Source organism: Miscanthus floridulus, chromosome 16, assembly GCF_019320115.1.
Source record: "Miscanthus floridulus cultivar M001 chromosome 16, ASM1932011v1, whole genome shotgun sequence".
Taxonomy (NCBI): domain Eukaryota; kingdom Viridiplantae; phylum Streptophyta; class Magnoliopsida; order Poales; family Poaceae; genus Miscanthus; species Miscanthus floridulus.
In genome coordinates, this window is record NC_089595.1 from 35,283,716 (window position 1) to 35,427,894 (window position 144,179).

The following is a 144,179-nucleotide window of genomic DNA, read 5'->3' on the forward strand; positions in this document are numbered from 1 at the left end:
ACGGTGCTGGCTATTCAAAGTGTTGAACAAGATATTCGGCCTGTTCGCTGGTTGGTATCTGAGCTGATTTGGGCTGACTGGTGCTGCTTTGTTGTGAGAGGAAAACACTGTTGGCTGGCTGATTTGGGCTGGCTGAAACCAATAAGCGAACAAGCCGATTGAGAATTTGTTAGAGAGTACACCCTCAGAGATTTTATTAAAATTGCTCTTCAAATAAAGGGTTACAAAGTGGATTTTTAAGAAAAAAAACTATTAGATATGCTCTGTTGAGTATGTTGTCTCACTCTAATATCTCATGATTAGCATAACACACACAAACATACACACGGGAATGCGACATTAAGCCTCCACACATGGTCATGTGTCACACACATACAACTAGTTTTGCTACCGTAATACTACTAGAAACTTTGATGTGTAGCGTACGTGCGTGCGCTATAGCACTAAGGGCGTGTTTGGGAGAGCTTTTCTGAGTCTCGCTTATAAGCTGAGCAGGCTTATCTGATAAGTCACGATCTGGAGAATCTGCTATCTGAATAAACTGGGCGTTTGGCTTTCCTGATTATTTCTGGATGATTATCTGTTCTAGATGTAAATTGACCTATCTACCCCCCACACACACACAGAGACCTTGCTGGCTCCCTCGTCCTCTTCCTCTTCCTCCTCCTGCTCCTTGCCTTCCAGCACGGCGTGGGCAGGCGGCAACCATCATCTTCCCCCCGGCAAGGAACCGGCGGTGCTTCAAGGGGTGGTGCCGGCCGAGGGGGAGGAGAGGGCCGCCGGCGCCCTTCCTTCAGATCCGGCGGAGGGGAGGGGAGGGGAGGCGAGGCGAGCCAGAGAAGAGGAGGTGAGGACCGTCGCCGGAGTCGAATCCGCCGCTCCCGTGCCGGATCTGCCGCGCCGGAGTCGGATCCGCCGCTCCCGTGCTGGATCCGCTGCACCGGAGCCGAATCTGCCGGAGGAGGGGGACGGGCCCCGCGCGCCACTGCCGGAGGAGGGGGACGGGCCCCGTGCGCTGCCGGAGGAGGGGGACGGGCCCCGCGCGCCCGCCAGGAGACCCGCCTCGGTCGCGGTCGCCGGGGTGCCGCGTGCCCGCCTCGGTCCCGCCGGGGTGCCGCGTGCCCGCCTCGATCCGCCGCTCCCGTGCTGGATCCGCTGCACCGGAGCCGGATCTGCCGGAGGAGGGGGACGGGCCCCGCGCGCCACTGCCGGAGGAGGGGGACGGGCCCCGTGCGCTGCCGGAGGAGGGGCACGGGCCCCGCGCGCCCGCCAGGAGACCCGCCTCGGTCGCGGTCGCCGGGGTGCCGTGTGCCCGCCTCGGTCCCGCCGGGGGGCGCGTGCTGGGGAGAGGAGGGAGGGCCTCGGGTCTGAGGGGCAGGGAGAGGAAAATCCTGCGCGATTTGGAAAAGCGGGGTGGAGCTCGCGATTTGGGAAGCGTCGCGGGCGACGGTCAGTCGCGGAAGCGCGTTCGCTGGCAGGCTCGTAACGCAAGGCGTTTGTGCGGGCTTTTTGGCTTATCTTGCTCAGAAGCTGAGCGAACGCTCTCCCAAACACGCCCTAAGCAACGATACACGACGTGGCCAATCTAGCTGTCATCCATTAGCTATAGCTATATTTAAACTTTATTTATTTCATCCACAAACCTCCTATGGGTGTGTTTAGTTGGGGAGACGAAAATTTTTGGATGTCACATCGGATGTGTCGAAAGGATGTCGGGAGGGGTTTTTGGATACTAATGAAAAAACAAATTACAGAACCCATCAGAAAACTACGAATCTAATGATACTAATTAATCGGTCATTAGCACATGTGGGTTACTATAGCACTTAAGCCTTTTCATGGACTAATTAGGCTTAAAAGATTCGTCTCGCGATTTTGTCGAGAACTGTGTAATTAGTTTTTTTTCATCTACATTTAGTACTCCATGCATGTGTCCAAACATGCTCTTTTACTGTAGGAGGCAAATTTTTTTTTTGAAAACTAAACAGGGCCTATATATATCTACTACTAGTCGTACCTACTTCTCAAAAGGTATGTACGCAATTCTAACTTTATTCTAAAATTGAAATCGAACTATTTTTAGTTTTTGTAAAATAATCTATCTGAAGGCCAGTCCCGATGACGAGTTCCTTCAAGTTGGAATGTAGACCGGCTGTCGAAGAATTGGTCACTTCTTCCGTTCCTCTTGCTCCAAACACTTTGGTGGCCATATAAGCACACTTGGACGGAAGGAACAGGAACTAACTAGACTACGTGTTTTAGATAACGATGTAGAATGCACTTTGTCTCGGCGGGCAAGTGTGTAACATACGCTCTAGTGTCCCACAAAAATGAACTTGGTGATAATAGAGGATCATTCCGAAGAAACGAAAACGTCGATCTCTGCCACCACCCGCACCGATGTCAAATATTCTTTTCCAAACTATTTTCCTTTGAAGGCTAAATGCACTTGTAGCATTACTATGTATGATGTTGTTAAAAAATAATCTCGGCTGCGCATTTACAAATGACGATGCGCTTACTGTTGGCACTGTACTTGTACCGTGCTGCTATACCCCTGGAGTCGTCATGCTTTACATGTGCACCTTTGCCCGTGCTCAAATACAGTAAAATAAAAAGAGAAGGCACAAGTAAGGCACCTGCCGCGGCGGGGCCATCACCGTGCGTCCGTGCCCAATAAATAAAGAGTCTGTCTATTCAATAATTATGTATTTTAATAAAAAGTAGCATATAGTTGTTTGCTAGTTCAAAACAAACAATTTGTAACAGAGAAAAAATCATGTGTTTTAGCACAAGCTAGCACATGGTTGTTGATTGCTTGCATAACACATGATTTCCAAGAGAGAAGAAACCATGTGTTTTAGCACAAGGTAGTACACTTTTTTAAAGAAGGTTCACTTAGAAAAAATCTGTTATAATTTCTATGCAACCAAAGTTGGCCCATTAACTAAAATGACAAAATAGCCCATTTAACAGCAGCAGCCCATAAGAGAAGCTCAAAACCATGAATACATAGGAATATAACTAAAATTATAAATTGACCCATTTAACAGTAGCAGCCCATAACAAAAGCCCAAAACTATGAATATATAGGAATATAAAGATTTGGGAGAGAAACCAACCAGAAACAGATCTGCGTGGGGGAAGCCTCTGCTCTGCTCATGCAGGGCAGGGGAAAGGGGGAGACATCAGATTGCAAAGAAGAATAGAAAATTTCAAGGAGAAGAACTAGAAGACTAATCCATACCTCATCAGCAAAGGTTAGTATCCCAATCTTTTGAATCTACTTTCTGAAAAAGCAACAAAAAAATAATAGCAACTCAGATCAAAGACTAGGAGAGTGTAGATCCATGGAAAAGACATCACGCAGATTTGGAACAGACCACATTGCTTCTGATAGATCTCTTCAAATAACACATTGAAAGACCTGAATCTGATAACACCACAGGAAGAAACCAGAAACATGACAATACTTCACAACTTGTACAAAAAAGCAATCCTCAAATAATTATAGTATCAAACTGACCTCTCCTTCACAGCCGCTCTTGAAGCTCCACTGCTATTACCACCATCACTTCCTACCTGACCACTACCACCTAATGAAGTCAAACCTTGACCAAAGAGGCATTACAACACCTCTAACATCAGACCAAATAAATATAAGGTTATCCACATGGACAGTATCTACATATACTAGTTTCATTTTCCATGTGATATTATCACATTGCATGTACAAACAGACCAAGTGGTGCTGTAAGCAATGTTGACTTGTTGAGAATAATCCTATTCCTAAACATTGCCTACTCAGTCAGGAACAAGTATTAAAAGCAACGCTAACAGGAAAAATACAAATATATCTCTTATGCATTTGCTATATTACTATTGTAATTAAATTAAATTACAGAACAAAAATATGGAAATTGCACATTTGACATAGTGCAACTTGTACTTGCTGCTAATGCAATTATATTGTACATGTATACAATTTAAAGATCCGGCTCATGCAACTTGTACACGCAAAGCAAGGCAAAGGGACAGAGATCAGATCGAAGAGGAACCACAAACCTCAACAGCTAAAGTTAGTACACCGATCATTTGAATCCAATCTCCTTGTATGTGTTAGATGCATGGAATTTGTAATGATGAGAAACCTTCTAACTATGAAAACATAAAATCTGGATGTTATAACAGAACATGAATCTAGAAAGAAAAACAAGGCAACAGGAAATGCTAGAGGCACAATATCAGATTCAGAATTATAAGGAAATGATTCGCCAAGAAGAAAGCAACAAAGATGTAAAATTACTCTTAATTCAAAATAGTTGACACAAACAATAAATAAATGAGAACTAATGGCTTCTTCATTTTCTTGCAGGTTTCAATTGCTTCCCTTATGCAACTAATACAAGTACCAGTCGAGTTTGATCAACTACTTGAGGTAAGAAACATAATTCAATGATGCAATGAAAAGCTATGTAAGTACTCAGCTGCTTGCTTCTTTTTATGAAGCGAAATAATATATATGTCACAACAAGTAGATGTGATGATTATCCAACATCAGTGAAGTCACAAGAAGCAATTAAGCAAGTGCAGTCAGCTCCTTACCAAATATTTGCAGGCACAAATTGTTCTAGTGACCTTCAAATACCTACAGATATAAAAAGGTGAGCAAAATCATTGCTTAGAATAAAAAAATGCCAACATAAGAAGGTTGTTTTTCGACTAGAATATATTTCAATGTAGGGAGTCTACACTGAACTTATGATGGAACATATCAGGAATACGTAGGTAAAATTTATAATACCAGTACACAAAAATTACAATTCAGACATATATAAATTACACACATATGTGCTATGTAATTTCAGCATAACAGTACTTTAATTTCAATGCTTTATTATAAACTGTGCAGCAACATAAAGAGATGCAATGATCATTAACAAAGATGATACTTGGAAATGACAGGAATGAGGTAAAACTATATTATATATGCTTGTCAAACTAGTTGTGTTATATTATAAATGGTAACCATTCTCATTATCAAACAAATAAAACAGAATATGAGACTTGAAGATCTGGATGGAATCTTTGGACCACAAACTGACTGGTCAATATCAGAGTCAAGGCTGTCATATGAGGTACATACAGACAACTGAGCCAATTTGATTACATTTATAAGCAATACAAATATGTACTGGCATCAAAGTAAAACTTATCTTTGCAAAAACAGGATGGAGAAATAGCAATCGTCGCTGATGATGATGGAGCAACGACAAGCATAGCTGATGATGATAGATCTGAAATTCAATAATACCATTGGCAAACTGATGTATTCAATAACATGGACATTGATGAGGTACATAAAAAATGATCTCTTCAACTATTTTAGTCCACACTGAAAAAAATATTTGTATTATAAATCACATTACTCAGAAACTGAGACTGCTGCTAATATATTTATAGGTGCAGCATAAAAATAAAGATGACCAACCAACAATGAGAGAAAATGACTTGAAGATCATAGCAGTAGAACCAACAAGTTCAGATATTACATCAACAGTAACATGTGATAATGAACATGTAAATGGCAGCCAGGAACTAACGGAGGAAGAGATTGAAGAATTAATAAAAATGAGCAGGTTGCAGCATCTGAAGGCAACAATGCACCAATCAATAGCAAGTACACCCCACAGCTATTGATGGAATTTAAGAGTAGGGATGATGCTCACCATTTCTTCAACTTCTATGCGTTCCTAGCCAGATTTCAAGTTGCCATAACACATACGACAAGAACTCAAAGTAAGAAGAGAAATAATGAGGTAGTCAAAGTGACAATGAGATGCACTCGTCAAGGAAAAGAAAATGAACCAAAGTGTTTAGAGCAAGAAGAAGCTAAAGTAGACAAGGATGTTGGAAAGAAACCGGTAAGGAGAAGGAAAACAAATGTTCAGCAGAAGTTAGATTGTCCTTGTGTTATGATGGTGAAAGAAGAAGGAGGTGTATGGAAGGTTAAAATCTTGATTTGGAGCATAATCATGAGCTATGCCCTGAAGACAGGGATCAGCTATTTTCTGATCACAAGTATATGATAGAAATGGAAAAAAAGACTTATCAAGACTCTGAATGATAACAATATCCCGACTAGGAAGATATTTTCTATTCTATCGTATCTTAGAGGGGGGCTTATAGCTCTATCGATAAAAAAGAAAGATATCAGCAACTATAGGACTAGGTTGAACAGAGAAGTTAAAGGATCAGATATGACACAAGTACTGGATTATTTTAGAAAGAAACAAACTAAGGATCCGTCTTTCTTTTGCAAGTTTGATTTAGATGAGGACAAGAGAGTGAGAAACTTGTTCTGGACAGACTGTTCTTCTATGAAATATTATGCAGATTATGGAGAATGTGTAAGTTTTGACACAACATATATGACCAACCAATACAACTTACCTTTTGCACCATTTGTTGGAATCATAGGACATGGGCAAAGTTGCCTTTTTGGATGTGCTTTCCTGCATGATGAGACAATGGACACTTTTAAGTGGGTATTTCAAACTTTCCTTGAAGCAATGGGAGGAAAACACCCTCAAACGATCATCATAGACCAAGACATGGCGATGAAATCAGCAATAGAGCAAGTCTTCATAAACACAAAGCACAGAAATTGCTTGTTCCACATAAAGGCCAAATGCTACAATAAGAATGTTAAGGTCTTTGCAGCAAACGAAGGACTATATGAAGACTTCGAAGATATAGTGAACAATAGTCTAACAGTGGAAGAATTTGAGCGACTTTGGAAGAGAATGATTGAGGAAAAAAAACCTTCAAGAGAATCACTACTTTTCCAAAATGTGGGAAATGAGAAAAAGGTTTATCCCGGTCTACTACAAAAATAACTTCTTCCCTTTCGTATAGACCACACTCAGGAGTGAGGCAACAAATGCGAGGTTCAAAGACAATGTAGGGCCAACCTATAGTATCATCAGCTTTCTGAAAGAGTACAATCGAATTGTTGATACCATAAATCGAGCAGAAAGGCTAGAGGACAGCTATAGCAAGCAGAAAAGGCTAAAGGAATTTATATTCGTCTATAGAATAGAGCAGCAGGCAGAACAGCTGTACAATAGAAACATATTTAAAAAGTTTCAAGTACAACTAAAGGCAACATCAAGGCTGAACTACAGGGAAACCGAAGATGGGAAAACATTTGAGGTGTGACAAAAAAGTAACCAAATTCAGGAGGTTCATAGGTTCAGAAGATATATAGGAAACACTTACCTAATAGAAGGCGAAGAAGAATTTACCTGCATATGTGCAAAATTCAGTAAAGATGGGATACTCTACTCTCATATCCTGAAAATAGTCATTGAAAAGGAAATTAGCACAATTCTAGACAAATACTTCTTAGACAGGTGGAGAAAAAAAGATATGAAAGTACATGTTGAAAGACAAGAAGAAGAAACTATTGCAACAAGCTCATTGTTGAGATTCAACATATTTTCCAGGAGATCAATAATACTGAATTCAAAAGGATAAAAAAATGAGAAAGCCATGGAATACCTTACGACAGAATTCGATAAGATGGAAATCAATTTAGATAGAATGCTATCTGCTCAGTAAACAGGTGAAGCATAAAATGACCAGCAAGGAAATAAACAAGGAGAAACTATAGCAGCACAAGCTGCAGATCCACAGACTGAAATAGATGATCCAGAAAGAATTTAGAGAAAGGGAAGGCCACCTAAACCTGTCAGAATGAAGACACATATAGAAGAAATAAAGAAGAAACTGGTGGCATCAGAAAAGAAGAAAATAAATGACACAGATAGTGTAGGTATAAAATTTTAGGAAATACAAATCGAATTTAAGTACATATAAATATAATTTGAATCCAAATGCAAAAATTCTTATTTATGTTAACTAATAATGTTTTGTAGGCTCCCCAGTGAAGCCAAAAAGAAAGAAGAGGAAGGAAACATCAAATAGTAGCACTGATCCTGAAGCCACAACACACTAAGGACACGATGATAAAAGACATGTAGCAATTCACGATGATCAACAAATAGAAGCAAAATTTAAGTAGCCAATATATTTATGTAATTTAAGTAATGAGTAGGAGGTTACAAACATTATGCCTAGATCTAACATTACATATGCTAAGAACTACAATTGCAGTGCCCAATATTTGCAATTTACATCATCGGTGATTGCAATTGTGTAATCGAATTTTATATTTGTCTTGTTTTCACCATCAGCAGGTAATAATAGTAACAAAGCAATTTCAACTTCTGTAGATAGCTAATACTACCAGTTTCCTCCCACTTACCTACCCCACCATACAGACTTACATAATATAAAACATGCCAGCGATCTAGGACTAGGACAGTATTGGCCTAACCAACACACGAGAGAATATTTCAAGGTAGGAGGAGTTGACTTTGTGGGGTCTGTGTTGATAGAAATCACAAATAACAGATTTCATGATGTGTTAGCACAAATCACAAGAGACAATTTTTTTCTATGGAAGGATAAGGATAAAAAAGAGGTGTGTGTTGACACAAATCACAATTAACAGATTTCAAGATGTGTTATCACAAATCATCAGAGACAATTTTTTCTATGGAAGGACAAGGACAAAAAATAGGTGTGTGTTAGCACAAATCACAACTAACAACTCAACAACCACAGCAAGACAAGTGAAAGTATCCAAACAACTATACCACCAGAAATCATGCACATGGTTGAGCTGCCAGCTCTAGAAAGGAACGGGCACTGGCGAGCAATGCCACCAGAATGAGGTAATTGCCATCTATGAGACCCCTCGCAGCATGTATGGCAAGATCCAGCAAGTTCCCACCTGCAGAGATTCCAACCATGCTCAGTCATCTTAGAAAAACTGGATGCACCTCCTTCCAACATTAGCTTGGAAAAATACAGTAACAAGTAAATGGAAAAAAATACATTTCAACCAGGTTTTGGATGAATCACATCCCAGATGGCTTTCAAGAGATAACTCTATTTCAGCCAAATCAGTTGCGCCAACAAATGTGATGACAGCCAAAACAATCAAGTGCCTACAGAAGGTCAATTTAGATTCACTTCACTGAAAATACAGATAAAGATTGGAAGTCCAAACATAAAATGCAGAGTGCTAAACTCAAATGAACCATCAAATGATCAACAACTAAAAATCAATGAAACCCCAAAAGAACAAAACTCCACCTTTATATTGCAGAAAATATGAGTCAGTTGATGCATGAAAGCCTTACTTTCACAAACTGATGCACCGACATTGAAGAAATCACTAAGCGTTGTTTCCTTGTAAGCTTCTGGTTTCTAAATAGAGTCCTATATCTGATAACAAAAGACAATGATTGATGAGCATTGCGACATGACAAAAAGGAAAGCAGGTAAGCAGAAAATAAAGCATTACCACCTTCTCAATATCCTCCTTGAGAGCTTGTGTTAGGTACCCCAGTGGAGTCTGCAAATACATGAAAAAATCAGAACACGAGAAAAGTCAAACAAACTAAAAATATCAAACTGTAGAAATAGAGAAAGAAACTAGACTCAGTCCCTAGAACTGTTCAAACCTTTGTTTTATCGCGGATAACAAGTATCAGTGTCATCTTGCAAGGGCTGAATAAATGCATCACGACCTTAATAAATAGACAAATAATAATAAGTGACTGAACTGAAGGGTTATGAGGATGCTACGCTAGCCGGAAAACAAAAATTCAACCTCATAAACTAGGATCTACTGCTAGTTATAGATCACAGGATTACCACTAGACGCGCAGGTGCAGCGAAAGCGACTCGATGTAGTTGAACACGTCGTAGCAGTGCCATGTAGTTGCGAGGTCATCCGTCCATCCATCCCCTTCGTGCGGTTCATCCTTGTGCTCCAGATGCAGCACCTTTGAGGTATCCACACGTACAGAGAGGAAGCGTTGCGCCTCCAGACTGCTAGGTCCGCGAGGAGCAGCAAGCGCGAGCGTAGGATGGGCGGTGGTGGCTGCCAAAAGGCGTGGATTGCTTAGCCCTGTTGCCCACCCCACATATTTATAGGCGTCCCTAATGAGCTCTCAAGTTGGAGGCCCATTAGTAACCCTAAGCCTTGTCTAATTCGGATCCAATCCGAATTAGGGTTCCAGCCCCTTAAGCGTGCGACCCTATGGGTTCACGCACACATAGAGATGGCCTGAGTACTCATACTCGACCATTAGTTGATAGCGGCCTCTAGCAAGGCATGTCAACTCCTATGTGTACACAAAGATCATATCAGACGAACCACCACAAAACCACATACTTGTTATTCCCTTGCCTCATGATATTTGGTCCAACTCATAGGTTAACACTTAACCCAAGCACGACCATGCATTTCTTGATCTAATCATTAGAGTGATCCAGTGATATCTCTCTCATATATAAAGAGGGGCAAATTCTATCTTGATTGTCTCTGTCTCATAGCATGTTTTCCGACAAACCCGAAAACCACCTTTATAATTACCCTGTTACGGAGTAGCATTTGATAGTCCCTGAGTAGGTCATTTCACATCTTGAATACATACAACAATCTCAGGTCTAAGGACATAACGTACATGATGTGAATAGAGATAATAACGACATCTCACATTGGGTCAGTCCAGCCCCATGTCATACATGTGCCCACATTATTAATTTGACATCTCCATGTCTATGACTTGTGAAACATAGTCATCAACTAATAATGTGCTAATCCATTATTCATGTGTGTCCTCACACGAACTCTGACCAGGGACAACATTAAAATAACCATTCAAGTAAAAGAGTTTCATAAACAATTCACATAATTGCTAATCGATACAGGTTGTCTTTAATGGAAATTCAATGAACTCATATTATATCATGGATACAAGGCAATATAATCATCTCTATGATTATCTCTAGGGCATACTCTCAACAATCTCCCACTTGCACTAGAGTTAATCTCAAAGATATCTAATACCCATAGCTCTTATGTGCGCCTCATGCTTAGGCTATGGAAGAGCCTTTGTCAAAGGATCTGCAACATTCAAATCTGTGTGTATCTTGCACATCTTGATCTCATCTCATCTAACGAACTCTCGAATGTGGTGAAATTTCCACAGTACATGTTTGCTCTTTTGGTGATTCCTTGGCTCCTTAGCCTATGCAATTGCCCTATTGTTGTCACAATATAGATTCAATGGGCTGGACGCATTCAGAAACACACCAAGTTCAATGAGGAACCTCTTCATCCAAACACCTTCTTTCGTAGCTCTAGAAGCTGCATTGTACTCGACCTCTGTTGTAGAATAGGTCACCATCTCCTGCTTGGAACTTTTTCAACTTACAGCACCACCATTTATTATGAACACAAAACCTGATTGAGACTATGAATCATCCGTGTCAGTTTGGAAGCTAGCATCGGTGTAACCATTTACAACAAGCTCCTCCTTACCTCCATAGATTAGGAACACATCTTTAGTCCTTCTCAAGTACTTAAGAATGTTTTTAACAAGTGTCTAGTGACTCTCTCCTAGATCAGCTTAGTACCTGCTCGCAACACTTAGAGCATATGAGACATCTGGGCAAGTACATATCATGGCATACATGATGGAACCAACTGCCAAGGCATATGGAACCTTACTCATGCGCTTTCGCTCATCAGCTATCAAAGGACATTGTTTATTGCTAAAGCGCATACCATGTGACATAGGCAAGAACCCTTCCTTGGACTGTTCCATGTTGAATCGTTTCAATACCTTGTCAATGTACGTATCTTGGCTTAATCCTATAAGCCTCTTTGATCTATCTCTATAGATCTTGATTCCCAAAATGTATGCTGCTTCTCCTAAATCCTTCATAGAAAAATTATTATTCAGTGAAGTCTTTATGGATTACAACATAGGAATGTCATTCCCAATCAATAATATGTCATCCACATACAAGATCAAAAATACAACAGCGCTCCCACTTTCCTTCTTGTAAACACAAGGTTCTTCTTCATTCTGACGGAAGCCAAACCTTTTGACCACTTCATCAAAATGAATGTTCCAACTCCAAGATGCTTGCTTTAACCCATAAATGGATTTCTGAAGCTTGCAAATTTTTCTAGCATTGTTTGGATCAACAAAACCTTTAGGCTGTATCATATACACGTCCTCATCCAAATTCCCATTTAGAAAGGTTGTTTTAACATCCATCTGCCATATCTCATAATCGAAATAAGCAGCTATTGCTAGAATGATCCGAATAGATTTAAACATTGCTATCGGCGAGAAAGTCTCATCGTAGTCAATTCCTTGAACTTGCCGAAAACCCTTTGCAACAAGTCGAGCTTTATAGATGTGAAAATTTCCATCCATATCCTTTTTCTTTTTATAGATCCATTTGCACTCTATGGGTCTAACCCCATTAGGCGGGTCAACCAAGTTCCAAACTTGATTGTTTCTTATGGAATCTATCTCGGATCTCATGTCACTTTGCCATTTCTCAGAATCTAGGTCCATCATTGCTTCCGCATAAGTCGTAGGTTCATCATTGTCTAACAATAACAAATCCCCACGCAACTCATGGATTCTTGCTGACCTTCGTGGTTGTGGCGGTGTTTCTATTGCCATGGGTATCTCAACTTGTTCTGCTACATTAGCATCACTCGTAGAGTCCTTCCCAACTGGCTCATCTTGAACTTCTTCAAGATACACCTTCTGTCCACTTTTGTCTCTTTTGAGAAACTCTTTCTCTAAGAAAACACCGTTTCGAGCAACAAACACTTTGCCCTCTGATCGGTTGTAGAAGTAATACCCTAAAGTTTCCTTCGGATATCCCACGAAAAAGCATTTGTCTGATTTGGGTGTTAGTTTATCTGTCATAAGTCATTTGACATAAACTTCACAACCCCAAATTTTTAGAAAAGACAAGCTGGGACTCTTACTAGTCCACATCTCATGTGGTGTCTTAACTACTGACTTAGATGGTACCCTATTCAATGTGAAAGCGGCTGTTTCTAGAGCGTATCCCCAAAATGATAACGGTAGGTCTGACTGGCTCATCATAGACTGAATCATGTCCAACAAAGTCCAATTATGTCACTCGAACATGCCATTTCTCTGAGGCGTTCTAGGTGGCGTAAGCTGTGGAACAATTCCGCAACTCTTTAGATGATTGCTAAACTCGTGGCTCAAATATTCACCTCCACGATCAGATCGCAAAGCCTTAATTTTCTTGCCACGTTGATTCTCTACTTCACTCTAAAACTCCTTGAACTTTTCAAATGTCTCAGACTTATGTTTCATTAAGTAGACATAGCCATATCTACTAAAGTCATCAGTGAAGGTTATGAAGTATTGGAATCTGCCTCTTGCTGTCGTACTCATTGGTCCGCACACATCAGTATGTATGAGTTCCAGCAAGTCTGCCGCCCTCTTAGGAAAACCTATGAAAGGCGTCTTGGTCATCTTGCCTAGCAGGCAAGCCTCACATGTCTCGTATGATTCAAAATCAAACGAAGTTAAAAGCCCATCAGAATGGAGCCTCTTCATGCGATTCTCACTTATATGACCTAAACGACAATGCCACATATAGGTAGGACTTAACTCATTAAGCCGAGGCCTTTTAGCACTTATATTATAGACAGGAGCATCTTCAAGATTTAAAATAAATAACCCATTCACAATGGATGCAGAAGCCACAAACATGTCATTTTTAGAGATCACACAACCATTGTCTTTACTTGCAAATGAATAACCATCCTTCATCAAACATGAAGGTGACATAATGTTTCAACTTAAACTAGGAACAAAATAACAATTATTCAACTTCATAATAAATCCTGACGGGAGGTGGAGTTGCATTGTCTCGACGTTCAACGCAGCAACTCTTGCATTATTGCCCACGTAGAAAGCAACTTCTCCCTTTTCGATGCTTCTACTTCTTATCATTCCCTGCATCGTATTGCAAATATAAGCAATCGATCCGGTATCAAATACCCAAGAATTAATATAAGAATTAGCAAGGAAAATGTCTGTAACATAAACAAGTGTACAAGCTGCGGGAGTACCTTTACTGCTGCGATCCTTTATGGATTCCAGGTACAGCTTGCAGTTCCTCTTCCAGTGACCTTTCCCATGACAATGAAAGCACTCAGCATTAGTAGGTGGTCTAGCCTTGGGCGCAGGTGGGTTTGGCTTAGAGATCTCATCTCTAGCCTTGCCCTTTTTCTTCTTCCAAGAATTACCCTTCTTCTTAAACTTAGGCTTGTTTTGGACCGCCATCACATGGCTACCGCCAGCACCTTTCTTGATATCAGGCTCTGCTATTTTAAGCATGCCACATAATTCATTCAAGCCCTTCTTCACCCCATGCACATGGTAGTTCATGATGAAATTTCCATAGCTGGGCGGAAGAGACGTGAGAATAAAAATCAGTAGCTAATTCAGGGCCAATTGGGAAGCCCAGCTTCTCCAACCTCTGAGTGTAACCAACCATTTTGATCACATGTGGCCCAACTGTTGCGCCCTCTGCTAGCTTGGTTTCAGCAAAAGCCTTTGAGACATTGAACCTTTCAGTCCTGGCTTGAGTCTAGAACATATCATTGAGCGCCACGATCATATCGTGCGCTGCATGGTTATTGTCAAACTACAACTGCAGATCTGGTTCCATACAAGCAAGCATAAGGCAACTCACTTCAAGATCAGCATCACATGCTTTCTTGTAAGCGTTTTTCTCTACAGCTGGTGCATTATCAATAGGCTCATCTGGTAATGGGTGTCTAGAATTTCTTCCTTTTTCTTAGCCCTGAGAACAATTCTCAGGTTGCGGATCCAATCCGCATAGTTTGTTCCATTCAACTTATCTTTCTCAAGAATTGAACGCAAAGTAAATGGTTGATTGCTAGGTGCCATTTATCTACAACAAAAATAATGCAAAATACTAAGACAATGTATCCAAGATAAAGTAAACAATATTAAACCTTTAATAGAATCTACTCCCACTAAAATCAATATCCCTCTCTTGAAATTTAGTGATTCAAGACCCACAACTAACAAGTCTACTAGTGAGCTTTAGCATCACCGCTAGAAGACATGGTAGATTGGTAAGCAACTCTTTGCTAATCATATCACATATGACTCTTGTTGTTGGGTAGCATCTCTATGCTTTGGTGCCCAACTACTCATGCTCCAAGGTCCCTAACCGTTATGATGACCTTGTCCAAGTAACCAACCCTTCTGCTATAAGTATCCGATACGAACCTGTCTAGTTAAGGAAAATCAGTGGCACCCTAATTTCATAGACCCACTACCAATTGTACAAGACACATGACAGTGCAAGGTTTGGGGAAGCATTTTGACTTAAACATTGCCGAGGGATCGTTCTACTTCACCATCGCATGTTGACAAAAACATTATCACATGTGAAAGTAGAATATAGTAAGAACGGCATTAACATAGATATGACATGGTATAGCCCAATGTTCCTTTGGGGATCTCCATCTCCATCGAACTATTCCTCATGATGATCTCCATCTCCATGATCCATGTATGCCATCCTTCGGTGATGAGTCCACCAAGACTAGCTATCAATAACGTAAGGCAGTGAAGAAGATTACATAGTCGTGGATAGGATCATCACAGTTTGGCACGCAGGCCATTACATCAATTTGACAATATCTTAGCGGCTCCAGCCATATTGTCATACTCACGACATGCAAGCCATGAATTAATTACATACATGCATCACATACACATAAGGGCTATACTAGTCACAAATTCCTGCAAAACAGAGTTAACCGATTTCGACGTCTAATCTTAAAACGCCAAAAACACCATCTTCCCGGCCGTTTTTCGCAAATCTAATTTCAGCGAAACTGGCAAAGCGGGTGAGAATCGGATGTAAAATTTTTTTTCTCTACAATTTTCATATATAATTTGTCTCAATCCGAGGTTGTATGCAAAAGTTATGGCTATTTTACTGAACAACACTTTTTCTTGCACCCTTGCTCCCGACAGTAGATCCAATCTATCACCATTGCGCATCACATGCGCTCGGCACTTGACCTAGGTTTGATTCGATCAATCTGATTGATCTCCATCTTGCCATGATTGGATTTACATGTATCACTTAACTCAGATGGCGGAATTCCAACCGGTACGAGTAGATCGTTACAAGACCAACACGGTAAAATCATGAACCATGATCAGAGACTCATCTACAACTACGCATATCTCCATACGCACTCATCCGAACCTATAACAACATAGTAATGGCTCTAATACCACTGAAGGGTTATGAGGATGCTATGCTAGCCGGAAAACAAAAATTCGACCTCATAAACTAGGATCTACTGCTAGTTATAGATCACGAGATTACCACTAGACGCGTAGGTGCAGCAGAAGCAACTCGATGTAGTCGAACATGTCGTAGCAGTGTCGTGCAGTTGTGAGGTCATCCGTCCATCCATCCCCTTTGTGCGGTTCATCCTTGTGCTCCAGATGCAGCACCTCCGAGGTATCCACACATACAAGGAGGAAGCGTTGCGCCTCCGGACTGCTAGGTCCGCAAGGAGCAGCAGGCGTGGGCATAGGATGGGCGGCGGCAGCTACCAAAAGGCATGGATTGCTTAGCTCTGTTGCCCACCCCACATATTTATAGCTGTCCCTAATGAGCTCCTGAGTTGGAGGCCCATTAGTAACCCTAAGCCTTGTCTAATTCAGATCCAATCCAAATTAGGCTTCCAACCCCTTATGCGTGCGACCCTATGGATTCATGCACACATAGACATGGCCCGAGTACTCCTACTCGGCCATTAGTTGATAGCGGCCTCTAGCAAGGCATGTCAACTCCTATGTGTACGCAAAGATCATATCAGATGAACCACCACAAAACCACATACTTGTTATTCCCTTGTCTCACGATATTTGGTCCAACTCATAGGTTAATACTTAACCCAAGCACGGCCATGCATTTCTTGATCTAATCATTAGAGTGATCTAGTGATATCTCTCTCATATATAGAGAGGGGCAAATTCCATCTTGATTGTCTATGTCTCATAGCATGTTTCTCAACAAACCCAAAAACCACATTTATAACTACCCTGTTACGGAGTAGCGTTTGATAGTCCCTGAGTAGGTCGTTTCACATCTTGAATACATACAACAATCTCAAGTCTAAGGACATAATGCACATGATGTGAATAGAGATAATAACGACATCTCACGTTGGGTCAGTCTAGCCCCATGTCATACATGTGCCCACATTATTAGTTTGACATCTCCATGTCTATGACTTGTGAAACATAGTCATCAACTAATAATGTGATGATCCATTATTCATGTGTGTCCTCACATGAACTCTGACCAGGGACAACATTAGAATAACCATTCAAGTAAAAGAGTTTCACAAACAATTCACATAATTGCTAATCGATACAGGTTGTCTTTAATGGAAATTCAATGAACTCATATTATATCATGGATACAAGGCAATATAATCATCTCTATGATTATCGCTAGGGCATACTCCCAACATGAACATGGGAGAAAAAGATTACAGTGTCTCACTATAAGAGAAGTATCACCTGAAATATTGTTCTCAAAAGATGCCTGTTAGCAGCATGTTCTCGTCTAATGTCATGACACCACCTGCAGATCACCAAAATTTTAAATATCTCCCTGCTCACCAAAATTTTAACTTTCAGTAAAGCAGTAATATGTGAAATAGAAACTCACAAATTTACCATAATAATGTCTGAAACTACAAGAGCAAACAAAGCACTCTGCTTCTCTAAAGCTGTATCATCCTGAAAGAATAAAACATTAGTATATAAGCGATAGATAACATTAGCAAATCAGGTACTTGCAAATTGTAATTTGGCAACCCGTCAGCACATGATGAGTCATGGTAAAGCACAACGCACAAGAGAACACAATAACATACTATAGGGGGAGGACCACAACAGTCAATTAGTAATGTCAAACATGGAAAACACAATTTGATGAGAAAGAAGAACACCGTTCGAGAACATTTAAGTGGAGAAATGGCTGCAAGTACAGCTTTCAACTGCCCTCGCTCTCTCCTGTCTGTCCCCTCCAGGTCCAGCACAATAGTGAATGGTTCGATCCCAACAGCCTTGGCGATCCAAATGCCCTTGGTGGTCTGGCGCCTGGTGTGGAACAAAACGAGCAGCACATATCACACAAACAAATGCAGATGATGTAACAAGCAATACTTCTGTGCTCAATAATAGAATAACAAACGAGTAGCACACAAAAATAGAGAAAGCACACACTAACCGGATCAGACTGTCATCTTTAGAAGAACAAGAGGAACCTCCACAAACCTCACGCTTGTCCTTGTCTTTGCTATCAAATGTTACTACACTGACACATAGAGGACAAAAAAGACACACTAACAGAGAAAGCAAGTCTAGAATGCATGGAAAACAATTGTGTACTTTCAAGCCAACAAAAGGCATAAACTTAGTATAATGGTAAATAAACAGTTAACATCAAACATCTAAACAAAACATGCATCTTGTTGCAGATGCAAATAGTACAAAATATTATCATCCACTTTAGTTTAACATCTTGACTGTAGATTAATATTTACAACCATTTGAGCATCAACTATTCTCATCAACGTAGCTGCTTCTTTACAAAGCACCATGCACTCATAGCATGAACCTACACACTACATGACATGAACCTAAACACAAGATCTAAACACAACATGTAGGTCATGCTCTCTTATAGTACTGTTCATAGACCTGAGAAAAAATATTAGAAACAAAAATCAATTGAGTACATGATGGAACAATACATAAAGTGACATTGCAACTAGTACTACCTCAGCATCATATTTCATCACTTTAGATCGACCATCATCAGAACTATTGTATTCATTGAAAATCATGTCATTGACGTACTTGATACGAAGATGCCCAATATCAGCTTCAGAAAACTTGTCCATCAAATAGACATTTAGCTCCCAAAGCTCTAGATTCTTCATCGCAAAGATACCACTATCATTGCTAAAGCTGAAACAAGATATGAGAAAGACATGACAGAATATTATAAGCACCACACAAAAAAAATATGATCTACAAAAAATAAAAAATTGTACACTACCTACTTCTCAGTCTACTGAGGTACATCTGCATAGATAACTTCATATCCATGGAACCCAAAGTCAATTTAAACAACTTCACTCCAGACTGTGGTCAAGTTTGGTATCTAAAAGCAGGTAGAGGAAATAATTAGAGTACAGATATATATTTTTTCTTATTTGAACAAAATTTCACATTGCATTCAAACAAAATGATGTGAATCCATGTGCTGCTGCTACTTACAAATTCATCACGGACAGCTTTATGGAAACGTGAGTCTGCTCCAAAATGTAGAGTATAGGAATCTAAGATTACAATCAATCTTCGAGTGATATACACAATAACCACATACCACCGATCATGGAAGAGAATTAGAAAATAAAGCTGACAAAATAATACAAAATGAAAAAGAAGGGATTATTAGCACAACTACAATGCACACAACATATGTGCTAAAGCTTAAAAAATTAAAAGGATGTGTTACTCACATATTGGCTGTATGCTAATGACCTTGCACGACCAGCACCCTTAAAACATTTCACTGCATTATCATATAGCTCCTTCTGCTTGCTATTATTAGGGCCGTGATTTCTAATAAAATAGTCCTACAAAAACAGATTGGTCAATATTATTTTATTTGATATAGTTACCACATGTAATTGAGAAAAAAAGAGAAACAAATGACACTTACACCAACTTTAGAGAAGAAATAATGCTCACAAGAATTCTTAGGATGTTTTTTATGGAATAATAATCTGCACAAAGCATTCACTACAAAGTAATGGACCTTTCCTTGAGGCTTAAGAGAACTTGCAAGTGCACTTAATTTCACAACCACTTGCCCATAATCGATTACTGCAAGACTGAAACAAATGAAAATATTTCATAATTACTTGATTTAAGTGTACTCAAGAGTGGTGAAAATGCTAAGGACGTTGTAAACATTGAAAACTTACTTGGAATGTTTAGTTTCTGCCATCTTCAAAACAACCTCATATATGTCAGTTTCAAGTCTGGAGACTGTTATCTTCGAATGAGGCATCATATAAGGGCTCAACTTGTATTTGCTTGGGATCACTGTCCTCCTAGGACGATGAACAACCAACTTTGCACTAGAAGAGTACCAAGGACCTTGGTTTGAAAAGGACTTAGAGTCGTCTGATAAACCACTGCTTCCCAAACTTTTTGTAGAAATAGAAGTCCCACCTCGATGGGATGGAAGAGGTGTAGGTGCCTGCAAAATCAAGAAAAAACATAAAGTTGTTCCAAAATCATAAACTAAAAATTAACATAATAGGGTTCAAACTATTTCATTCTAATCTCCAAATACCTAACAAACAAGCGCACAAACAAACACGTCTAAGAGGTATAAAGAAGGGGACAACAGAAATGCTTCTATTGCCTTTATTGTCAATATATATAGCACTAGTACCGCTAAGGTACACTAGAGCATGGATACTACTACAACTACTTGTACTAGCTATTACATCACTGAGAGTAGCCCCAACTACTAAGAATTGTCCTTCCACTACCATGACAGCACCAAAAGCAAAATCAGTAGGTTATCTCACAAAACAATTGTTCTAAATTGGTAAAACTAGAAATGCCATTTTATAATGTCAATGTGTACTCTAGAAGGGCTGATTGCAGCTAGAGGAATAGGAGCAATTGATTCTTCAGGAGTCTCAGTAAAAGGTAAAGACTCCATACGCACAAGGTCCAAATCAAGAAATACTACGATATTAGTTACAAAAAAAGAGATCACAAGATATGTCACAATACAAAATTGATCCAATCTAATGAATAAGCTTACAGTTTCAACATTGTCATTTCTCTCAGTCTCAATAGTTTCATGATTGCTCACACTACCGCTTGGACCAAATGGATTAGAACTCATCCGATCAATAAAAGTCCAATTTTCTGGTCTAGGGCTAAATTAGAAGTAGAAGCTGCTCTCAGATTGAACCTATCAAAAAGTGAAAATAAATCAGGTGCTATAGTACAGTGAATAAGACAAACATATTACCATAGAATTGACTTTTTCATGCATGTCATTGGATACAGCACGTTGAATCCCAGATATCACTCGATCAATAGGACAAGTTGTACTAGCACCTGATAATGGACCAACAAGACGCCATAGTTTAGGGTCTTCAACATAATTTTCCAAATCATCCTCAGATTCAAACATTCTAAAAGATGGAATACTAGGACTATTAAAGTAAGGAGCCTTATTCTTTATACAAGGTTTCTCAACAGCTGCTTTCACTGGTTAATAAAAAAGAAAATGGTAAAGAAGATTGAAAATTACAGGTGACAACAAAGGATATTGCACATGTCAAATACCATAATTACTTTATTTCAATTGTGAAATTTACTGCTAATAAAAGTGCAATCTAAAAAGTGCTAACCGTTAAGAATTTCAAAAGTGCAATTTACTGCTAAAGAGAATGCAATCTACAAAATAGGTATTAACCGTTAATATCCAGAGTAGGAGCTGCATTTCATCCAATTCAATTTCTTTTGAACTGCAGGGGATACTTTTTTGGTCTGAAACATGAGGAATAGCACTTGAAGCAGCTTGGGCATTATTCACTCCACAAAGACCATGACCACTCAGATAACCAATATGATTCTTTGGACTGGGCGCTTCTCTTGATTGTCCTACATAGAGACCATGCTCAAACATGTGCCCAGTTCATATATCATAGATTTGTTAAGCATTTTTTTCATCAGCAGAACAAACATGGGGCCTTCTCAACCATACTCATCGAGGGGGCAACAGCAACTGCACTAGTTGCTTCACCTTTCTGAACCATAGGAATCGAGGAGGGAGAAACACCTCCACTAGTTGTTTTGCCTTCCTGAACAATGGAAAATAGATGTTACAAGTCCAGTCAGTAGGATATTTCCTTTACTTGATCACTGCCTTAGTACTATCTAGCAGGATAAGACACAAGAGAAGACCAGAGCACACTATCACATGGATAAGCATTCAGCTTCTAGTGTCATCCATCAAAAATAAAAACAACATTGACAAACACATACTCACTTTTAGATGAAGCTTCTGACGTTTACTTGCACCTTTAGAAGTTTGCACTAGGACTTCCTCAACAATTACATGATTGTCTGCTGTACCTCCAATTCCAGCATTATCAACATTTGTGCGACCAAGGGGGGATTTGCGAAGCCTTGCAGAGAGTCTTTGTCGAGTCATAGAGCCTACACTGTCGGGACTCAGAGATTGGGATGCTTTGCTTTTCCTCTTGCTACTCCTTGTACCTGAAGCTGCACCTAAAAATATACAAAAAAATATATGAGCAAGAGATACAAAAGTTAACTGAATGTTGAAACAATGTTACATAACACGTCATCTACCTAGAGCTGGTGAGTCATTGGAAGGAAGAATTTCAGTTGACTGGGATGATGCATTTTTTTCCTCTTCCGATTCGTTGCACCTGATTCTGCACATGAAAAATATGCATAAAGAGTATGAACAAGACATACAAAAGTTAATTCAATGCTGAAACAAATGTTACAAAACACTTCATCTACCATGAGTAGATGAGTTACTCGAAGGAAGAATCTTAGTTGGCTAAGAAGCAGCATAATACTCAGTACCAGAAGGATTGTATAAGCCATCTAATTCCATTTTCTTAGTCATAGAAGCTTCTTCCTTGGGATGGACATCTTCCACAATGCCATCTATACTAGCAGCAGCATCAACTTCTTTCACAGCTGTTTTACCTCTAACAACAGCCATTCTTGGATCCAAGACATCTTCCAGAACAATACCATCTGCTGGAGAAGGCAGTGGGGCTTCATGTTTAGCAGGCACAACATCAACACCTCCATCATCAGCATTATCATGTGCTAGAGAAGCCACTCTGGCATTAGAATTATGAGCCTCAGCAGGTGGGTCGGCGGCATGACAATAACGCTCATGCATGTACTTGAACATTTTGGCAACAAGTCTACCGGGACTCCTATAGCCAAGGCTTGTCAAGTGGTTTTTGAAAAGCTCACACATAGCATCTTTGTCCTGTAATGTCAAGTTAATAGTACCATATGAATCATGTATTTTTTAATATAGAAGAATACTCATAAACATACTAGACAAGGCACCTACCTCTATACGCATGAAATCACAATGTTTATCCAGAGTATTCCTAAAGGAATCACGATCATCTCCGGTAGGTATGCTTCTGCATAGCAAGTGTCCTTAATGAATTTCACCTACACAAAATGTATTCAAGTTAGCCAGTGATCTCAAAAACAACAAGAGATGTATGTGTCATGTAATACAACAAGAGAACTCAAAACAATGAAATCATCACATAGTTTGGCGGTGATATAACAGACAACACTTATCGGGCGCTTTCCATACTTCTCACCAGACACACAATCATAAGAAGCATATTTGTTAATCATCAAGCCCTTCCAACATAGGATCCTTGGCAGATTTGGGGGAGCTCATTACATTTTCCAAAGTTGACAAAATCAAGATAATAAGCCTACAAAAGATTTCAAAGACATCACTAAAATAGGGTACATATCCAAGACAAACAACAGAATACAGACAAGAAAGGAGCAACACAGAAACACTTATAGCAAGAAAGTATCTGCAGCCACCAATAGTGCTTCTATTCTTCTTTCTATAGTTTGAAATCGAAGCAAACAGCCAATCAAACACAAACTTAGACCAATCCCATTCTTTCACCTTAGATATATCAATCAAAGCACCAAGGTGCTACAGGCTAGGAAGAGTACTAGAGTTTGCACACAGAAAAGTGGACAAAGCAACAACCATAAAGTACCGAAACACATCATCATCTGACAAAGTGTCACCTAACAACTTCTCACCAAAGGTCTTGATCAGGGGCAGAGAAGCCTCATCGATTTTAGAAAGAAATTTGGTCTTTACAGAGTCATTATGATTTTCCCTAATGTCTTCACCACCTATTGGAAGGCCTAAGAAAAGATGAACTGCCTCTACAGAAAATGGGATAACTTTCCCTCCAACAACTATATCACAGCAATTCAAATCAACTTGATCTGCTATCCACTGCACAAAGCCTCTAGGTGCAGAACAACCATCATACTCCAGCAAGATACCGAAACCTTGATCCCGAATAATCTTCTTCTTACGCTCATCCAATTTCACAATTATCTCTCCAAAATACTTACTATTGAACCTAGAGGATGCTCTCTCTGATGTACTTGCAACAGCACTTGATTTCCCTTTACCCCTGCCTCTGACAGTTTTGTTAATCTAAACACCGATGCAAAAAAATAATATAAAAATTCTAGTTAAACTACTGAATTCAGTAAACATGGTGACAAACAAAAAAGAAGATTAGTTAGGTACTGAATTTACCTTTCCAGAATGCATCCGGACGTCAGACTGTCTTGATTTCTCTTTGTTGCCAACAAACTTAGCAAACTATAAGAAAAAAACCAAATAAATGGCTTGCATCACACTACAAAAGATAGGGTGTAAATATTATCATTCTTTCAACTGTTCTGGCTTAAAGAGAACAATAGTACCTAGATAACTAGATGTCAAGGAATAGATAAAATATTAACATAAAAATGATTTTCCTAGCCTAAGAATTTTTAACTAGTCTATATTAGACAACTACGCTACAATCTAAATACATGAATCTTGACCACATAAATTTCAGAACATACTCTAGATAAGGCTTCCTACACATGCTTGAAAGTCTTCAGCATCTCAGCAGTATCAATATCATCATCTGTGGGATTTCGATCCTAAAAAAGGCAACAACATATATCATATTATTATAATACACAAGTGCACAAACAAAACAAAATTAAATGAACTTAGTACCTCGCCAACATTCATAGAATCAGAGTTGTTGTCTTCTTTAGAGTTCATAGCAAAGTCATCCTCACTCTCAGCATTTCTAGAATCAACATCAGAAAGAAACTCATCATCATCCATGGCTACATAACATAACAAAAAAATGGTTAATGACCTCATTGCTAGCTGCAGCCAATAAAAGAAGAAACAAAACAACTAGCTCAAAAAGTAATTGGACGCTTACAAAACAAATAAAAAAAACTGAGAGCCTTTCTGAAAAAATAACCTGAAACTCCAAACAACTCAATGACATGAATTTTAGGACAAAAAATGAACTAAGATAACTGGAATAACTAGAGCCAAATATATTATATATCATAGTTCAATATAATAATTACAAGCTAGCAATAGCTGGTATTCATAAAAAACCAATACTTATAATATCAACTAACCAAGCTACAACTCAACATCATCACCATCGTTTACACTAGGATACCTATATCGGCATAGAGGGCACGACTTATCGCTACTAAGCCACTCAAAAATGCATATCTTGTGGAAGACATGCATACAAGGCAGGACCCTCATTTTCTCCATGGCAGCCTCTAAATCAGCTTCGTCATCGTCCTCTTTTCTGATATCAAAGACACCCAAGCAGATAGCACAGACATTGTCATCTTTCAAAGGCAACTCTACTAAAATAGGTTCCCTTTCAACGCGAGGAGCTGACGATTGAATAACAGGAGGACATGAAGAGCTCAGCATGCACCCGTCCATCTAAACTTAAATGATCAAAGATGAAAATATTGAAGCTACAATCAATATATTGGATGCTTATAGAACAAATAAAGAAATAATATAAGTACGGATTACAACTGAACTAGCTCTACACTGCTTTGTGCTAACACTACAAGTTCAGACTAGAAAAAACTACCTCACAGAATCATCACAAATCTCCCCATGTCCTCTATTCCTATTACTACTCATAGTGAACTAATGAGAAGGTAAGTGTAGCTATTACAACTGAGTTAGTAATACCATAGCAGCCTTCTCATATTCAACCATAGCGAATTCTTCTAGGAAAAGGAGCACAAGTTACATGGCCGCATAGTTTCATTGCAGCCTTCTCATATTCAACCATCAACAAGCATGTTCTCATATTCAACAAGCATGTCCTTAATCACTACAACTATTTGGATAGATAACATCAACGGTATTGAACTTATAATTTTTTTTCCAATCTCTAGCGCTTTGAATGCATTACTCCAACTTGTAATCATTTTTTCAGACTTAAGTGCACAATTTGCTGTATTGTGCAGTGAAAAAGTAACTACAGTCAAATGTGATAACTAAACAGATCATCAAAGAAGCTCTTCTGCTAGAAAGGCCATGACAGTAGGATGGAATCAGTATCACCCCCATGTTCAAACAGAGTAAGAAATTGGCAAATGTGAGAAACTAACCACACAACATTGGTTTGTCCCCGTATCACAAGCATTGGAACGGAACAAGGAAGATAAAGGGCTAAATTTTGTAAGGCCCAAGCACCTATCAAATTACTTGATCTATCTTTTATTTCATCACAGATCACAAATTTTGCTAAAACAACATTCCATAATTGCACTATTGCACAATAGGTTACAATCTAGTGTGATAAACAATGATACTCAAGCAAAATGTTTGAAACCAATCTAGATTCCAATGCTAGTAGAATCATATAAAGAGATACAAATTCCAATAGTCTTTCAGTTTTTACATCACCTTATGCTATCTTAGGAAATACAATACCCAACGAGGTGTGATTTTGATAGTTAAGGTTCACTTCAGTAGGCTGCTAAGATGTGGTCTTGCTGGATGCTTAATAGACATGATTATGTGTTCATCAGTATTATTCATATCATGATATGCTATTCTGATTGCTCCATAAATTTCAGGCAACAAACCAAGTTCCGATGGCAAGACACTCAGATTGGTTAACAGTCAACATAGCCACAAATCCAAAACAAACACGAACCTACTCATTCAACCACACAGAGCAAAATTTGTCATAAAATACAAACATTTCTTTGATACTCCATTCACCAAAAAAGAGAGAACTAAGCAAAGGTTATAGGTTAAACTGTAAAGTTTGCTTCAGCACACTATACAATCAAACATATATACCCTCAGCTATTGCTAAACACTGTATGATAAAAATAACCAAGATAACTAGTTCATCATCATTCTACCTCCATAATTAAGCAATCACATAGCTTCATGGTTCAAAAAAGTAGCAGGCATCAATATATTAATTAAAATTTCTTTCTGATTGACAATTTTTTTAATGTCAGGAAACGACTATTATACAATAAAATAACAAGTTAAAAATATCCTGTGCAACCAACAAACTAACTTTAAGTCTGGTATTCAATTCTGAATGAGAATCAAGGCTTAGAAATGAGACTCAAATTGCATATGCCAATATCCTCGTGACCTCTATAGAAACCCTACCAAATATGACACAAGTTAACTAATCTCAATCACCCAACACTTGCCAATATAGATACCCAGTTTAAAATTCAGAGTAAAGAATAGAGAAAATAAAGTTTCACTATTTTGATTTCAACATGGGACCAGAAATAATGAAATCAAAATAAAACTTCACTCAAGCACACAACATGCAGGCTTAACAATATTATTACCTTGCTGACAGCCTTTAGTGGGCACACTCCTCCAAGCCTTGGATCTCTGCACCTGAATTTAGTTAAAAAACCAGGATGTCAACTAGCCATCAATAAGCTTGATGTACAACAATGAAACCAATCACAAATATAAAAGGTCACAAAAAACCCATGGATCCATGGTAAAAACCCATGGATCGACAAAAAGGCTTGGATCTAGCGCACTAATAAAAACCCAGTGTCAACAAAGTTGTCACTAGTAAAGCAGGCAGCGTAGGAAAATCACACGACAACAAACGCCTGATCCACACACCAGAAATGATAGGGATTAAGCAGAATCGACATAACCTAGCACACATCGCCATCACATCGCCCCCTCTGCCACACCCGCTCCCCTCCCTCCTTCAACATCGAATCCACTAAACTGCACGAAACGGGACAAACGCGACAGAAAGCAGGATCTCTTGTTGTCTTTGAGCTAAATAAACAAAAGCCACACTAAAAAAACCAAAAGCCAAATGAAAAAAATTAAAGGTAGGAGGGGTTGAGTTTGTGGGGTCTTTGTTGAACAGAGAATTGTACTATGATGAAAATTCAGTACCATACAACAAATTTTAAACTCATCAAGTTATCGAATAACTCACTGTAAATCAGAATTAGTATCTGAATTTGAAATGAAAGGAAGGCAAGCCATACATGAACTTGTAAATCAGCAAACAACCTCCAGGAAGCAACCAAAGATACCAAAGAAAGCAACATAAATCTTGATAGTCTAACAATATAGAAATTCATAGGTAAACTGAAATTATGAACTCAAAGGGAACGAACGAAGTGGACTTAGTGGTAAGCAACACACAAATTGCAGCTCAGAGGTAGACCAAAACTTATGTGTCAAAGGGAACAGGAAGGCTGAACCTACTGGGAAGAAAGCACACAAATGAGAGCAACACCTAAACATTTAATAACTTATATTGTATAGCCGATCATAGCCTCAAGCCTGTTCAGTTGACTGGTTTGTATCGTTGCTGGTTCGTGAAGAAGTACTGTTGGCTGGTTTGTGTGAGAGAAAAATACTATTTCGGCTAGAAATTTACGATAATTTATGACAAGCCACAGCCAAACGAACAGGCTGATAGGCCAGAAATCAGCAAGGCTCGCAACGTACCTAGTAGGCTATCCACGCAACAACCACCAGGCTGATAAGTAGCAAACAACACCGCAACATATGAGCTGAAACAAGTCGGCAACCATAGGCAGTGCTAGGCTAACAAATACAATATTACTGTAGGCCTAAGCTATGGGCACCAAATAGGAACACGTTGTGTATATCAGGAAAGAAAGCACAAGATCTCAAACAATGACAGGTAAATAGCGTAGCAAAACTAAACATGTCCATTTGATTTTGACTACCTGTCCTCAATCAACCACAAATACCCCATCAAATACTAGAACAATCCATCAAACCAAACCCTAATTAACAAGGACTAACAGAACAAACCCTAGACGCATTCAAACCCTAGATGCATTCGAACCTCACCAAAAAATCTCTCCAATAAAATACAATACAAACCCTAGACACATTCGAACTTCACCCACACAAATCTCCATCCATGTGCGTGCCCTCACCATATGGATCCACGAAATCTACGCCGCATTAAGAAATCGGATCGAGTACATACATGAGCAAAAGAGCAGCAAACAGGAAGGAGATGTAGGGGCAGACCTTGCGCGGATGGACCCGGACCCGTGCAGCGCCGACGAGCCAGACGACCGCTGATGCGGCGTCCCTAGCTGCCCCTCAGCGGCGACACGGGCAGCTGCCGCGGCTCCACCATCGGTGCTTTGCGCGAGGAGGTGGAGGAGGAGGCCCCTGGTTCTTGACGACGACAAAAGCTGCCCCGCGCACGCTGCTCCCCTGCCGCTGCAGCGCCAATGCCACCGTAGCCGGTGCTCCACGCGTGGTAGGAGGTTGCCAGGGAGCCGGAGGAGACAGAGGAGCGACAGATCTGGGACTGGGTCACTGGAAGAGTGGGAGGGAAAGCTAGAGAGCAGAAATCACCGGTCGGCCGTCCAAGGAGAGCGGCGCGTCACCTGGAGTCGCCTAGAAGAAGCCGAAACGAAATGAAAGAGGAAGGGACGGACGCCACAAAATCAGGCGCGACTCAAAAAAAAAAATCAAACTGTAGCGCCGACATCTAGGATCCACAGGTCAGAGAAACAAAATAGACCACATCCATATGCGCGACATCCAACGATCAGCAGCGCGCGGGACAAATCCGACGGACAAAAAATCTACGTGCTGATAATCCAACACATGTATCATGTAGCATTCCTGATAAATAAAAGCGTAGTCGTACGACTCCTGCTCGTGGACTGGAAACTGGATAGCGAGAGATCTCCTCCCACCCGTCATATGGGCCCCACCACGGCGAGAACGTCCAGGTGCGGCACCCGCAGCCGCAGGGCCAACAAGGCTACGCGTCCCATTCCTGCAGCGTCAGATTGTTCGTTTGGCTGACATCGCGGCCGTCCAAAATGCCTCCGCACCCGTGGACCGTGAAGGGAACGGTGGTACGTGCTCCGGTCAATGGGTGCAGAGGCTCGTACGTAGCTCCGCCGGTCTATGGAGCGTGCCTAGCAAGCCTACTGCACTCTCGGCTGAGGCCAGTTTAGATTCTTTTTTTACCCTCCCTCCATCATATCAAATTTTTAAACACATAGAGTATTAAATATAGATAAAAAAATAACTAATTATATAATTTGATTGTAAATTACGATACGAATTTTTTAAGTCTAGTTAGACTATAATTAAACAATAATTATCAAATATAAACAAAAATGCTACATTGTCAAATACTGATTTCTAAGAGCGGTCTAAACAAGGCCTGACTGCCAATCCCAGGCGCATCCGCAGCCGCAGCCGCAGCCGCAGGCAGCCCACCACCCGTCACCTCACTGCTCTCCCCTGCCTCCCCTGCTCCAGTTTTTGATACGCTGCACGCCAAAACGAGAGAGAGATGCAATGCTGATGCTGTGGTGGAGAGGCAAGCGGGGGCAGTGACGCAGTGGCATTTTACTGCTCCTGTGCCTGCGGTGCTCTCACCAGCCACAGGCCCATGCCCATATCCTCCGCCCCTCCGTCCTCTCCGTCTCTCACCTCCAGCATTGCGGTGGACGGGGAAGGGAAGTGAAGAGAAGGGAAGGGAAGGGCAACGGGGCAGCTGATCAGGTGGGACGACGTCTCTTCTTTTTCTTGACTGTTTTCTTGCTCGCAAGTTGGCTGGCGATGAGAGATTCCTCCTCACCCGGCTTTATTTCCCCCGTTGCCGTTCGCCTTGTCCTCTTGCGCCGCCTTCTTCTCGTGCTGGTCTAGGAGTTTCCGGCGCTTCATGGCTCGTGCAGGCACTGATTTTTGGCGTCTCGTGGGGGGTGGTCTAGATTTCGCTTCGCTTCGCCTCTCGGTGCCCCCTGATTATTGTGGAGGAGGGAACGGGGCCGGACGGATCTCTGCTCCGCTCGCGTGCTCTCCAGGGGCTGACGCACGCGCGCGAGAATGCTGCTCAGGAGGGTGGCGGCGGACGACGGCTCCTGCGCCGGCGTGGGCGTGGGCGTGGGCGCAGGGAGGCCGCGGCTCTTCGCCGTGCCCAGGCTGCTGGTCGGTCTCGGCGGGGCGCTCAGGTGCGGCGCCGCGCCGGACTGCGACTCGCCGACGGCGGCGCGCAGCCCGACGTCGCCGCTCGACCTCAGGGCGCCCTTCGCCGCGCTCGGCAGCTCGCTGCTCCGCTCGCCGCGCTCGCCCAGGGCCAGGAGCTGGGACTCGCACCGCCTCGGCCTCGGCGGCCTCGTCGACGACGACGCCCTCGCCGAACCCGCCGCGGGCGCCAGCAGGAGCCGCCTGCTCGGCCTCGGGCCCGCCCAGGCGCGGCAGCCGTTCAAGCTGCCGCAACGCCTCGCCAAGCCCCTCACCACCCTGCCGAGAGACTGCGCCCACGCGTCCCCGGAGCTCGGGCATGTGGGGACCGCCGCCGCCGCCGTCCCCAGCCGCAAGCCGGTGCCGTGCAGCATGTCCTACGGGGATGTGAAGTCTGGTCCAGAGGTCACCGTGACCGGCGCGAGCAGCAACCCTGCCGATCTTGGGAAGTTCCCCGCGCCGGGCTCCCTGCCGGCGTCCATCGGCGGCCCGCGCCGGTACGTCGGGTCCGTGTCCGCGACGGAGGTGGAGCAGTCGGAGGACTACACCTGCATCATCGCGCACGGTCCGAACCCGAAGACCACTCGCATCTTTGGGGACTGCATCTTGGAGCCCTGCACTCTTGGTGACGGCGTGGACGCCATGGAAGTCAAGGAAGGAGCAGAATCCTACTGGCTGGTCAAGTGCTTCGATGACGGCGAGCCTGGCGAGGAGTTCTTGAGCTCCTGCGGCTCTTGCAAGAAGAAGCTGGATGGCAATGACTCCTGCATTTACCGGTATGTTGATGCGAGCTCGACAACCTTTTGTTATGACGACAGTGAATCCAAACTAATGATTGTTATTCACCTGTGATGTGTTTTCTCTTTGGAATTTTTATATGTTTTTCATCCGAATGTGCTATTTGTCATATATTTTGCATCTGAATGTGTTATTGATTGGTAGACAAGCATCCTGAACTGGATAGACTGATTGAAGAATCTGATGACTTACGATCAGTTTTGCATTGCGTTTCTCAACACAAAGAATTCAGTGTAAATAAAACGGGTAGCATTTGCATAGCAGCATGTTCATCTGTTATGCTCCATAATCATAGAAAGAACCAAGAACACTGAACAATTTGCTGAATGTCCTTTGCAGTGGTGAGAAGGCATTCTGCAGTAGGAACTGCAGGGATCAGGAAGTCCTTACTGAAGAGGAAGAGAACATCACAGCCGTGGCCTCCCTCAGCTCGGCTGGCTCATCATCTTCCTTCAACGATGACATATTCATGGCTGAGATGGTTGTGCTGGCTGCACCAGTTGACGTCCACTACCTATGCTCCGCGAGCCAGGGTAGCTGATCAATAATGTCAATTGTCGCGGTTTTCACCACCGCCATCATCGGTTTGCTGGTTTTGTAAGTTTCCAGCATTTGGCCATTCGGTGGCATTGGTCATTATTTTATTAGAACTGAGGCTCCATCTAGAATTTGCCGAGATGTGATCTCTCGGCCTTTAGATCGGAGAGCTTGCCTGCCGTTAGCATTGTAATTTTGGCCCTGAGGCTATTGGCAATGCAAGTTCCCCAATTTTCATTCTATTTCTTCTTTGGTTTCTTCCGGAGCAGCAATGACGATGTTTGCGTGCTGTATAAGTTGCAACAACATTTTCTTGATAATGGCATTGAGCTGCTTTGTGAAATCTGCCGTTTCTGCTGTCGAGGAGTGGTGATTACTAAAGACAGGCATGATGACAGGTTAAAGAAAGACTGCTTCTTGTTTCTAATCCAAAGAAGAAATCCTGCTTATTGCGTGATTCTAGGTGTTACACTCAGAGATGTCCGTGTCTACGCAGCCTAAATTTTGCAATGATCTGACGCTGAGCAATGATGGAGGGCAGGAGCAGACACAGGTACGATCAATGGTTTATTGCTCTTGAGAATCTTATTTGTCTGTTTGCTACAGGTTGCACTGTTTGTGAGGTTGGATCGTTTGGATTCATAGGAGTATGTTCCTGGAGACATGTGATCGACAAGAATTTGGTGGCGACTCTGTAGAGCATAATTTGTGTTTCATTTGGGGACAATCACATCACTGACCTGTATAATTCAAATCATTTCGGAGAATGAAGTCGGGTCATAAAATAGACATTACTTCCAGAAAAGAATACAATTCTAGCCATTCTAGCACAACACCAAACTTAAAGGGACTGTCAGCCTCCCAGGCAACATCTGGCCAAGCGAGTGATCCTGGCCCAAATCCAACGCCTGGGAGCCTCGCCAGGGCCAGGCACCTCCACCATGCCACTATCCAAACAGCCCCAAAGTGTCTTAAGTTCGACTAATTTTATTGAAAAAGCATCAATATTCATGATATAAAATAGGAATCATTAGATTTGTCGTAACATATATTTTATAAAATACATATTTGATGTTATAATCACTAATATTTTAAATCGAGAATGCACCGTATTCTTTTCTGAACAGAGGTGGCAGTTTACAAATAAGTTGGAGTGTGGCAGATTACAAACAAGTTGGAGTGTCTTTCACACGAGTAGTATTTTTAGAGGAATTTTCGTAGAATTTAGCAAAAATTATATGTTCAGAATGGGCCCGGTAGCGTTGTGCCCATCCATGGGCCAGACCTATTATGACGAACCTTTTCTAAAGCCCACATGGCCTGTGAAGAGCCCACGTAACCAGAACCCGACAGTCTGACACAGTTCCGAAACCTTCTCCTCCGGCTCCGCTTCCCCTTCAGCTTGCGCGTTGCCACTCCCCTCCCCGCTGCTCCCAAGCCGGCAAGCCCCAAACCCCAGCTCAGAAGGCAGAACGGGTTGCCATTTCCGTTGCTACGAATGCTCACGTGATACCACACCGCTCCAGATTGCAAAGCAGCGGCCGGCGAGGGGTGGGTGGTAGGGTTTTTTTTGGGTGTCTGCGATTGCGACTGCGACGCCGGCATGGACTACCACCACCTCCTCCTCTCGCCGCCGGTGGTGCAGCCGCCCTGCCCCGCCCTTCTCCCTCCACCCCGCGGCCGCCGCGGCGGCAGCGGCGCCGGGCGGGTGGCCACCGCGGTCTTTGCCTCGTCGTCCAGCGCCGCTCGCTCCCCCGTTGCGGACGACGCCACGCAGAGGAGGGCCGTGCTCCTGGTCGGCGTCTCGGTGCTCCCGCTCCTCCGCCTCCGCGACGCCGCGGCGGCTGCGGCCAGGGCGCAGCGCTCGTCGGTTGATCTCGTCACTGGTCAGTAGTAGTAAACCTCATTTCAAGGAGATAATTGGAATTTTGCCATTATGCTTGGCTTGTTTGCCATTCCGTGAAAGAGATTCGTTCGTTTACCATTATAAAAGTGGACTCACCCGTTGGAATGCCTTTTTATCGTCAGCATGACCGTTTTGCCCCCTGCTTCTTCCACGTCCACGTCCGACTCATGACCCGCGCCGACATGGACGCGTGGGCGGCCGACCTGCGCCGCAGCGTCGGCACCGCCACCGGAACCGACAACACCGGTGCAGGCCTCGTCATCTACGTCGGCGACATGCGCTGGGCCGTCGACAGCAGCAACGACGACGCCCGCGGCTTCAGCCCCGCTGCGCACCTGGCCGCAGAGCTCGCCCGCCTGCTCGGCGAGCTCCGCCTCCGCTCCGCAGAGCACGGGCACGGCGGGCGTGCCTGGCTGGTGGCGGCAGCGAGCTACGGCACCTTCATGCGTTGCCAGCGGTCGTCCCTGGAGGATTATCAAATTTTTGGAGAATTATCAAATGAATTTTTATAAATAAAATTTGTGCAATTCTTGCTTCATAAATTGGTAGTGTGCTTGTGCTATGATAGTGTGTAATTGGTTGTTACGTTTGATAGATGTTTGACCATTAGTTAATTAATCAAAGTTTGCTAATCAAAAGCAGGTTGCAAAATCCTGAAATCAAATTCAGTTTTCCAGTTTCATGTTCATGCTTTCAAAATTTAAAATCTTCCTAACCAGTTAGCTTTAGATGTTGATCCTTAAAGAAAAGTTGGAGACCTCTGTTGGATGAACAACTTTTGTTAAAGGCTATGACCACGTTTCCACATCAAATCGAGAGAACAAGTGAGCTGAAGTTGGGGTTTCAGGCTGTGAACAGTAAAACCGGCAGCAGCAGCTCGTCTGCCTCTGCACCACCGATGCTCGCCGTCGTGGCCGCCTTCTAGCGCCGTCTGCACGCGTGGCCACGTACTCGTCTGCGTGGAGAGCTCGAGAAGGCACTGGCAAATTTGGAGTTCGCGTCCTCGCCTTTAAAACCCGACGCCGCCGCCGTTTTCTTCTTTTCTTCCTCTATCCGCCGGCGGCAGCTCTGCTTCACCGGCTGCAGGTCCCACGTCACCTCCAGGGACGACCGCTGGCAACGCATGAAGGTGCCGTAGCTCGCTGCCGCCACCAGCCAGGCGCGCCCGCCGTGCCCGTGCTCTGCGGAGCGGAGGCGGAGCTCGCCGAGCAGGCGGGCGAGCTCTGCGGGCAGGTGCGCAGCGGGGCTGAAGCCGCGGGCGTCGTCGTTGCTGCTGTCGACGGCCTAGCGCATGTCGCCGACGTAGATGACGAGGCCTGCACCGGTGTTGTCGGTTCCGGTGGCGGCGCCGACGCTGCGGCGCAGGTCGGCCGCCCACGCGTCCATGTCGGCGCGGGTCATGACTCATGAGCCGGACGTGGACGTGGAAGAAGCAGGGGCAAAACGGTCATGCTGGCAATAAAAGGGCATTTCAGCAAGTGTGTCCACTTTTATAATGGCAAACGAGCGAATCCCTTTTGCGGAATGGCAAACGAGCGAAGCCCACATTTGATAATGGCAAAATTTAATAATGGTAAAATTCCAATTATCTCCATTTCAACTCGCCTTGACGCCTTGTTACTAGGATGATATGTGTGATTTTTTTTGTTTTATTAAAAAATCTGATAAAATCTGTGAGATTAGTAGATACGAATAAGATACCTTTCCCCCTTCTAAATGAACTTGCTGAATGGACTGTGTAATTGTGATGCTAAGTTTCCCACGCGTAAATTGTAGACTCTCTTAGTAGTAGTAAACCTCATTTCGACACCCCCTCGTTGCTGATGATATGTGTAGGGGTGCTTACGGTGTTCTAGCAGCAGGTTCCCTGATAAAGGATGAGAGTTGTGTTAGACTTGGTGAGTCAATGTAAAAACTTAACCACTGTTATGGAGATGAAACCCAAAAGAATCCTGTTGGGGCGTTACCTTCTTAGCGACGCGCCATGCCGGAACCCGGGTATGGTGTTAAATGAGTAAGGGCTGGGCCGTCACCCCTGTGACGCGTCGTGTCGTGATCTGGGCACGGTGTCAAGTGAGCAAGGATCGGGTCGTCGCATCCTCAGTGTTGCGCCACATCGGCGCCCGGGTGTGGTGGAAAATGAGCAAGGGTCTTCTCGCCTGACTCGGCGGATGCGAAGGGTAAGGAAGCTAGTCGAGCCAATTAAGATCCGTTTAGTTAGCTGGAATGCAAATAATCCAATCCCATACAATTCTATTCCTCCTGCAGTTAGTCCTACCAAGCCCACTTTAGCTGAAGTCATGTGCGAGAGGGGTTATAAAATAAGCCAGCAATGGTGTGAAGAGACAAACGGCTTTGCTCTTGCATGCATGCCTCAAGCATAGGTAAACGGGAATACCGGTGCGCTCTTGCATGCATGCCTCAAGCATAGGTAAACGGGAATACCGGTGGGAACTTTATGGTGCAAAACAGGAACCCAAGAATGGTTCCGAAAAGGGTCCTCCCGATTTTGATACTGCTTTCCCCAGCTGCTTACCGGTTTAGAACCATTTTCAGGTTTCCCTGAAGTAACAGGAAGTGGCTGGGAAAAAAAATGGTAACAGTGTCGGTGGGGACTGGAATTTTTGTCCTGTTTTGACCCCTATGTGTCTGTTGAAATTAATAGGTACCGCCATTTAATTGTTTGATTAGATGGAATAGGCAGCCAGACTGTCACACATATACAAGCTGGAGTGGTATACTGTTCTGGACCACCAATTCAACCACATGAAAAGCGAATAATCTTCTAGTTTCCATGTAATCAGCCATATAACCCATTTAATAATGTAAATCAGCCCAAGACACCATGTTAGCCCACATACATAGCTAGTCCACGACAGCATTTACCGTGTGTTTGGTTTGAGTAACCACCCCATCCTAGATGGGTGGTGCATCATGAGTTCATCCCATGATTTTGTTGGAATGAATCCCCTCATGCCTATACTAGTTACTCCTAGTTTGTGAGAGATAAGGTGGTGGTGGATCAACCCATTGTATCCCACAAACCAAACAAAAAGTAATGAGAAGATGATGGATCACACCTTCCTCAAACCAAACACACCCTGTCTTTTACAGAGTTGCAGACTTGCAGTGTTGTCAAAAAATCTGATCAGCCGCTGATGGCGTTAGTGCCCTATTTGATAGAGAACTATTATTGCCCATTTATTGCTTGCTTCTTTCTAGTTCACTAAATTAATAGTGCAGTATAAGTTATCTAATTGATATTGTACCTATATATTTAATTTCCATAGTAATAGGTATTCAGATATTTTTTGAGATAAGTACTATCATCAAATATATGCATACATTAGCATCAAACTAGTGTATAATCCCAATTAATCATCCCTGTACTGACTAATTGCTTGTCGGTAGCCTCTCGGTCTGCGAACCGCATTTGGATTCCATAACTCTGGTATGTCCTGGTATGGTTTTGGTTCGGATTGATCATAAATGTTAACATAGCTGTTTTGGTGGCAAAATGATCCCATTTTAAAGTAATTGATAAATTAATGGTTCCAACACCCTGGGCAAGGGCGGGCCTGGTGCAAGTGATAGAGTCTTACCGCCTGTGACCGGAAGGTCCTGGGTTCGAGTCGCGGTCTCTGTGACCGGAAGGTCTCGGGTTTGAGTCGCGGTCTCCTCGCATTGCACATGCGAGGGTAAGGCTTGCCACTGACACCCTTCCCCAGACCCCGCACAGGGCGGGAGCTCTTTGCACTGGGTACGCCCAATGGTTCCAACACCCCTGTTGCCGTGCGGGCGTGTGCAATATTTCATCCATCAGCGACCCTAATATGAGTTGAAAAACTTTAATGGTTGACATTGTTCTTCTTCAGATAGAACATATATTCAAAAGGCTGACGTAACTCAGCCTGAGGAGCCTCGGGAAGAATTACATCAGCCTGATGAGCAAGGACAACCAGCAAGAAATCCACTTGCAGGTTTCCTAAATGCAATTGCAGTTATTGCTTCTGGTGTTTTCGCTGGACTTCTTGGTACTTCTCAACAGGAAAAGAAGGCCTTGCAGTCGACCATCTCATCTGTATGCATCTATAATCACTCTATGAAATTATTATACTTATATCATTCACTGCTTCAGAATTTGCACATTAAATTTCATATGCACGGTGTTTAAAAAATTGCGCTGAAGAAATAACCAGGTGTTCCAATCTAGTACTGATTTTCCAACCTAAATCTTGTATGCATGTAAAAAAAACGTACACTACCAGATTACCTTACGACGTCATGAGCTACAACCTAGTAATTCTTCTTTGATCACAAGGACAGCTGTTCAGTCACTTTGCCATATATTTAGGGCATATGAGAATTGTGATGCTAATTTGTCAGACATGCCATCAGATTCGTAGTTGGCCAACTTTCCTGAATTCTTTTCCCCGAATCCTGTCTTAAAAAAAACTAGACCAACCTAGGAGGAACTAGGTGGAATTTGATTAAGAATAGGCACTGAGGACTTGAAACCTGGGTGGTCTAGTTATACACCCACAGCCTCGACGAGAATCTTGTCTTTTGATTATTGCATATTTACTGTTTTGTTTTTTTACTTGAACATGTAGAGAGCCATTTACTGTTTTTGTTACAAGTATCTATTACTCCCTACCTAATTTATCTTGGCATAAGTTTTGGATTTTACTTAGCACCTGTGATACTGATATCTTCATAGGCTTTATCGTGTAGACTCTTCTGAAGTGTTTTGCTCCAAGTATTGTGTTGATTGAGATGATGAAACAAGCAACTCATGTAACATGGTGATATGAGCAAGAAGTTTATAGGATATAAGTCATCATGAACCTTAGGATGCAGCATCAGTTGTCTCAACTCTCTATGGTCAATATAGTACTGGAAAAGTTATTGTGCACTGTTGTGGAATACTAGAAGGAACTTCACTCTGTTGAGATTATTTGTCAAAAGTTATCTTAGAATTTTATACATCTATAAATTAAATTCATGGATAGGATTCCCATTTGATTAATCTATTTTTCTGTTACCCAGATGGAGACCAAATTGGTTGAAAACGAGGCAGCAATGTCGATGCTTAGGGAAAACTCTGAAGAAAGAAGCTAGAAAGTTTCAGGAGGAGGAAGCCTTGCTGCAAGATCAGTTGGCTTCATCTAGAAGAACCGTAGCATCTTTAACCGAGGAAGTTCAAAGGGAAAAGGAGCTAGTAGAGCAGCTTAACCTTGAGATAGATCAACTTAAGAACAGTATTGCAGAAGCAGAGGAAGACAAACATTTGTCTGAAGGCAAATTGAAGGAAAATATTGAAGTGCTTGATATTTTGCATGGCAAGGTAAATCTGCTTAGCCAAGAGGTAAATGGCAAGGAGGACCACATCAGGGAGCTAAGCTCATCACTTTCTGCCAAGGAAAAGGACTACGAGAACCTGAATGTGATCTACAATCAAGCAAAGAGAACCTAGAGCAGGCAAATTCCCAAATAAAGCAACTGGAGAAAGATGTTCATACAGCTAAAGATGATCTTAAATCAAAGGCGTCACTTATTAACTCACTGAATGAGAAAGTTCAAATATTATACACTGAAAAGGGTGAAGTGGAAGAAAAAGTCAGTGCTTTATTGAGTCAGTATACATACCTGAAAACCGCTTCTGAAGAGAGGGCTTCTCAAAGATTCTGAACTATTATTTCAGAAAGATGATAAGCTCAATCAGCTTGAAGAAAAATTCTCTGCTGCATTGAGTGACTCTAGCAAAGACAGAACTCGAATAGCCGAGTTGAACAATGAATTGGGCACCACCAGAACAATACTAGATAATGAAGTTGTTGCCAGGAAAAGTTTGTCAGACCTTGCTCAGTCCACTGAAGAGGCACTGAGAGATTCCAGAAATGAGGTGTTTAAACTCTCTGAAGAACTTGATGAAGTAAAGAGATCAAATCAGGACTTGATGACTCGGATTTCAAAATTAACAGATGAGGCCAGTGAAGTGAGGCAAGCTCTGGCTAACAAAATAGAGCAGGCAGAGTCAGTTTCTGCAAGTCTTTCAGATGAGCTGGCATCAGTGAGGGAGGTACTTAAAAAGTCACAAGGAGAACTCGAGGTCACCTCGAAGCAGTTACTTTCGGTTTCAGAATCACATAGTGACCTTAAAAAAGAATTGCTGGATGAAAGTTAGAGTCCACGCAAAACGAGCTAGTTAAAGAGTGTAAAATCAATGCTACTCTAAACAGGGAGCTTGAGGCTTTGGTGAAACAATCAGTGATAGAGTCTAAAGCAAGAAGAGGTCTTCAAGGAGACTTGGATGAGGCCACTAGATCACTAAGTGAGGTGACTAAGAGTACACTATCTCTGTCTAAGCAGCTGGAAACAACTAATTCCAAGATTTCTGCTATTAAAGAGGAGAAAGAGATGCTATCAAAGTCCCTTGACGAACAAAAGAAAAGTACAGTTGAAGCTCAGGAAAACATGGAAGATGCTCAGAATACCATAAAAAGGCTTGGGGCTGAGAGGGAGAATTTTGAAGTAAGGTCTAAGAAACTTGAAGAAGAATTGGCCACAGCCAAAAGTGAGATATTGCGTTTGAGGAGGCAGATTAGTACAGGTGGGTCTCCAAACACCCAAGTTCTTTCGGAAACAGGTGCAACACCAATTAACAATCAGCCACTGAAAGAGCAACCCAAGAATGATCATCGTGTTCAAAATATCAACAGTGCTGATGCTGTAGCTCCTCGTTCCCCTAAACGGGTTTATAGGAGGAAACGCAGGCCAGCGGCATGAGGATTATCTGAATGCTAAAAGCAAGAGCTGTCATTCTTTCATTCCTCTATTTAGTCACCTTACTATAACAGCTTCTGAACTCCCATCCTTCAAAAGGTAGACCTCCCTACAGTATCATCTTAGGTGGTGCTGGCTCTTCCGTCGCATCCCTACTGAAACAGAGAACCTTGATGTAGTCACATATGGTTAGATTTGATGGAATTTAGAATGTTTGTTACTCTGTGTACAGACCTGTCGTTTATCTCTAGTAAAATCAAATTGGTAGTTCGTCTTAAATGGTTTGTTTATTCTCATACTTAGACAAATGGTGCCATATCTTTGTTTATTCAGCATTGCATAGCAGTGATTTTTTCTTCTTTTCATCATACACCATGTTTAATTGTATTAAAACTGCATTCTCCTGACCTCAGTAAACTCGTTCAGTGTGATTAGCGAGATGCTGGGACAAGCCTGTTTAGTTCTTCAACTACTTATACTGTGATAAAAGGTATGCAGAAGTCATGCTGGGCCTCAATCTCGGTGCATAAATAATGCTTGATGATTGACGGGTGCTTATTCACTTATTTGGTTTAGTTCTTCACGTGGAGAGCATTTGGTATGCACAAGAGACTACTCTCGTCAAGACAGAAGGCACAAGTGCCCTGCATTGGATGGGTTTTAAGCCGGGGATCTTAAAGAAATTGAATTGGTTGAGATGGGACTTAAAATGAGCTTAGAAAACGCACCGGAACATGCACTAAACAATTGAAACATAGGGTCTTGTTTCTTTCTTTAATGCGCATGAGTCAGACTCTTGCATATTATGAATCGATTCTTCTCGGCCACTAGATGCACCGATTCGTCAAGTTGACACCTAGAACCATGCACTGGCCGCTATCGATGCTCTAAGGGACAGGACACGACACAACCAGAGCATAACTAGTCCACCTCTAACCGCCCTCGAGGATCAGGCACCAGCGACCTGAGCATCTCTAAGAGCCTTTTTAAAATTTAGTCTCTAAATCATCATTTAGAGAGTGATTTAAGTAAAAATAATTTTCTATATCTTTATACTTTCTAATAGCCTTTCTATACCTTGTGCGTAGTCTAAAGAGCTATCATCACTCGTCATCTTTGGCTAGCGAGAAATTCAGAATAGAAGATATCTATATTATTGTTGGAGGGTGTGTTTTTTTTTTACCAAATCTCTATTCTTGCAAATTAGAAATGATATAAAGAGTCTCTTGGAGATGCTCTAAAACTAAAAGCAACTCCAAGAGATTCTTTATATCCTTCCTAATTTATAGGAATAGAGAATGCAGTGAAAAAATATCCTCCACCAACGGATCTCCAAATATAGATATCATATTCCGAATTGCATGCTAGCTAGAGATGGAGAGCCGAGAGTGGCTCTCTAGAGTGAGCACAAGATATAGAAAAATTGTTTGAGGACATAAAGATATAGAAAACGATTTTTTACTCAAATGACTCTTTAAATAATGATTTTGAGAGTAAATTTTAGAAAGACTCGAAGATGTCGAGCTCATGGAGGGCAGAGACGCCAGCAAAACACCACAAGCTACTTTCATTAGTGACCGTGAGAAGGAGAACATGAATGTTTGGCCTGGCATCTTCAAAGACACAAGCGTTCCATGTATCTAAATCACACCGACGACTAGAATGATTAGAGACTTAAGACCTTTGCACATCTCCTTAGGGAAACCTCCTATATCACCGAGAAAATCTGGCTGTAGAGATATGTGGCGCCATTGCATACAAGTTAAACTTTTGAAAAATCAATGTCCATGCCTGGCGGGGAAACATGCAAGAGATGAGGATAGCTTCCTTGAAGTGGTCATACGGTCGACGGATGCAAGAGAGACAAGATCTTCCTTGCCCAACGGTGCAGGGTTCGGAAGGATACCAAGACTATCACATCATATATTTGACACTAATTTAAAGTATTAAATATAGATTAATTATAAAACTAATTACACAGATTAAGACTAATTTACGAGACGAATCTATTAAGTCTAATTAGTCCATGGTTTGATAATGTGATGCTACGTTAAATATGTGCATGGATTAATTAAACTTAATAAATTTGTCTCGCTCATATTTAGTCCTCCTAGTTAGCATCAAATATCCGATGTTAGCCCGGGATCCAACATCCCATGGGCTACGAACATGCCCATAAAAAAACAAGCCAAGAAAAAAAAAAGACCTGACGTCGTGACGTTCACAACATGCCCATATCTCAGTGACTCAGTCAAGTGCACTATAAACTCCACGTGACGTCGTGACTTCATCCGAAGCAGCCGTTTCTCAGCTTAGTGATCCTAGAGAAGGATGCTCTAACATCCGGATAGCCATACAATAATCCATAGTTCCAAGGCACAAAAAATAAGCATTGTAACAATTTTGGTGACACGACATTGATAACAGTACCACAAAAACCATAGTCGTTTCTTGCATTGCCCATGAGATTCCTACTAGCTACAAAGTGCTAAACTCGAACATCATACCTTACATGAAAATTAAAGCTATGTTGCCAGAACATCATTTCCTAAGTGGCAGCCTCGCTCCAGCTTCATGCTACCGAGGTTTTGTTCGATGGCCTGGTGGAAAATATTAGAAAACGTATGATGCCATGGGTGTCGATAATGCACCATAAAGGAATCAAGAAGATCTAAACAGTCTAGCCTTTCCATGTAAACAATACAGTCCCAACAGAACAGACATTGCAAATGTATATCAGATAAGAGATACAAAGCAAATGTTAAACACTAAACAAAAATACAAAGCAAATGTATGACTCACAGGTGCTGCGCTGACGGACATATATATTCTCAATGGGTACACCATTGTCCACGAACAGTTGTGCCAACAAATGGACTCCACTATCATTCTTCAAACATTTGATCTTCACCATTTTAAGGTGTGTACAGGCAAATGATCTTCCCTCAGGTCTGGTACTGTGCTCCACTGCCTTTCTGCAGCTGCCATCCTTTTTACAGAACAACAAACATGGTAATGGAACATGTGCCCAAATTTGCATTTCAAAACATAAAAACCAAAACTTCCTTGAGCAGTATACACCTGATATCTTGGTACACATACCAGTTTAAGTTCAAGAAAAAGTCTCTCCAGATTAGGGGAATGCCGTAGGAATGAAACTAATGAATCAAAGTCAGCAGCCATACACCATTCACCAAGGGATAATGTCTTCAGATTGCGAAAAACCGGGCATGTTTTCAATTCCCTGTTCAGGATCGCCTTCATATGGAACATACAAGTGAATTTGAGTAATATATGATGAAAGAATATGTAAAAATACATAGTTTTTAGTAAGGACTTGTAAAAAGTAAATTATATGGATTATGGTAATACCCAAACTATTGCGATATAAAAACTACCACCACTTTTGCATGGAAAATGCACTAGTGATTCATTATTACAATCATAAAAGAGGGACTAAACTACACAGACCTCCAAGTTTATTATAAAATGTCAACTAATTGCATCTTTAAATTTGCATATGAGAAAAGCAAGTTTACAATTTTCTTAAAGGAGCAGAACCCAGCCTCACTTCAGGCCACTTGATAACTTGTGCGTACAAGTTGTTAGCCCCTCGATCTTCGGAACGGGTGAGCCGACCACTCCCCGGCGTTACCGACCACACACTATGATTAGAGGTAGAAGAAGGGAGGGAGAACAGAGCGCGCACACACAGCACAAGCACCAGCGTTGGCCGAAGCTCTGCAGAGGAAATGGCAAAACTGAACTCCCTCTCTTTAATGAGTTGCAGTGGGAAGCTACATATATACAACTCTACCCATATAATCCTAGTGCACAGACATGTCAGGCTGCCATACTACAGTGACTAGATGTGACAGCAGGGCTGACTTTGGCGTCTGCCCCTGCTGTAGCTACAGTGTGGTAGGAGAGCCTTTCGACATCTGCCCCTGCAGCGGCTGCAGGGAGAGCAGCAGATTACTTTTACAATTCTTCCCTTAATCCTGCTGCTAACCCTAGAACCTCCACCATGCCAATCATCTTCTTCAACTCCATGAACCGAAGACGTCCGAGCGGCTTGGTGGAGACGTCTGCGAGTTGCCGACCAGTTTCGACGAACTCGATGACGATTCGCCCTCCATCGACACAGTCCCTGAGGAAGTGAAACTTAACGTCGATGTGCTTGCTCCGGTCGTGGAGAACAGGATTCTTTGCGAGGGAGATGGCGGGCTGGTTGTCCACCATCAGTGCTGGTGGGTGAGCTTCCACATCGGTCAGCTCACCCAGCAGCCGGCGCAGCCACACAGCTTGGCATGCCGCTATGGCCGCCGCCACGTACTCTGCCTCACATATGGACAGCGCCACCACCTTCTGTTCCGGCGACAACCATGAGATTGGAGCCGACTCGAGGAAGACGAGCAAGCCAGAGGTGCTCCACCGTCCGTCGATGTCCCCCGCCATGTCTGCATCGCTGAACACAGTGAGCTGCAGCCCACATCCGCCGGTCTTGGGGAAGACGATCCCATGATCCACTGTCCCCTTGACGTAGCGCAGCAGCCGCTTCACTGCAGTCCAGTGATCCTCTCGAGGATCCTCCATGAAGCGGCTGACGTAGCCCACAGCGAACGCAATGTCCGGCCTCGTATGGACTAGGTAGCGCAGACCGCCGACAATGCTCCGATAGAGTGTTGCATCTACCTTCGCTGCGGTACTGGCCTTCGTCAGCTTCAGCCGCTCCTCTATCGGAGTCACGCACGGCTTGCACTCAGCCATGCCGCTCTGCTCCAACAGCTTCGAGGCGTACGCGCTCTGGCCGAACGTGAGCGCCTCCTTCCCCTGTCTCACCTCGATGCCGAGGTAGTAGGAGAGCGCGCCGAGATCGCTCATTCGAAAATGAGCCGCCATCTCATGCTTGAAGCTGTCAATGTCCTCCGCACGCGCGCCGGTGACGATCAAGTCATCCACATACACGCCGACGACGAGCTCCTCCCCCCATCGCCGCGTGTAGAGCGCGTGCTCGGTTGCGCACCGCGTGAAACCAAGCTCGCCCAGCGTGGCGTCAAGCTTGGCGTTCCACGCTTGCGGGGCCTGCCATAGCCCGTAGAGCGCCTTGCGCAGTGGGAGCACCCTGTGCTCCGCTCCCTTGACGGCAAAACCCGGAGGTTGCCTGACGAAGACCGTCTCCGTCAGCTCGCCATTGAGGAAGGCCGATTTTACATCCCGATGATGGACGTGCCACTCCTTCGCTGCTGCCAAAGCCAGCAGCAGTCGGATAGACTCCACGCGTGCTACCGGCGCAAAGACTTCCTCGAAGTCGATGCCCTCACGCTGGACAAAGCCTCAGGCGACGAGGCGCGCCTTGTGCTTGACAATGGCGCCGCGCTCGTCCCGCTTGACCTTGTACACCCACTTCAGGCCGATCGGACGGCATCCTGGAGGTGGATCGACGAGCTCCCAAGTCTCGTTTTCCTCGATCGCCTTCATCTCCTCCAGCATCGTCCGTCACCAATTTGCATCGCGCTCAGCCAGCGCGAACGTGGGTGGTTCTTCTACACTGACGAGAAGCAGCTCTGGGTCATTGAGCAGCCGACCCGCAAGACCTGAGGACCCTGTGCCGCCGACGATGTCGTCCAGCCTACAGAACCGCACCTCCTCACCATCGTGGAAAGCATCCACGAACTCTGTGATGTCGCTGGGAGGAGGCGAACTCGATCGGCGTCGATAGAGTCCCCTGTTCCGCTGGAGTGGTCAGCACAGCACCTGGAGTGCTCGGCACCCCAGCTGCAGTGCTCGGTACTACTCCTGGACTGCTTGTCACCACTGCAGGAGTGCTCGGCACCAGTATTGGAGTGGTCGGTACCACTGCAAGGCCTCTCGGCTCTGCTACGGGAGCGTTCGACACCCGTCCTGTAGTGGTCAGCACCACTGCAGGACCGCTCGGCACCACTCCCACCACTGCAGGACTGCTCGGCACCACTCCTGGAGTGCTCGGCTCCGTTGCTGGAGTGGTCGACACCTCCTCTCCAGCGTCTCCACCACCGTGGAGGACCAAGTGCTCAACGACGAAGGTGCTGGTGAAGCCGCCAGCTTCCCCCGTGCCCAGACTATCCCAATCCCAGCCACCTTCTCGTCGAACACGACGTCGCGCGAGACAGCCACCTTGCCTCCGCGTGGGTCGTAGAGCCGGTACGCCTTGGTACCTTCCTCGTAGCCCAGGAACACCATCGGTGTGCTCCTGTCCTCTAGCTTGGTGAGGACCGGCTTCGTCTTCCTGACGTGGCCGATGCAGCCAAATGTCCGGAGGAAGGACACGCTCGCCTTGCGCCCATAACAAGCTTCGAACGGCGTCTTACCCTTTAGGGTCTTGGTGGGCGCGTAGTTGAGGATAAACACCGCCGTGGTCACCGCCTCACCCCAGAACCTTGCCGGCATGCCCTTGGCCTTCATCATGGATCGAGCCATGCCGACCATCGTCTGGTTCCGCCGCTCCACCATGCCATTCTGCTGTGGCGAGTACGGCGCGGTGTGGTGTCGCACCACACCCTGATCTGCGTAATACGCAGCGAACTCCACCTAAGTGAATTCGCCGCCGCGATCAGTCCTTAGCGCGCGCAGCTTCTTGCCGCTCTCCGCCTCCGCGCGCGTCTTGAACTTCTTGACCGCTTCCGCCGCCTCGGTCTTGCTGGTCAAAAGCTGCAGCCACATGTACCGGCTACAGTCATCCACCAGCAAGATGAAGTACTTGCGCCCGCCGGGCATCGCCGATGTGATCAGCCCGCAGAGGTCACCATGGACCAGCTCGAGGGTCTCTGCTGCGCGGTACTTCGCCGTCTTCGAGAACGGCAGCCTTCTTTGCTTCCCGGCCCGACAATTGTCACATAGCTCGCCTGCGTGCTCGATGTGAGGTAGCCCAGTCACCATCTTCTCCAGCCGACTAAGCGTCGAAGCGGAGATGTCCATACTGGGCATGCCACAGCCACGGCTTCTCCGTGCGCCGTGCAGCCAAGTAGATCGGCTGCTCCACCTTGAGGTCGAGCAGGTACAGCCGATTTCGGGACTTCTTCACCTTGGCAAGAAGTCGTTGCTCCCGGTCCCTGATCCTGAGGACGCCGTCCTTAATCAGTACCTCGCTGCCGCGCTCATCCAGCTAGCCAATGCTGATGATGCTGGAACGCAGCTGCAGGATGTAGTACACATCCGTCAGCGCGCGGTGCTCATCGTTCTGGCACCTGAAGATGATGCTGTCGCGCCCTCGGATCGTCACCCTTGAGCCGTCACCGAACTTCACCATGCCGGTCACGTCGTCGTCGAGCTCGGAGAAGGCTGCCTTAGAGCCTGTTATGTGGTTGCTGGCGCCGGAGTCCAGGTACCACCGCTGCTCCTTGCCGCCCACACGTCCGAGGTGGACTTGGGCGCGCGGTTCGTCGAGGTTGATAGCCTTCCCATGCCCTTTCACCGCCATCCCCTCTCCCTTCTCCTTGGCCTCAACGTCGTGCAGTGCACAGAACATCGCCATCAGGAGAGTGGCCTCATGATCATCATCAGCCTGCGCCAAATGAGCCTCAGGCTTCTTCTCCTGCTTGCGATTTGGGCACTCCTTTGCCCAATGACCCGTTTTCCCGCAGCGTCGACAGGCGTTGGGGTCGACCTTCTTCTTCTTCTCCGAAGAAGCCTTGCCACGGCGCTTGCCATCGCCACCGCGGCTGGAGGAGGCTTCCCCGGACTTCTTCCTCCGGGCAGTCTACTCCTCCTCTGTCAGCAGCAGCTTGCCGCTGTCCGTCGTTGCTGTGGCCTGCTCCATGCGCTCGTCCACCGCCCGCCGATGGCCTGTCACATTCTTAATGGTGAGGGTGGACAAGTCCAGCATTGTCTCTATGGAAAGAGCGATCTAGATGTACTTCATCGACATGGAGTGGAGGTACTTGGAGACCGCCTCTTCTTCATCGATGGTGACGCCGTGGCTTCTCAGCTTGCTGATGAGCGACTGCAGGCGGAGGGAGAAGTCCTCCACCGATTCACCATCTTTGAACTTAAGGGTGACGTACTCCTGCTTCAGCAGCTAGGTCGTCGCCTTCTTTGCGCGGTCGGAACCGACGCACATCGCTGCAATGGCCTCCCACGTCTCCTTAGCAGAGTTCTTCGCCGTCAATGGCTCCATGTACTCTGTTGGTACAACAGTAAGGATAGCCTCCAACGCTGACATGTCGTCTTCTTCGTTGTCGGTGCCCTTGTCAATAGCATTCCAGAGCCGTCGGGCTCTGAGCTTGACCTTCGTGGTCACCGCCCACTCGCCATAGTTGGTGCGAGTCAGCGTCGACCAACTGGTGCCGCTGACCTTTCGCACTATGCGCACGACGACCTCCTGTCATGGCTGGACAGCCACAGCAGCGCCGCTGCTGTCGCCCATCTCCAAACCGTCCGTCATCGCCAGCGGTTAGTCCGACGACGGCGTTTGTACGGCTTTGGTACCACTTGTTAGCCCATCGATCTTCGGAACGGGTGAGCCGACCACTCCTCGACGTTGCCGACCACACACTATGGCTAGAGTTAGAAGAAGGGAGGGAGAACAGAGCGCACACACACAACACAAGCACCAGCGTTGGCTGAAGCTCTGCAGAGGAGATGGCAAAACTGAACTCGCTCTCTTTACTAAGTTGCAGTGGAAAGCTATATATATAACTCTACCCATCTAATCCTAGTGCATAGACATGTCAGGCTGCCATGCTGTTATAGTGACTAGATGTGACAGCAGGGCTGACTTTGGCGCGTGCCCCTGCTGTGGCTACAGTGCGGTAGGAGAACCTTTCGGCGCCTGCCCCTACAGCGACTACAGGGAGGGCAGCAGATTACTTTTACACAAGTCAGGCACACAAAACACACACAGAAGGGACTTACTGAGTGAGCCTATTGCTTGTATGTGTGACCTAGTGATGGGGATATGTGCCTTAAGAACTTTAACCCTTTAATGTGTGGTTCTCACTTCAATCTAAAAGTTACTATTTGGTAGCTTTGCCAATACAGTTTTTGTGAAGTTTACTAAAATAAGTACATTGTGAGTTGACTAAAATAAATGGTAACGATGTTCCCAGCAGGCTACACTTAGTATATAATCAATTCACTTTGCAACAATCGGTAGAAGAAAAAACTAATTTCCTTTTTAAGTCAATTGCTATACTTTTCCTGATTTCAATTTCTTTTGGCTCAAGTCAATTGTTGGGATACTATACTATAATACCAAATGTGCTTTGATAAACACCATGTGAGAGGATGAAAAGATGGTTTGAAATTTCAAAAAAACACCATTTTCCTGTAACAAATATAATCTATGGACCCATTTAAGAAACTAGGAAAGATCACAAATAGCGGGAGAGAGATATCAGCACTATACCTCCCCAGAATTGGCTAATAGCTCCAAACTTGTAGCATTTGATATGCTGCGAAGAACATTATGGCCACCTAAAATTTGACAGGCACGAAATATGTTCCGACGACCATGCCTACAGCTGCTCCAATATGGGCCGTAATCATAACAGTTACAATGTTTGCAGTGATCATGGTCTTCACCACTGTCGCCACACCATTTATCTTCATAACCAGTTAGAATCTCACTGTATTCACAGGTGCTTGCATCACTACAGGTATCACTATCACACTCTGGATCATCTCTAAGTGAAGAGTCACTGTTGTTGTCACTGCCCTCTTCAAGTGCATCCACATCGATGTCTTTATACTCGTATTCATAATCAACATTCAAGAGTCATCAAGAACGACAGTAGCCGTGGCCAGTGAACCCAGATTCTCAAATAAGGGAGCTCGGTGGTGCGGTTTGACACAGTGCAGAGACAACAGGTTCGGAGCAGCAATTGTGAGGTCCCTGATGATCCTGCACTCGACGATGGACAACCTCTTGAGAGAGGAAGACGATATCTCAGAGGCATCCAGATAGCAGCCCTTGAGGTCGAGGACTTCCAAAGAAGGGCAGTGAAAACAGAGCTGCCTTAGCTTCTTCTCACTCAAACGACAACCTGACAGCTTCAGGTGTTCTAGGTGGTATGAGCTGACGTTGACGCGCTCCAGATTAGAGAAGACCTTGTACCGTGGATGCGCGGTAAGGTGGATGACCCGAACCCGACGCTTAATGGCAAACTGGATCCACATGCCAACATCAACGGTGGTGTAATCCTCCTCGATGTAGTCACTCGCGGGGCTGGAGAGCAGCCGGAGCGTGTCAACCGGCGCAGACGCCTCCCGTTCCAGCAAGAAGCGGTAGACGAACCTGGAGAGCTCCTCGGGGGGAGCACGGTGGCGGCCGAGGCGCCAGACGCAGGGCGCGGAGGCCCAGAGGTGGCGCCAGCGGCGCAAGAGCACGCAGGTCGGCGCCACCTCCCATGCCCGCAGGAATGACAAGACGTGGTGCAGCAGCGTGTCAGGGAGCGCGCTGAGGCGGTCCGCCGGGGCCGCTGCGTCGGCGACAGACGTATCACCGACGGAGCATAGCTTGGGTTTTTTCGTGGGCATATCGTCGAACACCTGGTCTTCCCTGCATATTGGCAACTTCCTTGCGTGAGGCGTCAACGACGAGTTTCATGAAAATTTGTCTGTGAAGTTGGTTTGCAGCGGCGATGAGATCGAACAAGGGGAGGAATGGATCGAACTTACGGAATTGAATCGTTGCAATAATTGTGGCGAGTTCTTGCCTCCTTCCCTCTTTCAATCCCGCCTGGCGGATGGATTCACGAGACCATCAGTTCTTCAGTAACTTCACAGAAATGGTTGGGGTTCACGGTAGTGCTGGGATTTGCCGTGTTCTTGTTGTTGGAGGCTGTCAGAAACCTGCACACAGGCGAGGACGACTCCAGGATGACACCAAAGGCTTCGCTCGAGCGTAGGCCCACAAGGAACCGATGGCCCAACCCCCGCTACGCCAGCCCAACGGGATTGCTTGAGCACTGTTGAAGTGCTGATAAGTGATAACATATACAGTCCTATGTAACAGTGGGGAGAAGAGAGAAGATTATGAAATGATGTATCCAAATATTTAGTTCTAAGCTAAGCACTCTTCCTACGCTACCTGTTCTTCCACTGTTCTTCTACTTCCTCCTTATGGTTGTACTCCTCACAATTGGTATCAGCTTCCGGTCCGAATCCTTGCCTCCGATTCCCCTCACCACCACTTCACCCGCGTCTACAGCGATCCTTAGGAGCCATGGATCCAAACCTCAAGCTCGTTCTGGAGGAGATACAGAAGACGAAGGAGGAGATCGTCCGCCGGTTCGACGACCACGACGCCAGTGGGACCATCGGTTCGTCGATCTAGAGTCCGCCCGCGCCGCTCACGATGCCTCCATCAACACACGTCTCGTTGCCCTCGTGGCCGGCTGCACCACCCTGGATCCAGCCATTGAGTAGCGCCTCTTTGAACTAGAGTTGCTCCGACTCGCGCAGATCTAGTACGAGCATGACAACTGCGTCTCTGCCCTGGAAGCCGCTGTCACTGATTTGGGGATCTGGCGCCGGGAGACAAAGCCGTCGTCGACAATCTTTGGCTCGAGGTCTCCAAGCTCTCCAAGCACTGGGACCGCGCAGTGTTCAACACAACGTCGCACCGCTCCGATCTCTTGAGTTCACCTTCATCGGCGTCCGCATGCCCACCTACTGAATCAAGTGCCGATAGGACCAAGGGGCACGACGATTCCACGGGACAATAACCATGGGTCGGTCACGACCTTGGTCCATGTCCTGGCCATTGGTAAGCCACCAGATCCCCCTCCGGCTGTTGCGATTTCTTCACCCTATCTGTCACCCCCTCCCACGATAACCGCTATCGCTAACCCCACCGCTACTGGCCGCCTGCCCAAGCTCGATTTCCCCCCACTTTGATGGCGACAATCCTCGTGTCTAGCGCTCACACTGTGAAAAATAGTTTGCCGTGTATGAGGTCCCTGAGTCCCTTTGGATTTCAGTCGCCGAAATGCATCTGGATTGGCCCGGGACTCGCTGGTTCCAATCCATCTAGCCCCAATTGCCTAACTGTAACTGGTCTACCTTTTGTCGCTAGCTGCACGACCGTTTTGATAAGGACCAAAAAAATTACTCAGTCACAAACTTTTCCATATCCGCTAGGCCAATACAGTTGCTGAGTATGTCGAACAATTCACTGAATTGGTCAACGAGCTTGCTGCCTACTCCTCCAATACCGATCCTATGTATTTTACCATGAGATTCATTGATGTCCTCCGAGTCGATATCAAATCAATCATGTTGGTTTTGCGCACCCACAATTTGGATACTACTTGCACCGTTGCACTATTGCAGGAAGAGGCCGGAGGTTCCTCATCTGTGCAGAATTCTCGCCATTGTGATTGTCTCCGTCTCTCAAGGCGCTTCCTCCTCCACCACCCAAGCTAGCGTTGCCCCTACATCCACCTCCTCGCATCAACAAGTCGGCTTCCTCTCCGTAGCCATCAATAACTCCTGATACTTCATCTTCGACGGCCAAGCTATCTGCTATGAAAGCATATCGTCGGGCTATGGGTTTATGTTACAAATGCAACGCCAAATGGAGCCCAACCACAAGTGTGCACTAGAGGTCCTTCATGCAATTGACGCTCTCTAGGATTCATTCTCATCTGAAGATTCATTGGTCGATTCTTCTCTCGGGTCGGCATCACCTGAGCATTTGTTTCTAGCTGTTTCCAAGTCCGCTATGACAGGTGCTCTAGCTGCCCGTGCAGTGCGTTTACAAGGCCATCTTTAGGATATTCGAGTGGAATTCTTGATTGACTCAGACAACTCTTCTCCGTTCATCAATGAGTCCTTGGTACCTCTCTTGCACAACATTTAAACTTTTTTCGGTTTCTAGCTCGGTGCAAGTGGCTAGGGGTGGCATGTTGTCTAGCCCATTGGTGTTGCAGCAAGTGCCTTGGACAATGGATGACTACACTTTTCACTCTGATTTTTGGGTGCTCTCCCTAACGGCTTTTGATGTGGTGATCGGCATGGATTGGGTCGAAGCTTACAGTCGAATGCAGATTAGACGCTTGTTCTTTGCCCAAGAAACACATGAATGTCTCCCGGTAAGACCCGTCGGGGAGACACACGATGGGGGTGTTTTAGGATCACAAGACCACCTAGAACACCAATAAATCCTGTTGGGAGAGACGCTGGACAGTAAGGGGGTTGGAAGAGATAAGGTAGAAGATAAAAGGTAATATATTTGTTTTTTGATGATTCAATGTTAGATACCTCAATTGGCCATGCACCTCATATTTATATATGAAGTAGGGGTGGTGTCATCTAGTCAGAAAACAAACATGATACTATTTTCTTGTTGTTTCATATAGTTTTGTTTAGATTTGACTAAAACAATCTTAAATGGGCGTGGGTCCAATTTCATACGTACTCCCTTCGTCCCATGAAAAGAGTCTCTATAACTTTCTCAAATTTGTTAAAAATATTAGCAACATTTTGTGGCAGAACCGCCTAATCTAATGCCTCCCAGGAGTACTTGTCTTTCATTAGACACTAAGTACCCAAGGGAGAACACTAAATTACTTGGTTCCATCGGGCACACCCCATGGAAGAACCCGAAAATCCACATTTTTCCATCAGGATCACAAATGAGAGAATAAAGCTTACAACATTCTTAAACCATTTCTTACATCGCTTTAAGTACAACATCAGAGTATAATATGTATTGTTATAATCAGCGGAATATAATCATAGTATCAGAGTTATGAACAAGTTAAGTTAACAGCGGAATATAAACATGTTATTAGAATTACAGTAGAAATAAATATCTATTCACGACATGATGAAGCATTGTTATATAAATTATGACAACAGATTATAAACTTTTATTTATAAAAACATTTAGTGAGAGTTATAATTAAGGCTATGATCGTAGCATAAAGGAAATCCTCTATGAGCCCACCAGGAGGAATCCACACACAAAGGTCAGCTCTAGCCTCCACCTGTCACCTGCAATAGGGGGAAATAAAACCCCGAGTACTCAATTGTACTCAGCAAGACTTACCCGACGGGAGAAAAGAAAAGACTCCAAGGATATGCAAGGCTATCTGGCTTATAGGTTTATTACATCTGCAGGAAGCATTACTAAGTGTGCACCCTTATATTTGATTTTTATTAATAGCCGCATTAATTTATTATCTAACCATTCTATGTAAGCACCTGTACTACTTTCAAGCAGGTGGTAAGCAATCAAAATTTCCTTTTTCCATCTTTTATCTTCTAGTTCTTACTACGGTGCTAGACCGTCGACAAGCGGTACCGAATCGCCCGACGATTCGTGAATCAATGCCCCTAGCTGGGTACCCCGAAAACATATGCCTCGTTTGTACCCCGGGCATAAGCAGGACCAACCCACTACCCTCCTATCACGGGGTCTAGGTCTTCGTCCAAACTAGGACTCCAAGCCCCCGCCTTGAGTTCCGGACTTAGTGCGGTGCAAGGACCTCCTAACCCAAAAACCACCATGATAGTCGGTCCAAAAAGAGCCGAAACCCATGACAAGAGAGTAACAAGTCTTCCAAGCGCTCATACCCAAGTATGTGCTCGGGATAATAAGTCTATGACTTACCTAGAGTCTTATACAATGGCCGATCCTTAACCGACACAGAAAGGAAAAGCAGTGTAACCAAGCTATGTCCCGTGGCCGCAGGATACAACCTCTTACACCCATTAATACCCAAAATATATCCCTGTCCGATCACCATTTTTTCTTTTCACCATTTATATTTTTCAAGTGATAATAATACAGTAATATATTTTCTATCTCTCGCGAGTGACAGGCATTCACTCGACTTCTACCGGAGTCCTATAGCATAGCAATCTACACGATCCTATCATACTAGTAAGACTCATAGGATAAGGATATATATATGCAGATGTGTTTCATTCAACTCATTAAAACTTAATGCTGAAATATAATTTAAAGTGTATAAAAATAGGGGTTATGCACCGGGGCTTGTCTGGATAAAATATAATCAGAAGTTAGCTTTCCATCATGGCGACACGATCTCCAAAAGCCACATTTCTCCAGCAATAGTGACTCATAAAATACGATTTACGCCACTCAAGTTAACGAGTTAGTTCTAACGACGACCGTACTTCGGCTACATATCCATGTTGTCGAATAAAGCGTTATTTCCCAACAAATATTTTTGTTATACAACCCAAGTTGTTTCTTTATTTTATTCTATCGATTTAATCTTTATTCGAAATAGGACATCATTATCTATCTCGCAAACTAATTATTCTAGAGCTACAAAAATTGCTGTGAGCAGCTAATAATATTAGTAATTTACTGTAAAAATTTTAGAGTCAACACTATCACTGATTTCTCACAGAAATTCCTACAAGTTCACCTTTTAACAATATTAAGCATGTTAAAATAATTAGAGCAATCCTAAAAATATACAGAACCTATGCGAACGAAATACACTATTATATAGATTATGATTTTGGGAACTCAACAAAACTAGTTTGGCATTTTTATGATTTTTCTATATTTTATTATCAATTTCCAAGAATTATGATGCTTGCTGAAATTAACAAAACACCGAAAAAGGAAAGCAACCTAGGCGGATGAGGCGTGCGCTGGCGTGAGTGGCCCAGTCGCGGGCGGCAGGCTAGCAGTGCGAGCAGGCCAGTCGACGCGCGGACGAGCGTGACCAGAGGCCCAGGCGGGCGCGGGCGGGAGCGGCCCAGCTAGCCAGGCTGGCGGCCCCTCGGCGCGCACGTGGCAGCGGCCCAAGGCCGACTGCGGCCCACGTAGCCAAGGCCCAGAGGGTGCGCGCCACATATGCAAAAAGAACCCTATAGTTTTACCAAATTGATCCGTAGTCCAACATACACTGTTTATCTGAGTATAGCTGTTCGCATCTGGACCCAAAGAAAGGTTCTATTTCCATTTCTCACCTTCCCTTTCTTCCTTAAACATAGAGCACGGAGCAATTCGCCAGCCCATGCGGCGGTCCGCCGGTGGTTAGGGCGAGCTGCCCGGCCGCACGATAAGGCGGCGTCCGACTACACCCATGTGACAGCGGTGTTGCGGCAACAGAGGGGGGGGGGGGGGGAAGCGAGGTGCATGCTCCTAGGCACTGGCAGACCTAGCGCGCACCCGGCTGGGCAGTGCCATGGAGGCAGAGCCCCATGGCAGCGGCAGCAGCAGGGCGAGCCAGGCGGACAGCGTCGGGGGTGGCCACTGCGGCTCACGAGCGCATACAAGGAGATAGCTGATGGCACAACATGCATGACTAGAGGCGGCAGGGTGCTACGGGGCAACACGGGCCCAGGCGTGCTCTCCTGCGAGAGAGGGAAAAGGAAAACCGATGACTGACGAGAGGAGGCGCGGCAACGGCAGCAGAGGTGCGGCCCGGCGCGGACGACGGTGGAGGGGTGCCAGGAAGGGGTAGCACCATGGAGCAACCGTACCAGCGCGGGCCGTGGAGCTCGCGTGTGTAGGAGGTGGGGGCAGGGGCGCCGGTGACGGCGACATGGTGGCTCGGGCGACTGCGGCGGTGGCTGAGCACAGAGGTGGAGCAGTGTGGACATCGAGGTACCGAGCGAGCATGGCACGGCGGGGAAGGCACAACGGCGGCGGAGCAGGGAGCTTCGCAGGGCTTGACGTTTGGGCCGGCAACGTTGGCGTAGGAGCAAGCAGAGAGAGGAAAAGCAAAGAACGAATCGACAATCTTTCTACAGAGCGTTCCTAGGCAAGACCGCGAGAAAACATGCGCACATGGCCTACTGCGTTCGCCCCGTACGGCAGCAGTATCAAGCAGAGAAGAGACAAGCAAGGTAGACAATGACATTCATTGTAGCAGAGATGATGTGATGAAACGGACAGTCAAACGGTGGTTGATAGGTACTGAACTATTTCAGTACGGGAGTTGGCCCAATCTTCACGTCAGTAGGTCATGATCAAGATAACTTGCAACAAGGTAGTGGAAATAAAAGGGTAACTTGCTGAAGAACAGCGGAGTAACTAGCTTTATACCTAGCCAAGGTTGGATGCGACCAGACGACGGGGAGAGAGACACCGAGACCATAAAGACTTTGACTCGATCTCCGAACGACCACAGAACCACAACCGGAGCTAATCCACACAAGGCGGGGCAGCCGTACTAGAACCCGCAAAGCACGAACTAGTGGATCCCAGAGGAATCTCTTCATAAGTCTAGAAAGAACAAGGAAGAACAAGGGTTTGAGTAAACACTCGGCAGCTCAGCTGCAATATCACTAGAATTATCAAATCATCAAAAGGTGTTTTTCTAGTAGCCTCGAGGTGGTATTTATACTACAAGAAGTCTCTTAAGATAGATGTGAACTGAAGAAACCACGTTGGGAAGGTGGAAGGTCAACTGGCTAGAGCTTTTATAAAGTGGTCTTCAGTTCCCGCACGTCTTCTGGGCTTCTGCGCAGTCTTTATTATTTTGGTCATAACTCCTTTAGTTTTGCACGGGATCTTTAGCTTCATGTAGACTATTGAGCTTCGAAGCAGTCTTCACTAAAACTAGTCAGACACCACGCTAGATTAACTCGAACGTAGCTCTTCTCTCTAATCCATCCTTGATGTATCCTTGTCTTCCTTCTCGGAGAACCTGAGTAATAACAACATGCACGACTTAGGTAGCTCAAAATTACCATCAATGTTTAATTGGAATTCACAAAGTAGTGCGTGCACCTCTTGTTGTATCTTTTTGGTGCGACTACGAGTGATTGGTCCAGTAGGGACTTGGAGTGGTGTATCAGCCAGTGAGGTGGTCGGAGAGCTCGCCGAGGTGGTCGGAGAGATCGCCGAGGTGGTCGGAGAGGTCGCCGAGGTGGTCGGAGAGCTCGCCGAGGTCCTCGATGCTGGCGTGGTCACATCATCCTCCCCCCTTGAAAAAGAGTCATCCTCGACTCTTCCAATCCAAAGAATGAAGGTAGGTCGGCCACATTAAAATTGGTACTCACACCATAAGTACTAGGCAGATCAATTTCATAAGCATTGTCGTTGATCTTGCTAGCACTTTGAATGGACCATCAGCTCGGGTGTGCAACTTGCTTTTGCGGGTAGCTCGAAATTACCATCAATGTTTAATTGGAATTCATAAAGTAGCGCGTGCACCTCTTGTTGTATCTTTTTGGTGCGACTACGAGTGATTGGTCCAGTAGGGACTTGGAGTGGTGTATCAGCCGGTGAGGTGGTCGGAGAGCACGCCGAGGTGGTCAAAGAGGTCACCGAGGTGGTCGGAGAGATCGCCGAGGTGGTCGGAGGGCTCGCCGAGGTGGTCGGAGAGATCGCCGAGGTCCTCGACGCTGGCGTGGTCACATTATCCTCCCCCTTGAAAAAGAGTCATCCTCGACTCTTCCAATCCAAAGAATGAAGATAGGTTGGCCACATTAAAATTGGTACTCACACCATAAGTACTAGGCAGATCAATTTCATAAGCATTGTCGTTGATCTTGCATAGCACTTTGAATGGACCATCAGCTCGGGTGTGTAACTTGCTTTTGTGTTGTTCAGGAAATCTGTCCTTACGTAGATGCACCCAAATCAAGTCTCCTGGTTCAAATAACACCTTCCTTCGACCTTTATTAGCGTGCTTCTCATACATCCTTGTCATCTTTTCAATGTTTGTCCGAGCTCGATCATGAAGGTTCTTGACAAACTCGGCTTGCTTGCTTGCATTGAAGTTTACATGTTCCTGCATAGGTAAAGGCAAAAGATCTATGGGAGCAGTGGGTTTAAACCCATATACAATTTCAAATGGACAAAATTTAGTGGTCGAGTGTACTGCCCTGTTGTATGCAAACTCGACATGTGGCAAACTTTCTTCCCAAAGTTTTTAGTTCTTCTTGAGGATAGCTCGCAGTAGCATTGATAGAGTACGGTTCACAACTTCAGTTTGTCCATCCGTTTGTGGATGACACGTCATAGAGAACAACAACCGTGTTCCAAGTTTCCCCCACAAAGTTTTCCAAAAGTAACTAAAAAATTTGGTGTCACGATCAGAAACAATAGTTCGTGGCACCCCATGTAGTCGTACAATTTCTTTGAAAAACAATTCAGCGATATGTGAAGCATCATCGCTCTTGTGGCATGGGATAAAATGTGTCATTTTGCTAAAACGATCAACCACAACAAAGATGGAATCCCTTCCCCGCTTGGTTCGAGGTAAACCAAGAACAAAATCCATGGAGATATCTTCGCAAGGCACACTAGGGATAGACAGAGGAGTGTATAATCCATGAGGATTCACACGAGACTTAGCTTTGTGGCATGATTCGCAGCGAAGAACATGTCTCTCTACATCTCTTCTCATCTTTGGCCAAAAAAAGTGGTCGGTAAGGACTTGTTCTATCTTCTTGGCGCCAAAATGGCCCATGAGTCCTCCTGCGTGGGCTTCCTGCACAAGTAAAATTTGAACAGAGCAATCTGGAATACATAGTTTGTTAGCTCGAAACAAAAACCCATCATGCACATGAAAGTTTTTCCATCCTTTGCCATCTCGACACTTGGAATATGGTTCAGCAAAATATGAATCAGTTGTATATAAACCTTTTATGCTTTCTAATCCAAGAATCTTAGTGTCAAGTTGGGTTAGCAAAGTGTGACGTCGAGACAACACATCTGCTACAATATTCTCTTTTCCTTTCTTGTACTTAACAATATAGGAAAATGATTCAATGAATTCACACCATTTTGCATGTCTTCTATTCAGTTTCAGTTGTCCTTTAAGGTGTTTCAATGATTCATGATCTGAATGTATCACAAATTCTTTAGGAAAAAGGTAATGTTGCCAAGTTTCCAGACTCCGAACAAGAGCATATAATTCTTTATCATAAACTGAATAATTTAGAGTTGGACCACTTAGCTTTTCACTGAAGTATGCAATTGGCCTTTGTCCTTGCATGAGCACACCTTCAATCCCAACTCCACTTGCATCACATTCTATTTCAAATGACTTACCAAAATCTAGGAGTGCAAGGACTGGGGCTGTTGTTAACTTCATCTTCAATTCTTCAAATGCCTTCTGTTGTGCTTCTCCCCACTTGAAAAGCACTTCTTTCTTTGTCAGCTCATTGATTGGTGCAGCAATAGTGCTGAAATCTTTCACGAACCACCGATAGAAACCAGCAAGTCCAAGGAAGCTTCTTACTTGGCTCACGTTCTGTGGAGGCGTCCAGTCCCAAACAGCTTGATCTTTTCTTCATCTACCTCCACTCCTTGTCCTATAACAACAAATCCAAGAAAGACTACCTTGTCGGTGCAAAAGGTGCACTTTTCAAGGTTAGCATACAATTTCTATTCACGTAGGACAGCAAGCACACATTGGATATGTTCAACATGTTCATCAAGAGACTTGCTGTAAATTAAGATGTCATCAAAGTAAACGACCACAAACTTGCCAATGAAAGCTTTAAGCACATGATTCATCAATCTCATAAATGTACTTGGTGCATTGGTTAACCCGAAAGGCATTACCAGCCATTCATACAACCCAAATTTTGTTTTAAAGGCTGTTTTCCATTCATCTCCTTCTCTCATGCGAATCTGGTGGTATCTACTTCTTAAATCAATTTTAGTGAATATGATAGCACCACTAAGTTCATCAAGCATATTATCTAACCGAGGGATGGGGTGTCTATACCTTATGGTAATGTTATTTATTGCTCAACAATCCACACACATCTGCCAAGACCCATCTTTCTTAGGCACTAAAAGGATAGGAACAGCATAAGGTGACAGACTTTCTTGTACGTACCCTTTTCTCATCAATTCTTCCACTTGTCGCTGAATCTCCTTGGTTTCTTCTAGGTTGGCGCGGTAGGCAGCATGGTTTGGGAGTGAAGCACCGGTCACAAGATCAATTTGATGTTCAATTCCTCTCTTAGGTGGTAGCCCTGGTGGCACTTCATCCGGAAAGACATCCTCATATTCCTGTAACACATCAAAGACAACACTTGGTAGGGTAGAGGGTAAGTTGTTAGTAGAAAGAAGAGTGTCCTTGTACAGGAGTACGAAGAACAGGGCATTGTGTTCACTCAATTCTTTTAGATCCCCTTTCCTAGCCATCATAACTAAACCCTCTTTTCCCGGTGTCTTGGTTCTTTGAGGCTGTGGGGTTTTATTTGGCTTTGGAATCTCTCCCTCACTATTTTTGTGGGTCACTCATAGGTGGTTCTCGCTCTCTCGCTGTTTTCTTTTCAGATCATCTCTCACAATCTCCTCTGGTGACAAGGGAAGCAAAGTGATGCGCTCTCCTTTGTACATGAGAACAATCTTGTTGGCGCGACCACAAATCTGAGCATCTCGGTCATACAACCAAGGTCTTCCTAACAGCAATTGGCATGCTTCCATTGGAACTACATCACACTCCACATGATCATTGTACCACCCAATGGAGAAGGGAACGGTCACAATATTTGTTACACGCAGCGCACCACAATCATTTAACCATTGCATCTTGTATGGAGAAGGGTGGCGCCGCTGTTTCAGTCCCAATCTTTCAACTAATTCTCGACTTGCAATATTATTGCAGCTGCCATTGTCAATAATGATTTGACACAACTTGTCCTTGATCATGCCCCGGGTGTGAAAAAGATTGTGCCGCTGATTATTCTCTTCTTGGACAGCAGTAACACTAAGCACTCGGCGAGAAATGAAGCAATTGTTGTCTCCATCATCAGCTTGAATTTCATCATCTTTATCTTGCATAATTTCTTCATCATATATTGGAGCTTCTTCCTCAGGTTTGCTTTCAGATTCCCATTCACCTTGCTCATTTATAATCATGGTCCTTCGACTAGGACATTGACCAACAATATGTCCTCGACCTTGGTACTTGTGACAAATAATGCCTCGGGTATGGGAAGAAGAAGCAGCAGCTGATGCAACAGAAGGGGTTGCTGTGCTTGCAGTAGGACGTCGCTGTTCTTGCTGAACTACAGGTGAAGAAGCAATAGAAACCGTGGTCTTTGCAGCACCAATGGATGGAGAAGGCCTAGTAGGAACTCCTTGTGATCTTCCCCACCAATAAAGGTACCAGACTGCTGCCGACGCCATGGGGCTAAAATTGATTGGCTCCCATAAGACCTTCTTCGTCCCTCTTGCTGAATTTTTCTCTTAGTGCGCATAGTTTGATCAACAAGGTCTTGCAAATTATGATATGGAAACATCTCAATAAAACGTAAAATTTCTTCATTGAGACCATTCAAAAATCTTGCCATTTTTTACTCTTCATCTTCTCTAATTCTAGATCTCACCAAGAGTAACTCCATCTCCTTGAAGTAGTCATCAACAGATTTTGATCCTTGTCTCAATGTTTGTAACCTATTGCGGAGGTCACACTGATAGCTTGATGGCACAAAGCATCTTCTCATCACTCTCTTCATCTCAGCCCATGTGTTGATATGATCACGTCCCAACACACGTTGATTTTCTTGAACTTGGTTCCACCATGTGAGAGCATAACCTAAAAACTCAACAGAAGCAAGGTTGACATGCCTCTGATCAGAAAGATTGTGCACTCTAAAAATCTGATCACATTGCTCCTCCCATTCAAGATAAGCATCAACATTTTCTTTCCCTGAAAATTTTGGAACACTCAACTTTACACGAGCAATGCTATCCGGATCATCTCTATTGCGACGACCACGATGATTTTCCCCATCAGGACCAGCACCACGCCGATGTTCATGTGGCTGTCCAAAACGCCCATGGTGACCAAAAGGATTTTCATTATCATCAAATACCGCCTCATACTCATCATGAACCTCATCTTCATCTTCAAATCGTACACGACGTCCATGTGCACGACAACCACCACGCTGATTATCAAAACCAGCACGGCGACCACCACCATGTCCTCCATGGCCATCGCTGAAGCGATCAAATCCATGGCCAAAACCAGAATTCTCATCACCAGACTCCTCCCGGTGATTTTCTTCATGACAACGATGTGATCCTCGGCCTCCCTCCGCAGGAAGACGAGCGTCAAGCATCCTTTCCATTGCCTCCACCAGCGAGTTTGCCATGTGGCGCACCTCAGCCCGTGTGATAGGGGGCTCCCCATCTCCATGGTTTCCACCATGAATACTCGAATTGGATCCTGCCATGTTAGACTAGTTGCAAGAAAAAGTGAAATAGGTAAATTTGTGAAAACACTCGATCTCACCTTTTACTTACCCAAGTTCTTTCCTGATCTCAAGGACCGTGACAGTGCTAGTGTGGCAGCTTCAACGGAGGTGGTAGAGAGGTCGTAAGGATTACAAATCGAACGTCCTGGTTTAGGTTTTTGGTGGAGCTATAGGTGGCTAACAAGGAGGGCTACGGTACTACCAATTGAGTGGTTTGATGTGCTCAAAGATACGACGTTGCTGCTAACAAGATCACCACCAACTCAAATATGTAATCTAAAATTTTCAGCAATACACCGCAACACAGATCCTTCAAATTCTTTTCACTTCTCTCGCTTTTTTTGAAACTAATCTTTCTTTCTTCCTTTTTTTGATCTATTTTTTTTATAACACCAACAGCGGTAACGAACGACACAACTCAATTTTTATATAAACGGTGGTGACTAGCAACTTGATGAACACAAAACACAACGTAACAGTACCGCGAAATGGTTATAGTTTTTTTGTGTGTGGCTTTGGACTATAGGATATGATAAAAACACAAATATATGAAGTAGATTAAACAAGGATAACGATGTGGATGACGGCAAGACCTACCGTGTCAATACGAAGCTCTGATACCAGATGATAGGTACTGAACTATTTTAGTACGGGAGTTGGCCCGATCTTCACGTCAGTAGGTCATGATCAAGATAACTTGCAACAAGGCAGTGGAAATAAAAGGGTAACTTGCTGAAGAACAACGGAATAACTAGCTTTATACCTGGCCAAGGTTGGATGCGACCAGGCGACGGGGAGAGAGACATCGAGACCATGAAGACTTCGACTCGATCTCCGAACGACCGTAGAACCACAACCGGAGCTAATCCACACAAGGCGGGACAGCCGTACTGGAACCCGCAAAGCACGAACTAGTGGATCCCAGAGAAATCTCTTCACAAGTCCAGGAAGAACAAGGGTTTGAGTAAACAATCGGCAGCTCGGCTGCAATATCACTGGAATTATCAAATCATCAAAAGGTGTTTTCTAGTAGCCTCGAGGTGATATTTATACTACGAGAAGTCTCTTAAGATAGATGTGAACTGAAGAAACCACGTTGGGAAGGTGGAAGGTCAACTGGCTAGAGCTTTTATGAGGTGGTCTTCAGTTCCCGCGCGTCTTCTAGGCTTCTGTGTAGTCTTCATTATTTTTGTCATAACTCCTTCAGTTTTGCACGGGATCTTTAGCTTCATGTAGACTGTTGAGCTTCGAAGTAGTCTTCACTAAAACTGGTCGGACGCCACGCTGGATTGACTCGAACGTAGCTCTTCTCTCTGATCCATCCTTGATGTATCCTTGTCTTTCTTCTCGGAGAACCTGAGTAATAATAACATGCACGACTTAGGTAGCTCGAAATTACCATCAATGTTTAATTGGAATTCACAAAGTAGCGCGTGCACCTCTTGTTGTATCTTTTTGGCGCGACTACGAGTGATTGGTCCAGTAGAGACTTGGAGTGGTGTATCAGCCGGTGAGGTGGTCGGAGAGGTCGCCGAGGTGGTCGGAGAGATCGCCGAGGTGGTCGGAGAGGTCGCCGAGGTGGTCGGAGAGTCACATCAGTGGCGCTTAGCGGGGCGTGGGCACGACATTAAAAATTTGGACACGACGCAAGCGAGGGAGTGAAGGACAGTAACGTAGGCAAAATGACGCGCCGGGGTGAAAAGCCACGGCGGGAGACGAGACGGTGCATACTTGCAGCAAGGCCAGTACGTTGTACGCCGCGCCAGGAAAAGTAAATGAAGCTGCTGCGCTATCTCTCGTCTATTACGTGCTTTCACACTAATCACATTGAATTTATGAAGCGGCCAGACGGGTAGCTGTCGTGGGTACGTTACCAATTATCATAGGGACTGAAACGAGTCTATACGTAAAAACATAAACGCGTCACTAGACCAAAGCCTTTCAACTGAGCGTGCTTATCAAAATAAACACGTGATATATATATATATATGTATGTATGTATATTCTATCGGTTTACTAATTTAGACAATTAGCAACATCTAGGAACAAGAAGATTTCAACAAAGCTCGAATTTAAATTAGATTCAAAAGCTATATATATTGTTCTATTTATTAATAGATTTTATATATTTATAAAAATTGCTTTTCATGCTTAATCTAATAGAACAAACCGTTCACTATCTATTGGCTAGAATTGTCATTCGATATTTCTAAAAATCTTTACGCACTGGGTAATTTAACTTGGCGTTGATTAGAGTCCATAAAACTGAGTCACATATGATTCACTTATCACATCAGGTATGTTTTAAATAAAAAAATCCGAGAAACTCAAGTTCAGAAATTTTTCTTATACCTAAATCACGGTGCTAAACAAGATCGTAACACCAGAGTGCTACACATTTGTACCTCCATATAAGTTTACTATAAAATATATTCAACGATCCATCTAATGGTACTAATTATTATGTGCTATAAATATTAATTTTTTTATAAATATTTGATCCTAGTTAATAATATTTGTTTTTTTGAGAAGAATAACTTTTTTTATGGCACTGAGCGAGTAAGTAGCATCAGCTCATTGTGGTGTACGTGGCTTCACTTGGTTGTCGCCACACATTCTTCTAGACCTGATTAGCTGCGATGGCTTTGGATGGAGCAAAGGACATACGGCGCAATTGTCAACAAAAAAAAAGTTTGGTGCGCATGCATGTATGGGTGTAACGCGCTGTTGCATGCACCGCAAGTTGTGTACCAAAGATAGTTTGGTGATTGGCGCCTAACGTGCCACGACATCAGATGTGTGGCGCAAAAAGCAGCTGCATCATTCATAGCGATACCTGCACTGCTAGTAGAGTGTATGCACGGGCACGCTGAACGTCGTGTCGATGGTCAGGTCCCTCCTCTTTACTGTACGTGCTGCTGCTGGCCGTTGCCGTTTCTGTGCATGCTTTCTAGATCGCTCTTGCTTGCGACAGAGCAGCCTGCATTGCATGCCGGGAGGCGACGACGACTTGCGATGATGTAACAACCCAGCCCTAGAGCCTAGAGGCCAGGACACGCATCATCAGCACTCAATGCAACAACATGCTGCCGACCCCCACCATCTGAAGAAAGTAGCTGCTCTGACCGCCTTCGATCTGGAAGCAAACACTTCCTCGAGCTTTCTCATTCTCAGTTCTCACATTCGCAAACACTTCCTCGAGCTTTCCTACACACGTAACGACGTGGTCACGGTCTCGGTTATACATGGGCGCCTTTGCTCACGTTCACTTCACGGTTCCGCTGACCACAGCCAGCTGGCCAGCCGGTCCATGAACTCAACCAAGCAGTCCAAGGCGGCGGCGGCGACTTCCCCGGTCTCTGAAACCAGACAGAACTGGAATGAAACTTCTCCCGGGCCACGGGGAACAGAACAGCCGGGGGGCCAAAATGGTTGCCTGCGCCAAGGGAAATTTCACCGTCGCCTTCGCTTCACCAGCCTCACTGAGCAGATGGCAGAGGAGAAGGAAGCTTCTTTTTTCTTGGCTCCCGATCGAACATTCCACCGGGGACCAGGGCTGATGCCTGGTGCAACACGTGAACGACTGAACGAGAGGTCTTCTCCGGTCAAAAGACACCATCATCATAAAAGAAACACGTGAAGGTCTGAGTGAGATACTGTACACAATAACACAAAAGTGCAATGGTCAGCAGTGGAGTCACAGCCGACAGCCGTGTCTTTTTTTTTCCCTTTGGGTCCAGCTTCAGATTTCCAGTGGATTTATTATTTATAAGCGTGGAGGAATTGAAAGCATCGCTGCGAAAGCAGAGCAAATACGAAACTTTTACTCGTATATTCAAGTTTCTCAAAGGGTTTGATTGCAGGGAACAGAGATAGAACTATAAATAACATTATTTTATATATTATAGGACAGAAACAGACAAGGTTGTGAGTAGCCCTTACCCAATCCAGCCACCACACTCGAAAATGAAGTTTCTAAATCAAAGGGTTTGATTGCCGGCTGCCGGGTTCGTTAAGCACTCAATTCTCAGTCTATATAGAATTAGACAAACAACGTCGTCGACCGATACAGATTAGACATGTGCGAAGGTATACGCTAAAAGGGAGATGACTTCAACGGTTAAACCTACCTCACAAGAGACTCAAAGAGCAGTTTCTTCGCAAAGGGCAACACGTAAAAAACTGCTTAGATTCTACCCGCACAAAAACATTCAGATATACCAGTAGCCATTTCTTGTTTCGAGAATATGTAGCCTTCAACGAAACATGTATCACGTTAACTCTGACGCAACCTAACTCAAGGAATCTAAGTTCCATTAAGTAATAAACATGTAAATCTACCTTTGGTCGAATCATCCATCCACAACAGTCGATAATGAGATTCCAATGGTACAATTCGATCATGCAACATTTCTATTTGGATTTAGTCCAGATCAAAACAACGCTGGACAAGACGCATACCTCAATCTAACTGCCAACCCCCCAAACGAAACCGATTCGGAGAACGCTAGTGTAGCCTTTTAAACTCATCCACCTACCAGACACAATAACAGGAAAATTTGATCGATCATAAAACAGAGATGAAAACCAAACTTATGCCTCGGCGGCATCTGCAGAATCATCAGGCTTGTCCATGTCGATTTGCTCACCGGAGGCCTGCTGCACACCTCCCTCACTCCCTGGCTCACCAGCTGCACCAGACCCGCTTTGTTGTTGCTCTGGTGTTTGAGGCTCAGGTGCTTGGGTTTCAGGCTGCGGCGGTGGAGTCTGTGGTGGCGGAGTCTGTGCCTTCGGAGCTGGCTTTGGTTTTGTCATGATCGGTTTGCAGAACCTGTAAAACATGGTTTCAGAACGGATTGTCAGAATCACAGTGTTACATTCAGATTGATGTGAGAGAGAGCTTCTTTGACAACGAACCGGTCAAGTGTTTCAGCTTTCTTCTTCAGATCTGATACAAGCAGCACAGGATTAGCGTGCTTCGGTAGGGCATCCTGCTGCTGCTTCCGCTCTCTTAACCAGTTCTCTGCTTCAGAGCACTCATTGATCACCTGTGCCCAACAAAAAAGATAAGCAACTATCAGTAAGATTTACCTCTTCTACAGCACATGCTTGGCAAAAAAATCACAGGACATGACAGCCATAACAGGGAACAGAACAATCATGTGATCATGTCCACGCCTGCCCTGCCCATGGAGCCTTCCACAGCTAGTGTCCAGAGTCGTACACAGTGCTACTGAAACCAAATAGTAATTAAAAAAAGAATGTCACTCTGGCCTACCTTCTGTTTCTCAGATATGTCGATATGGTCAAACTTCTGGTCATTGGACAACGCAGCCTCTCTGAAACTGTTGATACAGTACACCAGTTGATCTACAGCAGAACCCCTTTCCGTCCACTCCTTGTATCGTGCCTCAATTGGATCACCAATCTGCAATTGAAGAAAACTTGTGTCATCTAATCCACAAACATGCAAGAAGAGAAGTCTCCGTGGGCATAGTAGACCAAGCAGTGCTGTAATTCAGTGCATGTAGGAATACCTTTTTAAGCTCTTCCAGTTTCGAAATATAGACTCCCTTTGTCTCGTCCTCACCATCTTCATACAGCCAATCTTCAACCTCCTGAAGCTTTGCAATCAACCCTTCCTTCTCCTCAGGTGTGACAAAATCGCTGTACGTGTCGTAGAGCTAAATACAAGGAAACAAACCATTAGATACTGATTATGTTCACAAGGAAAACAATCAGGGCACGCATCTCCACATACCTTATTACGCATGTCATAGACATAAGCTTCCACAGCATTTTTCTTCTCTTTGGTTTCTTCCATTACTCTGTCCTGAAGAGCCATCTCATACTCTTTCTCTACAGCCTTCTGCAGGTCAGCTGCAGCCAAGGCGCCGTAGACCAACTCATGGACCGGAACAGAAGTTTTCTTAACTTTCCTTTTCGATGGCTCAACCTAAATAAAATATATAAAGTAAATCAACAAATTACCAATCTTCTGAATATACATCCAAAGCATTCATGAACTGAACAAGAGTGCAAGTATATAACTTGCATGAAACACAACAAGATAGCCTACAAATTAACCTTCTCCTATGAGTATGACATCTCAAGATATGACAACTAGCAGTCAGAATAAAGAGAAAGAACTGATTATGGAAGCTCACTCGTAACAATCTAAAAACCATTAAATTCATCAGCATGCTGCAAAACAAAATATCATCCATCCACATGTACTAAATCCAAGATTTGTGAATATATCACACCTTTGCATCAGTTTCCATTGGAACAGATTTTTCCTCAGGATCTTGTGCTCCATTTTCAGCTGCAGGAGCAGCCTCAGTAGTATCAGCACTTTTAGGCTCATGCATATTCACATCAGTTCCAGAAACAGGATCACTTGGTGCATCATCCGTGTCCATCTTTGTAGTATCCTTTGGAGCTTCATTAGCAGATGAGACTGGAACTTCCACATCCTCCTCCTCCAGCATCTGCAAGCAAAAATAGCATAAAGCACAGTGTTGGGAACACTTGGCAGCTATCCCCAAGAAGGCTCAATGAGCACCTAGTCTAGTAACTTACCATTGCTGAATCAACTGTGACAATCCCATGGATGTTGAGACGCACTTTAACTTTCAGTTTGGCCTTCTCACCTTTGGAGGGTTGGAAAGGGCCAATCTACATAGATTTCAGCACATTATAACAAATAGCAACAGAAAAACTATAGTATAACATGGACACTGTGTAAGGGTTGCTTACTGTGTAAGTGCTTATCTTTTGTGGAATTTGCGAGTCGCCCGTGTCCACATACAAAACATCAACTTCAAATGTACTGGATTTATAGAAGGTTAGAGCTTTAATGCTAAGAATTGCATTCCCCTTTGGGAATACAATGGTCTGTTGGGGTGCACTATTCTGGGAGTCTTGTTTCCATGACAATGCAATTGAGAAAGGAAACCCATCATTAACCTGCAAACCATCAATCCAGAGTCATCCTTAGGATACAAGGCATAATTCAAAAAAAAAAAAAAAAAGATACAAGGCATAAAAAAAGTATCATATCCTAATGTTACATTTAAGACAGTTCTATATCATTAGGTTCTAAAATACATAATAATACAGCACTATGTCCTTTTATGAGAATCAACTGTTGAACATGAAACAGATCACTGAAGGCAATGCAGGGGGTGTTTTTTTAACACTAAAGGCAATGCAGGGGGTGTTTTTTTAACACTGCCACAGTAGTGCATATGGGAAGATGAAATGAACTTGATCACCTACATTCCAGCAAAAACTAGAGCAATTTTTTTCCATAAAAGGCTCAGGGTGCCATTGGAACATAGGATAGGAAAAATATAGGGATTGGAAAAATATAGGAATTGAGTTGTCATGTTTTCCTAATCCTATGGGAATTGAAAACATAGGAAAGTATATGAGGGAGCCTTTGGTAGCAGCCCAGGTAAAACAAAGGAACTTGATGCTTTCTTTTTTTAAACTGAACAACTATGCGTGGAGCATTCAAAGCAAAAGGCTGCAGTCAGACACCAAAAAAATCAGCACAGACAGAGCTGCGAACGATCTCTCTTTGCGCCAGGAAACTTTCCAAGAGTTCCGAGCTCTTGTTTATTTTCCTATGAAACTGGGCTATAGGAATGAAATCCTATGGAATATTTCCTTGCCTTTCCTGTGAACCAAAGGAAAGTGTAGGAAAAAATCCTTTGGAAGTTGAATTCTATGAAATTCCTTTGCCAATCCTACAAATCCGAAGGGGCCCTTAAAGGTTGTTTCAGAAGACCTTTTGAAAAAAAAAATGACCAGACAGATGACTGAGCAATCAAAAGAGTTCTCCTTGTTAGATATTAGAACCAGCAAAAAAACAGACCACATGCATTAAATATAGTAAATATTAGACACCATAGGAAATTTGCACTGACTAGGAAGGTAGCTAGTATTGCCAACCAAACTGAATCACAAGTATACAAGGCGGAATTCCGCAGCTGCCTAAGCACGAGTAGGCGCTAGGCGGAGGGGAACCGCAGCGACTAGGGGCTAGTCAGGCCCCTAGGCGGACGAGGTGGTGTTGGAGTTGGAGCCACGCGGGCAGCCCGATTTTTTGTGGCTGGATGCTCGCGCACGGACGGGAAGCGCGGGATTGGTGGGCAGACGTGCACGGGGAGGGGAAGCGCAGGATTTGGCCGGCGCGCGTGGGAAAAGGAAGTGGACGCATGGGAAGGGTAAAGGGCAGGCCCGTGAACTGCTTCCTCCCCTCTCAGCTCTCCTGTGCTCCATCTACTCTGCTCCTCTGTTCCATGTCTCCTCTGCTCCTCCGTCCATGTCTCCTCTGCACCCTAGGAAACACCTAGAGAACGCCTAGGCTTGCCTAAGCGCGCCTAGGCTCTAGGCTGAAGCTTACCGCCTAGATACCGCCTTAGCACTTTTAACCTTGAGTATATATATTTGCTACTCCACTAAACACCCATTTCACCAATTTATGGGCAATAGTGCATGTCACTGTGTAATGACAAAAAAGGACAATGCACCTAATACTGTCTTCAAACTGAGTATTAATTCTAGGAAAAAGGAACACGGAGCTAGACACAACAAGCGGATCTCAACAGCTGAAGATGGCATTGAAAGTAAAAAGGTGACAAGACTATTCAATTATTGGCACGAAAGTTATGTGAACTATTTTGCTTGAACTTGCAGTTCCAGTGGACACGTTTCTCTAAACATTAGTATGTTAGAGTGCGCAGTAACACACAGCTTTCCAAACCTTAACATGTATAAGTCTATGCAATAGTGTCAATGAAGCATAGACAACAGTTTATGATATGGACCAGAACTGGAATAATCTAACAATTCCATAGCTTAAAACCAGATACAAATATATAAAAAAAGAATGAGCTCATACCTGGAATTCCCGCACTTTGAGAGTGGGGCTGAGAATAGCACACTGAAGAGCACATCCCCGCGCAACACACTCACTTGCATTCATGGTTCGCCTTGGCTCCTTCCCAAAAAATTCAGTGATTATCTTGATTATGGCCGGAACACGAGAACCAGATCCGACAACCTCAACAAAGTGCACATTTTCAGTTGTCAAGCCAGCTTCAGCCAAGGCCTTCTCCAAGGGTCCTTTGACACGTTCCAGCACAGGTGCACTGATGTGTTCAAACTCGTCCCTCTTAATAAACCCTCTCACATCCTTCTCATCCATCAAGCACTCAATGTTCAGTGGAGCCTCTGGGTTGGCGCTCAGCACCTTCTTAAGCTTCTCACACGCCACACGCAACCTAAGGCATGCACGGGCATTCTGGTAGACATCAATCTTGTACTCTTCTTTGAACTTTGCCGCGAAGTGCTTGAAGAGGGCCTCATCAAAGTCCCTCCCGCCAAGAGAACGGTCATATGCATGCGAAAGCATCTTGAGCTGCCCCTTCTTGTAACCAACAATGCTGACCTGCATGCTAGCATGACCGACATCAACAAATGCAACGTTTAGCTGGTCATGCTCTGGGAGGTCAGTCTTATAAATGCCATAAGCCAACGCCGTGGCAGTTGTCTCATGGAATAGCTGCAGCGGCCGGAGGCCCGCAATAGTAGCGGCATCAAGAACAGCCCTGCGCTGCAAATCACTGAAGTACACAGGGATGCCAATGCAGCAATCAACAACCGCGGTGTTCAGGTTCCCCTCGGCAATGCCCTTCAGATTGGACAGCACCATGGCAAGCAGCTGGGTGGGGGTGAACGTCCGCTCCTCGCCCAGGAACCGCACATGGACCAGAGGAAGCCCATCGGGCCCCTCCGTGACACGGAAGGGGAAGGAGGCGAGATCGCTCTGCAGCTCGGGGTCGGAGAACTTGCGGCCGAGCAGGCGCTTGATCTGAGAGATGGAGTTCTTGGGGTTCATGGTCGAGGACGCGGCGCCGGCCGTGCCGATGAACCGCTGCTTGTCCCCGAAGCAGACGATGGCTGGGGTCTCGCGCTTGGACTCCTCGTTGAGGACCACGTCGATGCCGCGCTGCCGCGCGACTGCCACGATGCAGCTCTCATTGCCGAGGTCGAATCCCACAACGCTCATCTTCGGTCCACCCTCAGCTGCTGACCACTACAGAATAGATCTGATCACAATCAATCCCTGCAAACAGCAGCGAGATCTCGCTGTTAGGCACGCTAGCGGCATCACAATAATCCTTGGCATATAAACGTCAACCTTGTCCTCCTCAGCCACAAAAACATCCACAGAAGAAATCGATTTTTCAATCCAAAAGAGCCACAAAATCCGATCTAAAACCTCTGAAACCCCAAAACCCGGCCGTCGGCTAAATCTCGAAAAACATATATAAAACGCGATTTCAAAACGCTAAAAAATATCCGAAGAGAGTGAAAGCTGCCTGATTATTTAGGTCGACCGGAGGACGCAGAGACCGGCATAGAGCTCTCGCGCGAAGAAAGAAGGCGGAGGAAGGATCGGATCGTACCAGCGGCGGCGCAGGGCGGGGCGGGGCCGAGGACGTTGGAGACCTCCTGAAGCTCGGTCCTAGCAGGCTGCGGCGCCTCGACTTCTCGCGTCGTAGTCGTCACTCGTCGTCGTCGTCGTCGTCGTCTCCACGAGTGCCTTCGCGAGGGGAGGCGGCGATATATCTCATCGAGTACGAGGGGCGGCGGAGCTGTGCGATATGGTGTCGGGTGTGGCCGTGAACGTTCTAGGAGTTGCCAGAGATGTTGTTCGTTCCTCCGTCTGACGTGTTGGGCCCGCGTTCGCAGGGTGCACAATAGAACGTTCTGGACTCTTCATGACTCCTGTAGGAACGGAGGTCGCCAGGTCGGCGAATTGTGCTAGCTATTATATTAGTTGGTAATCGATTAGGTTAGTAATATATTAATTAACGATTCGGTAACAATATATTAATTAACAATTATGTTATGATATATATTAATTAAATAATAACGGCAGGGGACGCTCGGCGCATGCCCGTGTTCGGACGCAGCTACGATGCCTGCAACCGCTTTGCATCGGACGCCCTTGCGCTTGCATCATATCCTGCGCCAGCGAATCACGTCTGGCCGCGACTGATCCCATGCCAGTAACCGCATTCGACCATCCGCGACTAGATCCCCATCCGGGGTGCGGTCCTGGTGTCAAGCCCGCCGAGCTCTTTCCCCCGCCACGCCGTGGCTCCTTCCTCGCCGCACCGCACTCCTGTCCTCGCTGTGGCACCATCCCTGTCGCACCCCGTCCTTCGCTGCGCTCTATCTCGGTCGCGTCTCTTTCCCTATCCTAACGTCTCATCTCCTCTGCAACATTCGTCCGACCATTGCAACTTATGCAGTATATTATTGAAACATACTTGTATAGTCATTGCAACATCTAGATGAACACACATGAAACATGTGTCTGAAACAACTGAAATATTTGAAACATACGTCTAAAACAGATGAAACATGTGGAGCTACACTTAAAACATATGTGTGTAGCCATTGCAACATATACAATATTAGATCCTTTCACAACATTAAGACGAAACACATGAGCATACAGGTGAAACACATAAAACATACAGATAAAACGCGTGAAACATACATCTGCAATACTTGCAACATACATATATAGCCATTGCAACATACGCAACATATAGATAAAACACTTGAAAACAACTTCTGAAACAAAACATGACGCCGCTGGCAGCCATGGCCTTCCTGGTGAGGAACTGCAGTAGCTAGTAAACGACGCTCAGGTGCAGTGGAGATGGAGGATGGCGGCTGGGCGTGGTGAAAAACGCCACGTCGAAGCAGTCGCCGTGGACCACGCCGCGTCGGCTCGAAGAACTCGGCGGCGACCGATGGTGGTGAGTTATGCAGTGGGGAGACAGGAAAGCAGACGGCAGCGCTCGGGCGCGGTGCAGCATGCCGCTGCATTGCAGCCGCGGCAGCGCGGTCGTGGTGGATCAAGACGCGGCGATGCGAGTGTAGAGAGTTGGTTCGAGAATGGATGTAAAACAATGGCGATTTGAGAAGAAGGTGAGAGCGGCCATTTTTTATTTTTATTTTCATGCGGATGAAAGTGTTGCTTGTTGGGTCGTTTGGACATCGAGGCCCACCAACGCACGTCTGGACAAAACATATGCCCTACCCACAGCATTATCATATTAATAATTAATCACGGTTTGTGATTTGTGAAAAGTGCGCGGGCCGTTTAGAGGCCCAGCGTTAAATTCTTTTTTTTGAAATATCTAAAAAATTATTGTTAAAAATAGATACTATTGTAGAAGAGACTAAGGCCCCGTTTAACATAGCTCAACTTCACCAATGAAGTTGTTTTTTGTGGTTTTGGCTTCACAGACAACTTTTTCATTGAAGTTAAAGCTGTTTTAAAAACCTGTTTAGCAAATCAACTTAGAGTGGTGGACCAAAACAATAAAATGACTCTACTGCCCTTTTCTTTTTTTTTATTTTTTCTTGTCTCCTCAAGCACGTCTCTTTCTTCCTCCTGATGTCGTGCGTCTCTTTCTTCCTCCGGCAGCCCCACAGCCAACCCTGACCCTGTGCCCTAGTAGCGGCGCCCCCTGTCATGGTGCCCCGGCTCCATGCCTCTCTCACCTGGCCGGCTCCTCCGGCGGCGGCGCCCTAGGCCCCATGCCCCAACTTCTCACATCCCTCGTGCCACACCAGCGCCACCGACTACCCCCGGCGACGACACCCTAGTGGCCCTGGCAGCTACGCCCGAGAGCCCAAAGGTTGCTCGTGCACTGAATTCCGAAGGCCCACGGTGGGTGATCCCGCACAGCCACGCCCAAACCCCGACCTCCAGCGGCCGCGCACCCATGCGGCGATGAGCCCGCACAGCCCCGCCCCAACCTCCGACGACAGTGCGCCCATGCGACAGCGAGCCCCGATGGCCATGCCCCGACCTTCGCCAACCATGCTCCAACGACCTACGCATGAGATCAGGGGGCATATGTGACTTGGCAGGTGCTAGGGTCCACTTGTGTTAGTTGAAGATGGGATAAGCTACTTTTTTCAGCTTCATCTCACCCCTTGTCTTTGTGAGAGAAGAAAAATAGATTTACAGGTGAAACTGTTTTAGAAACAACCCGTTTGGCAAAAAAAACAAAGATGTGCCAAACAGGGCCTAAACAACAGTCATAAGGTTTTTTTGTCGCTCGTTTAGTGTGTACAATACAATACAAAGATACAATTTATTACTATAAAACTAGGCCTTTACAAAGATAAATGGCTTGTTCTATATCTGATTTTTACGGCCACCGCAGCTGCTCTGCCTCTTACACAAACATTATGTCGACAACCAGCAACAACTACTTTTACAAGCAGTCGAACATGCCGATTCCATTGAATAGATGAAGCATAGTTCAAAAAAATATAAATAAAATACAATAGTTTGTTTAAGACTTATTCATTATTATTATTATTATTATTGATTTTTATTTTCAATAAAGAACTTAAGATGATCAATCCTAAAATATAGTAGTTATGCCTTCAAGTAAGTTTACAATGTAGTTGCAACCCTCACATCCTCTCCTTGGAACGTGTGGGTAGATGTGAATTCATGCATTCTATTAGACCATTGATATTTGCACTATGAAGCACAACTCATGAAGTATTGGATGTTCAACTTTGAGGTATCTATTACCATGCTATTCAAATCTGATGCTTAACCAAACTATGATTTGAGTAGTTTTGTTAAAGCAATTTGCTCGCTGAGGTTTTTGATAAGCCTCATGTACTGGTTCCCCATCTTAGGTACTTGTGCTTCAAGGATGCTTGGTGGGATGAGAGTAGCAGCATAAGTGCACACTTGCTAATACACACTACAAATAAATACATGTGTGAAATAGTTATAATGGTCTTTGTTGGATCTTTCTTTTTGCCTTTTTATTGGAGCTAGTGGTTATGGTTGGTTTGAGTTAAGTTAGTCTTATGAAAAGTAAAGTCCCTCTTTATTGTTAATCTATATGATCGTTGATGTTTTTGCTTTTCTTTGATGATGTGTTCTAGTTGTGTAGTATAGTAATACTAAAAAATGTTGTTTTTCTTCTAGAGTGTCACAACAAAACTATTGTCTAAGCCTACCTTTGGACACCATGGCAAATTAGGAATGGGACTAGGGGCATGGTACCAAGGGCAACTTGAGAGAGAAAATTTGAGATGCAATGCTTGGCCTGGACATGTGGCACGACTGTAGCAAATATGTAGAGTTGTTGACGCCTAATAAGATATGAACCATACACCAGCAAGGGCTAGCACGCCCGTGGTCGACACACGACCTTGAATGCAGCGATGAATGTGGCGAATTGATGAAACTGATCTAGAGACTGGTTATACCAATGTAGAGTCTGTTCTTCGTCTGGTGGACTCCCAAACACCTCCTGGGAAGGCCCGTAGGGCAGGAGCACGTAGAGGGTGTCCTAGGACCGGCAAGGGCACCCAAAATACCATCAAATATTGTCGGGAGATGTGACGAGCAGCAATATAAGAGAGTAGATGTATTTTTTGACGATTGAAATTTAGGATCCTCAATCGGCCGTGGTTCTCTCATATATATGGGGGATAGTCTTATCCCAATAGAAAACAACACCAAAACGTGATTTTCTATGTTTCCCATGTCAAAACCGATTTGGAATCCAAAAAAGTCAGACTGGCCGGGATTCACGGGCTCAGGCACTATGGTTGGCCCGACACAAGCAACTCGGCCTGACCGGCTTCATACCCGGCCTAGTTGACTATGGGGGTTGGCTTGGGCGGCTCCAGTAGGGCTGCGCCACTATCTTCTCCATTCCACCTTACGCTATGAATTGTGTTGCACCATGTGACATCCGCCCTAGTTTGGAATTTGACCCATAGTGGCCCATGTGTATGTTAATGAGATATTATGGAGAGTTTTGTCTAACCTTGGTTGTTAAAGGTGGGATAGACCAACATATAAGCTTCCAGACTCCATCCCACCATCCCTGGGTTAATCCTTTTACGCAAAGCTTGGACAAAAGCGTAAGTAGGATGGTGGTAGGTGTGGTACGCTCAACGTGTAGAGTGGATCTAAACCGTTTAGACTCTAGAGCATTACAAATGGTATCAGAGCTGACCTTCATGGCCATGGGCGCGTGCGGGTCAGGTGCATGGACATGGAGTTTGTTGGTATAAATTAATGCACACTGTGGGGGGTACGACCCTAGATACCCATGGCAGACCACATGGGCTATGCTCCTAGAGGTGGCCTAGCTCATAAGACAAAGCCTTACGGGGCACGACGCTGCTCGGTGCGTCCTGCAAGACACCGAGAAGATATCCTAAAGATACTACGAGATCTGTTAGGATACGTATGATCCCATGATTCCTATAATTTGTTATTACTTTCCGGTTATATCCTGGATCTAATCGACTTATAACCCTGTCCCTCGGACTATATAAGGTGAGCAGGGACCCCCTCCAAACACACGTAATATCATATGATAGCCAATACAATCCAACAGACCATAGGAGTAGGGTATTATGTCACACCGACGGCCCAAACCTGTCTAACTCTTGTGTCTCTATTGCCTTCTTATTCTCGATTACACGCATCTCTGCCAATCAATCTACCTTCATGGGATACCCCTCGGAGGACTGCCGATGATATTCTATTGACAGTTGGCACGCTAGGTAGGGGTGTGCGTGTTGTTTCCATGTCAAACAAGATGGTACGTTTTGTAGGCTCTTCATCCCTCCCACAGCCTGGCTAGATCTTCACGGTTGGATCGATCTCATGGATCATCAACACTGATGGAGTCGGAGAGCTCATCTAGCTAGTGCAGATCAATACTACGCCGATCACCCCAACACCTGTGACTGTGGATCCAATCTCAGAACCACCTCCAAGGTCGCTTTTGCTAACAATTTGCCGCCCGCTCCCCCGCTACCCAAGGAGGCAAATCAACAACGACGATCTAATCGCATCCATCGATCAGGTTGGCCAAAAGCTCGCCGATTACCTCTCCATCATAGAATCAGCTCTGACCACTCTGGTCCATGCTGACCACCCTCTAATTTAGATCTATCGAAGGCAGATCGAGAAACTTTAGGGGTTATGGCCCTACCCTTCGGGCTCACCAGCATCACCACCGCCTATCAAGATGCCCTAAAGGGCAAATTCACTGACCAGGTTGGAGATATCCATCCTCTCACTGACCAGCTCCTACCGGCTATCAACATGCTCTACATCGGCCGATGCCCCAGAGCATCCCTCCAAACCATCCTAGAGGAGAATCTAGACTCCGAGTCCCAGGGCTCTATAGAGACTATCGCTGAAACCACCACCGAACAACCTCCTTTCCCTCCCTTCAGTGGAGGCATAATCTTCAACGTCAGCGTCGATAGCCCCCCACGAGAAGGGGAACCAAGGAGGACCATGCCACCCACGTTAATAGGAACATCAACCATGCACAACATCGAGCAAACAAAGCTTCCCTTGTGCTAGCCGAGGCTGCTCACAATGATTAGCTCAACTCATAAGGAAGGCCACACCAACTCCAACGCAACCTCGATGATGAATTTGTCCATGTTGATGGCCACGATGTCTACAAGACCCCAAGCACCAACTTGGCCATGGCCACCAATGAGCTCACCCGGCTCTCGCAGACACTAGAGGTTGCCATGGTCGCTGCCATGCTTAATGCGGTGCACTGCTAGGTCAACGAGATCTGTCAGGATCAGAGACCTTCCTAGCCGACGAGTTTGATTCACCGATCAGCCGTGCCAAGATCTAATCGCTGCCCCAACCATTTCGTCAACCAGCACCGCGATGATGGACAACCTTTCCAAGAGGGAGCCAGGGGCAACCGCGTCGACCACCCTCGCCAACATGACTAGGAAGTCGACCAGGACGCCCGAGCACACCTCAACAATCTCCAAGATGCACGACAATGTGTCAACGAGCACCATTTTTCTTGCCATGAAGAAGTACGTCGCCATCAAGAGTACGAGCAAGAGTTCAATAATCCGAACTCAGCCCTCTAGCCACTCAACATTAGCAACGTTGTAGACCACGATGGCGATGATCCCAAAGGGCCCTAAGCATTCATAAGGGCACTCTAGACACTCCAGTGGCCCCGTGGTTTCAAAATCACTAGGGTCGAGCCCTACGAAGGACGAATGAACCCCACATAGTGGCTACAAGCTTATGCCACTGCTGTGCGTGCCACTAGGGGAGATACTAGCATCATGGTGAACTATCTTCCCATCATGCTCACGCCAACTACGATGAACTGGTTCACAAGCCTCGCCCCAAACTCCATCGGATCCTAGGAAGAGCTAAAGAAAGTCTTCACCGACAACTACATGGCTACCTGTACTCGGCCGGGCACCAAGCATGATATGAACCGTATCTACTAGAAGCCATCCGAGCTCATCCATAGCTACATCAAACGCTTTTTTGAGATGAGGAATTCTATTCCCAACATCATAGAAGCAGAAGTCATCACCGCCTTTGTTCGAGGACTCCATCACCGCGACCTCCGCTCCAAGTTCAATCATAAGCCGCCTAAGGGGATTGGCAAGATGATTACAACCGCTAATCAGTACGCCGATGCCAAGGAGGCCAAAGTACGTTTCAATGAGGATGCGGGCACTCATCGCCCAACTCACCGTAGCGACGAGCGACCCAACGACTGATGCCACAACGACCACCGCTATGATGACCGTAGTCACCATCGAGATAGTGCCCGTGATTAGCCAAAAGGATCCAAATCTGGTCAATATCGCCACCGCCGACCAGACCACATCATCACCGCCATTGAAGAACCTCACGCCAAGCGTAACTACGATGAGCAATACAAGAAGATCCTCAAAGGCCCGTGCCCTCTCCACAAAAATAGCAAGAATAAGATGAAGGATCAATTGGGTTCTCCAATCTTCTCTCAATTGCTAGCTCTAATCGTAGTGAAAATATGAATTAGGTTTTCTGGTCCTTAGGCTCTTAGGATCAAATGCTTCATGAATATAACCTGGAGAGGGGGATACAGGCATGTATATATAGGGGCCTTGAAGCATCCTAGACCCTCAAATCAAATTGACTTAAATGTATGGTGTAGATGTGATCCTTGAGGGGGTACATAGCAATGCAGAGGCTAACGGCGAGGCCCTAGATCAGTCGGCCTGCATGTGGGACTAGCTAGCCCCACCTAGTAGGGGCTCAAGCTCTGCTTCGGTGGAGAGCCTCTTGGAGTCTTCTAGAGTGTTCCCACGTCGATTATGCTACGGAATTACATGATTTCCTTTGACGAATAGGTCCTCCTTGGCTGTTTTCTGATTACATACTGCTGGAAACATAGATTCACCAAAACTCATGAAAACTGTTAGTTAGAACCCCGAAGTCTATGTTGGTGCTCCATTTTAATCATTTATGTAAGGTATATTGATGGTTTGTGATGATTGTTAACTACCATCAACAAACTCCCCCACACTTAGGCTTTTACTCGTCCTCGATAAAAGGATGGATTACTCAAGACATAACCTTAGGACAAGTCATCAACATAAAACTATTCCCAATCATACATGCTCTGTAGGATTCAAAGTGTCTATCATGAAACTTTAGGTGGTTGAAGAATGGAACAGCTTGAAATAGATCACCATCTTCCTTCAGTTAAGTCAATTGGAGAAACATTTTAAGATTTTTGAAAACAAAACATAGCTTACCTTCTCCTTTTGTGGTACTCTCAAATCACTCTATATATGTGGTATTTTTGGATCCTCACCATGGCATTGATAACTTTGCCTTCTTTTTGCCTATTTCTAAAAGCTTATGTGGAGCTTAGGTAGGGATGAATATGAAAACATACTTGTATTGCATATATTGTAAAGTCAAAACAAGGATCCAAGGAGAAAAATGTCATACTCTTAGATCAAGATGTGCATGTGTGTGGATATGTATATGGTGGCTAACCTAATTCTACTATGCTCCTTGAAACATATCTCTCTTGTTTGAAACTTGGAAAACTTTTACAAGAAAACATGGGCTCTCTTATTCATTTCTTTCTTCTTCTTTTTTTCAGGCGGGCATCTGAGTACCCCTTGTTTTAGATATCTCGGATACTTATCTATTTTTTAATACTTTTTCTTTTCTTTCTTTTATGAATAACTTTTGCATAGCCCATACCTCTTTTTCTACAATTGAAACTTTTCAAGAGAGACATTCACAAGAACTTGGAGCATTTATTCTAACAAACTTATTCTTGTGTCTATTCCTAATGTAGGAGTAGAACATTTTTGGGTGGATGGAAAACATGTTTTTGTGCACTCCTAGTGTAGGAGCAGCATGTATAAGTGGAGTGTACGTGATCTTTATCTTGAGAGTATGATAAATTTCTCAACAAGGGTCACAAGGTTTGACCAAACTCAAAACAATGACAAGTAGTATATGTAGAAGGTTTTTCTAGTCTATCATATCAGGTATGGCTCTAGTGGGATATTGCTTTACCACAAAGGAGAGGTGTAGCTACTCTTTTAACTTTTTGAAATAAAATTCTCCAATAACAAGACATCAAGAATAGAGTTCTCATTATTCTACTATATCTCATTCCACAACAACTTAAGTATCATGGGGTCCTTAATAATAAGTTTCCAATAGTAGGAAGACTTCTAGAAAAAGTGTTATGTGAGTCTATCCTTTAGTCATGACTGAAATAATCTTTTCCTCAGTTTTAAAGTTGTTTTATTAAAGGATTTTCAATTTGGTTCGAGATAGAAAGTATAACATGTGAAAATAGAAAATATGGGATGCAAACCTGACTGTGGATGAACCGTGAGGCAAGGGGGCACTGTAGTGGGCCGATCGGCCCATAGAGGAGACCGGGCGGCCTGGTCTGAAGCCCATTTGGGTCCAACTTTGGTCGACATGATTCTTGGTCCATTACTTTCCAAATTTCATGATTTTTGCGATCGAATTTCGTTCTATTGTCGTAGTGTGCTTTCCACACAGTTGTTTCCTATTTACCTTTATGCACAACATGTGGAGACAAACACATATCAAAAAAGAAATAAAGAGCAGGTAATAATAACAAGATTCCATTGAGATCATATCATAGGGCACTTTATTACACAATCAATACCTAACACGAACTTTTAACTAGCTAGCACAAACTTCAACCACTCTAACAATCTAAGCTAAGCAAAAGACCTAAACACTGATGTAACTATGCCCTAATGATCCACAACCTAGCTTTTAACTCTCATACTTCTCTTTGTTGATGACATAGTGACTTAAGATACTAAGCTCATATTCTAGGTTCTTGCGATAATGTGCTCCTTATCTATCCTAAACTGTAGAGCATGGGTATAATTGGTGAGGGTTTTGATCTTGTCATGTAGCATGGCAATGGTTGGTCGTTGGCACTTCTCATCGTCCTCTAGAATAGAGGGTGGCACCCTCTTCTTCTTCTTCTTTGGCGGAACAACCTTCACTTGTTTAGGAGCAGCATGAACACCATCTATGCTTAAACAAGGGGTGACCAAATTATACTTTATGCATGTGACATCTCCAAACTTGTTAGTCTTCACCTCGGTCAGCGTCTCATTTGCCTTTGGAGGGAGGAGGTTGATCTCCTTCAGGACCTTGATTGTCGGTGGTGCGTCGGCTTGACGTGGCTTGTCCTTGAGAAGTAGACACGGTGGCGGTAGAGCAAGGACCAGACGATAGATGGCTTGGGCAAAGTAAGATTGATTGGAGGGAACATGAGCTACTCCTCATGGTAGGATGATGCTTAGCGGTATGGGTTCGTCAACTTTGTAGGGAACGATCTCTCTACCGGACATTGGAGTTAGGAAGGTGGAGAGCTTTGATGCTGCTAGGGATGGAAGGCTTTGATGGAATGACTATGGAGGCAGGTAGGGGCTCATTTATATAAGGGAGAAAACTTGTAGTGGGGTCAAGATCTATCTATTAGGGTCTCATAACGAAGGAAAAACAAATGCGGTGAAAAACTACGAGATTGAGGAGGGGAAAGTTCTAGAATACATGAGAGAATTGACCGGACATGAGGCGGCTGATAGGTGGGCTGATTAGCATAGAGGTGGGACCGGCTGGCCCCACATGATGGCCTCCCATGGAGATCTTTCTCATGGTGGTTTGTAATCCCTATCTAATCTCAAAAAAGATGTTTATGCATTATGAAACATTAAGAGGATGGCAGTGGTGTAAATCTATGGTAAAATCAAAAAATCTACCTCATCCAAATCCTCAGGTGGTTTTTAGGTTCTAGAAAGATCTTGAGACGATGACCATTTCCCTTGAATAACGTCCCTTCGTCATTTTGAAGTGTTACCGCTCCATGCGACGAAGTGCTTACCACCTTGAATGGTCTGTCCCATTTGCTTCGAAGTTTTCTGTGGCCGAATAATTTAACCCTAGAATTAAAAAGTAATACCTTATCTCTAGGGGTGAACTCCTTCTTCTTGATCCTCTTGTCATGCCATCATTTGGTTCGCTCCTTATATATCTTGGCATTATGATATGCTTTTTCACGCCATTCATCATGCTTAGAGAGTTGCATCTTCCTCTTGGTTCCTATAGCTTCAAAGTCCATGTTCCAACGCTTGATGGCCTAGTGAGCTTTGAATTCTAGCTCAATAGGTAGATGATAGGTCTTCCCATAGATGAGTTGATATGGTGACATCCCAAGTGGTGTTTTATAAGCCACTCTATAAGCCCATAATGCATCAGGTAGTCTATCCTTCCATGCAGTCCCCATCTTGTTGACCATCTTCTACAGAATGTTCTTGATTTGTTTGTTTGATATTTCTTCTTGGCCACTTGTCTGAGGGAGATATGGAGTAGCAATGTTGTGACAGATTCAATGTCTTAACAAGTACTTGTGAAAGTTCTTATCAGTGAAGTGAGTGCCTCCATCACTAATCACCATCCTTAGAAATATTGTTTCTTCAAACATCTTTTTGAAGTTCTTAGCATCAGCTGCTCTACATGGCATGGCTTCAACCCACTTGGAGACATATTCAACTATCACCAAGATGTATTCATAGTTCTTTGACTTTGGGAATGGTCCTATGTAGTTGATACCCCAGACATCAAAAAGTTTGATCTGGAGGTTGGTGGTGAGCGGCATGGCATCTCTTGAATTGATGTTCCCATGCCTCTAACATGCTCCACGTCTTTGGATGAAGTCCTTCGTATCTTCATACATGGTTGGCCAAAAGAATCCACTTTGCCAGATCTTTGAATAAGTGCGGAATGCACCATAATGTCCTCCATATGGTGATGAGTGGGATCACTCGATGATCTTGATGCCTTCCTTTGCTGGTACACATCTCCTGAGTAGGCCATGAGAGTAGACTCTGAAGAGGTATGACTCATCCCATATGTGGAGACAACTTTTGTAGATGAGTTTCCTTTTGTTTTCCCCTAGTGGTACATAACCTACAACCATAAAGTTAACAATATTTGCGTAGCAATGGTCGGATTTTATGACCTTGAAGAGCATGTCATCCCGTAGTGAATCATTGATGGGCAGTTCCTGCGAATTCTCAAACTAGATTCTGGACAAGTGATCGATAACAGAATTTTCTACTCCCTTTTTATCTTTTATTTCTAAGTCAAATTCTTGGAGTAACAAAATCCATCTTATCAATCGAGGCTTAGCATCTTTCTTAGTGAGCAGGTATTTTAATGCAGCTTGATCAGTATAAACAATCACCTTAGCTCCTACTGAGTAAGATCTAAACTTATCAATAGCAAAAACAACAGCCAGGAGTTCTTTTTCAGTTGTTGCATAATTAAGTTGAGGTCCTGTCAGAGTTTTGCTAGCATAAGCAATTGCATGATGCTTTTTATCTTTAGTTTGTCCCAAAACTGCCCCATAGCATAATCACTAGCATCACAAATAATTTCAAAAGGTAGCGACCAATCAGGTGGTTGAATGATTGGTGTAGAGATGAGTGCTTTCTTAAGAATGTTAAAAGATTTCAAGCATGCATCCTCAAATTCAAAGGGAACATCCTTAGCCAAAAGATTTGTAAGTGGTCTAGCAATATGAGAAAAATCTTTTATAAAGTGACAGTAAAAACCAGCATGGCCAAGAAAATTATGGATCCCTTTGATATTTACGGGAGGAGGTAACTGTTCAATTACTTCAATTTTAGCTCTATCTACCTCAATCCCTCTTTCGAACACCAAGTATCCAAGCACTATTCCTTCTCTAATCATGAAATGACATTTTCCCAATTAAGGACGAAAAGTGCTTTTCTTCACATCTTTGAAAAACCTTGTCTAAATGTTCAAGACAACCATCAAAAGTTTTTCCATAAACAAAAAAGTTATCCATGAAAACTTCCATGATTTCTTCAATCATATCAGAAAATATAGACATCATGCATCTTTGAAAAGAAGCTAGAGCATTACATAATCCAAAAAACATTCTACAATAAGTATAAGTTCCATATGGACTTGTAAAGGTGGTTTTGCTTTGGTCATCTGGATGAATTGGAATCTGGTGATAATTTGAATACCTAGCAAGGAAATAGAAGAAAGAGTGATTCACCAGTCGCTCCAACATTTCATCAATGAAGGGCAACAAAAAGTGATCTTTCTTTGTTGCCTTGTTAGTTTTTGGTAGTCAATGCACATCTACCATCTAGTGATCATTCTTTGGGGGATTAATTCATTCTTTTCATTCTTAACAATAGTCATGCCTCCCTTTTTAGGCACAACTTGAACCGGGCTAACCCACTCACTGTATGGCATGGGATAAATGATCCCAGCATGTAGGAGTTTCAAAACCTCTTTCTTAATAACCTCCCTCATCGCATTATTAAGCCTACGCTGTGGCTCCCAAGAAGGTATAGAGTTAGGATTTATAGAGATGCGATGGGTGCAAAGAGCAGGGCTAATTCCTTTAAGGTCTTGGAGTGAGCAGCCAAAAGGAGAGCAATGCTTTTCTAAGATAGTTAGCAAACGGAGGGACTCTTCCTGAGAGAGTTTATCACTTATGATCATAGGAGAATCCTGATCATTATTGAGAAAAGCATATCTAAGACCAAAAGGTAGGGGTTTAAGCTCAATGGTGGGCTTAGGTGGTTCTAGTAGTTCATCTAGAGGTTTAGAATCTATAGGATGTTCGTCTTCTGCTTCGACGAAGAACTAGGCATCATCTTCAAGGTTGGATTTGATCAAATTATCAAGAGATGCAATCTTAACCTCTTCCATTGGGTCTTTCTCAGGAATTGGCTTAGTCTCAGCATTTAGAGAATAAGTAATAGGTATAGAAAGCTTAAGGTTTTTCCCAAGACTTATTTTTAACTTCCCCGTTTGTCCTTCCTGGATAAGTCTTTCAACTAGTTGTCCTATTAACAGGTCAAACTCCATGATATCAAAGATATAAAAGCTCAAATGAACCATGGTTCCTTTTACCTAGATAGAGAGGACATATAGAATTCCCAAACTTGGGAGAATGTGTCCTAAAAGAATTTTCAACAACTTTGTTGTTGGGGTTAATGGCATATCTTTTAATAAATCATGAGGAAAAGATGCAGACATGATATTAACACCCACAATTGGATTATATAGAGCATCGAAAGGAGCTTTGTTAATTTGGCAATGAATGGAAATAGAAGCCGAATCTATACAAATCACATCAGAGGAATGCTCTTATTCTTCTAACCATTCATTGCTTATAATAGACACTAGCTCTTTCGTAGTCTTTTAAGAAAGCTTCCTTAGAAGGGTATAAAGGTTCTTCATTGGATGATGATTTCTTAGGCTTTTGAGGTCTCCTCATGGTATGATAATTCGAGGTATCTCCATATTCATCAAAAAGTTCATCTTCAAATTCAAGCATGAAATTCAAAATTGGAGTTTCCTCCTTTTTCGGTGGTTTAGGATTTGGGATAGCTAAAGTTGGCGATGAGTTAGGTAAAAGTTCTGGTTTAGCTATCTTGGTTTCCTCCTCTAGTAGCTTCTTTTCTACTTCTTTAGGGGTATTCTCTAGAATTTTTATAAGAATGCTTCTCCCCATATTGGTAGAAACATGAAGGACCGAGCCTCCTAATGTCGTATCAAGATGCTTCGAGGTTTTCCTATCAAGACATATATAAAAGTGTTGAAGAAGAATGAGGTCTTGAATGGCCAGGTCAGGGCCAGTATTAATGAGAGCATTAAAGCGTTCCCATGCCATGCCTAGAGATTCTTTTTCTTTTTGTTTAAAAGTTAGAACCTCTGAACTAAGGCTGGCTACTCTAGAGATGGGAAAGAAATATAGGCAAAAGCTAGAACACAAAGCTTCCCAATCTCCTTGTCTACTCCCTATGGTGAGCTTGTATCAACGTTTAGCTTTTCCCATCAAAGAGAAATGAAAAAGCTTCCATCATAAGGTTTCGTCTGACATGCTCGCAATGTGCAAGCATGCACAGGTCTATTCAAACTCATTTAGGTGGGAATATGTATTTTCATCATCTTCACCCGAATAGGATTGATCTCGAACCATGTTGATTAAACACGTGTGCAGCTCATAACTAGGTGTAATGATAGGTTTTGAAGATTCTAGTGGCTCTAGGCATGCACTCATAGGTGAACCGTATTGGTAGATAGGGGTGGATGCTAGATCCATAGTGAAAAGAAAAGAATAAGATAAAAGAATAATGGTACAAGGTTAAGGTAGGTTTGAATTTAACTCAGCAGCCATTTCTCCGGCAATGGCGCTAGAAATGCTTGTTGGTATAAATTAATGCACATAGAATAATCCGCAAGTGCACCGATATTATATTGATGTAGCACTTCACCAGGAGTACCTAGTTTTATATCAAACTCGAGGAAACATGTGTGAGAATAACTAAATCTAACTTAACCCAACTTCACAATCAAGGTTAGATAATAGGAGCGTAGAGGAGATCGTAGATATCTTCTAGTTCTATCTTCGATAAGCTTTGTCTTCAATTGTTCAATTCTAGGGATATTACTAAAGAAAACATAGGCATAATATGTTTCCTATAGTAATAAGGTCTTGCTAGGCCTACAAATGGGAGGTGGACTATAAAGGATTCAATGAGGCTATAAGAGTCACCATCGCTAGCTACCACCGATCTGAAAAGTAGGGTACATCCACGAGTAATTGAGTCTAAGCACCACGCTTACACTACGAATACTACTTTAACCTAGGAGCTACAAGGATTAAAGTACTCAAAAGAGAGTCACAAACCTAAAGAACAATATGAACAAGGTGCTTACTTGAATTAGAAGTTGATTACTATTGACACTAGGGGTGGCACCCACAGAATGAACCGTAGGCACACATTTGTTAGAGTAGCTTTTCACCAAGGACTAATCCTGGGTATCAAATCCATAGGGAACAAGGAGTGATCTAAATCTTGAACTAATGGATTCCTATGGATGTTGTGGCAGAAAAGAGTGGAATACTATGGGTTATTCTGTAACTATTACTTGAACACGGAATGGTAAATAATAGCTGTTTACTTCGGGGCACGACCCACCTACCAACTAGGAGGGTTAACTAGACAATGTCTGCCATGAGCCCTAAGATTTAATAACTAAGCCTATCATGGTGAAATATAGAGGATGGACAAGGCTGTCACCACTTGCCACTTACCACTATCCATCTAGAGACTTATCCACAAACACATGTAATGTATAGCCTAAGCACCATGCTTAATCTATGTGCTTACTACTCTAATCTAGATCCCGATGAAATAAGACTAGAGCACTCTAACCAAGCGGTGAAACCCATAAACAACAGAAATGTAACAAAACTTAATGCAAGAATGGGAATAGAATTACCATAGAAGAGCCACAGAGCTACAAGAAGAAGAGGTCGCCGACAAGCCTAGCTCCTCTAGCTTCTCCTCTCCTTCTCTCTCTCTCTACTCTAGAGACTAGCTATCCTAAGCTAAGCTACTCTCTTGAGAGCCCTTTATTCACTTGTGTGTTTGCAACTAAGCTCATGACGTCTATTTATAGTAGAACTGAGGTAGGGTGTACTTATAGGCAGTCACTAAGGCGGTGGAGGAAATTTGGGCACCGGGCGGCCTCAAGGGGGCACCACCTAGCCCTTGATTCCACCAACCTTGCATCGTAGGTTGCTGATTAGCTCTCCATGGTAGTGGCAAATGTAGCACATGTCAAAATTCCCACTGAAGGTCGGTGCTTAAGTCAGTTGGAGCCTCCTCTTTGTATGACAATGGGCCCATCAATCCAAGCAAAGTGAATCTCGACCACTGAATGAACCGACATTGGATCAACACTCCACAGCACTCCAAGACACCCTCTAATGGATCAGTGATGTGGTAGGGTACTAGGTGGGGTCGGGCAGTGCCATATTGGCACCGGGTGGCGCCCCCTGTGGGCTCTGCCTCTCCTGGCCACGTGGATGGCTTCTAGAAGGTATGTTCTTGCGCCTTTTCACCTATTTTGTTCCTGCAAGCACAATTCTCCAATACATGTGGAACCAAGTGAAATCTAAACATAAAATATCATTTCATGCTTGATTTTATGCATTCCATGGCTAATTGTTGGTTGCAAAAGAGGGTGTTAAGGGCTGTCAACAAGCTCCCCCACACTAAACCTTTGCTCTCCTGAGTAAAGAGTGAAATAAAAGGTGATTGACATATGCTTCTCTCCAAAACTTCAACAAGTATAAAGATTATTCTAGTACTCATATTCATACCTGTGATCTTTCCGGTGGCTAAGATCAAACCTTGAGTGGTTGATAAGTGGAACAACTATGATCAAATTAGTTACATCTTTTCTTCTCAAAATTCCTTGGAGTTTTTTAATTGGATTTTTCTAGAGAAAACATGATCCATGTGTATCCTCATGTGAGCTCTCCTTGTCACTCAAAAGGTGTTTAGTGATAATCCTCTCGTGGGCATAAGTACTTTACCTTTCTCTATCCTAAAGCTTATGTGGAATTATAGGTAGGGATCAAAGCTAGGCATATTTGTCCTACTTATTTTGCCAAGTCAAGCAATGGATCCTTGGAGGGTCATGTCATGCAATCATAAACCAAGATATGTGGGTGGATAAGATGGTGGATGATGTCTTTTCTCCTTATCTCTTCTTCTATTTTCCTTGCAGGGAGCATGGCTATCTTTCTCTTCTCGTTTTTTTGAAGAGAGCTGAACTCATGAGCATTTGTGCTCAAGCTTTCTTTTCTTTTTCTTTCTCTCTCTTTTTTGGATAGCCATGTCCTCTGTGGAAGTAGAAGGTATGTATATATATTTTCAAAAGGAGAAACAAGACTTTATAGTGTAATGAATGAGCCTACTTCCAGTGTAGAAGCAGCTTAGAGAGGTGGTATATGTGGACTTGGTTATAAAAGCATGGCACAACTCTCTACTTAGATCTCAAAGGTTGGCAAAGCTCAAAGTAAGATCAAATAGCATTTTGTGCTGGTTTTATAAGTAAATATACTTTGGCTTTGGTAGACATTTTTCTCACATGAGGAATCATGATATCATAGCATTTATTTTTAAAACAAATATCTCCAAGGCTATGAGTAAAGAAAAAACAACTTACTTTGTCACTACTATGTCTCACAAATCAACAACTTAGGTAGACCATACTAATCAAAAGTAGATCACAAGTTCTAAACATGAGAATAGAATAAAATTTATACTAATCAATTTTTATAGATCAACATAGTCATATGTTTTGCCACTTAAATTTATTTTCATGTGTGTATAGATGGAAATAATCAATTTCAACGTGAAAATCACATACTAGAGAAAAATAGAGGTGCATACTTGCATGGTGGATCAAGGTGGGCCTAAGGGCCTGCCTTGCCACATCAGCAGCAATAGTGGGGCACCGAGCGGTGGACCCAGGTGGCCCCTCACGTCGGTCTTTTACTCGAGGTGTTTTGCAACGCATGCATGACTTAGTAATGGCACTTTCATGATTGTGGGAAGCCGTCAAGATCCAAATGGAGGCTTCCCCGACACTATCTTCTTTGGTTATCTGTTTCTTTTATTCAAAACAACAAATGGTAAAATAACAAAGTCCTACTGGTGGGAAAACACTAGCTGACGGGACACTAACTTTATTTATTCTTTAGGCGCTTGTTTACAATGATGGAAATTTAAACTAATGAAAAGCAAATCTAACACAAACAATGCAAACCTAATACAACCTATAACGAACTAAGGAAAACAAATATAAACTAATAGTGCCTAATCTAAAAACCTAAGTGGCCATGGGGTCTAGGGGAGTGGCGCCTCGTAGAGGTGCTCATTCCCCATGGCCTCGAACAGATGCTTGAGCTTCGAGGTGAGCCCCTTGCGGAGTACATCCATCTTGTCCTTGATGTCAAATCGCCAAAGCTCCTGCCCCAACACCCTTTCCCCTAGGGTCAGGTTCTCCTCCTTGAGGGTGCACAGCTGATCCTAAAGCCCTTCAAGGGTGAGCTCCTCCTTGTCATCCTTGCTGTGCTCTATCTGCCTAGGAGATCTGTGAATGGACGGAGGAGTCAAACAGTAGTGCATGGAGGGGCTGATAGTGACCCCTGCATAGTCTTGACATCGCTAGAGTCAAGGCAGTTGAGCACCTTCTCGTAGCACCCTAATGGGAGCTAGCGCCTGGTGATCTCGTACTTCACCCTCTTAGGATTGCAGGTGATGCTATGAGTACTCTCACTATTGGTGAGAGACAAGCTATCCTCCGACTTGTCGGAGATCACTAGGGCATGATGCTCATTGGCAGGCGTGGGCGTAGGTGGATCTAGTGTGGGGTAGAGGCGCACCATGATCAACTTCTTTGGGGGTGATGTCCCTGGTGGTTGGACGAGTGGGCTAGTCATTGTGGAGCTTCTTGTTGGAGAAGTCCAATGGCTAGGGATGCTATATGGGTGAAGGAGAGTTGAAGGGGTGCTTCACGGGGGCTAGGTGGCGGCCTATGCCACCGAGCGATGAGGCTACGGTGCTGGCTAGCGCTAGGCTAGTTCCCCTCAGGCTCCTAGCAGGTGGAGTCCTCAGTGGGCTCTTCGGTGGCATGGCGTAGGCTAGCGGCTGCACTTCTAGGACTCCCTCTTGATCTATCCCATCGATCAAAGCGTGAGTAGCTATGTGAGTGGTAGAACTATTCTTTGGAGGGTTGCTACCCATGGTGGAAGGAGTAGCGAGCCTATGCCTAGGAGGTGGAGAAATGGAAGGTATGCTTGTGGAGATGGAAGAAATGGTCGGTGGTATTTATAGGGAGGTAGGTGAATGAGATGAAGCTTCCCATGATTTTCCCATGCTTTAGATCATGAGAATCAGTTGGAATGTTGGATAAACATGTGGGGATAATGAAAGAAATACCAAGGATTATCCTCCCCTCGCACATGGGATAATAGAGGATGCACCTAGACACCGGGCGACGCTAATAGGGCACTGGGTGGCGGCCTAGAGGCACCGAGTGGCATGCCCCAGGTGGCCTTTGCCTCCCCTATGCCCTGGTCATGCCATATGGGGGTCCAAGATCCCTAGTATACCTTTTTCTCGTGTTAGAATGGGTTCTATAGCCCTTTTATACAAATAGACTACCGAGCCCACTCCACAACACAAGAGAATGCATAGGTGCTAGAAGGTTATAAACTCTATTATGTCTAGCTCTTTTAATTCTTGCATGTCGGGTTCATAGTAAAGTTTTAAGCATTGACCATTCACCTTAAAAAATGTTGCCTTCATCACTTTCCAGCATGATGGCTCCATGGGGTGAAGTGGCAACTACTTTAAATGGTCCATCCCATTTACTTCGCAACTTTCCATGCCCGAAAAGTCGGACCCTAGAATTAAAGAGTAACACCTTATCTCTAGGGTTAAACTCCTTTTTCTTAATTCTCTTATCATGCCATCATTTAATTCTCTCTTTATAGAGTTTGGCACTATGATAAGCTTTTTCTCTCCACTCTTCTAGATAAGAGATTTGCATTTACTGATTTTGCCCTGCTAAATCTAGGTCCATATTCCATTTCTTAATGGCCTAGTGAGCTTTGAATTATAGTTCTACGGGGAGATGGCAAGTCTTCTCGTACACTAGTTGGTATGGAGACATACCAATGGGTGTTTTATAGGCAGTTCTATAGGCCCAAAGTGCTTCTGGTAACTTATGTTTCCACCTTGTTCCCATCTCTTCAACATTTTTCTATAGGATATTTTTAATTTGCTTATTAGAGGTTTCTTCTTGCACACTAGTTTGAGGATGGTACGGTGTGGCTATGCTATGTTGGATTCCTTGGTCAGTCAAATAGCGTCTAATGTTTTTATCAATAAAGTGAGGTCCTCCATCGCTAATGACCATCCTAGGGACACCAAAATGGGGGAAGATAGTTTCTTGAAACTTCTTCTTAGCATGCTTAGCATCAGCTGCTTGGCATGGTATGGCTTCTACCCATTTTGAGACATAATCAATGGCCACTAAGATGTATTCGAAATCATAAGACTTTGGGAATGGTCCCATAAAGTCTATTCCCCAAACATCAAATAATTCTACTTGGAGATTGTTAGTGAGTGGCATAACATCTCGGGTGTTTATATTTCCATGTTTTTGACACCTAGTACATCTCCTAATAAAGTCTTTTGTGTCTTCATACATGGAGGGCCAAAAGAAACCACTTTGCCAAATTTTTGCATGTGTTCTAAAGGCTCTATAATGGCCTCCGTATTCAATAGAGTGACATCTTTCTATGATTTTAGTGTCTTCTTCTAAAGGGACACACTTTATAAGGAGTCCGTCTGAACAGACTCTATAGAGATATGGATCATCCCATAAATGGGTTCTACTTTGGTATAGCAATTTCTTTCTATTTTCACCTAGCGGGACATAGCCGGTTACTATGAAATTAATGATGTTTGCATACCAAGGATTTGTGTGTGTAACTTTTAGAAGAGTATCATCACACAAGAAATCATTTATAGGGAGGTTGTCACTATCATGAAATTGCAAGCGTGAGAGGTGATCTGCTACAAAATTTTCTACTCCCTTTTTATCTTTTATTTCTAAGTCGAATTCTTGGAGTAACAAAATCCAACGGATCAAACGGGGTTTAGCATCTTTCTTAGCAAGGAGGTATTTCAAAGCGACATGGTCTGTATAAACAATTACCTTAGCCCCTACTAAGTAAGATCTAAATTTATCTATGGCAAAAACTACAGCCAAAAGCTCCTTTTTAGTGGTTGCATAATTAAGTTATGGTCATGTTAAAGTTTTACTAGCATCGGAAATGGCATAATGCTTCCTATCTTTAGTTTGACCAAGAATAGCACCAACAACAAAATCACTAGCATCACACATTATTTCAAAAGGTAATCTCCAGTCAGGGGGTTGTATGACTGGGGCCAAAACTAGAGCCTTTTTCAATATATGGAAGGAATTCAGACATTCATCATCAAAGTTAAAAGGAACATCCTTTGTAGCAAACTAGTTAAAGGTTTAGCAATTTGAGAAAAGTCTTTTATAAACCTTCTATAGAAACTGGCGTGGCCTAAGAAGCTTCTAATTCCCTTAATATTAGTGGGAGGTGGAAGTTGCTCGATCACATTGATCTTTGGTTTATCCACTTCTATCCCACGTTCCAACACTCTATGGCCTAGAACTATCCCCTCTTTAACCATGAAGTGGCACTTCTCCCAATTTAGGACTAAGTGCTTCTCCTCACATCTTTGAAGGACTTTATCTAGATTTTCTAGGTGGTCATCGAATGTCTTACCATAGATAGAGAAATTGTCCATAAAGACTTCCATGATCTTTTTAATCATGTCAGAAAAGATGGACATCATGCATCGTTGGAAGGATGCAGGAGCATTACATAGTCCAAAAGACATATGCCTATAGGCATAAGTTCCATATGGACAAGTAAAAGTGGTTTTACTCTGATCTTCAGGATGGATGGGTATTTGGTGATAGCCCGAATATCCATCCAGAAAGTAGAAGAAAGAGTGATTGGCTAGCCTTTCTAACATTTTGACTATGAAAGGTAATGGGAAGTGGTCTTTCTTTGTGGCTTTGTTTAGCTTCCTATAATCTATGCACATCCTCCAATCCATGATAGTTCATTGAGGTATGAGCTCATTCTTATCGTTTTGAATGACTGTCATTCCACCTTTCTTAGGGACTACTTGCATAGGGCTTACCCATTCATAATAAGGGACCAGAGAAATAATCCCCTCGTGCAAGAGCTTTAACACCTCTTTCTTGACAACTTCATGCATAGTGTTGTTAAGTCGTCTTTGAGGTTCCCTAGATGGGATTGAATCAAGGTCTATAGGAATACAATGCGTGCAAAGAGTAGAGCTAATCCCTTTTAGATCTTGTAGCGAATAGACAAAAATAGATCTACGCTTTTCTAACACAGTGAGGACTCTATAGGTCTCGTCCTTGGATAGTTTATCACTAATGATCACCGGGGTCTTAGGATCATGGTCAAGAAAAGCATATTTAAGTCTAGAAGGGAGAGGTTTCAACTCGATTAGGAGGTCGAGGTGGTCTCTCAGATTCTTCTAGACAAAAGGGTTCATCCATTTTGGCTTCTTCTTAAGTAAAGAATTGAGCGTCCTCCTCGAAATCAGGCTAGACTATTTCTTGTGAAACACCCATTATTTCCTATTTGAAAGGGTCAGGATCAGGAGGTTGCTCGGCATTAACATTTATTGCCAGAGTGATAGGAATAGAATATTCCTTCCTACCAAATGAACATCTAATTGGCCTTTGGTGGATCCTTCTAATAGAAATTTGGACCAAGGTTGTCCTATGATGACATTAAAGTTGGCAGATTCAAAGACATAGAAGTCCAAAAAGGCTTCCACACCATCAATGATGGCCAGAATAGTCTTGGCTAATCCATGACTTTTGAGAATATTACCATCCGGGTCTCTAAGACATTGGTTTGTTCGATAAAGAGGAATGTAGGGTAGATTCCTAGCTATGAAAGATGTGGATATTAAATTTAAACCTATGATAGGGTCACACAAGGCTTCTATATCCCTTCCTCTGATTTGATAGTGCACCGAATCTGATGCTCCATCAATTCGAAGAACATTCTCTGCTACCTTAGCCTCCATAGTCCATTCATGACTAAGGATGGCAAAAAGGTCTTGCAGATCTTCATGGCTAAATTCTTCATCGAAAAGGTCAAAATGTTGTCTCGAAGATGGTTTTGCTTGAAGAGGATAGTTTTAACATTTCCAAAATCTTCAAATAGATTATCCTTGATTTAAAAGGGAAAGTCTAAAGGGCTTTCTTATTCCTCCTCTAGGGTTTTGAAATTGGCTCGGGTATTGGTTTAGGAGAGCTACTAGAGGGATGAGCGGGACTAGGAGTCGATGTTTTGGCCTCTAGATCTTCTAGCTCTTGTGGCTAAATATTATCTATTTTAGGACATTCATCATGAATACCCATGTAGGGAGTATTCTCAGCAATTTTGTTGAGAACATCTTTCCCTCCACGAGGAGACAAATGAAGGAATGATCCTCCTAAAGCGATATCTAGATAATGGGCAGTTTCCTTACTAAGTCCTAGATATACATGTTGTAACAATATCAGATCAGGAATAGTTAGGTCAGGCCCCAAAGATATTATATCATTAAAATGGGCCTAGGCTACACCTAAGGTTTCTTTTCCTTTTGTTGGAAATTAAGAACTTCACGATGGAGTTGAGCTACCCGGGAGATAGGGAAAAAAGCTATGGAAAATTGAGTTTGCAACACCTCCCATTCTCCATGTACACTTCCTACATTTCGAGTGTACCACAGTTTGGCTAATCCCATCAAAGAGATCAGAAGTAGCTTCCACTTAAGGGTCTGTTGTGACATGCCTAAAATATGCAAGCATGAGCACACTTGCTTGAATTCATGCAGATGAATGTATGGGTTTTCTTTTTCATCTCTGGAGAAAATATGCTCTTGCACTTTAGTTATGAAACTAGGGCTTTGTTTAGAACTATCGGAAAATATAGGTTGGGACGATAAAGGTGGTTCTAATTGCATACTCTGTTGAGCCACATATTGGTATATAGATATGTTTTCCATAACAGGCTAAAAACAAGGATGAAAATTGAAATCCTAATTCTAGATTCAAGATGATCAACTATCGTTCCCTGGCAATGGTGCCAAAAAAGCTTGTTGACACCAAGGGTGGCACACATAGAATGGACCGCAAGCACATGGTTGTCAGAGTAGCTTTTCACCAAGGACTAATCCTAGGTATCAAATCCATAGGGAACAAGGAGTGATCTAAATCTAGAACTACTAGATTCCTATGGATGTTGGTGAGGAAAAGAGTGGAATACTATGGGTTATTTTATAACTATTACTTGAACAAGGAATGGTAAATAACATCTGTTTACTTTGGGGCACAGTCCGCCTACCAACTAGGAGGGTTAACTAGACAAGGTCTACCACGAGCCCTACGATTTAATAACTAAGCCTATCGTGGTGGAATACAGAGGATGGACACGGTTGTCACCACTTATCACCTACCACTATCTATACCGAGACTTAGCCACGAACATAGGTAAGGTATAGCCTAAGCACCATGCTTAATCTATGCGCTTACTACTCTAATCTAGATCCCAATGAAATAAGACTAGAGCACTCTAACCAAGTGATGAAACCCATAAACAATAGAAATGTAACAAAACTTAATGCAAGAATGAGAACATAATTACCATAGAAGAGCCATAGAGCTACAAGAAGAAGTGGTCGCCGACAAGCCAGCTCCTCCTCCAGCTTCTCCTCACCTTCTCTATCTCTCTACTCTAGAGACTAGCTATCCTAAGCTAAGCTACTCTCTTGAGAGCTCTTTCTTCACTTGTGTGTTTACAACTGAGCTCATGACCTCTATTTATAGTACAATTGAGGTAGGGGGTACTTATAGGTAGTCACTAAGGCAGTGGAGGAAACTTGGGCACTGGGTAGCCTCAAGGGGGCGCCGCCTGACCCTTGATTCCATCGACCTTGCATCATAAGGTGCTAATTAGCTCTCCAAGGCAGTGGCAAAGGCAGCACATGTCGAAATTCCCACTGAAGGTTGGTGCTTAAGTTGGTTGGAGCCTCATCTTTGTATGACAATGGGCCCATCAATCCAAGCAAAGTGAATCTCGGCCACTGAATGAGCCGACATTGGATCAATGCTCCACAGCACTGTAGGACACCCTCCCATGGATTAGTGATGTGACTAGGCACTAGGTGGGTTGGGCGGCGCCATGTTGGCACCGGGAGGCACCCCCCTATGGTCCCTGCCTCTCTTGGCCATGTGAATGGCTTCTATAAGGTATGTTCTTGCTCCTTTTCACCTATTTTGTTCCTGCAAGCACAATTCTCCAATACATGTGGAACCAAGTGAAATCTAAATGTAAAATGTCATTTCATGCTTGATTTTATGCAATCCATGGCTAATTGTTGGTGGCAAAAGAGGGTGTTAAGGGCCATCAACAATTATCAGAGAAATCTCAGAAGCAAGCCCAAGAATAACTTGATTCTGCCAGGATACAAGCCATAGAGGGAGCACCGATAGGCCGAGACTTCCTCCTCTATCTCTCTATCTCTAATACAAGACTAGATCCTATTGAGGACTAATCTTCTCTTGATTGCTAGCTTTAATCCTAGTGGAAATATGAATTAGGTTTTCTGGCCCTCAGGCTCTCAGGATCAAATGCTTCATGAATATATCCTAGAGAGGGGGGTACAGTCAGGTATATAAAGGGGCCTTGAAGCATCCTAGACCCTCGGATCAAACCGACTTAAATGGATGGCGATGGAGAATCGACATAGGCTGACGACAGGGCCCACAGACCGACTGGCGTGCATGTGGGACCGACCGGCCCCACCTAGCAGGGGCTTAGGCTCTACTTCATATAAGTATTCAAATTTTTACAACACAAAGTGTACCAACAGTTCAAGCTACTTATCCAAATTTTGGTGGCATTAGAAAGGCACTATAAATTTTAAGTACGCTTGCACTATTGGTAGACTTTGTGTTGTAAAAATTTGAATACTTATATGAAGTAGAAGTATTGTTGCTTTATAATTCGATTTGAGCAGATTTAGGACAGATTCTATAGTTTGATGTGTTGCATAGTAAAAATGGTGTTTGCTGTAAAAATGGTTAATAACAAAGTTGTAGAACACTTCTTCATGTATCTTGTGTTAAAATTTCAGAGCAATAGGCCAAAGAGTTTGGGAGTTATGGTTGTTCAAAGTTAGTGTTTCCGAATTGCTTGCTCTCTGGAATTTCTGGATAGCACTGAGTTGCTTGTCTGTTTTGGTTAAGATAAGTTGTGAATTAGCTTTTGATGATTAAATAAGAGTTGTAGACAATTTTCTAAGCTTTCCAGAAAGTCCAAGATCACAGCATTTGGATAAGTAGAACTACAGTTATGAGTAAAATAAGCAGCTGCTGTTTTGTAGTGTGGTACATGAACTGCTGAAGTGTTTGATTGAATCATTAAGAAGAGATATGCACCTACTCAGTAAAAACATGATACAATTGTTATTACTTCAGCACCATGATGTTAAGAATACATACAAGAATGCATTCGTCACATATCATTATATTATACTTGTCATGCATACATTCGCAATACCTTATGCCATATTCATGCATCTAGGATCGAAGGAAGGAATAACGTTGCTGGAGTTTGACGAAGTAGAGGAAGGGGACCAGCAGGAGAATCCTCAAGCTACAGCTCCTGAAGGCGAGGAACAGAACCCTAAAGAGCTTCTGGAGTGCCCTGATCACCGCCCCACATCCTTTCCGAAAGGCAAGCCCCGGAGCATTCTAAGTCTCCCAATATTTTACAAATGATTACTCAAGTTCTTATGATTGATGCATTAGGTTATAAGAGTTGATTTGGAACCACTTGATGCATATGAATTCCTTGTATAGAAATACTACCTTTAACTTGGTATAGGTCCAGGATCGAGTATATGCTTAGCCATGCTTAGACCGGTAGAAGTCGGGTGATTTCTTGTCACCTACGAGATATAGGTGGATACCGGAGCACGGTTGGCTATATTTGCTATCGTGGAAAAGAACCATAGGGCAAAAGTAAATTGGAGCCAGGCGGAGTCTATGGGTAGGTTGACTCATGTGATCCCATCCATGCTGATTAAGGACCGTACCATTGTTGGAGCTTCTGACAAGATTGAACGCATGCCTATCATTTAGCTGGCCGGATAAATCGTTCCAATCGCGAAGCCAAGTAGCTCAACTCAGGCCAGGCCTCATTCTGTTGTGCGATCCTTATGAGGAGCCAGACGTGAGCCCAAGGGCAGGGTAGTCTTGAACATCCTGGCAACTGGTTATTCCCAATTGTGCGGCGCGGTATGAACCCGCGAAATGTGTACCTGAGTTGTATCAAAGGTGATCTAAGGCTGCCTTCACGCGGCATGCCTTGGTTTCTATTAGGAATAAATTCCCAGCTGGTTGAAATCGATTCGAATCGCCGTCTCTCCCAGATAGTGAGAAACTTGGCTAGTCCCAACATCGTAGTAACTATGTTATGGAACATGATGGTTCGAATGAATATGGAATTACAATACCTGCTATGGTTACTATTGTATGCTTTTAAATTGATATACCACATGTTTGGCACAAGATAGTTGCAAATCTAGAGATGGATAGTTATAATTAACTTGATAAAGGAATCATAATTGTATAACTAAGTCAATCGCTTTTATGCAAAATGTTGTCAAGCTATCTCCACTTATACAGCCTTGCGTAATCATTGGAGGCGAATTATTTCTAGTTTATGACGGATAAGTCTAGCTAAGTACCTTCTCGTACTCAGGGTTTTATTTCCCATTATTGCAGATGGCACTGTTTATCATGGTTATTGCAAGAGTTGCTTCCGCTTTTGATTATCAAACTTGGTTTCATACTCTGATGATGAAAATGTATCTGCGAACTTTATGTAATATGTGACATGTATGTTGAATCATGTACGTTCTTGGTTGTTGTAAATCGTTTATTGAGACCCGTCGTGGTACTCGACGGACTATCGGGTTTATATGGGTTCAAGTATGACTGTGCGACCGCTTGCGGGCTGCCATTGTACTTGTACTCTTATAAATTGGTCGGTTCTGCGACAACTGGCATCAGAGCAAGATTCAACGTTAATTGTCACATGTGTATTTAAAACAAAAGTTTTGTTTTCCAAAAACCTTTTCTAGCAACTAATAGCTATATAAATAGGTATTTGAAATCTAAAGTGTGCCAATGATCACTTTCCTTATGCCCAAATTAAGGACTATTAGGTGGCTATTTAAGTACTAACATGGGGGTTTTTACTTCGTCGTCCATACGGTGTGCTATTATATGGATGCCATTCACTTGAATGGTAATATATGGATCAAATGCCTCTACGCCAAGGTAAGATGATGAGTGGCATGACTGCAAGATGTGAGCATGCGGTCGGGGAGAGTTAGCTTTGGTACGACTATGTATGCATGCTTGCATGTGTATATGGCATGTATTTAATTGCGGGTATAAACTGTTTTTGGGTAGCTTTGATATGGAAGTATATGTATGGGTATACATATATGGAAGCATTTAAATTTACATTCTGCATATTTCATTATGGGTTTGGGCTGAAATGAAACTTTTATCCAGGTACACTAACAACGAAACATGTAGCTCGACTAGTTACACTATATATGAGAGAGCGTATGTATGCCGCCGTGTCTACCATTAGAAACAAATTTTTCCTAAGTTTGTGAGGACGTACGGAACGAGCATGCATCATGATAATTACCATTCACATAATTACATTGTTCCTCCCCTTATAAATTTCTTACTTGGTTATGTAACTCTTATCCATTATGGCCTTGTCTCACAAAGTGTACATGTTGATGGCACAGATGGAAGCACCAGTTGGATGTGAGAATTTCCTAATGGTTTTTGGAACACCTACCCTATTGTGGAGAGTTTTGCACTTTGCGGGGTACCATGAACCGCCCCTTTACCATTGGATTGAAGAGTACTTGGAAGGACAACCATGGTACGAGGTGCAGCTCACTATACCAGCCCGCACACAACTGCCCTTCTAGCAAGAGTGGAAGGCAGAATCAAAAGGGAAGACTCCTTGGGAGGCTGCCCAAGTTGTGGCCTTTGAGGTTTTGAGGCAAATCTGCCAACAGCATGGGGATGCACTCACTGGCAGTGCAGCGAGTATGTTTTCTTGGGTGGATCCTTCCACCACAAATTGGGAACAACGTAGCCAAAATGCTTTGATCAGAGATCGGGACGAGCGAGCAGATAGCTCTAGTCCCTCCATGAGTGCAATGTTTGCGGTGATGAAGATGTTTTGTGCATGCCAGGACACTAGGGATTTCTGGTAGGAATCATACACCACCTGCATGGACAAACTCATGAGAGCTGAAGTCTCGCAGCACAAGCTCAAGAAGTGTGTGCACAAGCAAAAGAAAGCCACAAGTAAAGCCCGATGGGAATCTGACCAAGCCTATGTAGCTTTGGGAACTCTTCATGCCCAAATGGAGCAAGTGGATCAGCAGAGGGTAGCAGCTCAAGAAGCTAGAGCTAATGATCAAGCAGTACTTGCAGGACTAAGGGAGCAGTTGGAGACCGCTTGTGCGAAGGTGTCCACAGCTAGACGTCTACATGATGTGGCAGAAAACCATGTCGCTACAATAAGGATAGAGCGAGATAGGCACCACGACATGAGTAATGCCTAGAACCGTGCTGAAAGGGGCCTACGTCAGCAGCTTGCACAGGCTCAACTTCAAGTAATGAACCTTCAGCATGAAGTGCACTATTTGAACAACCAGCTGAACCCAGTCCTGGATGGGGAAGAAGATGGTCTAAATATGGAAGAAGATGATGATGATGATGAGGAAGAGGAAGAGGTGGAGCCTGAGGAAGGAGATGATCCTATCTTTGACCTCGATAGTGATCATGACGAGGATTAGATCGCATAGTACTTAGTAGAAGTACTTAATGTATCATCATTGGTTATGTAATGGACCTGTAGTTTGAGTTTGGTGTTGGTGATTTGAACTATCATGTAATATTGTTATTTGCACGACTATTGCACGTTTGGTTCAACATCTATGCAAATTTTAGTTGATTTATCTGAGCTCATGATTTGAATATTAATGTGCTATGAGTCCGATGAGCGATCAAATTGGTGGTGTCATGTTGCGAGAATGAATTGTTATGCCTCTATTTTTGTTGTGAATTTGAGAATTGTCTCCAGTAATTTCAGTTTGACATGATTATAATTCATCTGCAATCTTATGGCATCAACCAATAATCGCTTATTGTTGCAACTTTGTAGATGACGCGCACCTGTGCAGGAGCTAGTAGCAGCCAGGATGGCAATGGTGATGACTTACCACCACCACCACCGCCGTCTACTTAGGAGTTCTTCACCCAATTCTTGGGGAGCCAAAGGACAATGGAAGAAGCTCTGCGCCTCATCGCACAGAACACCGCTCGTGGCCATCCACAGCAACAAGGGGCCGAGCCAAATCAGCACAATACATTCAAGGAATTTCTGGATACAAAGCCTCCTATCTTTAAGGTAGTAGAGGAACCACTATAGCCTGACGAGTGGCTCAACACCATTGAGCAGAAGTTTCGTCTGCTAAGGGTCACCGAGCATCTGAAAGCTAAGTATGCTTCTCACCAGCTGCAAGGACTAGTAGGGATTTGGTGGGCACATTTCTTGTCATCACTATCTGCTAATGCGTGAGTGACATAGGAGCAGTTCAAGTTTGCTTTTCGGGGACATCATATTCCCCTAGGCCTAATGCGCATGAAAGCGGCTGAATTTATGAGGCTCACTCAGGGAACGAAGACCCTCACAGAATATATGCATGCATTTAACAATCTGTCCAGGTATGGTCTAGGTTTCGTGGATATCAAGGAGAAGAAGATAGAGAGCTTCAAGCGGGGTCTAAGCACTAAACTGATGAAGACCATGGCCAATTCCAAGTGCACTACTTACAACGAGTTTATCAGCGATGCTCTGACCTAGGAAAACCACAATAACATGCATGCGGCTGCTAAGGATCGCAAGAGGGCATTCGAGGCAGGTGCCTCCGGATCTTCATAGCCCAGAGCGCCTATCATAGCTAGGCCACAATTCCGTCCACCTGCACCCAAGTTTAGGCCTCCACCACCGAAAGCTCAGAACAATAGACCTCAGAAACCATTCCATAAGGCATTAACTATTGCCTTACCAAAAGGAACTGGCAGTCAGGGGAGCTCCATAGGACTTAGGAGTAATCAGCCCTGTTTCAACTGCAACCAAGTGGGGCATTGGTCCAAGAAATGCCCCCACCCCAAGAAGAATGGCAATCCGAATCAGAACAATCAGAGGCAGGCGAACACAAGGGCACATCCAGGGTACATGCATTATACCGCTGTGGAGGAAGTGCCCGCTGGAGAAGTTGTCATGGCTGGTATGTTTCTTATCAACAAGCATCCCGCTGTTGTTTTATTTGATTCGGGAGCTTCTCATTCATTTATGAGTCAAGCATTTGCATCTAGACATGATCAGGAAATAATTGAAGTAAGCAAGGGGGGTTATAATATAAGTTCAGCAGGGGCTACTATTTCTACAAATAAGATAGTAAAAAATGTGCTCATCTCTATACACGGGAGGGAGTATACCATGGATTTGATAATATTGCCTGGGTTATCGATAAGTGTAATCTTAGGCATGAATTGGATGAAGGATCATGGTGTTCTCATTGATACGAGCACTCGTACTATTATGATGAGAGAACCCAAGGGAGGGAATGCTTTTCTAGTACCACTCTCCCGCAATTTTTAACTCCAACATTTAGCTTGTGCTATCCAAACCACCACCCTTTGTGATATTCCCATGGTTTGTGAGTTTCTAGATGTATTTCTAGAGGAATTACCAGGCTTACCACCTGATAGGGATGTGGAATTTAAGATTGAGTTAGTGCCAGGTACGGCACCCATCTCAAGAAGGCCCTATAGAATACCACCCAATGAGTTAGCAAAACTTAAGATTTAGTTACAAGATCTATTGGACAAGGGTCTTATCCAACCTAGCTCATCTCCGTGGGGATGTCCAGCATTGTTTGTGAAAAAGAAGGACAAGTCACTGAGAATGTGTGTAGATTATAGACCACTCTATGCTGTGACCATCAAGAACAAATACCCATTGCCCCGCATCGACATTTTGTTCGATCAACTAGCAAAGGCAAAGGTATTTTCCAAAATTGACTTGAGGTCAGGCTATCATCAGATAAAGATCAGGCCAGAGGACATACCTAAAACTACTTTCTCTACTAGGTACGGCTTATATGAGTATTTGGTTATGTCTTTTGGACTAACAAATGCTCCTGCCTACTTTATGTACCTGATGAATTCGGTATTCATGCCCGAGCTTGACAAGTTCGTGGTCGTGTTTATCGATGATATATTGATTTATTTAGAAAATGAGTTAGATTATGAAGAACATCTGAGGATTGTTTTATCCAGACTGAGGGAGCATAAGCTATATGCGAAATTTAGTAAGTGTGAATTTTGGTTGAGCAAAGTACCTTTCCTAGGTCACATCTTGTCAAGAGATGGAATCTCTATAGACCCATCAAAAGTACAAGAGGTCATGGATTGGAAAGCCCCGACTTCAGTTCATGAAGTTTGGAGTTTTCTAGGGTTAGCCGGATATTATCGTCATTTCATTCTAGATTTCTCAAAGATAGCTAAGCCCATGACCAAACTACTTCAGAAAGATGAGAAGTACAAATGGACACCAGATTGTGAAGCAGCTTTTCACACCCTCAGAACTCTGTTAACTACAGCACCTGTTCTAGCACAACCAGACATTGAAAAGCCTTTTGATGTATTTTGTGATGCATCGGGAATAGGTTTGGGATGTGTACTTATGAAAGAAGGAAGGGTTATTGCATATGCTTCTCGGCAATTGAGGAAGCACGAAGTCAACTACCCTACACATGATTTAGAACTTGCAGCAATTGTTCATGCATTAAAGATATGGAGACATTACTTGTTGGGCAATGTATGTCATATATATACTAACCACAAAAGTCTCAAATATATCTTTACCCAACCAGAGCTGAATATGAGGCAGCGAAGATGGTTAGAATTGATTAAGGACTACAATTTAGAAGTGCACTACCATCCGGGAAAAGCTAATGTAGTAGCAGATGCACTCAGCCAAAAGTCTCATTGCAACACTATGGAAGCATTATTGGAAGATGGATTCAACTTGTTACACCCTGTTGTACTACACAACATCACTCTCAGTTGTTCACTTGAGAGCAAAATCATAGAGCTATAGCAGACAGATGTAGGTATAAGCCACATCAAGAGAAAAATGCAAGAGCAAGAAACCAAGCATTTTAGATTGGACAAAAGAGGTGTGTTATGGTTTGAGGACCGACTTGTGGTACCGAAAGACCGTGAGCTTAGAAATCAAATTTTAGATGAAGCTCATTCGTCCAAATTGTCTATTCATCTGGGTAGTAGTAAGATGTACCAAGATTTGAAAACCCGTTTTTGGTGGACTAAGATGAAGAAAGAGATCACAACCTATGTCGCTAGGTGCAACAACTGCAGCAGAGTAAAAGCTGTTCATATGAAATCTGTCGGATTACTTCAGCCATTGCCTATTCTAGGTTGGAAATGGGAGGAAATCAGTATGGACTTTATCACAGGCCTTCCAATGACACCACAAGGTCACGATTCAATATGGGTTATTGTTGATCGTCTCACCAAGTTAGCACATTTTATACCCATGAACACAAGGTATATAGTTGGGAAATACGCTGAGATATATGTTTCTCAGATCATGAGACTACATGGAGTGCCTAGGACCATAATCTCAGATTGAGGACCACAATTCATAGCTCGTTTCTGGGAGCACTTGCACCAGGCTTTGGGAACTAAATTGATCAGAAGTTTGGCATACCATCCACAAACTTCAGGATAGACGGAGTGAGTAAACCAAATCTTAGAAGATTTGCTAAGAGCTTGTGTTATATCTTCCAAAGGTTCATGGGAGAAATGGTTACCTTTAGCTGAGTTCTCCTATAACAACAGTTATCAAGCAAGTATCAAGATGGCTCCATTTGAAGCCTTGTATGGCAGAAAATGTAGAACTCCATTGAACTGGATTGAGCCTGGTGAAAGGAGATACTTTGGTATTGACTTTGTCAATGAAGCTAAAGAGCAAGTACATGTTATCCAATAGCATATGAAGGCAGCTCAATTGAGACAAAAGAGTTATGTTGATAGAAGAAGAAGACCACTGACTTTTGAAGTGGGTGACTATGTTTACTTGAAAGTATCACCCATGAAAGGAGTGAAGAGATTTGGAATGAAGAAGAAGCTTGCACCTAGATATGTAGGGCCATACAAGATTCTAGAATGAAAGGGGAATGTTGCTTATAAGTTACAACTTCCACCTGAGATGAGTGCAATATTTGATGTCTTCCATGTTTCTCAGTTGAAGAAATGTCTTCGTGTATCGGAAGAAGCTATCGCACCCACCAACGTACAGCTTCAATCAGATTTGACCTATGAAGAAAAGCCAATCCGAGTATTAGAAGTGATGGACAGAGTAACATGGAGTAAGATTATTAAGTTCTATAAGGTGGTGTGGAACAATCACAATGAACAAGATGCTATGTGGGAACGAGAGGATTATTTGCGAAAGGTTTATCCTGCCTTTTTCCAAGAATGGTAGGTCTTGCAAATCTTGGGATGAGATTTTTATAAGGGGGAGGGGCTGTAACACCCTAGGTGTTAGCCTTGCATAACTTGACTTGCATAGCATGTGCAGGATCATCAAGCATTCATATATAAGCATTTACACTTGAAACATTCGATTGAAACATATGCAACATTTCTTATTATTTCATGTTTCCATGTGTTTATGCATATGATCATGAGTGTAAACATGTAATTGATTAATATGGGTCACAAACACATATTAGCAACACTTAAGTTAGCAAAGGGATCATGGTTCATGAATGTCACCTTTCATGATCAAGCACTTAAGTAATGTTACATGTGTTGACCTGAATAGCCCTATGTGTGACCAATGCATGAAATGATTGAGTGACCTTGGAATTAGCTTAAACATGATTAGAGTATCATTATGAACAACTTTGATATTCATGGTTAGGGGTAAATAGGTCATTAAGCCCTACTTTGAATGTATACCATCATTTGAATGTGACATGTTTGACCAAGTTTGAACTATGTGCTAGAGACCTTGCATGGAGGTGGTCACTAAAGCAAAGTTGTAGTATTTGATATGGGGAACAACTTTTATTTTTGGGTCATTGACTGGTTTAGCTCATAACATGCTTGAATTTGGCTCACAAAAATTAGCAAAACAACCTTTTCAACACTTAACAATTTTTTCTAAGTCCTAAGTGCTGACAGTGCTGACAAGCTCACTTTTGAGATGATTTTACTTGCTAACCATTGGGAATTAGCGCATGATTCCTTAAGAACAAATGGAGCTGGTACATAGGTCTACAAAAGTCGTTTAGGTCATTTGCACTATGGAGCTACGGTTTAGCGATTAAATCACGGTCAAAACCCGTTGTCAGGCATCGCATCGATTAACTGATGAACTGAACCAACCAATTTGTAAGAGTACAAGTACAATGGCAGCCCATAAGCGGTCACACTGTCATACTTGAACCCATATAAACCTGGTAGTCCATTGAGTACCACGACGGGTCTCGATAAACGATTTACAACAACCAAGATCGTACATGATTCAACATACATGTCATATATTACATAAAGTTCACAGATACATTTTCATCATCAGAGTATGAAACCAAGTTATTACAAACCAAGTTTGATAATCAAAAGCGGAAGCAAATGAAGTTTGAAAGTAAAGTTTCCAACATAGTTTAATACAGTGCCAAAATAGGATCACAGTCCACAAAAGCAAATAGAGGGATTAATAAAGAAGCTTGCCCAAGGCTTACTCCTCATCCACAGTGGGATAGAAGCAACTCTTGCAATAACCATGATAAACAGTGCCATCTGCAATAATGGGAAATAAAACCCTGAGTACGAGAAGGTACTCAGCTAGACTTACCCGTCATAAACTAGAAATAATTCACCTCCAATGATTATGCAAGGCTGTATAAGTGGAGATAGCTTAACAACATTTTGCATAAAAGCGATTGACTCAGTTATACAATTATGATTCCTTTATCAAGTTAATTATAACTATCCATCTCTAGATTAGCAACTATCTTGTGCCAAACATGTGGTATATCAATTTAAAAGCATACAATAGTAACCATAGCAGGTATTGTAATTCCATATTCATTCGAACCATCATGTTCCATAACACAGTTACTATGATGTTGGGACTAGTCAAGTTTCTCACTATCTGGGAGAGACGGCGATTCAAATCGATTTCAACCAGCTGGGAATTTATTCCTAATAGAAACCAAGGCATGCCGCGTGAAGGCAGCCTTAGATCACCTTTGGTACAACTCAGGTACACATTTCACGGGTTCATACCGCGCCACACAATTGGGAACAACCAGTTGCCAGGATGTTCAAGACTACCCTACCCTTGGGCTCATGTCTGGCTCCCTGTAAGGATCGCACAACAGAATGAGGCCTGGCCTGAGTTGAGCTACTCGGCTTCGCGGTTGGAACGATTTATCCGGCCAGCTAAATGATAGGCATGCGTTCAATCTTATCAGAAGCTCCAACAACGGTATGGTCCTTAATCAGCATGGATGGGATCACATGAGTCAACCTACCCATAGACTCCGCCCGGCTCCGATTTACTTTTGCCCTATGGTTCTTTTCCACGATAGCAAATATAGCCAACCGTGCTCTGGTATCCACCTATATCTCGCAGGTGACAAGAAATCACCCGACTTCTACCGGTCTAAGCATGGCTAAGCATATACTCGATCCTGGACCTATACCAAGTTAAAGGTAGTATTTTTGTACAAGGAATTCATATGCATCAAGTGGTTCCAAATCAACTCTTATAACCTAATGCATCAATCATAAGAACTTGAGTAATCATTTGTAAAATATTGGGAGACTTAGAATGCTCCGGGGCTTGCCTTTCGGAAAGGATGTGGGGCGGTGATCAGGGCACTCTAGAAGCTCTTTAGGGTTCTGTTCCTTGCCTTCAGGAGCTGTAGCTTGAGGATTCTCCTGCTGGTCCCCTTCCTCTACTTCGTCGAACTCCAGCAACGTTATTCCTTCCTTCGATCCTAGATGCATGAATATGGCATAAGGTATTGCGAATGTATGCATGACAAGTATAATATAATGATATGTGACGAATGCATTCTTGTATGTATTCTTAACATCATGGTGCTGAAGTAATAACAATTGTATCATGTTTTTACTGAGTAGGTGCATATCTCTTCTTAATGATTCAATCAAACACTTCAGCAGTTCATGTACCACACTACAAAACAACAGCTGCTTATTTTACTCATAACTGTAGTTCTACTTATCCAAATGCTGTGATCTTGGACTTTCTGGAAAGCTTAGAAAATTGTCTACAACTCTTATTTAATCATCAAAAGCTAATTCACAACTTATCTTAATCAAAACAGACAAGCAACTCAGTGCTGTCCAGAAATTCCAGAGAGCAAGCAATTCGGAAACACTAACTTTGAAAACCATAACTCCCAAACTCTTTGGCCTATTGCTCTGAAATTTTAACACAAGATACATGAAGAAGTGTTCTACAACTTTGTTATTAACCATTTTTACAGAAAACACCATTTTTACTATGCAACACATCAAACTATAGAATCTGTCCTAAATCTGCTCAAATCGAATTATAAAGCAACAATACTTCTACTTCATATAAGTATTCAAATTTTTACAACACAAAGTCTACCAATAGTGCAAGCATACTTAAAATTTACAGTGCCTTTCTAATGCCACCAAAATTTGGATAAGTAGCTTGAACTGTTGGTACACTTTGTGTTGTAAAAATTTGAATACTTATATGAAGTAGAGCCTAAGCCCCTGCTAGGTGGGGCCGGTCGGTCCCACATGCACGCTAGTCGGTCTGTGGGCCCTGTCGTCAGCCTATGTCAATTCTCCACCGCCATCCATTTAAGTCGGTTTGATCTGAGGGTCTAGGATGCTTCAAGGCCCCTTTATATACCTGACTGTACCCCCCTCTCTAGGATATATTCATGAAGCATTTGATCCTGAGAGCCTGAGGGCCAGAAAACCTAATTCATATTTCCACTAGGATTAAAGCTAGCAATCAAGAGAAGATTAGTCCTCAATAGGATCTAGTCTTGTATTAGAGATAGAGAGATAGAGGAGGAAGTCTCGGCCTATCGGTGCTCCCTCTATGGCTTGTATCCTATCGGAATCAAGTTATTCTTGGGCTTGCTTCTGAGATTTCTCTGATAATTGTTGATGGCCCTTAACACCCTCTTTTGCCACCAACAATTAGCCATGGATTGCATAAAATCAAGCATGAAATGACATTTTATGTTTAGATTTCACTTGGTTCCACATGTATTGGAGAATTGTGCTTGTAGGAACAAAATAGGTGAAAAGGAGCAAGAACATACCTTATAGAAGCCATTCACATGGCCAAGAGAGGCAGGGACCATAGGGGGGTGCCTCCCGGTGCCAACATGGCGCCGCCCAGCCCACCTGGTGCCTAGTCACATCACTAATCCATGGGAGGGTGTCCTACAGTGCTGTGGAGCATTGATCCAATGTCGGCTCATTCAGTGGCTGAGATTCACTTCGCTTGGATTGATGGGCCCATTGTCATACAAAGAGGAGGCTCCAACCAACTTAAGCACCGACCTTCAGTGGGAATTTCGACATGTGCTGCCTTTGCCACTGCCTTGGAGAGCTAATTAGCACCTTATGATGCAAGGTCGGTGGAATCAAGGGTCAGGCGGCGCCCCCTTGAGGCTACCCAGTGCCCAAGTTTCCTCCACCGCCTTAGTGACTACCTATAAGTACCCCCTACCTCAATTGTACTATAAACCCGATAGCATGAAATCTTGGTATTTTGTAATATTTATATCTCTAGTTGTATAGCTTCAAAAATTGTGAAATAAATTTGGTAGTGTTCCTTAGGAAGTGTAGTATTTAGGAAAAATATAATCTTGACACTTGCAGTAGAATTTTTGGAAGATTTAAATTGAAACTTGAAATGTGTTTTTGAATGCATGCAAACTTTTTTATTTTATATCTAGAGTTCCTGTGCTCCAAAAATTATGAAATTTTTGTGGTAAGCTATTCTTGACATGTATGAGCTCTGGTAAACATTTGAGGATCAGTGCATGTGTAGATTTGTAGTTATAGATTTTTCTTTTATAAATAGGTAATCCTTATATGAATTTTTATAAATTATTTATGAATCCAATATTCATGAAATTTGTTGGAGGTTATCCTAGTACCATATGGATGATAAGAAAAATAGGAAATCTGTTGCTTGACACTTTTCACTAGGGTTTTCTATTTTTGCTATTGTAAGCCTTTTTGTCTTGTCGTTTTTATATAGAATGTTCTGCTTGGTAAAATGGCATGAAATTTTTACAGTAGTCTTTTGGTGGCATTAGAAAGGCACTGTAAATTTTGGAGAATTTATGATGCATATTTAGTATATGTTTATTAATTAACCTAAGTATCTAAATAAAATGATAAATGCATTTAAATAAATATTTTGGGCTTCGCCATTATGTTTTCTTGAGTGTATTGGGTATGCTTGCACTGTTGGTGGACTTTGTGTTGTAAAAATTTGAATACTTATATGAAGTAGAAGTATTGTTGCTTTATAATTCGATTTGAGCAGATTTAGGACAGATTCTATAGTTTGATGTGTTGCGTGGTAAAAATGGTGTTTGCTGTAAAAATGGTTAATAACAAAGTTGTAGAACACTTCTTCGTGTATCTCATGTTAAAATTTCAGAGCAATAGGCCAAAGAGTTCTGGGAGTTATGGTTGTTTAAAGTTAGTGTTCAAAGTTAGTCTGCTTGGCTGTCGGGGGAGGCAGAGTCTGCCCTCAGCTATCGGGCGAAGCGGAGGAGGCCCTTGGCCATCGGGCAAGGCGGAGCCTACCCTTAGATGTCGGGCAAGGCAGAGCTTTGCCACCAGGGGCCAGGTGAGGCGGATCCTAGCCCTCGGGGGTCGGGCAAGGCAGAACCAGTCTTTCATCGTTTCGAACAAGAGACACAGTAACATTCTCGTCTGATCGGGAGTGTCAACATTCAACGGTTATTAGTCCCACCCCATTGGGTACCCCAGTATTAGGTCCCTGACACATCTCATAGTATTCCCAAGCAAAACAATCTTTAAATTCCTTTAATAAATCAACTAACTCTTGCTTATACTCAGGATCCAACTTGGCGCTCACATATGTTGGTCTAGGTCTATCTCTAGAACCAATATCTACTTTTTCTAATTCATCAGCCGACGTGAAGCCATGTCCTAGTTTGTCCTGTACCATCTATTGGATTATCCATTAAGATAATTTTTCAAAGCCGACTGCTTGGATCGGCTATTGGCTTTCATTGTTGACTCTAATGAAGCCTCCTTCCCATAATTTGCTAGAAAAGCATTCAAAGTCTCCTAGTTCCCAAAAGACCAGATCCGTTGTTGTGATACTCAGACTCGTCAGCGCGAACCAGCTCAACATCATCTCCATGCCATTGAATCAAACACTAATGTATGGTCAATGGTACAAAGTAGTTTGCATGAATCCAATCACGATCATGGAGCAAACTGTATGACCCTTTTCCATCGATGGCGAAGAATGTGGTGAGCAGAGTCTTACTCCCGATTATCAGTTCAACATTCATTGCCCCCTAGGTCTTAGACGCATTACCTCCAAAGTCCTTAAGCATCATGTCAGTCTCAATTAGATCTCCTGGTCCCTTGCCAAGCTTACAAAAGGTGGTGTAAGACATGAGATTGACAGAAGCACCTCCGTCCACCAACATCTTGTTCATCGGCTTCCCATCAACCAAACATTTCATATATAAAGCTTTTAAGTGTCGATGTTTGACTGGTTTATCAAATATTGCTTGTTGTATAACCATCAACTTGGCAACTATCTCCTCATACTCTGATTCATCGAAATCTGAATAAACTTCTTGATCTGTCGGAGCTCTGAATTCTGATGGCAACAAAAGAATCCATTTGAATATTAGCCGATGGTTGCCTTCTATCGGCTATTTGCTTAGTACGCCATACTTGAGGTTTACTGGATGCCTAAGCCTGTTCCAACTCTCTATTACTTAGGTGTTGCACCCTTCTCTTCTGGCTTCTTATCAAACCTCCTGGACACCATTGGCCTTCCTGCCAAACATATTCTCTCTCGTTACTCTCTTCTTCATAATCAGCCCAATCTTGATCAACAACTCTTTTTCCAAGCCGATTATGAACACTTCCATTTTTTAAGCATCGATCCATGTTATTATGATGATACGCATCTTGAGCATGGATAGACCGGCGGTTGGTTTAAGATTGCCTAAACTCACAATATTGATTGTTGCACTCTAGACAGTTACTCCTGGTAGGCAATTTCAAACCTTCATTCCAGCAATATCTGAAGAAAGGACAATTCCAATGCAATTCAGTTTTCTTTCTTTCATACCTCTCTTTTTCCTGTTGATGCTGGTATTCTTGCTTTTCTAACCAACGCTGATAATCCATTTCCTTCTGCCACTGCCATTTATTCAATGGAATTTGAGAAGTAATCCGTGGCTTTATCGCCCCTTCTTTTGACGTTTTCCCTACTCATATCGGCTCTTTTGCTTGTCGCGATGCCTTCGAATTTCTCTGTATTGGTCAGCCAATATTTGCTTCTCGGGATCGACTGTTCTAGCTTCTTTTGATTTGGTTGATGTCAGGACCTTAGTCTTTCCTTTAAGCAGCCTAGCATCACCATGTTTTGATCTCCTAGGAAAGTATTATCATCAACTTTCATTTTCTGAGGTGTATCAAATTTGAGTCTTCCTTGCTGAATAGCCCTCTGTATATGCTGCCGAAAAATTCTGCATTCATTAGTGGAATGAGAAGTAGCATTATGGAACTTGCAGAACTCTTATTCTTCAACTGATCAGGGGGGCAACATAACATGATTATCGGGCAACTTGATTTGTCCCTTCTCAAGCAATAAATTGAAGAGCTTGTCTGATTTTGTGATGTCAAAGTCATAGCTCTCCTCGACTCCTCTTCCCCAAGGATTTGGCACCATCACTATCTTTTTGCCCTAATTCCATTCAGTTGTGGCAACCTCTTCTTCTTTATCTTCATAGTTGTCATCAACTGAGTACGGATTATAAGCTTCGGCCACTATGGTACTCTTCTAAAATCAGGTATCTCTGTGCATACTCTGGAATTGGCTATTGAGCGCTGCCACTCATTAAGCCAATTGACCCAAGTTGTCAAATTCTTGTCCTAGCAGTTTTTCTTTCCATGTTGGCAGCATCCCATGAATGACCAAAGCAGCTAGCTGATCATCAGCCAAGTTTAATGAGAAGCACAAATTCCTAGTCTCTTGGAACCTCTAAAGAAACTCAGTGCCTGATTCATTAGTTTTCTGCCTTATAGTTGTCAAATCGGTAATCTTCTTTTCTCTAGTCCCAATATAAAAATATGTATGAAATTTCTTTTCCAAGTCAGCCCAATTGGTAATGGAGTTGACTGGCAGTGATGAAAACCAAGTGAAGGCTGGCCTTGACAGTGATAGGGAGAAGAAACGAACTCGATGGGCCTCATCAACTGATGCCTCGCCCAATTGTGTAAGATACCGACTGACATGTTCTATTGTGCTTGTGCTATCTTGGCCAGTGAACTTAGCAAACTCTAGAAGCTTATAATTTACAGGAAGAGCGACCAAATCATACCATTCTAGATATGGGAGTTTGTACGAAAAGGTCTGCCCTTTTGGCTTTAGATCAAACTGATTCTTCATCATCTTAGTCACCTTTAGCAACAACTCGTTAGCATGTGAATTTGGATTTCTCTGCACCTGCTGACCCATCTATGGATTGAAATCCTGTGTACCTTGATACCCTGGATTTGGAATCATGTGAAGGGTGTTATAATCTGTGCCATAATGATACCCTTGTGGAATCTCTATCTACTAGGTCCTTTGCTGGTTTGCTGCTTGAAGTCTTTGATTATAGACATGAGGATCTATATCTCTATGGATCCTTTGAATTGATGGTGCTATTGTTTGAGCCAATGACGGTATGTGGCCCGATGTGCCAAAATTAATCACCTGGTTCTAACCTTGTCCCGCTGGCTATTGCACATGCTGCACTGACGATCTAGGATTATACTATATCTGATTCGTAGTAGTACCTTGAGCTTGTTCAGATGAACTCTAAACTGCCTGGACATCATCATTACCAACTGGTGCTACTTCTTGATGGCTAGTACCGACTTGATTAGTCCCTTGTGTCAATGAATATGGAATGTTGTAATAAGTTGGCCCAACCTGACCATCTGGAAACCCATGAAATACCTCTTTCATAGCATTGTGAAATGTGTCCAAGAAAGCTTCATTATGACTTGATATGACATCATGAACAAATTTATTTATAGCTTCCATGAAGAAATACCTATCTTCAGCTTCATCTGCATATGTCTGCCCATGCAGTAGAACTCTTAGAAGTGGATATTTCTAAACAATTGTATTGTCACATGTTTTGGCGTAGGATAACAAACACTTGTTCTGAAATTCTTCTATAGCTTTGCTGATGACACCTTTATCTCCATCAGGTAGGTCTTTGTAATGTACGATAAGGATGTCATTGTTGTTGTAAACCACCATAACAATTGTGGGGTCCCACCGGGCATGCCAAGAACATGTGTTGACACGGAAATTTTGTCCCGTGCCGAGGGCACACGAGCAAGCCAGAAGGGTCTACTTGATGGAGCTATAGATCCGCCTGGCTTCAATGCAGGGATGGTCGATCCTACATACTCCTCCTAAGATGTGCCAGTCAATTTGACCCTGCAATTGACAAAGAGAGAAAGCTAATCAGAAATTTAAGGCAGAACATGTCGGTGTTGTCAGACAGTCCCGAATGTATGACTCTAAGAGCCGACATGGAAGGAGATCGACTAAATAGTCGATTCCAGCATATTCATAAGAATAAATTAGTTAAAGCTCATAGAATTATGGAGGGTAAATCGGTTATGATTCAGGATGAATCTCATTATTTAGACAAATATTAATCAATGGCAATAGGATGTCAACAATAAACAGTTCATGCTAAGCCAATGACTATAAGTAACTGAATCCCTTTTTATGTAAAAGAAGCAGCTCATCATCATTTAACAATTAAATAGAGATAAATCTAATGAACATATTAGATCTCGTCTATCGCTATGACTAGTGGTGCATGAGGCAGAATCATGCAGGTCGTAGAAACATCAATAGATTTGACGACCCTAACTTATTACTAATATCAGTGGGGCATGAGGCAGAATCATGTAGGTCATAATACAATAATAAGATCATGGGGCTAACACATCTTTCAACCTATATTTACTTCAACGGTCTCATGATGTGAACTGCGTATGTGAAAGCGCTCAATATCGGCTAAAACATCCGATTCAGGCATAGCGCACAATTAAGGTCATGCCTCATCAGGAATAGATCTACCAAATAACGATCCCTACTCCATGGTGCTAATAGTGGGGTGTGAGGTAGAATCACAGAGGCTGTGATAATAGGCCATGGAACGGTTTTCGTTAGCCAATAGATCTATTCAAGGCAAGTCATGCCTTAACCGCACGCTATGCACGATCAAGATTGACATAAAATAGCCGATAAAACATAACTCATCGTTTAAGATGCAGATTAGATCAATTTTAGATTAACAAACAATGGGTTAAATAGGATATAAGGCTGATCTAGATCAATCCCAATTGGGCGAAGTGATATTGCTATAATTAAATAAATAATGGAAGCAATAAGCAATATCGGTAACTTAATGAATCTATCCGAAGAAACGCCACACTTAGATAGAGCCGATAACTTGACCTTAATCTAGTTCGAGCAGTGGAGGTCGACTGGATCAATGCAGCCATACTTGAACTAAACAAGAATCGATAACTAGCTTATACCAGAGTCGCAGTGGAGGTCGACCAGATCGATGTAGCCATACGAACAAAAGTATAAGCCATGACGGTACTGACAGACAAGCCGGAGGTCGTCCAGACTGATGCAGCCCTACTCGCTGAAGAACTCACCGAGATCTACTCTACTCCTACTCCTAAGGGGTGGCCAGAGCCAAAAAAAGTAAATAACTTGTATTTGATTGATCGTGTGTCCTTTACAATAGCCGGGGTCCAATATTTATACCCGGGACCTACGCATGATTCCTACCTAGGCATGACTCATCACAATTTTTGGCCTAAGAGAAAACATTCTGAATTTAAGATAACTTGAACCCAAATCTTTCCCTTTTTGTAGAGTCCAACATGTTTTGTCCCGGTGCCGATCGTAGTCTTTGCCGTTATCCGCTGGTGCTATCTAAAGAAAGCTAATCCCTATGTTGCATTCAAATCAACTGATACTGGCCAGCACGTAATTGATTCCTTGATGATATGATCCTAGGAGCTCTCGAGTCCCTGTGATTCTCCTTCCAAATTCTGGTGTAAACATCTCCAAAATTGATTTGAGATCTGGTTATCATGAGATAAAAATTAGACCGGAGGATGTGCCTAAGAATGCTTTCTCCACCAGATATGGGTTGTATGAGTATTTTGATATGTCTTTTGGTTTGACCAATGCTCCTGCATACTTCATATATCTGATGAATTCGGTATTGATGTCGAAACTAGACAAATTTGTGGTTGTCTTCATTGATCACATCTTGATCTTTTCTGTGAATGCTAAAGAACATGTCGAGCATCTAAGAATTGTTTTATCCAGACTACGAGAACATAAGCTTTATGCCAAGTTTAGTAAATGTGAGTTTTGGCTAAAGAAAGTACCTTTCTTGGACCATGTGTTGTCCAATGAAGGGATTGCGGTGGATCCAACTAAGGTGCAAGAAGTCTTGGATTAGAAAGCACCAACTTCAGTACATGAGGTTAGAAGTTTCCTTGGTTTGGTTGGCTATTATCGTCGCTTCATCCTGGATTTCTCTAAGATATCCAAGCCCATGATCAGGTTGCTTCAGAAAGATGTGAAGTTTGTTTGGACTCCAGAGTGTGAAACTACTTTTTGCACTTTGCAGACTTTGTTGACCTCAGCTCCTATTTTGGCACAACCTGATATCAAGAAACCATTTGATGTGTTTTTGATGCATTAGGTACCAGTTTAGGATGTGTTCTTATGCAGGAAGGTCAGGTTATTGCTTATGCCTTACGTCAGCTAAGGAAGCATGAAGCCAATTATCCAATTCATGATCTAGAGTTAGCTATTGTTGTTCATGCTTTGAAGATTTAGAGGCATTACCTGCTCGGTAACGTGTGTCATATCTATACCGATCATAAAAGTCTCAAGTATATCTTCACTCAACTAGAATTGAACATGAGATAGAGAAGATGGCTAGAGTTAATCAAAGATTATAACTTAGAAGTCCATTATCATTCGGGCAAAGTAAATGTAGTTGCCAACGCTTTGAGTAGAAAATCTCATTGCAATTCTCTCTTGGAAGAAGATTATCATTTGGCACATCTGTTACATCCTGCTCTATTGCACAATATTACTCTTAGTTGCTCTCTTGAAAGTAAAATCATCGAGCTTCAGAAATCCAATGTGGGTGTGTTCCACATAAAAAGGAAGATGAAGGAACAAGAAACAAAACACTTCCGAGTAGATGAGAAGGGTGTCCTATGGTTTAAGGATAGACTTGTAGTACCGAAGGACAAAGAGCTTAGAAACCAAATCTTAGATGAAGCTCACTCATCCAAGTTATCTATCCATCCGAGAAGTAGCAAAATGTATCAAGATTTGAAACCTCGCTTTTGGTGGACCAAGATGAAGAAAGAAATCGCTGCTCATGTTGTAAGGTGTGACAATTGTTGTAGGGTCAAGGCAATTCACTTGAAGCCTGCTGGACTTCTTCAACCATTGTCTATTCCAGGGTGGAAATGGGAAGAGATTAGTATGGATTTCATTGTTGGACTTCCCCCTACCCAAAAGAATTTTAATTCTATATGGGTAATAGTGGATCATTTAACCAAGTCTGCTCATTTCATACCAGTTAGAACTAACTATCGGCCAAGTGACTATGCTGAGTTATATTTTAATCAGATAGTACATCTCCATGGTGTTCCTAAAACCATTGTATCAGATAGAGAACCTTAGTTCACCACCCATTTTGGGAATATTTGCACAACATGTTAGGCACCAACTTAGTCAGAAGTTATGCTTATCACCCTTAGACCTCTGGACAGACGGAGCAGGTGAATCAAATATTGGAAGACATGTTAAGAGCTTGTGTCATATCTTCCAAAGGTTCATGGGAGAAGTGGTTACCCTTGGTTGAATTTTCCTATAATAATAGCTATCAAGAAAGTATCAAGATGGCTCCGTTCGAAGCATTGTATGGCCGCAAGTGTAGAACTCCTTTGAACTGGGTTGAATCTAGAGAAAGGAGATACTACAGCATTGATTTCATTAAGGAAGCTAAACAACAAGTCCGTACTATCCAGAAACACATGGAAGCTGCTCAAGCTAGGTAGAAAAGCTATGCAGATAAAAGAAGGAAGCCCATTGAGTTTGAAGTTGGTGATCACGTTTATCTATAAGTACGACCGATGAAAGGTGTGCAATGGTTCGGAGTAAAGAGGAAGCTTGCACATAGATATGTAGGCCCATACCCAATCATAGAGATGAGTGGGAGAGTAGCCTACAAGATAGAGCTACCTTATGAGATGAGAGCTATCTTCAATGTTTTCCATGTCTCTCAATTGAAGAAATGTCTCTGTGTTCCTGAAGAAAGAGTTTCACTCAGAAATATCAAGTTGAAATCAGACCTATCCTATGAAGAAAGGCTGGTGCGGGTTATTGATACAAGAGAGAGAGTAACCCAGAGTTGGGTGGTTAAGTTTTATAAGGTCATGTGGAGTAATCAGGGTAGTGAGAGCGATGCAACGTGAGAACAGGAAGATTATTTGAAGGATATATACCTACCTTTTATTCAAAATGGTACACTTTTCAAATCTTGGGGCATGATTTTTATAAGGGGGAGGGCTGTAACACCCTAGGGGTTAGGTTTGCATAATTGCACTTGCATTGCATGAGCATAAGCATCAAGCATTCCTTTATGAGCTTTCACATATGAAACATGCAATTGAAACATGTGAAACATGACCTATTATTTTATGTTTTTCCTATGTGTATGCTTATGATCATGTGTGATTGAGTGCAAGTGGTGATGTTTGGTCACTAGAATACCTTAGCTACACTTAGGATACTTCATGGAACACTGTTCATGTGGATCACTTCACCTAATTAAGCTCCTAAGTGATGATATGCTTAGTTTGACCTAGGATTGACATGTAAGCAATGCATGAAATGATTGTAGAACCTTAGGAATGCTTCTAACATGTTTAGAATGTCACCAAGAACCACTTTGGTATTCATAACTAAAGCTAGTTTGGTCTCTAAGTCATACCTATTGTGTAAAGTACCAATTTCATGTGGTATGTTTAACTGGAGTTGAATTGCATTTTAGAAACTTTGCATGGATGTGCACCCTAAAACAAAGTTGTAGTACTTGAGGAGTGTAACAACTTTTATTTTTGGGTCATAAGCTAGTTCAGCTCCTAACATGCTTGAATTTGGATCACAAAAATCATTGAAATGCTATTTTTCAAACTTAGAAAATTTTCTAAGTCTTTTAACGCTTTTTAGTTTCGAGTAAGCTACTTTGGTTCCTTATAGTTTGAAAACCATGGAGATCTATATTAAGTTGATATTAGCAATGTTGGAGCTTACCTATAGATCTACAACTTTGATTAATGGATCTCTTGCTAATTTGCCACGGGTTAAGATTTAGAAAGGGGAGAAAACACGTCGTCAGTCGACTAAGGCTGCACCTGATGGCCATCTCGGTGGTTCAGTCATGGCCGACCGGTGTTAGGCCACTCGTGCTAAGTGGAGGCCATACACCGGCGTTGCCGCCACCGGTTAGGCCATCATGGCCACCTCGACGCCGCACGTCTGCTGGTTCAATTACTGGCCTCGTCTACGTCCACTCGACTTGTCTACGCCACGCAAAGCCATGCGTTGTGCCACTGCCATCGCCGCCGAGAGCCCGCCACCATGTAGCTCCTCTGTCGGTCAGCCATTGCACAATTTCTTGCGCACGTAGACGTGCCTTGTGCTGCTCTACTCTCTTGACCCATTTGCAGTCTCGTTCGTGACCAGGTGAGGGCCTATTGGCCATTTCTGCCACCGCTGCCATGAATGGACCCTTGCCGGACTTTGAGCTCGTCGTGGCCCGAGCTAACCACTATGCCTCCGTGCTTCTTTTCCTTCACCTTGTCTTCCCCATGCCTCATAGTTTCTCTAACCCAACCTCATCGAACCTCTACCCCTCTGACATCGTCGGAGTGTGAGTCTCGCTGGAGTGAGCTCCGCAGCCGCGCAGACATGCCCGCAGCCAGGCTTCCCTAGCGCACTCACTAACCCTAGCTTAGCATTGATTGCTTTGCCTGAACACCATGATGTTGAAGCACCTCTCGCCTGGTCCTACCATGGCCGAAGATGGCTGGCGTACCTCCACGCAGCGCCACCGTGCCGCCATGGCCGGCGATGAGCGACCTTCGGTGTGTCTCCATTCTAACCACCTACATGTATAGATGCAGAATGTTGTGAGGATCATCATGGCAGGGTTGGTTTCACTGGAAAGTTCACCGTCGGTGAGCTAGCACCGGTAAACCACTGCCCCTATCTCTGTGTGACTAACTAGTGGGGCCCAATTGACTTTGGGCCCCGCATGTCAGCAACTATAGTTCTAGGTTTTGTTATTTCTTTTTCAGATTTTTGTGCTAAATTTGGAAAATGATATCTAGAGCTAGGAGTGTCCTATTTGAGTGAACCAAATTTTGTTGGGTTCCTCATGAAGTGTGGTATTTGATAAAAATATGAAATGCACTATTTCTTGTATTTTTCTAGGTGAATAAAATAGAATTTGATAAATGCTTTTAAATGGTTTCAATTTTGTAAAATCTATAACTAGAGCTAGGAAAGTGCTAAAAATGTGATTACAATTTTGTTAGTCTTGTCTTGTCATGTACTACCTGGGAAAAATATTTTTTGTAGTGGGGTCTTGATGGAAATAGGAGTTTGTTATTTATCTTAAATAAATGCTAGATTCTTGTGCTATATTTCATGGTAAAAATATGTATCCTTTGAGCATGAAATTTTTTGTATAGTGTTCTTATGCTGTGATGAAGCTAAGAAAAATATGAATACTGTTGTTTGACACCTTTTTATAGGATTTCCTATTATGTTATTTTAAGCCCTGCTGGCTTGTCATTTTTGTGTAGGATGTTATACTTGTTCAAATACTGTGAAATTTATACAGTAGTCTATTGGGAACATGTAGAAGCTACTGTAAGTTTTGTAGAATTTTTTGTGCACTTTGGCTATGTATTTATTATTTAACCTAATTATCTAAATAAATTAATAAAGGCATTAAAAGAATTTATTTAGGAATGGCTACTATGTTTTCTAGTGTTCATTTGATGTATGTTAACTGTTGGTAACATTGGTAGTGCTCAAAGTGCCATTCTTGTATGTAGTAAAATATTATTTTCACTATAATTCACTTGTAGTGACTTTCTAGACAGATTTTAGAGTTAAGAAAATTACATAGTGAAGATGATGTTTGTTATGAATCTTGTATATAACAAAGTTGTAGCTAACTCACTTAACTAGCTTGTGTTAAATTTTCATGGCATTTGGCCAAATAGTTTATGAGTTATGACTGTTCAAAGTTGGTCTTCAGAACTTGTAGTTATCTGCAATTTCAGGACCAGATTTGATAAATGTGCCTGTTTGACCTTGTTAACTTGGGAATCATGCTAAGATGTTTAAATATGAATTGTAGACAATTTCATAATCCTTCCATATTATCTTGTTGCATGTCTTTTGGATCAATACAACTCCAGATATGAGTTAGACTAGCAGCTGCTGTTTGCAGCCTTGAATCTGTGAAAGCAGTGAATGACTTGATTGCTTTATATGAGTTGATGTGATGATTTAGAGGCTTAGGCTAATTAAGATAAATTGTTAGTTGCAGGTGCTAGACCTATTACTGAAGATGAACAACTTTATCTTAGGTTTTTAGAGCTTGGTGAGTGTGTAGTTCTTGCTTTCATGAAAAGATATACATCTACTCAGTAAAATAAATGTTAATCTTGAATCATCATGTCATTCATGTGTCCGTCTATACATGGCTATACATTTCATCATCACCTTCCATCGTTGTTGCATGCATGACTCTTATGCTATGCTTATGCATACAATAGGAGTTCCGGAGGGAGTCACGCTTTCTGGAATTCAAGCAAGGACTTCAGGAGGAGCAGCAGTAAGCTTAGGAGCAGGAGGTGCAGGCCCCAGAAGAAGGAGCCAACGAAGAAGAAGTCCTTGAGTGTCCCGATCACCAACCTTCCTCTTTTCTGAAAGGCAAGCCCCGAAGCATTCTAAGCCTCCTACGTTTTTTATAAATATCACTTAAGTTCTTTATGATTGATGCATTATGTTATAAGAGTTGATTGGAACCACTTGATGCATAGAACTACCTTGTCCAAAAATATACCTTGAACCCTCTGTAGGTCCAGGATCGAATGTATGCTTAGTAATGCTTAGATCGGTAGAAGTCAGGTGATTTACTATCACCTGCGAGACATAGGTGGATACCAAAGCATGGTTGGCTATATTTGCTATCATGGAAATAACCATGTGTTAATAATGAATGGAGACTGGGCAGGATGTCGATAGAGAAGCAACAAGACATAGAGGTCTTGGGTGCGGATCTATCCCCGTCTATGTCGTTTAAGAACCGATGCATTGTACGTCCTCATGTCATGTTGAATGCATGTCTATCACTTAGTTGGCCGAATAACTCATTTCGACCGCGAAGCTGAGTAGCTCAACTCAGGCCGGAAGCTGAGAAGTGAAAGTGCGCACTCTGGCGGTAGTAAGGATGTGCGGGGAGCCATTGGCGTAAGTCCAAAGGTGAGATTGACCACCTGGCAGAGTGAATTCCCTAAGAGTGCGGCGCTGCTCGAACCCACAAATTTGTTCTTGAATTATACCAAAGGTGACCCAAGGCAACCACTGATCAGGTTGATTGGGTTTGTGTTAGGAATAATTCCCCAGCTAGGTAGGAATTGATTCAAGTCACTCTCTCTCTCGGATAGTGAGAACTTGACTGAGCAGCGACAACATAGAGACTTAATTGAACTTGATGGTTAAAATGATGATGATGATGTTACAATATTATATCGGATATGGTTACAAATGTTTGGAGTCTAATCAAATGCTTGCTCTAGTATAGGTGCTAATCTAGATGATAGGTTAATATTGATAACTTGGTGCTTAACTAATAATTTAAATTATGCTCTTGTATCATTAAAGCTTTTATGCAAAATGGTTGTCAAGTGAGATCCACCAATAAAGCCTTGTATACTTCTTGGTGTCATTTATTTTTGGTTTACGACAGGTAAGTTTAGCTAAGTACATTCTCGTACTCAGGGTTTATTCCCTCTTGTTGCAGATGACATGCTTTATAACGGCTACTGCAAGTATTGTCTCCACCCTATAGGGGATGAAGACTAGATCATGGGTATGATCTTCTATGTTATCTTATCATGATGCTTTTTGCTAGATATGACTATGGAACTGGCTTGTATTGGAACTAAGTGTGTGTGATGGTCTCAAACTACTTTGCTTCTGCTATTTTGTGAACTTGTGTTGTAATAACTATGTGAACTTCAATGTATGAGATACTTGTGAACTACTTGTGAAATGGATGTAACATGTGGCTTGTTATGTTGAATCACTATGATCTTGGTTGTATGCAAGTTGGTTTGAAATCCTTCGTGGTTTTAGTTGACTACCGGGTTTATATGGGTTCAAGTATGATAGTTTGATCACTCTGGTGATTGCTTTCGTACTTGTGCCCTTATAAATTGGTCGGTTCTAGAATATGTAGCAAACCATGGTTTGTCCTTCATCAAGCTTCTTCACTCCCTTGACGGTGTTATCTTGATGAAGTTGGGCTTGCTCCGTCTTGCCTTTCACTTGAGTCAAGTCCTTGGTGAGGCGAGCCACTTCTTGCTTGAGTTGCTCATTCTCCATTGCGACTTCTTGTGTGCATGTTTCTACAACAACTTTCTCAACACAAACTTGGCTACACAAGGATGAGTCTAAACATAAATCATTGCAAGAAGTAGAAGCATCATTTTTAGGCATGTCAAAGATAGAACTTTTCTTTTTAGGTGCCTTGGTGAGGGTTGTACCGACGGCATCAAGATTAGTAACTTTATTAGTTAGCTCATCACAATGTTTGCACATGGTTTTCATTTTAGCAAGCAAACTTTTATAAGCCTCTTGTGAGCTAGCTAACTTTTCTTTTAATTTTTCATTTTTCTTTACTAGTTGCTCATCATTCATTGTACATGCATTTGTTGTTGCACTAGCCACAAGTTGCTCAATTTTAGTAGATACTTTAATATTGAGATTAGCAAATGTCTTATATTGTTGAAGCAATGTTTTATATGCTTCTTGTGAACTATCTAGCTTTTCTTGCAACATTTTTAGCTTCTTTGTTGGCTAGTGCAAGCCTTAGCATATTTAAGATTTTCTTGCACAAGTTCATTAAGAGAAGGCATTTCATCATCACTATCACTCTCACTAGAGGATGAGCTTTTGTTACCTCGTGCCATAAGGCACACATGAGAAGAGCTTGATGATGAGTGCTTGTGGCCTCGCCTTTGTGATGGTCTTCTTCTTCACTTGAAGAATCATCCCATGACCTTATTGATGTGAGGGCTTTGTCCTTGCACACCTTCTTCTTTGTCTTGGTGTGAGCTTGTTTGGACAAACTTCCACAAAGTGCCCCAACTCGCTGCATCCATAGTATCATTTCTTTCTTTGCTCATTTCTTTGATTGGTGAAGATGCGATCTTGAATTTGGATGGGCACACCCTTGTCATTGAGCCTTTGGATCATCTTCTCCACCTTATTGATAAGTTTGATTGATTCTTCATCAAGATCAGAGGTGGAGGAGGAAGATTGATCATTATCAGTTGAATCTTCATCATCATCATCATCATCCTCATCTTCTTCTTCATCTTCACTTGAGGACCTTAAGCTTGAGCTTGTCTCAACTTGATTGCCCTTCATCTTCTTTTTCTCACTACATGCGAGAGCTTTGCCTTTGCTTCTTAACGAGGCTTCTTCTTGACCCATCTTCCGTGGCATTTCAAATGCCACTATCTTGCTAATGACTATGGCCAGGGTCATGGTGTTTAAGTCCTCCATGTTATGAAGGATGGTGATGATGCTTGCATATTTCTTTTGTGGTAGCACGAAGATGATCTTCCTCATGATGTCCGCATCATCTAGCTCCATTAATCCTATTGAATGGAGCTCATTGATAATTAGATTCAAACGAGAATACATATCATGAACAAGCTCATCATCATTCATTTTAAAGGAATCATAATTTTGTTTAGCTAGACAATGTTTTTGCTCATGGACATTAGTTGTGCCATCATGGAGCTCTTGAAGTTTTAACCAAATTTCATGTGTCGTTTTACTAGGATTCTTAATGGGTTTCATCCCATCATGAGTGACTCTCTGAACACCCAAATCTACCGCCTCAAGGTGACAAGCCATTCTAGCTTTATAGTAGGGGAAGTTAGTGCCATCAAAGTGTGGAGGCCTAGAGGTATACATCCCAACCTCTCTAAATAGCGTCGGCTCAACGACGGTGAAGCCAAAGGTCCAAATTGAGCCAACCAGCTCTGATACCACTTGTAAGGGACTGTGATGCCTAAGAGGAGGTGAATTAGTCAACTTAAAACTCTAACTCTAAACTATGGCCTCTTTTTTATCCTTAGCAAAAACCTATGTAAAAGATAAATTATCTAAATGTGCAACTACGGTTTTACTAGTGTGTTGCTATCTCTATCGTAAAAAGGAGTTATGCAACCTAGGTTCCAAACCTATCAACTAGCCTAGCACTAAGCTAGGAAAGTAAAGCACAAACCAAGATTGCAATGTAAATGTGGAAGCTAAAGACTAAGGTAGAGAAATGCAAACTTCCATCGATGACTCTGGTATTTTTACTAAGGTATCGAGGAGCGTGCAAGCTTCCCTTAGTCCTTGTTAGAGCCCCTCATAAGGAATCCCTTACAAGGGCCAAGCTCCTGGTCGGGTAACTCCATGGATAGCCCCAGGCCTTCCCCATGTGCAAGTGGGTCTCCTATGTGCCTTTTGGCAAGCTTCTCCCGGAGCGCTCCCCGTCATCTTCACTATCAAGCTTCCGGCCGAACTGCCGCAGGCCTTGTTCCCTTTGGTACACAGTGGCAGCCACACCACAAACGCGGTTGGTGTGATCTCACAAGACTACAAGCCCCTCTGATGTACAACAATGGTGCGCGCAAGCACCAAGTGATAAGAGGTGTGCAAACCTCACTAAACACTAGGCCTAAACCTAGAGCAAGCGCATAAGCGGTGGTCTAATCAACCTAAGCACTTCGCAAAGCACCTACGCTAATCACCTAATGAATCACTAAGCACTATGCAAGTGGAGATCACTAAAATTGTGTATCAACACCCTTGGTATGTTTCCTCAGCTCTCCACCTCTTAAATGGACGGTTGCGGGGTCTATTTATACGCCCCACAGAGAAAGTAGCCGTTGGGGGTGAAACCCAACTTTCTGCTACTAAGCGGACACTGTTGTCATCGTGACCGGATGTGTTCGGTCGTCCTGACTATTAAGTGCACGCGTAGAGATTGGATGCACTGCCAAGTCTGGTCATCATCGACCGGACATGTTCGGTCGCATTTGCGCCACTCTAGAATCTCTCTAGACATGATCGGACGCTGCACTTTGTGCGTTCGGTCATCCAGTGCCGCTACATTCGGTCCTCACTAAGTTGTTGCCATGACGATGAACAGTGAAGTCTGTGCATCCGGTCACTGCCTCGCTCAGCATCTGGTCACTACTTCGCTCAACGTCTAGTCATAGCTGTTGACACCTGTTGTTGCCAAGCAACTGATTGGACGCGTCTAGTCCTCCTAGGGCCATGTCTGGTCACCTCTACCAAGCTCATTTCTTCACGATCTTGCGTCCAACTTGGTTCCCATCTTCGTGCTTGGACTTTGCTTGATATCTTGGGTCTTCTCTTGTGCTTCTAGGGTCTTGCTTATGGTTTTGATCATGGGATCATCATGTCGCCTTCGTCTAAGTCACATCTTGCACCCTATGAACTACAAAACAATTACTTGCAAATTTATTAGTCCAATTTAGTTGTGTTGGTCATCAAACACCAAAATCCAAAGTAAATGGGCCTAGGGTCCATTTTCCTTACAATATGGACAAGTGTCTAGCAATCCTCTTGGATCAATCCTCCTCTGCTCTCTAGCTCTCTCAATCATACCCTTACCATGATAGTTCACTCTAGCAACATATGTGGGTACATGAGCATAATGTCTCTGAAGAAGTCCAAGGTGCATACCCTATGTTGGCTATCCTCCCTGAGGTGGGTGCTAAACTGGAGGAACCTCCTCATCCACTATCTCATCATCTAAGCTCACATTAGAACCTCTATCAGTGCTCTTCCTCTTCCTTGGCTCTACTCTAAAGTCATTTGTGTTAGTGTCAGAGGAAGGACTGCTGTCACCATTATCTCTATATTGTGGAGCTCTGGTAGCTACTATAGTGGGCCTCCTACTGCTCTCCTCCTCACTGAGTCTAGGGTGAAGGTCCTACTTCACTTTTTTTTGCCTCTCAAAAGCACGGTAGTCATGCTTGCCCTTAGACCGAGGCTCCATATGCCACGTCTCATAGTTGTTGCCCTGCATCCAAATAATTTTGCAATGAATCTTAGAAGCATGCTCAATAGATACCTCTCTTTAGTTGAAATATAGAAATAAGATCAATTATCCAATGTTCTGCAAGCACCTCAACCACACCAAGGTCACAAGGTTCACAAAACACCGTAGACAAATAATCTTAGCCCAAAGATCAACCATTGGAAAAATTGAAAAATTGGAGCAGAAAACATGCTCTGCTAGCCAATATCGGACGCGTTTGGTACCCATATAGCGTGCAACAACCCTAACCTAGGGCCTTTGGTTTAATCTCAACCAATTTGTACATTGCTTCTAGATGTCTAAAGCAGCAACTTGACCAATGGAATTAACAAATTAGGCCACATCCAATAGATCGGACGAGTTCTAGGATTTGAAATACCTAGGTTGAAGAAGATGAGACCGATTTCAAATCCAATAAGGAGGCCTTCAATTTCTGATGGAGAAGACAATCCAATCCTCCTCCTTTCTCCTCTCCCTCCTTCTCTTTACACTATGAGTGGCATAGACGGTAATGCGGTGGCGGCTATGGCTTATGGTGTATGTGGGCAGGTGCTATAGAGAAGGAGTAGCATGCGAGCAGGGAGATGGAGGCATAGAGCACATCACCGGCGACAAGGAGATGGCTGGAGGGGCTTGATCGGTGGCATGAGCCATGGAGGCATGGCATGGAATAGTAGCATTGGTGGTTGCAGCTAGGAGAGAAAGAAAGGACCGTGGACCTAGACCGAAGGGGTACGAGACTTTATCCCCTCGCACATACCAGACATGTCCGGTATTTACGGGCCTTTTTCCAAAACTCAACATCTTGATTCCAAATGCCTTCGCAATCATTTTCTTAGAGATATGGGCTAGGGGTACCTACACCGCCCATATATATGACTACCACCAAGCTATCGGCATAGCAACCGTCAAGGAGGAGGCCCATAAGGGCTGACGTGATCAACCAACGTGGAGATTAAGGCAAACTAAGGTAGGTGTATCTGAACAATAACAAGGATCAATCTATTGTAACAAACTAAGAAACAATTTGTTAGCCTGATCGCCCTCTCTATAACCCTACCTCTCCTTCCTATATAAAGGAGGGTAGGGACCTTAGCCTCAGGATCCAATCTTCCACCAATTCCATCTACCTCATAGCTAGGAGCAACAGCCCCTGTAATTGATTATACAAATACAAGAGCTACCACACCATAGGAGTAGGGATTAGTGTGTACCATGCCTTGAACCAGTATAAATCTCTGTGTCTTGTGTGCTACCATCTGATTTCATCTACTCGATTATGTTGCTTGATATTGCCGGAGCAAAACAATTGGATAGTTGGTGCGCCAGGTAGGGGCCTTTTGTTTTCAGACTAATTTTGTGTTTTAGATGGGAGTCATCTTCAACATCGGCGATGAATCGGAGTAAGAGTAGCTAGGTAAGAGGATCAACTTTGGCAATCTTGACTTCATCGTCGATCGGTTTAGGGACCTATGCCTTTAGGAACCCAAGCCAACCGAAGGAGAGCAGTCCCTCTAAATCTGTGCTTTCATCATCGGGCTAGAGGAGGCTATGGATGTTGTACCTAACGTCCTTGTGGTATACCTGAAGCATTACGCTCATCTTTTTGTCAAAGACGGACGAGAAGGTGAGGTCGTCCCCACTTTTCACATCAACAAAACCATAGATCTTGACTCCACATCAGATCGGATACCTACGCCTCACCACGATGCCCCTCAATCTTCGACAAGATCGAGGCACACAATGATAACCCATGGTGCGACAATCTCGTAGGCTACAGTGGAACCCACCAAACCTCCCACTGAGGAATGCCAACCGTAGGGACCGATGGACCATGACAACACTAAAGACACCCCGATCAATAAGATTGGTGGGATGATGCTGATGTCTTTGGACTCATTGATCCGAAGGCCTTTCATCGTTTTCTCTATGGCTATGACCAGCTACTTGAGAACTTGGACTCTAACGGTGATGATGATGAAGCCATCCCATGTATGTCAGACATCAATACCGAATCATCACAGGACAAGCAACCGAGACTCGGACGGTCCCTGTCGATGAAAGGGTAAGACCTTTCCCGTAGCCGGGAAGGGTAATAGGGTAGTGCGGCTGACTACTTAGGCGTCGACCCTGCTTTAGGATACTCCCAACTCAAGCTACACACTCGCATCTGGTGGCCCATGACCATGGGTAAGAGGGGGTTGTTGTCCCTCCCTTGACAAGAAGGGAACCCCTATTAGGTGATAGGTCATCAAGCAGAATCACTCGGCAGCACCCCTAAAGTCAAGCAAGGTCGAAGGCTCTATGAGCTAGCCTACATGCATAACTACATGGCGGCACCAGTCGTCTTGTCATGTTCTTGCCCACCGAAGGATCTAATCATTCTTGACTCATCCGTTCTTTTGGGTTGGGAACCTAAACGCATCTCCCCTCATCGATAAAGAGGCTACCCTCGAGCGAGACAGATAGTGAAGGGCCACAAGGATGGGTCCAATGGTGACCCCTGCTCCCGAGGACATAGCCTGGCAGCAAGAACTCAGCAAGCATTTGGACAATCGTCAACAACTATTGGTTATGTCTAATTCACCTTTATTGGTTTATGTCTTTTTCTTGTGGCATTTCATTCTGTAAGAACTCACATATATCCATTTGATGCAAATGTATATTGATACCTCCTGAGCACCTCGAGGACGATATCCTTGAACCACTTAGGGGCAGGCTATATCAGACTGATCTAGTTATAAACATCTATAGTTGTTATGATAGAAGGTTACACTAACCTACTATTACAATCGTGGAACTACAAAGGCCGTCCTACGGACCACACACCTATTCCCCTTTTCTTCCGCCAATCAAAGACTTATAGGCCTTGAAATGGTATAAGTGACTTAATAAGACCTTGCGTGGACTCAACCTAGATATTTCTTTCGGGTCAAATAATCCCTAGGTAGTCAATCTAAAAAGCTTAAACCAACATCAAACACTAAAGACGAAGGAAGACGAAAAATAAAAAGGCGTGTAGTCTATGCTAAACAAGAACTTGCTCTAGGCAATATTGTTCTATCCCAAACAAGTCAGGTGAACCACCTGAATTTGATCAAAACTCACTATGAACCAAAGCTTCACGCTCTCTCCCTAGATTGAGTAAAGCCTTGGTCCTATGTGACAAACTCCTTCAAGCATCTTGACCTAGAGAATACCATGAGATACCTATGGGTCACGATGCCAATATCAACACAGCTATGCTAACCGATCAACACACCATTTGAAGTTTGACAATAACTAGTCGAATGATGCCTGAGTGAGCCGCTCGGGGGCTATACGTGCACAACAATACTTATCACAGAATCAAAAGACAGTCTTAGGACATCAACTACCCTACAGGTTCATGACGATTGTGATGTGACTCCAACCCTTGGGTGCACCATGCCAACCCACCCGAGTGTTCGGGGCTACATACTATCACACACAATCACCATGCAAAGCCTGAACTTTATTACACCTTTCACAAAGAGGTACAAAATCTTCTCCTATAGGGGGCATCCTTTGTAACACCCTAGTGTTAAGCATTACATTTGGCACTTGCATTTCATGAGCACAAGCATCATCCTAGCATTTATGAGCATGAGCATATGTAATTTCATCTTATTCTTACATATTGTCACATGTGATGTTGATTATATACATGCATATGCTTATGACAATGTGTGACCAATGCAAGAGATGGTTGTGAGGTCACAAAAACACCTTACACACATCTAGGATGGTAAATGGAACAATGTTTGTATTGATGACATGGGCCAATTTTGCTTCTAAGTGTTGGTTTACTTTGAAATGACTTTTACATGATGCTAGTTTGACCAAAGTTGAACAGTAGCTTAGAATATTTGCATGGCAGTGTACCCTTAATAAAAGTTGTAGTCCATGACATGGGGAACAAACTTTATTTAAAGCTCATGAGCTAATTCAGTGCCTAGCATGGTCAAATAGAGCCTACAATTAGCAATGAAATGCTGTTTTTAAACATAGAAATTTTGCTAAGGCTGGTTTTCAGTTTCAAAGTAGCCTACTTTGGAGCATTGTAGTTTGAAAACAATTATGAATTAGGCAAAACTCCTTTAATTAATCTTGTAGTACTCATGTAGCTCTACAACTTTTACTAATACAGTTTTCAAAAAGTCACCATGGATTAGGAGGAAATTAGGCGCAAAGTTGGCCCGTTAGTCGGCCCAAATTGGCCCGTCGCCGCGCCGTGGTGGCCGACCATTGACAGGCCGCGCATGCCACGTGGCAGATGTATGCCAGCTTTAGCCCACCCTACCGTGCCACAAAGGTGAGCACTCGGTCGCCCTTGTTCTCACATGTTCATTTACTCTCTCACCCTATCCATCTCGCTCACATGCGGCTCTAGAGCAGAACGAAGCACAGCGCCACCAATGCCGCTTTGTCGCCGGCCAAGTGCGTCACCACCATCGCACCATCAACCAGTCCACCTCGCATGTAGCTCTGCCGTGAGCCACTCCACCCTCCCAAGCAGCTAGCATCACTAGACGAGCACTGGTAAGGCCACATTGTCGTGCCACCATCGCTGCCATGGCCACGGTGCGCCATCGGGCACGAGCTCGCCCATGGCCAGCCATAACCCATGCATCTCTGCTCTTTCTCTCCCTCATCTAGTCTTCATTGTAGGTCCTAGAAGCTAGATCCACCATCTGTTTAACCACTACCACCTCATCAGTGATGGACCACACATCCGCACCGTGTGCACCCGCCATGGCCACGAGCACGAGCTCGCCACGGCCAATGCCAACCGGTCACCCTTAGTTCCCTCTAGTGCCTATTATTGGGTCGCCTTGAGCTCTAGATCCATAGCCCCCTTGTTAGAATGGCAAGCGCCATCGCCGTGCAATCGAGCGTCGACTGGCTCCGTACACGTGGTCGGACCTCACCGCCGCTCTGCCGTGGCTTAGACCTAACCCGAGAGCTCAGCTAGAGTCCGTGGAAGCCATAGCCATGCTTACTTTAACGTGTCATCACTAGAGATGGTGAGTCCACCATAGCACATCACCACCGAGCCACCATGCTCACTGGCGTGATAGCTCCGGTGAACCGCTGAGCCAACCAAGGGCACTGGTCGACGCGAGATGTCGAGTAGGTCACGATGGTGAAGACGCTACCGTCGGCGAGCTCTGGCCGGTCAGCGCCATCCTCTGCTCCTGTGTCGCTAACAGGTGGGACCTGTTGACCTATGGGCCCCACTATCAGTCGCAGTGGGTGCACTGGACTAGGTGCACCTAGTAGCTGAGCTCGTTTTGAAATTGATTTTCTTTATTTATTTTCAAAATTTTGAATGCATACTTCAAAAATTTATATCTTGAGTTAGGAGTGTCCAATTTGGATGATCCAAATTTTGTTGGATTCATCATGAAGTGTACTATTTGATAAAAATATGAAACCTATTGTTTTGGATATTTTTCTAGGGGGATTAAATTGGGCTAGCTAAGTACTTTCAAATTTGTTTCCATCTTGTAAAATGCACATCTTGAGCTAAGGAGGTGCAAAAATTGTGATTCCAAATTTTTAGGTCTTGTGTTGGCATGATGTAGCTAGGAAAAATACTAAACCAATAGTAGACATACTTGGAATATGGTCTTCCTATTTAATCTTAAACAATTTCTAGTTTCTAGTAAAAATAAATGGGGTAAAAATATATAACATATGATCATGCAAATTTTTACACAGTGTTCCGATGCTAGGATGAAAGTAAGAAAAATATGAAATGTGTTGTTTGACACTTTTCACTAGGCTAAACTATTTTTGCTAAAATAAGCATTTGTAACTTGTCATTTTTATAGAGATGGTTATACTTATCAAAGTGGCATGAAATTTGTATAGTAGACTTTTGGGGTCATATGTAAGCTACTGTAATTGTTTTAGAATTTATTGAGCACTAGAAATATTTATCCTTTAAATCACCTTATTATATAAGGAAATTAATAAATGAATATAAATTGATTAGTTGGGCTTAACCATGAGGTTATCTGTGTTTCTTGTGATTCATATGATCCATTGATGTTATTAGTTGAGCTTAGAAGTAATTGGTTATAGGCAGCTAGTTAATTATTGCTTTATAATTCAACTAAATGGCTGCATGAGTAGTTTCTATTGTGTTGAGAAATTCATGATGATAGTGACCTTTTCTATGAATCTTGTTAATAACAAAGTTGTATATAACTTACTCATCTTGATTGTCCTAAAATTTCATGGTCATAAGTCTAATGGTTTAAGAGTAACAGCTATTAAAAGTCTGCTATCAGATTTGCTTGTCCTCTGGATAGATCTGAAAGATTGAATTGTTTGACCTAGATAGCTACTAAATCACCTTAATATGATTATAAGAAAGTTGTATACAATTTCATAAGCTTTCCATAAAGTCCACAACCATATTGTTTGGATGTGTATAACTTTAGTTATGGTCAAAACAAGTGGTTGTTGTCTTACAGCCCAGAAAATATTTAAATATGTGTTTGTTTAATTACTAGAGATGAGTTATGCACCTACTCAGTGAAAGAAGTTAATCTTGTTATCACCCTAATACCTTGCTGCTAAGAACACTCATGATTATGCATTTCATCATATCATATCATCCATGTCAGTACCTATGAATCCATGATATCTTATTCATGCTCATGCATATAGGATCACCCAAAGGAGTAACCCTACTGGAATTCAAAGAAGAGGTGGAGTACAATCAAGGGACACCCCAAATCATAGCTCCTGAAGGAGAGGAGCCGGCCACTAACAAACTTCTAGAGTGCCCTAACCATCGACCCACTTTGTTCCTAAAAGGCAAGCCCCAGAGCATTCTAATCCTCCTATGTTTTATAAAATATCACTTGAGTCCTTTATGTTTGATGCATTAGGTTATAAGAGTTGATTTGGAAACACTTGATGCATAGAACTACCTTGTCCAGTTATGTGCACCTTAAACCCTGTGTAGGTCTAGGATAAAATATATGCTTAGCCATGCTTAGACCGGTAGAAGTCAGGTGATTTCTTGTCACCTACGAGATATAGGTGGATACCAGAGCACGATTGGCTATATTTGCTATCATGGAAAATAACCATGGGATGTTATCTAAGTGGAGACTAGGTAGGATCTTATATGCACATGGTGTGGGTTGGCTATGTTGATCCTGTCTATGTCTATTAAGGACCGTACCATTATTGGTGCTTCTGTTGAAATTGAACGCATGCCTCTCACTTAGCTAGCCGGATAACTCATTCCGACCGCAAAGCCGAGTAGCTCAACTTAGGCCAGGCCTCGTTCTGTTAGAGTGCGCACTTTGGATGGTAGTAAGGATGTGCAGGGAGCTAGATGTGAGCCCAAGGGCAGGCCGGGCCTTAATGTCCTATTAGCTGGTTGTCCCTAGTTGTGCGGCACTGATCGAACCCATGAAATGTGGACCTGAGTTATACCAAAGGTGACCCAACACGACCTCGATGAGGGAAGTGTGGGTTTGTGTTAGGAATAACTTCCTAGCTAGTTGCAACCGATTCGAATCGTCATCTCTCCCGGATAGTGAGAAACTTGACTAGTCCCAGCAACATAGTAACTGGATTATGGAATTTTATGGTTATATTGGACATGGGATGCTACTAAAACTAAGAGAGTACAAGTAGAGAGAGGTGAGGTGTAGCTCCAAATGGTGAGCTCCTCCTCTTCTTTATATAGTGAAGTGTGGTTGGTTTGGTGCTAATAAATTAGCAAACACCTAGGAACCGCCTATGCATGGTGGCATACAACCGCTCGAGAAGCATGGGCCTGAGAGGCAGTGGGGGGGGTGCGGGCACACCTAGGGTGCGGCCACACCCTGGCTAGCCCCACTCGCCACCACCTTACTCCTGTGGGCTCTTGGCTAGGCCTAGACCCCTCTCATGGTGGTGCTCAGCCCAAGCTTGGCGTGTAGATGGGCTTTTATGTTTATTCTCTTTGTGCATTTCTACTTTACGCTTTCTGTTCTGCACCTTTTTCTAGGTTTTCCACTTGTATTCAAATATGAGTCCTATAAAACATGTTTTCTACAATACAAGTGGAACTAGGTAAATAGTAAAGGCATATGTGTCAAAAGATTATTCATATCTCCCCTTTTGGACTTTATTTGGCAGTCAGATTTGATCATTAGTGACCGTCAATAAATCCCCCAAGCTTAAAATTTGCTCGTCCCAAGCAAATAGCTAAGTACTTGGTTGTTGATTAGGAGTAGCTATTATGCCGATACAATTCACAAGTGCCATGACTATAACAAAGTATTCTTCCATAATTTAAATAAGTTGGTATTTTATCCACCCTTTACCTTGATCCCTGTGGGGCGTATAACTTTTCCAAAGCGGTTGCAAGATAGAACGGTTATAATAGAATCACCAATAATTCATTCTTTGATGAACCATCTATCTAGAAGTTTTATGAGTTTTGTAAAACAAATATAAGTTCCTCAAATGATTCTCTCGATCGCTCAATGTGTGTGAAACCTCAACAAGGCATTTGATATTTGCCTTCTTTTTCATATCCTACCACTAAGGCTTTTAAGTGGAGTTTTGGGTAGGTATGAAAGTGGGGCATACTTGCATCAGATATTTTGCTAAGTCAAAAACCGGACCTCAAGGAGATGCAAGTCATACACTTTGATAAAGAAATGCAAGTGTGTGAAATTTTTCATGAAGTCCTAATTCTAAATATTTTTTCGTACTCCTTTGATTCATGAATCTCTTTCTTTTTGAATGAATGCATTTTATTTGAAAGTATAGGTTATCTTTATTTCTTTTCTTTTTCTTTTCTCTTTTTTTCTTCATTCTCTTTGGTATGCATATTTTTTCTCTCATGCCTTTTGGCATGGATATTTTTTTCTTTTTCTTCTTTTTTTAGCACAGCCCATACTATTCTTTTTGGCATATGAAAATCTTTGAGAGACACATGATAAATGAATGAAGTAATTATTTGGTGGATGAAAAAAGCATGTTATTGCGTAGCTCTTAGTGTAAGAGTCAGCAGTTTATTTGTGGGTGTACGTGTGTCTTGATCATGGGTGCATGATGAGAATCTCAACAAGGGTCACAACAATTTGACAAAGCTCAATGCAATAACAAGTAGCATATGACTAAGGTTTTGAATTTAAATATCATGTCATATGGCCTTGGTAGATAGTCATAATCATTGAGGAACTTTAGATTTCAGCATTTTTGAAAGTAAAATCTCCGGATACCAAGTTTCTCTTATAACAAAATCATAGCAAATTCTATTTGTACCATATCATAACTCGCAACAACTTAGAAAATGAGCATGCATTTACAACCCACAAGTTTTCAAGTTTTTAGGATGAGACACATTTAGCCAACAAACTTAAATCTTGGGGAATACTAAGTTATAGCCTAGGCACAGATGAATTATAGATAGAGCAACTATTCATTATTTCAACATAGGAGAAACTGAACATTCTTAAAACACATATGAGAGTGGAATTTATATTTTTGGTATTTTTATCATATCTTATTTTTATAAACGAAAATAAATGTAAGAAATATAAGTGATAAATACATGTTACCTTTACGAGGCCCTCCTCCAAGCTAGCTTATGGCTGGTTGCTTGGTGATGACTCTGAGGTAGCTTTATTATTTTTATTTATATATTTTTATTTGGTTTTGAACTCAGCCATGTCTATACTTAGCAGTTTTTTTTGTTCAATGATCAAACTAAACATCATGTTTTAATTTGATCAAGGTAGACTAAACAACCTAAGCACCATGCTTAAACTGATAAGTCTATGAGAGTTTAATTGCACACTAACCATACTTCAAACCAAAACATACTTTTGTATAAATCATAGAAGAGAAATTTATTCTAGATATATTAAAGACAAACTAATTGTTTTTATTTTTAAGCATAATTTAAAGCATAGTCTAGAGCCTTTCCCATGCCTCAGGGATGGATTCGAGTGATGATTGCTGGAAGTTTGAAATTTTCTCCCTTAGGTCATTGGTTTTGCCCATCAGGAAAAACTTTGCAAGGAATGATGTGAAACATTTGTCCCACATACTGACAGCTTCCTTTTCCTTGTAGAACCATTGTTTCACCTTCCCCATGAGGGAGATGGGAAACAGACGAAGCCTAATGCTCACTGGTGCGACGTCTTTGATGACAACTATGTTACATAGCTCAAGGAAGTGTTGCAAGTGTGCACTTGCATCCTCACTAGGCAAACCACATAATTCGTTTGCCTCTACCATCATGATGAGGCCAGTGCGTAGCTCAAAGTTTCTAGTACCCGTGTTAATAGCGGGCCCAACAGGCACGTTGGCAACAGCAGGGGTGGAGTAATCGCTGAGTGACTTGGCCATTTTGGTAGTAGCAGATGGTACAGGGGTGACTGGTTCAACTACCGATGGAGTAGCAGAAGAAGAAGAGGTACAAGATCGGCTCTTTCTTAGGAGTGCCTTTGGATTATCGGTGTAGTTGTTCGACAGATCAAAACCACTCATACACTATCCTATTTTCATCCACAATAGGCCAGCACAAACTATGGCTACCATTACATGCATGTGCTCATGATCATGTCCTACTAGAGTCTTTAACCTATGCCCTCCCCAGCAACAACGCTAGAAATGCTTGTTGGCATTTCTTAGTGCAATCACAAAGTGTGGAGGTTTTATGTCCATCCATAGCAACGACGCTAGAAATGCTTGTTGGCATTTCTTAGCGCAATCACCAAGTGTGGAGGTTTTAAGTCCATCCTTAGTAACATCGCTAGACATGCATGTTGGTATTTCTTAGCACAATCACTAAGAATGAGTTAACCTTAGTGACGCCGGCAAGAAACATCAACTACGATAGTTCTTAATGATTATAGAAATATTCGCAAGCACACGGATCTATCGTTGTAGCATTTCACCCAAAAGTATTTAGGGTATCGTTATTTATATTTTCCCAAAGGAGGGCAAGGTATGAGAGTCCAGCATGAGCATATGGTCAAATAATAAAATAAAAGTTAATGATCATACAAGTTAATGATCAAATATAGCCATGCAAAGAACAAGTAATGATCATACAAGTTATATGATTAGAGTTAGAACTAAGTTTAAGATGGACGAGGAGATCTCTGAGCATGGTCTGTCAGCAAGCGTGAGAGACTTTAAAACTCCTACACAATACCCAAACATAGGGGATTACAAGGGATGGACACTATCACCACCTGCCACCTACCCCTCAACCATGGGGCACCATCATATCCAAAGGTTCCCATGCACCCGAGCACCACGCACATGTACAAAGAAAGTACCCATATTCCCCCGGGTCCCCAACCCTATGGATCGATAGGTAAAGGATATTAGCAAACCTGAAGGAACGATGAACCACCACCTCAACTTAACCCTACTTCTACTCATACAAATCATATGAATGATGAAGCATGAAGTTGAACATGTTAAGATCATAACACACAAACTATATGCTAGTTCATATATCATAATTATAACAAGACAACTATACTCTAGTTCATATGCACTACTATATAAATGATATGAGAGCATGACTTTAGAAGAAATCTTCATAATATTATTCATACCAAGATGTCACTCTTCTTCCAAGGAGCCAAGCCATACTTGATAGCTCTTGCCTTGCTCACAAAAACTACTA

General features: G+C 43.1%; 4 protein-coding genes and 1 pseudogene across 4 annotated transcripts; 2 read left to right on the forward strand and 3 right to left on the reverse strand.

Annotated features, from left to right (window-relative positions):
- The first annotated feature begins 30,650 nt into the window (after positions 1–30,650).
- On the forward strand, positions 30,651–32,932 carry LOC136513754 (FCS-Like Zinc finger 10-like). The gene is made up of 3 exons (XM_066507719.1): positions 30,651–30,822; positions 31,032–32,060; positions 32,422–32,932. The coding sequence occupies exons 2-3, from the start codon at positions 31,147–31,149 to the stop codon at positions 32,621–32,623; spliced, it is 1,116 nt and encodes a 371-aa protein (XP_066363816.1). The 5' UTR covers positions 30,651–30,822; positions 31,032–31,146; the 3' UTR covers positions 32,624–32,932.
- An 838-nt stretch (positions 32,933–33,770) lies between these two features.
- Positions 33,771–41,629, forward strand: LOC136513903 (MAR-binding filament-like protein 1; annotated as a pseudogene).
- Positions 41,630–43,696: 2,067 nt separating this feature from the next.
- Positions 43,697–52,247, reverse strand: LOC136514072 (F-box protein At5g03100-like). Its single transcript, XM_066508057.1, has 5 exons — positions 51,968–52,247; positions 50,697–51,848; positions 44,414–44,569; positions 44,114–44,300; positions 43,697–43,911 (listed from the first exon to the last, which is right to left on the reverse strand). The coding sequence occupies exon 2, from the start codon at positions 51,824–51,826 to the stop codon at positions 51,059–51,061; it is 768 nt and encodes a 255-aa protein (XP_066364154.1). The 5' UTR covers positions 51,827–51,848; positions 51,968–52,247; the 3' UTR covers positions 43,697–43,911; positions 44,114–44,300; positions 44,414–44,569; positions 50,697–51,058.
- Positions 48,456–48,824, reverse strand: LOC136510572 (uncharacterized). The gene has a single exon (XM_066504979.1). It carries the CDS (start codon positions 48,822–48,824, stop codon positions 48,456–48,458), a length of 369 nt encoding a protein of 122 aa, XP_066361076.1.
- Positions 52,248–68,763: 16,516 nt separating the features above from the next.
- LOC136511884 (heat shock 70 kDa protein 15-like) lies at positions 68,764–75,145 on the reverse strand. Its single transcript, XM_066505904.1, has 10 exons — positions 74,938–75,145; positions 73,368–74,594; positions 71,216–71,425; positions 71,039–71,134; positions 70,723–70,947; positions 70,218–70,412; positions 69,994–70,140; positions 69,735–69,884; positions 69,374–69,504; positions 68,764–69,287 (listed from the first exon to the last, which is right to left on the reverse strand). Exons 2-10 carry the CDS (start codon positions 74,535–74,537, stop codon positions 69,050–69,052), a joined length of 2,562 nt encoding a protein of 853 aa, XP_066362001.1. The 5' UTR covers positions 74,538–74,594; positions 74,938–75,145; the 3' UTR covers positions 68,764–69,049.
- Between the last annotated feature and the right edge of the window lie 69,034 nt (positions 75,146–144,179).

Coding starts and splice junctions, on each gene's coding strand:
- LOC136513754 (XM_066507719.1), top strand. CDS start 31,147: ATGCTGCTCAGGAGGGTGGCGGCGGACGACGGCTCCTGCGCCGGCGTG. Junction 32,061..32,421: donor AATGACTCCTGCATTTACCG/GTATGTTGATGC, acceptor TGTCCTTTGCAG/TGGTGAGAAGGCATTCTGCA.
- LOC136510572 (XM_066504979.1), bottom strand. CDS start 48,824: ATGGCGATGTTCTGTGCACTGCACGACGTTGAGGCCAAGGAGAAGGGA.
- LOC136514072 (XM_066508057.1), bottom strand. CDS start 51,826: ATGCCCACGAAAAAACCCAAGCTATGCTCCGTCGGTGATACGTCTGTC.
- LOC136511884 (XM_066505904.1), bottom strand. CDS start 74,537: ATGAGCGTTGTGGGATTCGACCTCGGCAATGAGAGCTGCATCGTGGCA. Junction 71,426..73,367: donor TCAAAGTGCGGGAATTCCAG/GTATGAGCTCAT, acceptor GATGGTTTGCAG/GTTAATGATGGGTTTCCTTT. Junction 69,288..69,373: donor AAAGCTGAAACACTTGACCG/GTTCGTTGTCAA, acceptor CATGTTTTACAG/GTTCTGCAAACCGATCATGA.